This window comes from Taudactylus pleione, unplaced genomic scaffold (genome assembly GCF_031769625.1).
Source record: "Taudactylus pleione unplaced genomic scaffold, aTauple2 ptg000609l, whole genome shotgun sequence".
Classification (NCBI taxonomy): Eukaryota; Metazoa; Chordata; class Amphibia; order Anura; family Myobatrachidae; genus Taudactylus; species Taudactylus pleione.
The window spans coordinates 8,955,972-9,096,693 of NW_028285011.1; the positions used below are offsets into that span (position 1 = coordinate 8,955,972).

A 140,722-nucleotide genomic window follows, 5' to 3' on the forward strand; every position below is an offset into this window, starting at 1 on the left:
GCTTCCTTATTTCCTTTTTGTCAGCTCAGGTACTTGCCTGGGTTTCTCAGTTATGGGAAAAGAATGATCTTCCATCTTTGACAGGGGATGTCTAATGTGGGTCAATATGCTGTGCCGTTCTGGATTTTAGTCTCCGAATTTGGCTGAAAAATGAGGCTTTAGTCACTCTCTTCTGATGAAGGCCTCTCTAGGTGCATTAAGGACAAAACAGCATCCTTTGGTCTTTCAAGAACACTTGCTGACTGGATCACTTTATGTAAACAGGCAGTCTTCTTTCTGAAAACACAATTTGGAGAAGGACCAAGTCAGAAAATAAGTACAAATTTACATAACTCCCAAATGTCCCGCATTCAGCGGGACAGTCCCGTTTTTCTGGGACTGCCCTGCTGTCCCAACCGTAGGCAGCGGTATCCTGCGGTGGGGGGAGCACAAACATAGCAGAGCAGCGGGTAAGCAGAGGTATAACAGATGTCGTGTGCAGCACACAGCATCTGTTCACTAGTGTAGGGAGAGCCTAGGGGCTGCCCAGCGTCTCGGAGAGTGCTGGGCATGCTCCCACAGTGATGTAAATGGGGTTGCAGTGAGGCTCTGCCCCATTTTCCCAGACTCCACCCCGTTTTTACAATGCCATGCCGTTTTACACAATGCCCCCACCTTTTCGAGGGTGCACAATATCCCTCATCATGAATCTTAAAAGTTGGGGGTATGAGGTATATGCCCATTTTCCAGGCTCCTTTGCTTCTGTCCACAATACATGTAAATAACCTATTCTTATATTTCCAAGATGAAATGGACTTATATAGTAGAAGAGCTCAGTATCTAGGATCTATCTAGGATCTGCAACTCTTTCCCTTTAGCGGGCTAATGCTTGAAAGTAGGGATGGCCATCAGAAGCCGATTAAAAAAAATAAACGAGAATACACAGCAATCTAGAATTTTTTAAGGTGTTATACATCACCCACTATGTGTCTCTGCACCAGGTTGGTTTTGTCTTTTAACTGAAAATAAATAAAATCGGGCAGACTTTGGATTCTCACCGATGCCTGCATGTCGCAGGCTATTACATTTCCCCCAAAATGTGGCCTTTAAGGGCTGCACAATACAAAAAAAAACAGAAGTCAGGAGGATACAGTTCACAGTACGCAGGTAGAATGATCCAGAATATAAATACAGATGCAATCATCAGTGGTGACAGATGATCCAGGGGTCTATTCATAAAGAACATGAAGTGGCTCATGATAAATATCACTCTATCACATCACATCGATGCGATATATAGTTATGTTTAGTAGTCATTCATGTATACTTACCCGTCTGGCATCTTCAGCCGCTGTCCGGCCCCTCCGCAATCCCTGTACGCAGTGAGAATACAGACATATCGGGAGCCAGATATGCCTGCTTCTCACTGCGCATGCCCTGGCGTCTGAGGGCAGCAGGTCAAGTGAGGGCGCTGGGAAAAGGGGGCGGGGCCAGCACAGGGTGCTGGACAGAGAGCAGGGAAGTATGCAGCTTCCCTGCTTGGCTTGTGGTACAGATTACGCCATCCTCATATGGCGAATCTGTACCGCAGGAGAGGAACGGAAAGCTGAGCGTTCCGTTCCTTTAAGAATCGCACTCTCCATACAAAAGTATGGCAATGCGATTCATCCATGGAGCAGGGGTGCCGCTGGAGAAGGAATAATCTTCTCCACGGTAACTTGCTCCATGCATTGCACGAAGCAGTGAAAAGCCCTCATTTCAGCTAAACAGGGCTCCCTCTGCTTTATGAATAGACCCCTAAGTTCCAGTTAAGGGAGACTGCAAGCAAATAAGGCATAACAAAGGCAGATAAGAACAATGACGCACAAAACACTGTCTGAAACAGGGACATTAAGTACCTACATCACAGGTACAGATGATCAGGCAGATTAACTCCTTACAGAGCATTAGTCCAGCACAGAAGGAGCTGATTCCAGTCATCAGCCCTCACTGGTGAACACCAGTACTACACAGGCTAGACAGAACAGAGGGCCCGATTCAGACCTGCGCGCTAGATGTGTTCGTTTCCATCGACCAACCCCTGTCACCACCCACAAGTGGCTAGTCCTGTCACTCATTCTAGCGAGGAGTCTGTGCACAAGGGGCGATCGCTCTGCGATCACAGTGACTGGTTCACGCACGCGCACTGCGTCTTATATGCATGAGCAGATTGCAAATATCAGCAGGCTGCGTGCGAACGCATCCTAGTGAGCGGGTCTGAATCGGGCCCAGAGTTGTAACACAAATGGAGAAGTTACCCATAAAAACCAATTAGCTTTTACCTATCATTTATCAAGTACATTATATGAAATGATAGGTTAAAGTTGATTGCTTGCTATGTGCAAATTCTCCACTTGTCCCTCCTTGACTCTTTAGAAGGTTTGATACATCTTCACCTATGTGTCTCTCCAGAGTCTGCACCATGATGAGAATTGCATGTCCACTCACTACATTATAATTCTTATTCATTGGAGTCAAATGTCTTCTGTACAAATTAATTTCCCTTTCAGCATAAATACCTGTCTGAGATTTGACAAACTGTTCTGCAAGATGCCAGCAGGTACTGTACTAGTGTGATTCTATTACACCCTGGTTAATGTAAAATAGAATCACAGGGTGTAGCTGACGCCAGAAGATTGTGGGGAGTTGGGGAGTCAGAGACTGTTCTCCATTAAAACATGGCACCACCCTGGAGAACAAAAGTTATTACTATGTCTTCATCTGCTTTCCACTTTGAAAGCACAGGACTGCATGTTCTTATGTTTTACAACCAGCTTGGGAGGGGGTTTTGCTCAGTACTAAAACGGCTGCAAGGAAATTTAGATTTATAATGATTATTAAGATTATATATTTATATTGATATCTCTATTTTTTATCCCTCTCTTTTTGGGGGAGATGTACTAACCTTTTAGAGTGATAAAGTGGATAGAGATAAAGTACCAACCAATCAGGTCCTGTCTCTTTACAGTCTGTATGTTTGAAAAATATTTATCATTCTCCACTTTGTCACCCTCCAAGGCTTGGTACATCTCCCCCATACTAGTTATACGATCATTCAATTCTAGGTTGTTTTTTTATTTTAAAAATAAATGTTATTATGACCCCCCTTAAGTAGTTTAAGAAAACAGTACAGTAGGTACATTAATGGTAGCTTACAAACACACATACACATCTATAGGAGGACATGCTTTATTATACACAGATGAGTTGGGCTTTATATAGACAGAGGGAGCAATGAAAACAATTCTACCTCTCAGTAAATCTTATGTGAGATGTCAAAGAAAATAGTTCTTACAATGTATGGAAACAATTAGGATCTGAGCTGTATATTGAACATGTGGCTTATGCATTTTTATTGTGCCTGAATATATACACAGTTCATCAATTTCTTACAAGACCTGAGGATGCTATGCAGCATGCATTTCACCATCCTCTCTCCATTTCCATGTGTGCTTTATGCTTTGAATGTAATAGTAAATGGTTTCAATTTCTATCACCACTGCTCCCTCTGGTGGAATTATTATAGAAACTTGTGTAAAAATGTTCAAGACTTTTAACTATTGCAACCAAACACACATGAGTCTAGTTTTTTTAACTAAGCAGATCTATCAATCTGTAGTTAATGTTTGACGTTATAGATCACAACACTGTACAATATTGCACAGTAGTAAATAACTTTATAGATATAAACTTAATAGATATACAGTATACAGTACGTTTACAGGAATCTATGATCTGCAAACTTTAATTGTTCTGGAGAATAGGATTACCACCTAGCAACAGCAGGTGGTTATAGTCAGCAAGTGAACGTTTTAAAGCCTGACACTTTTGTACGTGTTCATGCCAGATATTTAAATGGGAAGTGCTTTTACTAGCAAGACACGGCTAGTTCAGAAGGCCTCCAATAGAATTTGGCAAAGGTTCTGGTAGTTGACCTGTGGTCTGAGAGACAGCCTGATACAGAGGCATATGTATAATGGGTGCAAGGTGTGCGGGGAACATGGGCCCTGGGTCCAGAGGGGCCTTGCACCGCACACCCTGAACCCATAATATTACTTACCTCTCCGGAGTCCCACGTCGGCGCGGGGGTCCGACGCTGTGAAAAAGACTGGAAAATGGCCGCTGCGGCCATTTTCCCGTTGCTTGCGCATGCACAGTGTCAAGATGTGTCAATTCCAGTGGCGGCCCCAGGAGTGGGGCTGCAGCGCAGTCCAAAATTCAAATAAGGGAGCCACACCAACTGCCAGTGAGTCCCAGCCATCTATGTTTGACAGCGTTTGTAATGAAAGTTGGCATGGCTTCCCTATTTGAATTTTGGACTGTGCTGAAGCCGCACCTCTGGAGTCGCCTCTGGTCTATTCCCACCCTATCATAGCTGAGACAATCCAACCTTGCATAGTAGGGGGACCAGCAGGTCTGAACGGTTTTCTGCAGGTGATGATCAACTGTCTAATATCTTGTCTGTAATGCTGGGTACACACTGACAGATATATTGGCCGATCAACTGAACCGTCAGTATATCGGGTGCCCGTCGGCCAGTGTGTACCAGCCATATGTTTGTGAACGATGTCGTTCACAGACATATCGCATTGGCTGTGCTGCACAGCCAATGCCCAATATATCTGCAGATATATTGGGGCATCGTGCTGTGTGTACGGGCGCAACATGCCCCCGGCGTGACCTGTCCCCGGCCGGCGGGACCCGCTGCCCTCCAACACACAGAACATAGATGTTGGTTGTGTATATGTACAACCATCATCTGCAGACCACTCGATCTGCAGATATATCAGTTCAGTGTGTACCCAGCTTAAGGAGCCACGAAAGACAGGTACATAGAAAGATAAGAGACTATGCAAAGATTATGATCTGAATCATCTCTGTTGATGTTGTATTCTACAATGGAATTACTCCTAAAGAAGTTTTTGTATGACCAATAAAGGAGACGAGCTTCTGAGAGCTGGAAAGCAAACTGTTGAAGCATCCAAAGCAGCTAGGTGAGACAGAAAATGATGAATATCCCAAGTTTTGGACTATCTAGGACTAATTGATCTCAATAGAAGAATACCTCTTAGCAAGTTTAAGGTACTTCTATTATCTGTGAAGCCTAGAATAAAAAGATTGAGTGCTGAGTCATATGATCTGATGGTGGCTGATGCCTTCCCTAATTCAAATTTGTGGGCCAAGAAATTTAGGCCTAGTTGAAGAATAGAGGCCCTGGGAGAATCAGAGATTTGAGAACACCGACAAATAAACTCCTTAATCATTGTAGAGTATCTATACTTCGTCCTTGGTCTCAAAGAAGCGTTAATGAGAGCGGTTGTGGCTGTAACTAGGGGTAAGTCCATCAACAGCCTAGCAATGTTCTCATGGACATGGAGCGAGGGGGATTCTGTATAGCGCCTGCGGTGCCTAGGAAGCAATCTGTGGGAAACCACAGCTGAACTTTGGAACCTATTCTGAGATGTCCAAATAGGGGTACCAAGGTTTGAAAGGCAAAACTAGGTAGACAAAAATTATTCAAGGAACCTGATCTATTTTAATTTTGTGCAATACATTTAAAAAAAGTGCCAGTGGATGAAATGCAATCCTTTCAGCTTTGTCCAAGTGATCTAATAAAGGACCAGCGGAATCTGCAATTTTTTATTGAATTTTTGTAAGATGTTATCAGGAGTAACCTAATCCAGGGCCGCAACTAGAGGGGGGCTAGAGGTGCACGTGCACTGGGTGGGGATTGAGGGGGGGTGAAAAAAGCTGACAGCCATCCGGCGACCATCCGAAAATGGCCACCGCCAAAGAGGAGACAAATGCTAGAGGTCCTTACTGGACCTCTAGTGTCTGTCTCCTCCTTGGCCGCGCCCATTTTTGGTTGGCCGTTTTCAGCAGATTCCATGCGGAAGAGACAGATGCTAGAGGTCCTACTTGACCTCTAGTGTCTGTTAGCAGAGCGCAATGCACACAGCATTCCCGGAAGTGCAGAGAAGGCTCACTGCCGGGAGAAGATGCTGAAATCCCCTGGCAACGAGCATAAACCCCCCTGGAAACGAGCATAAACCCCACTGGAAACGAGCATGTAACCCCTGGCAACGAGCATGAAACCCCTGGCAATGATAATGGCATCCCTGGTAACGAGCATAAATCCCCTGGCAACGAGCATGAAAACCCCTGGCAATGAGCATAAACCCCCTGGCAATGAGCATGTAACCCCCTGGCAACGAGCATGTAACCCCTGGCAACGAGCATAAATCTCCTGACAACAAGCATGAAACCCCCATGGCAACATGCATGAAACCCCTGGCAACGAGCATAAACCCCCTGGCAACGAGCAGGTAATTTTAAAGTAATTAGAAGCCTTACTGTGGGATTTAAAATGGTGTCGGGCAAATATGTAAGTGGCACTTTGGTAATAGGCATTACAGTGTGTGGCATAATGTGTAATGGGCATTATGGTGTGTGGAATAATGTAAGTCACTATACCAGGGACGTCTGAGTAGTGCACTGCCTTATGGAGGAGCAACAACAAAATCCAGGTACAGGAAGGGAGGGGGCGCAAAATTGCTGCCTTGCACCGGGTGACGGATATCCTAGTTTCGGCCCTGCCTAATCTCCTAGCAATGCTGGGTACACACTTGTGACAATATCATTCATTTGATCGACGAATGATATATTGCAATTACATTGGTGGGTGTGTACACCCGATAGGTCGTACACACAACAAAGTCTTTCACAGACATATCAGGTCTGAAAGCGGATTGGTCTGCTGACTGATATGTTGTATCAGTGTGTACCCAGCTTTAGGCATTTAGGGAAGGATTTATGGGCCTGATTCAGAGTTGTACGCTATGTCGATGTTTTTGCAGTTGATCGATTAACGACCATCTGCGCATGCATCTGACCATTTCGGGGCATCTCACCATGCGACTGCAGTCCCATACGTAAGGAATATAACTCCGGTGCCTCAACCCCCATTACCATTCTGCTCACTCAGGACTGCAACAATCGAATGATCTGCGACCGATGCTACGTCTTTGTACACAGATGCTGCAACATTCTACGCAGATGCTTCAATTTGAGGAGCTGCAGGTGGGTCACTCTATACATCTCCAGGCGGCTGCGATATTTGCATATTTTCGAATAGCAGCTATGCATAAATTCTCAGCTGTAACATCATTAGTGTACAACTGAATCAGGCCCTATATCTGGAGCAAATAAAGCAGGTATATCAGGCATACCTGCATGACTGGAGAATCCACTTGTTCACCTTAAGTAGTGCAAAACAGAAGGCCAGCTAAGTGAATTTAAACACCTCAGAATTTTCTGTCAATCTCCAGCATGTGGAGTACAGCTTAGTTTAGCTGGTGGTGTTTTAACTGCTAGGGCTACACTACCCATCTAAATGTTGCTCCATTCTCCCCATTTGGAAAAGTTAGCTGAATAGACTTCCTCCTCAGACTCCTAGTCCACTACCTGCGGATGTAGGGCCATCTCCAGGGGTAGCCGTGTCCTGTGCAGCATGAGTAGTCGTTGCCTCCTAGTTGTGCGTGGCTGCGGAAATGGGTGTGTGGTCTAATTACCATAGGCAACGCCCCCTAAATGACATTATTTGGGGCGTGTCCACATGGCACGCCTCCCGTGTAATGTCAGGATGGGGCGAGCTCAGCACTCCCCCAGCGAGCTGCACTGAATGGATGCCGCACGCAAACAGCCTCTAGAATAAGACTGCCAACTCATCTCCTTACTGATATCTAAATGATAGTAATTGGATGGCTGATTGGGGTCTGAGGTGTCTATATTATTTTGTTTAATTAACCTGAATAATTTAGATGTCAATTAAAAGAAAATAAATTACAGTAAATTAAGTAACTGGCCACAAAAGAAAATGATAACTTTTTGGTCTAGATGCAGGAGAATTTCACCTAAAAGGTATATGTTTAATTTATAAGTGCAATACATGTAAATAGTCATGGATAATGAGATCAAAACTAGTTAGAGTGGCAATAAACTAAATATCAACTATGACCATGAGGTGCACATGAACTAATGCAACATAAAACACTGAAATAAAGTTGATATAACTACAGATAAAATGTTGTCCTAAAAATTTTAACCACTTAACTGGCAAATTATTTTTCCAAACACCGCTCACAAATTGTAGGTTTTTTTATGATTGAATCGAGTCAAGAACATTTATTTAAAACTTATCCAACAAGACTGTATTAATAATTATTATTTTTTTTAAAGACATAACATTAACATCGATTCTTAAAATATCGGACCTTCGGAACATCACAATTTTAATTTCCCAAGCGGCTGCCCCTGAGCAGTCGCAAGAAACACCGGCGGCTGAGTGGTGTTGAATAAACATTTCCATGGCGGCTGCTCCTCTCTGCAGCCGCCAGGTGGGGAGTTCTGCCGTGCTGATTGATTAGCAGTGATCAGCAGCACGAGAGACACTGGGGGAGGATGCAGAGGGCCTGGGAGGTCCCTCTGATATTGGCGGCTGTGGGAAGATTATCTTCCAGTAGTTGCCCACTGTGCGTTACTGGCAGGTCGCATAATTTGCGACTATGTCAGTTAATGCACAGCCTGGCGTGGTCGCAAACGATGCAACCACAAAAGACATACCTCACACAAATGTGGCAGCAGCCATGAGATAATTCTGTTTTATTACTGCAGACTTTTTCTTCCCCTCCTGCCACAATGATACTACTGGATCAGGTAGTAACAGTACTTTCTAGAGATTATCGACAACATTATTTAGTCTATTTTTAAGAATGACACAGGTATTGGTTTTCACAAAGTTTGTTGCTTCTGTGTTTTAGACCTTTTTGTCAGACGTTACTATGGTATACTGAAGTAAAATTACAAGCATTTCATAAGTGTCAGAGACTTTTATTAACAATCACAGTAAGTTTATGCAAAAAGTCAATATTTGCAATGTTGACTCTTCTTTTTCAAGACCTCTGCAATTCGCCCTGACATGCTGTCAATCAACTTCTGGGCCACATACTGACTGATGGCCGCCCATTCTTGCCTAATCAATGCCTGGAGTTTGTCAGAATTTGTGGGTTTTTGTTTGTCCTCCCGCCTCTTGAGGATTCACCACAAGTTCTCAATGGGATTAAGGCAGAGGTTCCCAAAGTCCGCCATTACAGTCCACGTTTTAGGGATATCCAAGCTTGAGCCCAGAAGGTTAAATCAAATGGATTGAGGTACTAAATAAGTCACCTGTGATCAAGCATGGATATCCCTAAAACATGGACTGTAATGGCGGACTTTGGGAACCTCTGGATTAAGGCCTGGGGAGTTTCCAGGCCATTGACTCAAAATTTAGATGTTTCTTTCCCCGAGCCACTTACAGCACCTTGTCATAAGGCAAAAGTGATAACCATCATGCTGGAAAAGGCATTGTTCGTCACCAAACTGTTCTTGGATGTTTGGGAGAAATTGCTCTTGGAGGATATTTTGGTACCATTCTTTATTCATGGCTGTGTTCTTAGGCTAAATTGCGAGTGAGCCCATTCCCTTGGCTGAGTAGCAACCCCACACATGAATCTTCTCAGGATGCTTTACTGTTGGCATGACACAAAACGAAGACTGTTGGACGATAGCCTGGTGTCAAAAAGGACAGCAAAAAAGCCACTTCTCTCCAGAAAAAACATCAGGGACAGACTGAAATTCTGCAAAAGGTACAGGGATTGGATTGCTGAGGACTCGGGTAAAGTTATGTACTCTGATAAATCACCTATCATATTGGTTAGTGCATCTGGAAAAACGCTTGTTCGAAGAAGGAAAGGTGAGCGCTACCATCAGTCCTGTGTCATGCCAACAGTAAAACATCCTGAGAGCATTCATGTGTGGGGTTGCTTCTAAGACAAGAGAGTGGGCTCGCTCACAATTTTGCCTAAGAACACAGCCATAAATAATGGTACCAAAATATCCTCCAAGAGCAACTTCTCCCAACCATCCAAGAGGTTTGGTGATGAACAATGCCTTTCCAGCATGATGGAGCACATTGCCATAAGGCAAAAGTGATAACTAAGTGGCTCGGGGAACAAAACATTGACATTTTGAGTCCATGGACAGGAAACCCCCCAGACCTTAATCCCATTGAGAACTTGTGGTGAATCCTCATGAGGAAGGTGGGCAAACAAAAACCCACAAATTCTGACAAACTCCAAGCATTGATTAGGCAAGAATGGGCGTCCATAAGTCAGTATGTGGCCCAGAAGATGATTGACAGCATGCCAGGGTGAATTGCAGAGGTCTTAAAAAAGAATGGTCAAAACTGCAAATATTGACTATTTGCATAAACTTAATTTAATTGTCAATAAAAGTCTTTGACTCTTATGAAAGGGAAGCAGTCAGGAAGCAGACGGTCGAAATGCCAACCGCCGGCTTCCCGACTGTCAAATCCCGGCAGGGGGGGATTTAGGTTAGGGGCTCAGGGTTAGGCACCCCCCGGGAGGGTTAGATTAGGGGAATGGGTGTTAGGGTTAGGCATCCCCCTGGGAGACTTAAGTTTAGGCTGCGGGGACGAGGGGGGTTAGGTTTAGGCACTAGGGGGGAGGTTAGGTTTAGGTGCCCCTAAAGGGAGGGTTAGTTTTACTTACCTTAATCCCCTGTAGGGATCTTCGCTCCTGCCAGTCTTCAGGCGCCTGGATTTGTCATTCATACTGATTCCCTATGAAATGCTTGTAATATTACTTCAGTATACAGTAATAACATCTGACAAAAAGGTTTAGAAACACTGAAGCAGCAAACTTTGCGAAAACCAATACTTCATTCTGAAAACTTTTGGCCATGGCTATATACCTGCTAATGTTAAAAATGCAGATAATTGCAATAATCAGAATAAAACAAAAAATAAAATGTTTGCACTAAAAAACACATCACATAGTGTGCAGACACCTGAAAAGTTTATATACAACATTTCTGTCATAATCTGGTCCATGCGGGCTATGGTGTGTGTAATACCATAAGATGTTGTGAAATAAATGGCCGTGGGACCGAAAATGGCAGCTCAGGTAGAGACCAGTTAGGGGACTAAAAAAATATATTTCATGTTTTTCAAAAACTGTGCTTGTTTTTAGCAGTACGCCAAGTTCATGGGAACAAAGGTACATTTCTGGCATCACTTTAAAAGAAAAAAAAAGTTTTTAAAAAAATAAAACAAAGCTTTCCGATACTAGAGTGTAGATTTTCTCTATATTTTGCAAATAAATCTATATTTTTTTTAAGCAAACTACTACAAAACCCACAATATGGTACTTTCATTTTATATTTATATGGCGCTAACATATTCCACAATGCTTTATATGCAGTGGCATCACAAGGGGGTGCGGATCGCACCCGCCGAGGGGTGACACCAAAGTGCAGGCTCCCCCTCAGTGATAGGAGATGGGGGCTGCACTATAGCATTAAGTGCAGCACTTAGCTCCTGTCACAGTGAGGGAGCAGGCACTGCCCACACCTCCGGCAACCCCCACCACCCCAGTGATAACCACGGGCCAGGGTTCAGGCCGCAAGACCACGCTGCATGCATGCTGTTTGGCAGCTCGCATGACATACCTCCCCGCACCGGTTGTCACGCCACTGTTCATATGGAATACATTTTAACGACATCAGTCCCTGCGCCAGTGGAGCTTAAGGTCTAGATCCGCTAGCATTCATGCTTGCACCTCTGCCCCAGCGTGTGCGTGTGTATGTTTGCAGCACTTACACTTGTGCATGGAACTAAGGGGGGAGATGTAAGAACATGTGTTACCGCTTCCCGGCCATGTAATAATGCAGGGAAGTGATCAGAATAACAAGGGCACTGTGTGCCAGTCATTAACTGCAGCTATCGTCATTGCCACACTCACACAGCACTGTCCCTGGCTGTTATTTCCATCAGATTGTGCATACAAAAAATTATAAAGCTTTATTTTATTTTACATTTTTTTAAACAGTCACAGTTGCCACTGGGAAGTTTTCACTTGCACATGCGCCGAATCCCTGCCAGCAGTGGTCAAAGCAGCCGCAAGATGTAGACTGCGATCCACCGGACAGGTGAATTAATACCACTTCTTCGGCATGCACCCAGGCGGTGTCTAGGCCTGCTTCACCATGATAATGGGCCGAAGCACATCCAGACATTTACTGCTCATTAGCCACCCGTTCATACATCCGTTTACTGTTCATAAATATGGTTATTCGCCCATATGTTAAGTTGTCCGCATCAATGCCATCTCACCTCCCTTACCTGAACGTTTGGTTTCATAGCCATAATCATTATCAGTGTGCACTTGCACCAGTCATATCCTTGGTGTAAAAGAGACTGACCTCCGGGTGCGCACAACGCTGCACACGTCTACATGCCCTTAATAAACTTTGCCTATGTGCAAATGCTCTATTGTGACAGAGTAAATGTAGCTTCACATGTCAGGGACATTAATTGCAAAATGAAAAAGAAGTGTATCTATAGTAACCAGATGATTATGGGTAATACACAACAGAGCAGATTTGTGACAGGCTACGTTTTATAAATAGGCAGGTTGGTACTGCAAAGGACCCATCCTAGCCCATTATGGACAATAACACAGAACAGTGAAAATATATATCAGGTTCTATTGTATTTCTAGCCATGTGTCCCTTTGTTATGTACTAAAATAATACAGTGTGATCATATTTTAATAATATTTAATGTGACTTTTTAGTATTCACACATACATGACTAGTAAAAACTCTGTTTTAAAATACATGTACTTGCACAAAAACAAAATCTGCCTCCTGGAAGTATTTATCACAATAAAGACAAAGCCGGCTTCAATTTGAAGCATAGATTGTACATAGCCAAGCTCAACCTATATTACGTGGAACGGTAACATTGGATCAGTGTATTAATCTCACCAAGATAACTTCTCATTAGTGCAGCTATACTTTTGTCAGAAAGTAAGCATTTTACTCCCTCCATACAGCCAGAACCCTGGTAGAGCCCCAAATAGAGGCAGTGCAAAAAATACAAACATCATAGCAATTTAAACCCCCTTTATATTATAAAAATAATACAGGTAAGTTCTGTTAATATATCTAAAATAAACAAAAACCACAACAAAAACCCTACTCTAAGATTTTTTTAGGACAGTATTAAACGTTCTAGCCAACAGTCAGATTCTCCTCAACAATAAGCTAGTAAATCCACGTATGATGATGTGATCTGTGGGCAGGCATGTGTTTCTGCTCCCGAGAAACACTGTCCTGTGACAAGATTCATGCACCTTCAACACACATTTTTATTTGACATAAAAGTGATATCTATGGCCATTTGCATATAAAAATTCCATGATTGATCATTAAAAGATGATATTATAAAGTCCAGGTTTGGGAAGTCCTCAGGATGGTAAATCATGGCCATGTGACATGTTGAATCTTCTTCTTTGCTTCTGTGGGCTTCAGGTCATTCTGGAAGAGAAGTAAAATTCTTAATTGGTTAGTGCTCCAGGTGAACAACTGGATGATAGTGGGGCCATGAAGCAACCAAGTGTTCCAGCATGTCCAATATAAAATACGCAACTTTTCAGTGTCAAGTTCTGCTAAATGGAAGTAGTTCCTTTGGGGTAAACCAGTATGTGATAAAGATCGCATGTTAGGGGGCGATTCAATTGTTTTAAAAATGGTAATCGCGTCTATATTCCAGTCTGAACGAGCTGTTCAAACGCGATTAGCTATCGTCGTGATTCAAATGTTTAATTTGTGGGCGTGATTAACCACCTTAAAGAATGCCCGAGTGTCACCTATGTTTTACATGGGCGGACTGATTCAATAGTTTTCAAACAGGCACGAAAACAGACTTTGGGCGCCTTCTGCCTGTAGTTATCGCAAATTGGAACTCACTACCCCTAAGGGTGTGAGTTCAGTAATGGAATTTTCTTAATTGATTTTGCTTAGTGGTCATAATTGGAGGTACCTCACAGAATTTGGAGTTTAAATTTGATTGCTCTTCAAAATCTCATTGTTCTCCCCTCCTAAGAAAATGGTTTACTCTGCCTCCCCCTGCAAATTGGATCTTCCCCCTAAGGTAAAAAATATTGTTTTAATGCAGTGCAGTGAGCTGTGTTTGCAGTGTATATTTATGAAGTGTAGAGCTGTTTAACCTTACTCCTGTACAGACACCTAAACAATGCTTCTGATCCCACGCAGATCAAAATGGAGAATGGGCGTCTGATCACAAATGGTGGGAATAGACGTCCATACTGCATTAACACCACCCAACCCTGTAGACGCACCCAATCGCAGCACACACCCAAACAATTGAATAATTGCACCTCACCTCTGATTGGTAAGGCGCGACATCTGTGAAAAAGTATGGTCGGACCAAATGCATGGTCAGACTAAATACAAGATCTGCGTCTCTCATCCACACATATAACTTGTTCCCATTCACGGTTAAAGGACTTTTTCCAGGCTGCACCCACTCTGTGGATTGTCCTCCCACACACAAGACTTTCCGCTAGTCTCCAAACATTCAAATGTTCCCTGAAAACTCACCTCTTCAGACAAGCTTATCAGATTCCAGAACCACCACATAACCTTTTATAGCTTCCCTATCTAATTACATCCCTTCTTACAGTCCATACATAACCTCACATATATTCTCTTTCACATCCTCCTAACCCTATGCCAACCTTCCTGTGTAACTGGATCATACAGCTCACCAATAACCTCTGCAATCTGGCAGGATCAATGTGCAATATGTAGCACCTATCCTTGTGTATCAATACCTATTTCTCTATAGATTGTAAGCTTGGGAACAGGCCTCTTACCTTTATATCTGCCTGTTGCTACCCAGTTTTGTTCTATTAATGTTGTTTCCAATTGTAAAGTGCAACAGAATTTGGTGCGCTATTTAAGAAACGTAATTAATAAATAAATGGGCGCCCGTTCTCATACAATTAAATCGCAGCTTTAGATTGGTGAAAATGACATATCACAAATAAGTGGGGGAAAAAAGACAAAATGATTAAACAAGTGAATATTTCTAATGGTGCATACACAGGCAGTGAGCTGTCAGCGATTCGATATCGTAGCAGATCGCTATGCACCCTCCCTGGTGTGCTGGGTGATTGATATCGATCACCCAGCACACCACATACTTACCGTCGACTATAGCGATCCGCGATCAACGACCGTGGGTCCCTGTTGTAACTTGCTCGATATCGAGCAAGTTGACAGGCATGCATGGCCGATGGACGATATCGCTATCGTCCAAACGTAAAGAACATGTTTAATGATGCTTATTCTCAATGACCAATATATTATTGGCTAAATAACTACTGAAAAGAAAGACCAGTGTTTTTGTGATATTAATACAAGACTTCATACAGCAGTATGAGACAATTGCTCAAAGAACATATCTAGGCTTACATTACTATCCCTTTCAACCAGGACACATGAATTACACAGATTCTGTAGCTGGCTGACTTCAAGCCTGCATTTCACCTGGTTTTAATGAGCCACAGAATCTGTGTAATTCATAAGTGGACAGCACAAATATTAAGTAGAGACAATTAGATACCCAAACACAGAAGAGGGATACAAATGCATAATTTCAACATTCCTTCTTTGCAAGAATTAAAGTTGGCCTGGAAATTACATACCGTCATATCAGTGTCCTCCTTTGGTGCAGCTCTTTTTATTTTAACAGCAACTCCACTGATGGGTGACTGTGCTTTTAAACTGAGTGCTGCCACAGTGCTCCCTAGCCCACTAGTAATATGTCCATGGTTACCAGTAGTGACCACTTTGGTCTGTCTGTTGGCAGTAGGAGAACTAAGGTTAATTGGGCTAGTAGGCACTGCTCCTGATCCGACACGTGCACTATTGTTTTTGTCTGGACATTGTGGATCGATTCGCAGAGCTGTCTCTCCATTTTCTGTCTTTTTCACCTTTATACTAGTGCTAGTGGAACTTCCATCAAACACTATGAGAGGTCGTTTTCTTCCACTTTCCACACTGAAACTAAAACATTGCTCAGATTATGTTACATCCAAACAACAAAACAGTAGTAAACAGCACTAAACTAATCTGTTTTAACAGTATAAAACTGTCTGTAGCTTGATCAAGTAAATTAATAGAACACCCTTTACAAATATCTCCAATTTTGTAACAATTTGTGAGCAACAATTGTTTAGGGAGGTGGTGAAGCATATTGTACCCTAACATTTGCCTTTGTAAGCATAATAAATATTATCTATAGTGTCTACCACTGGAGTTATCAAACAGAATTACCTGTAGACAGTGGTGCAGCTGAAAGGGGGGATGGGGCATGATGGGCACGTGTCCTAGGTGATGGAGAGGGGGCATTGCCAGCAGGGCTGGCACAGACTTGATCCCAGGTGAAACAGAATAGGAGTATTTTAAAACTGGTGAGGAGCCGGGGGCAGTGGACTGCATTAGTTATCTCCTCCCAGGGGACCTGCTTGCTTCCTGAACACTGTGTGGCTACAACAGGAAGAACTTTAAGAATAAGGGGGTAAAGGGTTAATGTTTTAATGCTAAAACTGTGGCAGGGCATGCCGGGATGTGTAGTTCAACAGCAGCTGGTGGGCTGCTTATTGCCCACCGCTGTTTTAATGGGTAAAGATGAAAGGATTTTTTATAGGAGACTGAGGGAGGAAATTAAGGGGTTAATGAGCTACTTTCTGTATTGTACGGTGGTCACTGATGCTTTCTGTATTATAGGGCAGTCACTGATGTTATCTATATTGTATGGTGATCAATGATACACTGTATGGCAGTCACTTATGCTCTCTGTATTTTATGGTGGCCACTGGCACCCTCCCTCCCAGAGGCACGGGCCCAGTCGCTTCCCTGCTTCCCTTAGCTGGACCCTTGACAATGATCAGATTGGCCTCGTGAATTTCTGGAGGGCTTTGGAAATGCAAACCTCTGAATTTGATAATAGATGGGCTTTATAAAACTAAGATATAAAAGGAGAGTTATGGTAAGAACTTGTTAACTCTCTTTCTTCGAAATCCATAGGGTCCACAGGGAGACCTTGGGGTGTAGGTGATGGGAACCAATCCGGGCACCACGCAGTTAAAGCTTTCAGCTCCCAGCATGCACTGGGTCCACTCTCCCTATACCCCGCCCCCGAGCCAGAGGCACCTCAGTTGGTAAAAAGCCAAAGGCTGGAGGAGGATAAGAGAGAAAGAAGACTGGAACACTCAAGAATCACACTCTCAGAGAAGGAGACAGGAAACCGGTGACCAGCATGATAGCCCATATGAAGCCAGGTGCGTCAGGGTGGGTGCCCTGTGGACCCTATGGACTTCGAAGAAAGTTAACAAAAGGTAAGTTCTTACCAGAACTCATTTTCTTCTTCAGGGTCCATAGGCTCCACAGGGATACCTTGGGGATGTCCCAAAGCAGTCCTTTTAAGGGTAGGGTAGCCCCTGCACTGAGAGGAGAATCCGGCACCCAAAAGGAAGCATCCTGAGAGGCAAAGGTAGCAAATGCATAGAACCTTAGAAAGGTCCGGACAGAAGTCCACGTGGCCGCCTTACAAAGCTGAACAGCTGAGGCGCCATGGCAAGCTGCCCACGAGGGACCCACAGACCGAGTAGAATGAGCCTTAACAGAAGTCGGAACAGGCAGGCCTGCCTGTGTGTAAGCTTCTGAGATAGTCATACGAAGCCATCTAGCCAATGTTTGTTTATTGGCTGGCCATCCCTTCTTGTGATATCCACAGAGCACAAACAAGGAGTCTGATTTCCGAAGAGAACTGTTACGGTCCACATAAATTCTGAGGGCGCGGACCACATCCAATGAGGCCTCACCTGCCGAGAGGTCTGGTGATAGAAAGGTCGGTACTATAATTTCCGGATTAATATGGAAACTAGAAACAACCTTAGGAAGGAAGTCAGGGCGAATACGAAGCACCGCCCTGTCCTGGTGAAATATCAGAAAAGGAGGATGACAGGAGAGCTCTCCCAATTCTGACACCCTCCTGGCAGATGCAATAGCCAGAAGAAAGAGAGTCTTAGCTGTTAACCACTTAAGTTCCACTGAATCTAGTGGTTCAAACTGAGGACCCTGGATGGCTGTGTTACTACTTTCAAATCCCAAGGAGCCACTGGGGGAACAAAGGGAGGTTGAATCCAGAGGACACCCTGCAGAAAGGTGTGAATATCCGGAAGCGGAGCAATTCTACGTTGGAACCACACTGACAGTACAGAGACATGCACATTCAACGAGACCAGGCGTAGCCAGAGGTCCAATCCAGCTTGAAGGAATGCCAGTATTCTTGAAATTATAAACACCTGAGGGTCTTAATCTCTTGTACGACACCACTGGAAATATGTATGCCACACTCTGTGGTACATCCTGGCAGAGGCAGGTTTACGCACTCTAAGCATCGTGTTGATGACCGAGCTAGAGAATCCCTTGGACCTTAGGAGGGATGTCTCAAGAACCACGCCGTTAAAGACAGACGATCCAGGTCCGGGTAAAGGCAAGGACCCTGAGACAACAGGTCTGGATGTTGAGGCAGCAGTGTCGACGGAGAGACTCCAAAGATCTGAGTACCAATGACGTCTGGGCCAAGCTGGAGCCACCAGCAGGACAGTGCCTCCGTCTTGCTTTAACTTCTGAAGAACCAGAGGAATCAGGGAGACTGGAGGAAATGGTGAAATGGACCTTCCGGTTTGCATACCTGCCAGAGCATCCACTAGGCTTGCTTCGGCATCTCTTGTTCTGGACCCGTACACTGGTAACTTGTGATTGTGCCTGGAGGCCATGAGATCCACTTCTGGGAGACATTTTTTGTCCACTAGGAGTTGAAACACCTCTTGGTGAAGAGACCATTCCCCTGGATGCACATCGTGACGGCTGAGGAAGTCAGTTTCCCAATTGAGAACTCCTGGAATGAACACTGCCGAAATGGCCGGGAGAGGAGATTCTGCCCATGTCAGAATGCCTGACACTTCTGTCATCGCTGCCCAACTTCGAGGGCCTCCTTGATTGTTGATGTAAGCCACTGTGGTGGCGTTGTCAGACTGAACCTGCACGGCCTTTCTGTGAAGAATGTGCTTTGCCATCATGAGGGCCCTGTACACAGCCCGAAGGTCCAATATGTTGATGGGAAGGAATGCCTCTACCTTGTCCACCAGCCCTGAAAGAAGTGTGGACCGGTCAGTGCGCCCCATCCCCGGAGACTGGCGTCCGTTGTTAGGAGTATCCAGTCCGGGTTCCAAAAGGGACGACCCCTGGTTAGATGAGATGTCAATAGCCACCAAGATAGAGACAGGCTCACCTCCGGAGAGAGTACCATCTTCTGAGCCCTGATCCAGTGGGCTAATCTGTTCCACCTGGAGAGGATCAGCCCCTGCAGGGGCCTGGAATGGAACTAAGCATATTCCACCATGTCGAATGTGGACACCATGGATCCCAGAACCTGCATCGCCGAATGGACTGACACCCGGCGACTGCGGAGGCATCTGCGTACTTACAGCTGCAGCGTGGAGATCTTTTCTGGAGTTAGAAAGATTCTCTGCTGGTGAGAACCCAGAAGGGCTCTCAAATGAACCATCCTCTGTGAGGGAATTAGGGAGGAAACTGGAAGTATTGTGGCAGTATAGCAAACCGCAGATAACACTGGTGAGAAAGCGTTATGGGAACATGTAGGTATGCATCCTGAATGTCCAGTGATACCATGTAATCCCCAGGTTCCATAGCCAGTATGATGGATCGTAAGGTTTCCATCCTGAACCTGGGCACCCTAGGGACTTGTTCAGAGATTTGAGGTTGAGCATAGGCCGATGGGACCCATTCAGTTTCTGAACCAGAAAGAGTAGAATAATAACTAGTCCCTTGCTGAGATAGCGGAACTGGTAAAATTACCCCTGCCTGCAGCAAGGACTGTATGGCTCTCTGGATCTGCAAGGCCTTGGTCTAGTCTGAAGGAGGGCCTGTGCAGAAAAACTGGTGGGGAGGCCTTCGAAGGAATGAGAGGGTGTACCCCTGAGAGACCACTTCTCTTACCCAAGCATCCTTAGTAGTTTGACACCAGCACTGGGCGAACTGAAGAAGTCAGCCTCCCACTCTGGGGTCCCTCAGAGTGAGGCCGGCCCCGTCAGGCTGCGGGTTTATCCTCTGGTTTGGAGGCTGGGCGACTTGTGCTCCTGGCCTGTTTCTTAGGCTTGGCAGTGGACTGCCCTTTGGATTTTCCTTGAGACAAAAGGACCGAAAGGAGGAGCTTCGAGACTTTGCAGGAGCAGATGCTGAGGGCAGAAATGCAGATTTGGATTTGGTTAATGTGTCAACAATCATGTCCAGGTCTGGACCAAACAAAATTCCCATTATAGGGTAAGGCCTCCAGGCCTTTCTTAGAATCGGCATCCGTCCTCCAAGAAATGGAAGGCATAGGTAACGTTGCACTTTTAATTAACCATGTAATGTGGGAATCCACTAAAGGGGGTGATTCCCACTTCTTACAATGAGCCTCAGGAAATGGGTAATAGGAATTCAAACGTATTTGAGGTTGATGCCTCTTACCAGGCGATTGTCAGGCCTCAGCCATGTGATCCACCAGCTGATCTGACAGAGGGAATACTGCCGAAGTCACCCTCAGCTGTTTAAACAGGGGGAGGTTTGGATTTAGGGGATGGTTCGTCATCCTCTATAACCAATGCGGATCTGACCGCACGCACCAAGGCAGGAATATTAATCCTTGACTTAGGCTCCACCTCTTGCCGAGGGGAGTCTGGGTTAGAGGCATCAGCCACCTCTCCATCATAAGATGACATCTCATATTCTGGCAGATGTGTGGATTGAGATGACAACACAGGACGTACAGGTTTCTCACTCTGCAACATGGTCTGAATGGCCTTAGAGGCCGCAGCCAGACTCTGTACTGAGGTAGAGAAAACATCCATCCATGGTGGAGGTCCATCCTGTAGTAATCCCACTGTGGGAATGACCGCCTGCTGTGGTACAGGAGGGGTCTGCACAATCAGTGTCAGTCCCTGTGAGGGAGGGACGGGCTGCTGTGGTACCCCCATAGGAGGAACAACAGCCGGGACCGCCAGGCGGTCCACAATGGAGGCCAGCAACTGAGAAAAAAAAAACAACCAAGGGGGCTCCTGTACTAATGTCGGTGGGTTCGAGGCACATGGCGGGTTATAACACCTCTCACACAACCCATCCTGAACCACATCCTCCTCACTGAAAACTGAAATACATAATCTGCAAGATTGCGGCATAGGTACAGGAATGCGTTCATTACCCTTGTCAGACATGTTTGCAGGGCAAATGACGCACAATATGGAACAGGGTACAAAGAAACACAAGTATATATAAATACTAACAGAGAGCAATATACTGGTCCGGTCTTATGCTTAGGTAAGCTGTAGGAACGTGTTGCCTAAATATAGCACAGTGCAGAACACAACAGTAAGTGACAGACCTCTCAAATATTGTATTTATATATATAAAGTCAGGTATGAACCACCCTAACACCACCTGTATTAGGGCAGAATGAGAGAAAAGGTATAGCCATAAACTGACTGACAGAAAAAAAGAGACACAGACAGGCAGCACTAGCACAAGTCACATACAATGCAGGAAAGACGCTGCACAGCGGCATTATACTCAACTACACAGACGCAGTGTCTGGTAGGCAATAGTGCTACATACGCTGACCCTGGGGAGAGGTATGCAGGGGGACCGGACCACGCGTTGTCTTGGGAGAACTGCGACTGCACCATGGAGAAAATGGCCGTCAGAGACCACAGAGGGGGCGTGTCCGGAGGAGGAGAGCAGCTCAGGGAAGCCAGACCGCAGTGGAAAGGTGCACTGAGCTGAGGGGGGAGTCGCATAAACAGGGAAGCTGTCTCCCCAGTTATTAACCCCTAGGACGCTGGGTTCCTGCACCAAATTGTCCCTGGTGGTCCAATGGAGCACGATGGCCGGAGCCTGCATCCACACTTGGCCCCCTACGGTCTGTCCAGAGACTGGAGGTATCGACTGCCATAAAGCACAGGTCACCGCGAGCGGCGACCCGCCTTACCTGTCCCCTGATGTCCGGGTACAGTCTGGGTCTTCTCTGGGGGCCCTGGCTAGCGCTGACCCCCGGAACGCCTGCCAAGATCCCCAAATCGCTACTGGCGACGCGGCACCGGAGATGTGACTGAGCAGCAGCGCAGACGTCCCACGGACAGTTTGCTGCTGCGTGCTCTATTTTTGTAAAATTAAAATAAAGAAATTAAGCTTTAGGGGCTGCTTAAACAGCCTGCCTGCAAAATGGTGACCCGACTCCGGCCGGGCACCAACGAAACTAAGGTGCCTCTGGCTCGGGAGCATGGTATAGGGAGAGTGGACCCAGTGCATCCTGGGAACTGAAAGCTTTAACCACGTGGTGCCTGGATTGGTTCCCATCACCTACACCCCAAGGTCTCCCTGTGGAGCCTATGGACCCTAAAGAATAAACTATTCAATTATTAGCCATATAAATTATTTAAGTAACCAGACATCTTACTTCGTCTGTGGCTTCATGTGCTTCTTTTCACCCCTCTTAATTTCGATCATTTTACCCCACCGGCTCTTGGGTAAAGGTCTCTGAGGAAGGGGCATGGCATGCTGGACAAATATCTCTGTTAGCTTCTCTTTGTCACTAACAGCGTCGTCAATCGCAATATTTTTCTGAATCAGAATATAAAAAAGAGGCACTTTAGAAATAGATCTTTCAAAAAGTATACATCGCATATGTATGAAACATAATAAACGTGCTGTATAACAGTAACATTGGAGACCTAATTATAGTAACTGCACAAAAAGCTATTTTCATTTTCTGACTTTGCTTTTCACATCAACCAGGGATATCATTTTAAAACAATACCTTTAGCTAAACAGCAATGAGGCCTGTTACTGTGCATATAAACAGACCAAATAAAAGGATATTTAAGAAATTAAGGGGCATATGTATGAAAGCTTGATGTGAGATAAAATTGTTGTGAGATATGCATCACCAACCAATCAGCTTCTAACTTACATTTTGCAGGCTGTGTTTAAGAAATGATAGTTTGGAGCCGATTGGTTGGTGATATATATTTCACAATTTTCTCTCACATCAAGCTTTGATACATATGCCCCTTAATACAATGAAAATAACAATCACCAAAATATTAAGGATGTGCATTTGGTTTCTTACCAACCATGAAGTTCTGCCAACAGTTATCTAAAGTTACAGCAATGAATTGAAAAAGATGATTTTACCTCGCATCTATGCCAAATTACTATTCAAAAGCACAGTGAAGGCTTTAAATATGTTATTCATGTAACAGAGAGAAAGGAGGTGATAAGACAAGTATAGTGGCAGCATGCGACTTTACAATGTGTTACCTAAAGTGACCCATTAGTAGATGTAACTGTTTAAACACATCAGATGTAAAAAAAAAAATACATATCTCAAATATTTAGCACAATCGACAAAGTGAAAAAAGACATTTTTACTAGTGCAGATGAGATGGCACATTACATTTACAGATGTCTCTCTTCATATTTGCAGACACTATTGCTGAGTACACACTTGTGCGACCGGCAATCGTGCCGATACCCTGGACATTGCTTAATTGACGGTACACACTACAGTGATTAATAAAGGATGGAATGATCACTAGTTCTGTCCTTCATTAACACACATGGTGCCACATACGATATCATCAGGTTTGATGTGCAGAACATCGAACCTGATGATGCCACATGCAACGGCAGGAGCACGCATCTCGTGTATACACACTGCACAATATGCACGATTTGCTTTAATGTGTACCCAGCTTAAGTGTAGTTTATCATTGTGACACACCCGCTTATATAAACTATCATAGATGAATACAAATATATTTGTAACTCCATCCTGAGTTATAGGTAAATTGTTTAATTTACACTAATGTTCATCGATAATCTGAATGTCATACCTTCAATAATTACTTATGCGTTTCCCAAGCAGTGGCACATGATCATGCTGAATGTGTTACAATAATTTATAACTACATCCTTTTGCTTCATATTTACACTTGATGAGGCTGCAGATGGTGCATAAATATTCCATGCCTGGCTGGAAATAGACTACCTCTAGGCTGGCACATAGACTAATACAAGTTTGAAAGGAGTTCTAGTGTCCTGATCCACTTCCCTATAGTAAGGCTGGGTACACACACAAAGATTTTCTGTCCAACCATCCAAATAGTTGATTGGTTGGAATGAAAATCTGGTAACGTATGGGAGTAAATGACAATCAGCAATTTGCTCCTAAATGCCGAAAAATTGACAAAAACTGTTGTTTGAACAAATTATTTAGATCAAACATTTAACAAACTTGTCTGACGACCATTTTCATCTATTTTCTGGCATTTAGGAGCAAATTGCTGATCATCACTTACTCCCATACATTACCAGATTTTCATTCCAACCAATCAACTAGTTGGATGGTTGGACAGAAAATCTTTAGGTGTGTATGCAGCTTTAGGCTTTGTTGGATGCCCCTCCTGTTTGTTGTAGTTAGCAGGGTCCTAGCACTCAACAAGTTGCAGTCCCTCAAATTAAATATAATTTGGCCACAATACCATTTAAAAGGGGAAAATCCCTTTAAGTGTGAGCAAATTACTACTCATTAATACCCCTTTTCCACCTACATTCCGGGTATGACCCGGAGTTGGAACAAAGTTCCTATCCGGATCAGACCCGGAATTTTGCCAGCGCTGACTCGGGATATTCCCGAGTCAGCGCCGCTCACACCGCAGTCGGGTCTGCATAGACCCGGCTTTTGCGGAGTAAAAGTGGACGCTTGGAGATGACGTCATCTCCAAGCGCCACTGAAGCCGGACCAATCGGCCGGCTAGCAGCGCACTCCAGGTCTTCGTGACCCAGAGTACGCTGTTCCCATAGCAGGGTTTCACGGGCTACGCCCGTGTTAAACCCTGCTAGGTACCTGGGTTGGATTGCCGGGGTGACCCGGCGATCCAACCCTCTGCCCTTTTACACCAGGGAGCTGCCCGGGTTAACCCTTCAAAAACCCGGGTTTTAGCTCCGGTGTAAAAGGGGTATTATTCTTGGCATCACTTAAAACAAAGATCTAGGATTGCACACCTATCCTCAAGCTGAATATATACCCAGTAGCACTGGCAGGGGTGTAGCTATAGTGAGTGCAGGGGGTGCTGTTGCTATGGGACCCAGAGGCTTAGGGACCATCCTGGGTTGTCTACCAAGTTCCCGGAACTGCTGGCAAAGCAATTGGCCAGTTGTTCGGTCTAAAATGAGGAACTTGTCAGTGCTCATATAGGTGGCGATATCCATCTCTCCCTCTCAGTAAAGCTCCGCACTGATATGATCCATCTCTCATTTAACCCCCACAGGCTCAACTGAGGTAATCAGTGAGCTCAACTCTGTCAGACAACAGGCTTCTTCTTGATTACAGCCTTTGTAAAGTGAGCTAGGGGCTTAGGGATAGATGTATGATCGTCCGTTATGGGGTTTACTGGTAACTGAGCACTTTATGTGCTGCAGTTAGTTCTTCTCCCCTATGTATTAATGTGGTGTTGTGTGCGATCTTCAAGATAGTGCACTGATGTGCAGTTAATCGTATGAATGGTCAGTGGCACTGACTGTTCCAAAATTCTGCTTTAATGATTTGGCCAGCTCAGACTGGTGCTGCAGCAGTCTCCTCACTGCTCCCTCCGTCCTTGGCTGTAGTTTTTTTTTTTTTATTATTGTTAAGATTTGTCTGAAATGTGCAGCACGCACACGCACGTCTCAGCAGATTAAGTGCGCAAACATGCAATCGCGGGTGCCACTGGGAAAAACAAAACCGCCGCATGCACAGTAAAAATACAACACCGGTTAGAGACAGCCGAAAGGGGCAGATCACTGGACATGGGATTTAACACTTGCACTTTGGGAAAAACAAACAATACATGCAGCTTTTATCAGGACCTGCTTTACAACGATACTGTAGTGAAGCAGTTCCACACAAATAAAGACCCTTATCTGCATAAAAATACATCTACTCCTAAGTGAGCAATGTGGCATATTATAAACTGGGGGTAGTACAATGTGGCATAATGTGAACTGGAGGCACTGCGATGTGGCATATTGTGCAATGGCAGAACTACAATGTGGCAAAATATGAATTGTGGGTGTAATGTGAACTTGGGCACTACTAGGAGGTATAAAATGACCTAGCGCACTACAATGAACAACCAATGTGGAGAGGTGTCTCTTTTGAAGCATTGGGGCAGGGCCCCTTCAAAATGGTGCTATGGAGCCCTCAAAGGTTTGGCTACACCACTGCACTCATATATAGAGGGAGATTTATCAAGCCTGAGAGAGTGAGAGAAATTGGAGATGACCATAGCAACCAATCAGCTTCTGTCAATTTATAAATGGTGCTGGATAAATTACAGTTAGAAGTTAATTGGTTATGGGCAACTTCACCACTTTCTCTTGAAAGCTTGATACATCTCCCCTTTTGTCAGGGCTTGTATATAGATAAAGTGGAGACAGATTAAGTACCAACCAATCAGCTTCTATCATTTCCCTAGCACAGCCTGTAATATGACAGCATGTCATTGGTTGATTATCAACTTTATCTGTCTCCAAGATTTGGACCCCGTCCTCCCCCTAGCTGGGGCATAGCTGCGCTTACTGACACAGGTGCTGTACCCGCGGCCTGCGCTGTGTGCCGCCCCCTCTACCTCACCTGGCCTAGAGACAGCAGCAGGAAGTCCCTGGAGAGCAGCTCCGGGTGCAGCAGATCACACTCTGGCCTCAGTGCCCCCGAGCAGCCACCCAGAGCCATGGCAGAGAGCTCCAGCCTCCCACACACACATCGCCCTGCGCTGCAGCCGGAAATGGCGTCAGAGCTGCGCTCCCTATAGTGCACTGCAGAGACAGCTGTGGCCATTACAGCCACATTGATACAGAAATGTGTATAGCGGATACACTGCAGACAGGCATAGAGGAACACTGTATCGACCACTATATCTGTATCGATGCACTGTTATATAGGATATTATCCAGCGGGGTTTATTTTGTGTATACATACCCAAACCAAAGATGGCGGCGATAGATTCCTACAGGCTATCACGTGACTAGTGCCAATGTCAGGTTGGCACGTCACGTACCATTGGAGCCGCGCCCCCTTGAGATCACGTGACGGTGACAGAGAGGAGGCCCGGGGCAGCCACAGAACATCCAGGTACTACTTACCCGCAGACTCTTCCCCCTACATACATACATCTATCTATCTGTGTGCACCGGTCATACATGCATCTCCTGTGTGTCATGTGTACGCTGCGCCCATCTGTATGTGATCTGTGTAAAGCATTTGCCAGAGCTGTGAGAATGCCCCAGGAAATATCAGGCTGAATCCCATACATTATAGTAATGTGAGGGGGCGTATATACTATATCGCAGAGTAATTAAATGTACAGAAAATAATTTTGCTTGTTTTAAGATAAATCATTTCTCATGCTTCTACATATACTGTATTTACAGCATTATACGTTAGCATTATTCCTGCACGTATGTGGCAGTAGTCATGCTATTTGTTATGCCTCTTACCCCACAGGAGCAGGCTGGTGGTGGTATATGTTTGGACAGCATTAGCATTCACCAAGTATATATACTGTGCATATTCTGATGATGGAGGGTTATTTAGTTTGTATCAGGGCAGCTGTCACCTGTTCCCCAGGCACTACGCTCTTTTGCTGCTAGCACAGGAGTTGTTCCTAGTGTAGCTACTGACTGACTCACCTGGTGAAACCTGTTCCTAATGGATATAGTGCCGGGTTTTGTTGGATACTGGTATCAGGCTGTAGCCTGCAGTGACTGCTACTAAGCAGCTTCTGACTTACAGGTGAGTGTGGTGTTCACAGAAACCTGATTTCCCAGCTTTAGAACTGGGTAAACCTCGGACCAGTGGAAAGAAATGGATAACCGACATATACTATTATTCTGAGAACTCTGTCCTAGTATATAGTGTGATGGCCCAACATAATTTGTGTTCCCGTTACTATATGGTGCCTCAATATTGAGAATATTTAGAATTTCTTGTGAGTTCAGAGTACCCATGATACTACTGCTCATTAGTTATTTGTGTGTTCACTGCAGAGCATAATAAGAGCTGTAATTTCACCTATCACTAAAGACTCCCTATAACAAATTATATTCAGGCATCACTTTCTAGCCAGGGGAGAATCCCTTACATCACCCATCTCTTATACATGTGTTGTCTGTAGGATTAGGGTATAACAAGAGCTTGCATTCCCTCTACTTTAAGAGATGAGCGATTCGGTTCTACTCGCCAAATTAGCGAAAGTTCAGATTTATCTCATTGGCTACCCAAAACACGTGAGAGCCGGATAGCCAATAAGATGCCGGTTTTCAAATCCGAATGTAACTGAGTAGAACAGAACCGCTCATTTCTACTTTCAATAACTGATACGTATTCTAAATACTTTCACCCGTATCTAGGGAAAGTAAAATTGTTTTGGGCCTTTACTTTGTACCCGGAATACTCTGAATATTTGTTCCTATGTGTATTAAGCGGACAATTCTGTGAACCTGAAGTCCAACTTCTAGGAATGACACCACCAAATGGTATATGTTCCAAATGCTGAGATACCAAGGGGCCGAATCAATTTGCTGTATTATGCTGAGATTTTAATGCAGGCTATGTTCAGCATGCACACCCTTGCGACCCATGCTATTCAATTAGAAAATGCTTAGATCGCCGCATTCGTGTAGTAAATCTACAGTGTGTCATCTGATGGGAAGGGGTGCATTAAGAAAGTTGGGAATGCAGCCTGTATCCCAGAAAAGTGGCAGATAACTTTGGAGAACCGCAGAGATGGTTATTAAAAAACACTTGCATTTCCCACCTGCAAGTTCAAAAGCTAATCTACAACACCCAAAATATATGGCCCACATAAATAAAACCATTACCACCTACTCTCTCAGGGGCTGCAAACTAAAAGCCGAGCTAACTCTCATTGGGCTTGATTCAATTCAACGCGAATTGAATAGCACAGGAGGTAGGTCCCGAAGCTATTCAATTCAGTGTGCTGTATTGTCGGAGAATGCCGGTTCTCACGCCTTAAACATGGTGTTTAGTCGCGAGAACCGGCATTTTCCGACTAAACTGCCCGGCACAATGCTGTTTCTGCGGCGCTATGGGCAGAAAACAGCATCGCGCCAGGAGTTTTGTCGGATTTCTACTCGCACCCCAGGAGGGATGCGAGAAGAAATTCCTAGTCGGGATTAACAGCGCACTGAATTGAATAGCCCCGGGAGCTTCCTCCCGGTGCTATTCAATTAGCGTTGAATTGAATCGAGTCCCTTGAGACTTGTGTTAACTGAACATAGATTTTCTAATTAAATAGCAAGAAAGCATGGCAGTGGGTTTTTTTACCCGCAGTATCCTGTAGCTAATAGAATTGGCTGCTAAATGTAAAAACATTTTAAACAAAAATATTTGTTTTTCAGGATTTATTTATTTTTTCGTTTTTTCATGCCGCTGCTATCCATGTTTTAACTAGAATCTGAAAAAAAAAAGAAAAGTGCAATGCTTGTTAGGCGGATGTCACACTGTCCTTTTAGAAGAAGCTAATTTAGATATTTCTGCTGCTTACAAAAGTTCCAAAAAGTGCTAGGACCATTGTGCTGTGTGTAATTCTGAGCATACACTATACAATTATCTGTCAGATATCTGTCCCATCTGGCTGGTTGGAATGAAAATCTGGTAATGTATTATCTCTGCTCACTTTCTATTGTTTGTTTCTGCAAAATTGTCAACTTCAGGGTTTTCCTCAGGTCAGTGTATCTTTCCATTATGTTACATCCGGTAACAGAAGCACAAGCATAGCCTCGTGTAAGCTGTGTACACAGTTTGATTCTGATTTTTGGCACTTGTCACTTTGCAAATAAACAGGTTTTCCAGACATACTAACATTCTGATTTAGGGGCCCATTTATTAAGGATCGCATTTTGCAATGCGATCAGGGCATGCAGTATCGCCCATGATCGCATTGCAAAATGCGATCATACCAGCCGAATGTATGACCCGGCACATGCACGGAGACGGGCTCCGAAAAGAGCCCGTCCCTGCGATGTGGCCGGAGTGCATTCCGGGCTGCTGCGCATGCGTAGTCCTGCGGACTGCACATGAGCGGCGCCCATTGCCGGCATAGGGATCTGGAAGATCCCTCCGCCGGCTCAAATGCGGTAAGTGCCCATAGGACACAGCGGCTAACGCTATCTGCAGATGGCGTTAGCTGCTGGGGTCAATATCGGGAATGCGAAGCATTCCCGATATTGATACATTTGGCAGCATCGCATCCCCCATAGAAACCTATGGGGGAGGCGGCTGCCGGCGGCAATTCAGGGATCGCAGCAGGTATCGGAGATACCTGCTGCGGTCCCTCCTTCATACATTCGGGGGATACTAAGTATTTGAGGTAAACCCTCGAAAACAGGTGTTTTCGGGGAATTTACCTCAAATGATCGTTGATAAATGGGCCCCTTAGAGTTGTATAGTCTATGGTTAGTGTCCAGCTGCATGATCAGTAGTGTTGTGGACATGATCTGTACTTGACCTGCTTAGAAAAGTATAGAGGCTGCATCTCCAACGGGCAGGTTTTATTTCTCTGTTAAGCATGGGAATCAATTTACAGGATCTTCTAGTTGTCATGTAAGATTTCTGAAGCAAGTAAAGCCAGTATTGTATTCAGAGCTGGATAACATACCTGAAATTACTGGTGTTAATACTTAACTAACAATATGCCCATCATGCTTCTCAGCAGCAGGTTGGGATGTTAGGAGGGAGGTGTTCCTGTACCCAAATAAGCAGACAGTGACTGGCACTTGGTCTACATGCAATACATGGATTAATAGATTCATTCACAATAACTGAGATGACTGCAAGAGACACCATTAGAACCAGGGTTGCATAAAAATCGTATTTCTTTAAAATAAAAATTTAAAAGAAAATCTGATTTATTTGAATTAAATCAGATTTTTGGGGATTTAAATAAGATTTTTTTTTATGAATTTTTTTTTTTAAGTAAACTTTAATTTTAGATGTGTAAACCCTGTTTTAGTAATAAAAGAACAATTTTTGAAGTGAGAACAGTAACAAAATGAACACAGTAATAGAATAAATACACACTAAACAGTTGCATTAAGAAATACAATTAGGCTCTGAATTTCACTCAATCAGTTATGTGAGTCTGAGTCAAACATGTACTTGTCTTTGTCCACGTCCTCGCGTTTGTCCTCAACAGAAAATGTTCTGTAGAATGCAACCAGCTTAGCTGCTTTTTCATTTCCCAATCTGTTGTGTGTTTTGGATTGTACTAAACCGTATGTTGAAAAAATCCTTTCAATTCTTGCAATTGATGGAACTGCGGAGAACATCTGCTTCAGAAGATTTACTACAGAAGTGTCTAACTGAAGTTGAGCTGCGTAGGACATCCACCAGGCTAGAGGAGATACTTGGTGTCCACTTCAAACATGTATAGTGCAAATGGTTTCATGGATGCACGAAAGTTGATGATGACCGGCATAATTTGGCGATTATTGGCATGAGCAAACTCAGTCTATAGCAGTCTCAATTTCAGCAGGACTAAGATTTTTTCCCCTGTACCTAGGATCAAGTAGATTAGCCAGCAAGTGGGCATCTGTGAGTGCAATTTTAGCTATTGCCTTTTCCGTCTTTACTACATTGCTGTGGTGTCCAATCTCTTCAAGATCATCTAACAGCTTCTTCCACACTTGTACGACATCACTGATTGTGCAGTTGCGTCTTTGTGCACGATCCAGAGCTACAGCTACATTATTTGATTTTAAATCATTTGATTTAAATCGTGCGACCCTGATTAGGACACTGCTATACAGATGTGGGAGGAGCATCAGCAGTAATCCAGAGGCAGTTAAGTACTTTACTTCTTCACAGGGCTGCTGTGGAATGTCTGGTTAATGCTGAACAATGCATTTCCCCTTTATGGTACATACTGAAACTGTATTTTGGGGTTTAGTGGTCCTTTAAAGTAAATGTGTAATCCCTGTACATAATCAGTTTATTTAAATCATCAAATAACGATTTTCCATGTTAAGTGTGTCCTAAAAATATGAAAGAAGCAAAAAAAAGAAATGGGGATAAAGTAAATGACTATAAAAGTAAGCATTTTGGTATGAAATGTATATCTTGTGTCTGTAGTTTTTGATATATCCTGGCATCAGAGCATGTTAATTTATTGCGAAAGATCCATTTTAAGCGCATTGCAAGTTACTGCTTTATTTGTCAAAATATTGCTCATTGAATTTATATTTAACTTCACAGGACGCCCTGGGGCTCCCTTTTGACTTGGCCATGAGTGTACAGGCGTTCAGACTGGTGTGTGCATCAGGGAAGGAACATCTTCCCCCAGGAATACAGATTGAATGCTTGGAGTGTTGTGGACATGATCTGTACTTAGGCACCAGTGACAGCTGCATTCATCACCTCCTACTAGTGGAAGAAAATGGTACTGAGACGCCGGGTCTACCCTTGGCCCAGCATTCAGATCATCCTAACACTAGCTTCACAACCACACGACAAAGGCAGAGACAGCTGGGTCTGAAAAAGCCAATATGTGAATTGAGAGCTGCCTCAGCCTTGGGACGGTTACTAGTACTGTGTGATAATACCATTACATTGCTGTGCAGTGACTTACTTGAACCAGTTCCAGGAATCAAGATACGGGGGGCTCTTAGCTTCACCCTCAATGAAAATCCAGTAAGTGGGGATCCCTTCAGTGTTGAAGTCTGCCTGATCTCCTCAAAGCGACGCACAGTGCAGATCTTCAGTGTGGGGCAAGAGAAGGTGCAACTGGTTCGGGAGGTTGCCACACCAGAACAGCCATGTGCACTAGCAGCAGACGGACATTATCTGTGTCTGGCACTCAGCAGCCGTTATATTACCCTTAACTATACTACAGGGCATTGCCAGGATCTTTTTCCGTATCCCAGTGAGCAGAAGCGACCAATTATAAAGCGGATTAGCAGACAGGAGTTTCTTTTGGCTGGACCTGGGGGTTTAGGTAAGGAAAAAAATAATTTGATCCATGAAAGGGAAATATATTGCTTTTTGTGCAGTAAATCATACATGAATAAGTCATTCTAGACAGCGAACCTGAATTTTCTGCATTTCTGATCTTATTAACATGACGTGACATGCTGTGTTATGCATAGAGGTATAGTCTCCAGTTGTGCCTGATCAGCCAAGTCATCATTTAATATATTATAATACATATTTGGATGTATTATACAGCAGGTTTTAAAGTAAAGGAATATCCATACATACATAATGTTGTGGTATTGTAGTTGTGACTGGATGACCTCACTTGCCGGCCGATCACAGATTGGGTTTTGATCCCCACTGGCTCTTGGGGTATCGGATTCCCTCTTACCGTCAGTAACTGCCTGTTACTGACTCCGTCCACTGCTCTGTGGGCGTGTAACGTTACTTACACCACCAAACTCCTTCAATTGGCGTTTGGGACCGCTTACTGCTGTGTATGCATCGACTAGCTGTGGCCACACCTCCTGATATATGTCGGCTGATACCCCCTGATCCCTCGCAATGGACCAGGCTCTGCACGGTAGCTTGCTGGAAGGCTTGAGTTTGGAGACACCTGGCGGTAAATTTACTAAAGTGAGAGTTTTTAGAAGTGGAAATGTTGCCCATAGCAACCAATCAGATTCTAGCTATTATCTTCTAGAAGGTGCAAGATAAATGTTAAGTAGAATCTGGTTGCTATGGGCAACATCTCCACTTCTATTAACTCTTTCTTTAGTAAATATACCCCCTGGGCTCAATCCAGAACAGCCGGAGAACGGAATAGCGTTTGGCGAGATTCTGTTGTTGCAGGACTCGGATGCAGTCGTTGTAAAGGCAAATATGTTTATTGCTCAGTAGTCTTAAAAAAGACTCTTCCCTCGGCTTTAAGGGGGTCAGCTTACAAAAATGTTACAGCAGTTCAATCTTTGATGTTCAAGAAGATACACACATACAGGGCTCACATGCCCTCTTTTTATATCATTCTTACACACAATAACACAGGGGGTAAATCCGCCCTGTGTTCCTTTTAGTCAATCATGCCTTCCAACAAAATATAAATCACCACATCTTGCATTTCAAAGGAGTTACCCAATTTCCTCCTTTCTAATGTATCACGTCAAAGCAGTTGCTTCCTAAACACTCCTAAAATGTAGATATAACATTTCACAGGAAATGGTAAATTACATTCATCCTTTGATAGTTTGACACTGTGTGATCAATATATCTATGTAGGATAACCAGCAATAGTATTAGCATTCGTCTTCCTGCATTGGAGGCAGGAAATCATGGAAAACCAACTGTTTTTTCCCCAACAGCACAGACACACCTCAGGGCCATTTCAGAGGAAGTGCTGTAAACAGGGTTTTGGCCATTTGACACCCTTCACACAGAAAACTTCCATCCAGGTCTCACCTGGAATGCACTGACCTTTCTATTCATCAGACCTCCTACTAGGACATGACAATTTCCTGCAGTCACATAAGCTGGTCATGTTTTATACAAGTGCATTTAAACACATATTAAATACAAATACATTCAAACATGTCATAGACTATTAAATATACTCTGCATCATACACCAATGCATTGCAGATCAGATGCAGTTCTCTACCGCTATATATATATGATACCAATATACGCGGCACTCAGGAGTTTGTGTTTAAGGTGATATTAAAAGTCCTTTAATATATCAACGTTTCGGGAGTCACCCGTCATCAGGGACAAGATACAGACAATGTGAGAACAACCAATCATATGCCATCACAGTTCAATCTCATTAATACTTAATGGAACTCACCTGAAGTACACCGGTGCATGCTGCCCACCGATGCACGCTGGGAGCATGCGCCGCATCGGAATGACCTCACTCATTGGCACCTCCAGTATGAGCAATCATAAGGCGGCTGTGTACGGTTGCTAAGCAATCCGCCGTGAATGTCAAATTCATAGCACAAAGTGCACATACACAGATACAAAAAGACTATACAATTAAAAATGATTAGAAATGATTAAAAAATCAGCTGAAAACTAGCGAGCACTGCCGGGATGCCTGATAATATTGGCGAAAACGTCTTCATATCAACCCATATCGATTTTCTTAATCCATGTGTACAGCAAATTCCCTCCTATCTCAAAGACACGACCTCTTTATTGCAGCGTTTAGAGTCTTTGAATGTACAGGGCAAATTACTTGTTGATATGATATTATACAGTGCTGATGTAACCAGCCTCTACACCTGTATTCCACACAAACAGGGTATGGAGGCGGTTCGCAAATTGATCAACAAAAATCCACATTATGTTGGCCCTCCAGTAGAGTTTGTTTTGAATTGTTATGGCTGATATTGACTAGAAATGATTTTTTCTATAATGGTAAATACTACCTGCAGGTAGCGGGCTGTGGCCCCATCGTACGCTAATGCTTTTATGTATGATGTAGTACAGAGGCTCTTTTATAAAAAGGGTATATTGTTAAAGTTTATGATTATATATCTCTGCTATATTGGCTACCAATGCATAATATGGGCAGATACTGAAACTATGTTCACGGACATGCTGAACAAACATAATCTGACAGATAGTGTTGTAAAACTTACGTTTAACGTCAGTAAAAATAACATCCAGTTCCTAGACGTAGATATAAAACTACAGGAAGCAAAGCTGATTGCATCACTATATGTAAAGTGTACAGAGAGAAACACTATATTACAGCATGATAGTTTTCATCCATTACTTAAAGGACTACCTTACTCACAGTTTATAAGAGTAAAACGCATCACATCTGAGGCCACACAAGTAGAACCAGCTTTAAAGAATATGCTGGAAAAATGTGTTCAGCGAGGATATGCTAGACAGGAACTTGAAAAGATCAAAACCAAGGTATTAAATATGCCTAGAGAACAACTATTGACCTCGAATGGTTCAGTTAATGCTAACAAAAAATGTTTGCCTAGGGTAAATAGATATAATACAAACAGTAATTCTATAGTAAAAAAAAGCCAAACATTGGTGGCCAATAGTTCATACGGACCATGAATTACCAGCATTGGTTGGGACAAAACTTATGCCATGTTATACTAGAAGCCGCCACATAGGGGACAAAATCGTAAAACTAGATATCACTGCTATGGCCACAATTAAACCTACACATTTCCTTAGCCCACCGTGTGGGTTGTTTTAAATGCCTAGGATGCGTGACCTGCAGGTCGCTCTTAGTTGGGGATACATTCTCTCACCCCCACATAGGAAAAAGATTTAAAATTAACTATGCCTTAACATGTACGTCCACACATGTGGTGTACATGCTGTCTTGCCCATGTGGCCTTTGTTATGTGGTCAAGACAGAAAGGAAGTTTAAAGAAAGGATGGCCCTCCATCGAAGCGCCATCAGATAGGCTATTGAAACAGGTCATTCGGACCAACCTGTAGCAAAACATGGGGTGGCTACTATAAGAGTGATTTTGATTGACCATGTTCCAACATAAAAAGAGGGGGGTGACAGAGGAAAAAATTTGTTACAAAAAGAAAGTAAATGGATATTTATGTTAAATACACTGGCCCCTAAAGATCTCAATGAAACACTGGGGCTCCAATTTTTTTTATAACGACTTCATAATATTTCTATAATAACTTTCATAGAATACCATTACGATCCTCTAGACTGTTCCCGTTACTAACAGTTATGCCTTAAGTAGGTTCATGTTCTTTAACAAGAACATAAATATAGTTCTTAATTAATCACCATTATCATGGTCCTGGCCTTTGCAATAAATAATGTATATGTATTGTCTGTATAAGCTTGATTGTTAACAATACACTAAATGCTTAATCGTCCAGGAGTGATATTTAATTCTTGTATTTAATACTTATGATTAATTAATATAGGTACTTTGTACCGATAATGAATGCTTGAAGTATATTTGGAAGTTTTATCACTTCTTTAATTATCTGCCAGTGCTCGCTTGTTTTCAGCTATGATTTTTTTTAATCATTTCTAATCATTTTTAGTTGTATAGTCTTTTTTTTAATCTGTGTATGTGCACTTTGTGCTATGAATTTGACATCCACGGCGGGTTGCTAGGCACACAGCCGCCTTATGATTGCTCATACTAGAGGCGCCGATGAGTGAGGTCATTCCGATCCGGCGCATGTTCCCAGTGCACATCGGAGGGCAGCATGCACCGCTGTACTTCAGGTGAGTTCCATTAAGTATTAATGAGATTGAACTGTGATGGTATATATATGTTTGTTTGTTCTCACATTGTATGTATCTTGTCCATGATGACCCCCGAAACCTCGACCTATTAAAGGACTTTTTATATCACCTTAAATTCAGACTCTTGAGTGCCGCCTATATTGGCATCATGTTGATGGACTATTTCACCCCAGGAGGGCACCGGAGCATATACTATACGCTGTTATAAGGAGTGCCGGGTACTGCATATATGTATTAATACAGCTTATTATAAACCATGTGCAGTGTTTGTGCTTTTAAACTGTGTCCACACTGGGACTTTAAATCTTTCAGCGCTGGTGGTACAGGGAGCTCCTCTCGCAGTCTCCCAGCACCCTGCAGTACGAGCAGGGCTCCTCTAGCTCTGCAGTCAGGGACTGCTGGGGCTCTCCTAATTACCTGGCCACAGCACTGGCGTCCGGGGACCTGGCTCTCCCTGTCCTCCAGCGTGCAGCCACACTACCCACTCTCCCCCGGTGCAGCGGGTCTGGACCGCGGCATATAAAACATTAAAAGCACAAACACTTGGCGCCTAGTGCAGAGTACACAATTACAATGGGCGCCTAGCACCTATACATTTCAAATATGGTGCCACAGCACGAGGTTTAACCCCTTCAGTGCCGTGGCTGCCTTTAACTACGTGTGGCCAGCCTCTGGCCACAGTAGTTCTTGTGAACATGAATACCAGTATGTCAGTAAATGTATTATCCTACTGTACCTGAAATAATGTGAGGCTGAGCAGTCTCTTATAGATTGTACATTACAGGAAAGTGTGCAGCTAAATTGACACTTGTGGAAGAGTCTTGAAAGAGAGACCTTAGAAGTTTCAAAAGTTTGCAATGAAATTTATTAACTTAGCCAGTGAAATGTGTCACGGTAATGTTATTAACTTTGCAGTGCAAAGTATATGTATCTATAGGAAAGTTGTCCCACACTGGCGCCTTCTGTTATACCATGTGTTCTTAAAAATCTCATATTAAAAATAAATCAACTTGACATGAAACAATAACACTATTTTTGTGATACCATATACTTCAAATGCAAAAAAAAATACTATACCATCACCCAAAGTGAATGCATAAATACACAGGTGGTGATCCCTTATCTTAAAACTGGGTACACACTTGCCGATGTATGTACCCAGCAATGCGACGCCTGACCGCACGATGTGGTGCCCAGCCGCCCAATATGCCATTCACCGGCTCCATCCACTATGCTGGCATTGGCATTTGGGGCCTTCCATCGGTCCTACATGCCAGCCGACGGAATGACAGCGATGGACGACCCGCGGGAGCGCACATGGTCGCGCATAGTGGGTACACTGGCTGATGTGGTCGATATGTCGGCCCAATCCACGGGATCGGGCGACATATCGTCTAGTGTGTACCCAGCTTTAGAAAGAATAAATATAATTTATATCCTTTGAGGGAATGTCCTCTGAATTGATGAAATTGGGCAAACAGTTTTCTGATATGATGCTACATTAAAAGGTCACCACTGCTTGATTTGTTCTCAAGGCGGGCGATTTAATTCAGTGCAATGTTGAATAGTGCCAGGAAAGTTTTCTGGAGCAATTCAATTGTCCCCGTCGCGCCCTATACTTAAGTCGAGAGATGCAGGTTATGGCACTTAATGGCGGGTGTTTAGTAGTGGTAACCTACATTCTCTAACTTAAGTGCCGGCCGCGACGCTGTTAGCATGCGCGCTAAGCCAGAAACCAGCATCGTGACCCTAGTTTATTCAGATTTCTGCTCGCACCTCAGAAGGGTGCGAACAGAAATCCTCTAGTCGGGGTTAACGGCGCAGCCAAATGAAAAGCTCCAGGCACTCATTTCCGGTGCTACTCAAGATCGCATTCACTTGAATCACCCCCAATATGGTTCATGAGTGAAGATTTATGTTTCAGAAGCAGAGTAGATTTGTGAGAATTGGTATTGCACTCTGCCATATTTATGCAGTAAGTTCCTGCGGCTTGACAAGCATCAGACAGAAGTAGTATTTTGCTTTACTACTATAATGTGTGTGTATATATATATATGTGTGTGTGTATGTATGTATATGTATATATGTGTATATATATATATATATATATATATATATAATATATTAGGGATGTGCAGGCTCGGATAGGTTCGAGTTTGCACGTGGAGTTCGGATTTTTCCCTCCAAAAAAACGGAACTCAGAAAGAGGCAAAACGTCATCTTGCATGGATGAACATCATCATTCCTGGACTTTTGTCCAGGAATGATGATGTTCGTCCATGCAAGATGACGTTTTGCCTCTTTCTGAGTTCCGTTTTTTTGGAGGGAAAAATCCAAACTCCACGTGCAAACTCGAACCTATCCGAGCCTGCACATCCCTAATATATATATGCTATGTGGTTGCATTATACCCAGTGCATGCTGTGTGCTATTACCATGCGGTTGTGCCTGCAGGTATGACGTACACCCTGCTGTTCCACTCTACCTGTTACGAGACAGGTACGTGAGGAGAAACAGCTAATTCTCCCTCCCTGGTAGTTCACGCAGTGTTCACAGTAGTGTCTCTCTCTCTCTCTCTCTCTCTCTACCTTTGTACAGAGACCATGTCCATGTTGCAGGGATTTCCCTTAAGCCAACATGGGGCACGCTTTATGCGGAACCCGCATATTGAGCCCTTTCGCCTACTCTTCGCTTCGGCGATTAAGTTCCGCGTGTATGCCACGCTAGCTAGGCGGTCTGGAATTCGTCTGCGCGATACTTTTTCGCCAAAACGAGACCTTTTCGCAAATGCGAGGTTTCGCGGGCGCAAAACTTTTATGGGTAAAGGTTATCTGCGGAATTCCCTTTGTCAGTGATATCACAGGAATGTTGGCTGCAGGTTATCCATTTCCTGCAGTTCATTACATGCCTAGTGAGTACCGCAACCTTGCCTATGTTCTCTCGAATGCTACGTATCGCAAAGTGGTACTTTGTTGGAAGTCCATATACTCCCTTACAGGGGGGGGCTTCCAGACCAGCTTTGACTAAGCTGGGTAGCCAGAGACTGGAACAAGGGGCAGATGCCTTGGATCCATAATGAGGCAGCCCTAGTTATAGGTCTCCTCGCTTCTAGAATTTCCTTGTCAGCAGTGGCGGCGTGCCGCTCCATGTGCTGGCGCTCATGGAGAGCTGATGCAGACTCCAAGAAAGGGTTGGAATGCTTACCCTTTAATGGTGAGGTCCTCTTTGGCCCTGATTTGGACAAAATTGTGAGCACTTTGGCAACAGCTAAATCTGCATGTCTACCATCGGCCCAAGTTCCTTCAGGGTCTGGGACTTTGTCCTTTTGACCCTGTTGGGCCCAGGGTAAGTCCAGAGAACAGTCATTTCCTAGACTGTCAGGGGCCAGGTAGACTACCAAGCCAAAGAAACAGGCTTGGCGTACCAGACGCCCGGCTTTCACAGCTGATGGTAAGCCCTAAGCCTGACGGGACGGGCCCCAGGGTGGGAGGCCGACTTCTTCAGTTTGCCCAGTGCTGGTATCAGACTACTACAGATACTTGGGTAGGAGAAGTGGTCTCTCACGGGTACTCCCTCTCCTTCCGCAGAAGGCCTCCCAGACGGTTTTTCACTACAGGCCTTCAGTCAGTTCAAGACAAGGCCCTGGAATTCCAGAAAGTAGGGCACTCTATGCTCCAAGTGTGGGTTATAGTGCCTGTTTTGTTGCCTCTGAGAGGAACAGGGTTTTACATCCAACCTCTTTCTGGTTCTGACACCCAATGGGTCCTACCGGTCTATTCTCAACCTCAAGTCTCTCAACAAGTCTTTGAGGGTCCCTTGGTTCAGGATGGAGACCCTGTGTTCCATCATATTGGCTATGGAGCCTGGGGATTTTATGGTGTCCTTGGACATTCAGGATGCCTACCTGCATGTCCCAGTTGCTTTAGCTCACCAGCGGTTCCTCAGGTTCGCAGTGGTCAATCAACATTTCCAGTTTCAGGTACTGCCCTTTGGCCTTTCCACGGCAACTCGGGTGTTTACCAGCCCACCTCGGGCAGTTATAGCAGCCCACCTGCGGATGCAGGGGGTCCGCCTGTTACCCTATCTGGACGACCTTCTGCTATTAGCAGGGTCTGTGGGGTACTTCAGGGCCATCTGCAATGGACAATATCTGTGTTGCAGAATCAGGGCTGGCTGATAAACTAGAAGTGGTTCCTCACAAACAACGAAGGATCTTTGTGACAGAGGAAAAGATCTCTGTTTTACAGGCAATGATTCATATTTGTCTTCAGAGTCGCTGAGTGTCCCTTCACTCGGCAATGAGTTTACTGGGATCCATGGTGTCGAAGTTCACCATGGTAGAGTATGCCCAGTTTTCACTTCAGACCTCTGCAGAAGTTGATCTTCTCCAGATGGAATGGGTTGCCCCATCGGATAAAGACACTGACAGTGGTGCTTTCTCCAGAGGTACGGCTGTCTCTGGCCTGGTGGCTACAGACGTCCCACCTCAACCAGAGACGCCCCTTTTGGATCTCGGACTGGGTCCTCCTGACGACGGACGCCAGTCTCCGAGGTAGGGGGGCTGTGACAGGTCCACACTTCTTTAGGGAAGGTGGCCGACAGCAGAATCTGCTCTTCCAATCAACATATTGGTACTGCGAGCAGTATTCAGAGCTCTTCAGCAAGCTAGACTAGTTCTTCACGGAAAACCTGTGCAAGTCCAGTCATACTACGCCACCACAGTGGTTTACATAAACCGCCAAGGAGGAACCAGAAGTCAGGCGGCCCTGACACAGGTGTCCCGTTTTCTGGCTTGGGCGGTAGGCAATCTACCAGCCGTCTCGGCTGTGTTCATACCAGGAGTCCTCAACTGGAAAGCAGACTTCCTCAGCCGTCAGGACGTGCATCCAGGGGAATGGTCTCTTCACCAGGAGGTGTTTTAATTCCTAGTGAACAATTGGGGCCTTCCAGAGATAAACCTCATGGCCTCCTGACACAACAACAAGCTGTCTGTGTACGGGTCAAGAACAAGAGACGAGGAGGCTCTTCTGGTAGACGCTCTGTCGGTCTGGTGGACCTTCCAGTTTGCGTACCTCTTCCTTCCATTTTCCCTTCTTCGAGTATTCGGAAGTTCAAGCAAGAAGGAGGCACGCTCCTGTTGGTGGCTCCAGCGTGGCCCAGATGTCACTGGTACTCAGATCTTCGGAGTCTCTCCATAGACACTCCGATGCTGTTGCCTCAACGTCCGGACCTATTGTCTCAAGGTCCTTGCCATTACCTGGACCTGCGTCGTCTTTCTTTGACGGCATGGCTGTTCAGACAGCCCTTTTAAGGTCCAGGGGTTTTTCCAGCTCTGTAGTTAACACCATGCTCGGAAGCCTGCTTCTGCAAGAATTTACTACAGAGTTTGGCATACTTTCTTTGAATGGTGTCGCCCTAGAGGCTATGATCCTCAGGTGTTTAGGATATCCGGGGTTTTGGCTTTCCTACAGGCGGGTTTAGATCACGGTCTTCGCCTTGCTTCCCTGAAGATGCAAGTTTCTCCCCTGTCAGTGTGTCCACACCTTTATGCAAGGTGTACTTCGTATTCAGCCTCCCTTTGTTCCACCAGTGGCTCCTTGGGATTTGGCTGTGGTCCTGAGGGCTCTCCAAGGACCGCCATTTGAACCACTGGGCTCAGTGGATTTCAAATGGCTTACAGCTAAGACTGTGTTTCTTCTGGCCATTGCTTTGGCCAGAAGGGTGTCAGATTTGGGGGCTCTTTCATGTCACCATGCCTTTCTGATTCTTCATAGGGACAGGGCGGTGCTTCACACTCGCCCTGGTTTCCTACCTAAGGTGGTATCTAGTTTCCACATTAATGAGGAAATTATAGCGCTGGCCTTTAATTCCCCAGACCTCTCAGCTGGTGAGGCCTCCTTGGATGTGGTACGTGCTAGAAACAACAAAAAGTATTCCCCCAGCACTCAGAATGAAATCAGCAATAAGATTTGAAAAACTACATGGTGGTAGATAATTCAGAGATCTCAGTTGCATATATTTGCAAAGATATGGCTAAGCCTCCGGGCCGCGTCACGGCGTCTCTGATACCGGAGGTCCCTATCACTTGGTCAGAATCTGGGGTGCAGAACCCCAAAAAAGCTGGCGATAGCCAGCCACCCCAGCGAAGCACACCAGTGAGAGACTAAAGTGTTAGTATAGGATTAAAGGAAAAACTATGTGTTAATAAGTGAAGGTGTAATTAAAAAGCTAAGAAAAAAATATATATACACAAAATATACACTTTATTTAGCACTTTTACACTTTCCAATATATTTTGTGTATATATATATATTTTTCTTAGCTTTTTAATGTGGGGTGGCTGGCTATCGCCGGCTTTTTTGGGGTTCTGCACCCCAGATTCTGACCAAGTGATAGGGACCTCCGGTATCAGAGACGCCGTGACGCGGCCCGGAGGCTTAGCCATATCTTTGCAAATATATGCAACTGAGATCTCTGAATTATCTACCACCATGTAGTTTTTCAAATCTTATTGCTGATTTCATTCTGAGTGCTGGGGGAATACTTTTTGTTGTTTCTTGTATAGACTAACCCCTCCCTTACATGCACCTGAGTGATATTACTGAAGTGATTGAGCAGCTTCCAACTTGTATTTATGTGGTACGTGCTCTAAGGATTTATGTTGACCGTACCAATTAATCTCGGAAGTCAGACTCTTTGTTTGTCCTCTATGGTTTCCGTAAGAAGGGTTGTCCTGCCACTAAGCAAACTTTGGCAGGGTGGATTCGCATGGCAATTTCTGAGGCTTACATTCATGATGGCCTTCCTGTACCATCCTCTGTTAAAGCTCATTCTACTCGGTCTGTGGTACCTCTGCTGTTCAGCTCTTTCTGAGGTATTATGCATTTGATACCTTCGTCTCTCAGGATGCTTCTTTCAGGCGGCGGATTCTCCTTGCAGCACAGGAGCGTCCCCACCCTTAAAGGATACTGCTTTGGGACATCCCCCAAGCAGTGGGTGGATACCCTGGGGACCCTGAAGTAGAAAATATGGGATATGGTAAGAAACTTACCCTTGTTATCTCTATTTCTGCGAAGTCCATAGGGTTCCACAGGACTCCCGCCCTGTCGCACCTGTACTGCAGATGGGCTTTGTTCTGGTCACTGGTTTTTCCGTCGTCTCCTTCTGGTTAGAATGTGATTTTTGTGTGTTCCAGACTTTCTTCTCTCTCTTTATTCTCCTCCTCCAGCCTATGGCTTGTTACGTAACTGGATTGCCTTGGCTCGGGGGCGGGGTATAGGAGAGGGACTCCAGTGCATCTTGGGAGGCTGAAAAATTAACTCTGAGGTGCCCGATGTCTGCCGCCATCGCCTATACCCCAAGGTATCCTGTGGAACCCTATGGACTTCGTAGAAATAGAGATAACAAGGGTAAGTTCTTACCATATCTCATATTTTTGATGTTTAAATATAATCTGTAGTCGAACCCTGTCGGATTAAAAATTTTCTCTATGGCGCCGGTTTCTATCCAAATAGCTGTGCATTCGAAGCTGTGTAATAGATATTCATGTAATGGTGCTCTTTGTTATTGAAAGCACAACACCATAGAAACAGACATCTGGCCACTTTCTTTTTCACTAATTTTGTGAGGAGTTTAAGGGGTCAATCCAATTAGGTGCGAATTGCGATGTGCGAGTTGCTATTTTCTCTTCGAATTCGCATAGCAAATTAATTTTGCAATCCAATTAGCAACTCGCACTGAACCAGTCAGACTGAATTTGCATTTTTTCATTTGAGAGATGGAAAGGAAAATCATTATTTTAAGGATAAAATGTCGCACCCCCCCCCCCTAATTTTCCAATTAGCATAATTAGTCCAATAATTACATGTCATTTTTTGGGGAGAAAATAAAATTGTCCTCAAATCACCCCCAAATCAACTTTTTCGTTAATTAAATAATTACAATATTTTTTTAATTGAAAATTAATTTTTATATATTTTTTTTTTCACAATTTTGAAGGTGCCCTCAATGTACCACAAAATCCCCTATATTTCCCTACTTTTTTATTGCATTTTTCGTTCAATTTGCTTGAGATTTAAACAAAAGTTTGCTCTTTTAATTTTTTTGCATTAAAAAAAAAAGAGAGCGCACATCAGCCATTTGACACCATTTAAAAACCTACAGTACCTTCCTAATGCCCACAAACAGCATTCTATACGGTCTTGCTAACAAAATTATCAATTTTGGGGGTCCAGGATGGTCTCCCCACTTTTTCATGCACTTCTCTCACATCTCATTTAGCAGTCTCTGTTGCGTGTACTACGAATAGGCATTTTTAATTGGATTGGAGAACTCTCGGGAGCGCGCATTCTTGCAAAGTCTGCGAGTTTCAAGAAACAAAGGCCCTCATTCAGAGCCGTACGCTCTGAGCAGAGCGCACGCTCTGCATGAGGGCCGGGCTCCATTTTCATGGAGCGTCCTCCTGGACGCTCGTATAGCTGTGGGTCACCACCCACAGGCTATACGAGCGTGCATTTTGATGGCCGCGATGGTCGTGACCATCGCGACCATCGAAATTGCGAGCCGGAGCCTGCGGTTGAGGTTTTCAACCGCAAGCTCCGGAGTGATTTTGGCTCTATCAGAGCCAAAATCACTCCCACTGACATCACTAGTGATGTCAGTGGGCCGGCTTCTGACGGGAGGCGTTCCCGTGGGAACGCCCCCGTCAGGGAGCCACGCCCCCGGCACGCCCACCAAAGGGGGCGTGCTGTCAATCAACATTGACAGCACGCCCCCTTTGATCGGACACAACGAGCGAAGGAAAGTCCTTCGCTCGTCGTGTCTGGCGCATGCGCACGACGGAGCTCCCTCCGTCGTGCGCATGCTCAGTGCAGACCATCGACCCACTTGCGAGCAGACAGCCGCTCGCGAGTGGGTCTGAATCAGGCCCAAAGTCTCAATTCACACCAAATTGGATTGACCCCATAGTGTATAAGGAGAAAGCTGTAGGAGAAACATATAGAGATTGCTGATTGTTGTGAGTTTTTTGAAAGTTGTCTTATTTCTTGTTCTGGATATGATTATCTATTTGAGGTGTGTTTTCCTTTTAGTCTATTTTTTATTTTATTTTTTTAAAGATTTTTATTTATTTTCCAAATTAACAATACAGGGGGGTAATAACAATGAGAAATAAATGCAGAGATAAAAATAAAGGCAAAAGACATATCCCAATGATGGCGAGGACAGAAACATTGAAAACATGTAAAATGCTAGAGATAAAACATGCTCATATATTGAAAAATGTCAATATTGTTAAATAACGGGAAATGGAAAGGAAGAGGGGGAAATGGAACTTGCCCGGGGTTGACACAGCATAGAAGAAAGAGAATTGACAGAGCTCTAAGCTTTCATTAATATATGTAATATATGTAATGTCTATAAAGGATGTCCACAAGGGATGTCTGTGTTTATTAGTGTTTTATATTTTTCTTTGAGTATTTCTTTTAAAGCCTAGTCATGTGTGTTGAAAGGCATCAAAGTCCTCCATAGCCCAATTTGATGATATTCATGTCAATTAGAACCAGGCTAAGCCGCTGACACCAAAATACGGAAACTAGTTGCGTTGGGTTCCCGTCACAGCCTGGTCAGCGCAGTTGATTAACAAGGCACTTCCCAACACCCTTGGGTTAATACAATGGTTTTCAACCTTTTATCAGTGATGGCACCTCTCAAGTCATATACAGTATCTTATTTTGTGACAGCCCTAGTCAATTCTCCAATAGAGCAGCTTCCCAAGAGTTCTGTTGTTATAATAAAAAATATAGGCGCATTAAACAAACATACAAAATATATAATATAAACAAAACAAACTACCTTTTTTAGTGAGATATTTGTACTTGGAGGTGAATTCAGTTCCTGTCTAAAGTGACGGGCAATACTCAATTGTGTGTGCCATTGGCGTGTGCTCCCATTATTTCAGTTTACACCCTCCTGAGGTGGCAAGCAGAAATCCAGCCAAAGTCGGGCCATTTGGGCAGAGCGCCCAGTAGATTGCATGGGTTTAACCAATATACACTGCTAATTCCAGTGCATTTTGCTTCGATAAGTAATGGTTGCACGTGGCACTTATGTCTAGTGGCACAAACAATTAAATATTGCCCCTCACTTTAGACGGCTGCTGTGGGAGCAGATAAACAGCTGAATTCCTCCCATAGTGTGATTGGCAAATCATCATCTCAATCATGTTTTTTATAAAATAGAAACTTGTCCTTGAGTCAACAGTGGGGACCAAATGGCGTTTATCTGATGATAGACCACTGTTTTCGGACAGTAGAAGGGAGGTGTATAGGCTCCAGTGCACAGTATATGGGAGCACTTGTCCAGGAGTGCAACACAAACACTAGCCAAAAATAGAGCAGGCACTGGCCAAGCAGACAGGCAGCCTCGCACTGATTGGCCGGCACCATGGTAACGGAGCTCTATCACTAGGGCACAAATCAGCTTGAATATGTCATTATAATTGGACAGTCCAGAATAATTTGTGTGGAGTAAACCCAGACAGGTGATTACCTTAGAAACCGCCCGCCACCGACACCCCCGAGACTTGTCAGCGGCACTCCAGTTGAAAATCAATGGCGTAATAGGAAAAAAAAAGTAGGAACCTGATAATTGTTATCTTATATGCCAATTCAATTGTTTTGGGCTCCAGTCTAAAGTAACCAGGAGCTATTTAATTTTTTTGGCCACCCAGCTGCACTTATTGCGAATTTCTGCTCGCACCTTCCTGGGCAGAATTATGCCTGAAGTAGGTCTTTGGTGCTGGGCGCGAGTGCAGGACATGCCTTAACTACATGCACAAGGAAAGGAACATTTTGCATGGTCCGGTGTAAGGGATCTGTCCTTTTACTTTCCACTTGAGAGATCTATTTTGAGATATCTTTTCCAAATACTACTAGTTGGTGATATGTGGACGTTAATTCTGAATTTACAGACTTACACTATGGGGAGAATTCAACTATATGGTGGTGGAAGTGATGTGCATGTCATGCCCACTGACATCACAAGTTTTCCTTCCAGTCTCATAAACATGGGAGGGATTACTTGTGAAGTTGGCACTAATGTAACTAATGCAGCTGGGCATCTCCATTTGGACATTTCTGGAACCTTGCACTATATACCTTTGTTTTATAACCTCACACACCCTTGTATGTAAGAGATGCCTAGAAGAAATTGATGCCAGGTTCCCACATAATTTCAGATATAGTGATACATTTTTTTAAAAAAAAATCCATATGTTTTTATGTGTTGTGCTTCTACCAGTCAATTAGAACACAATGGGCGGAATTCAATTGATTATGCGGTCCGGATCCCCCGTCTAAAGTGACAGGAGATTGCGGGCTGCTATTCAATTGCTGCAGTTTTTCGCGCTGATCGCGCCCATAGAGGTCGGGTTTAGCCGCGTAAAGCAGCTAAACCCGACCAAAGTGCTGGGCCCAAACAGGTCACTTTTCGCACATTTCAGCTCTCATCCTCCTGGGGCTGCGAGCTGAAATGTAGCGCTGGCAGCTGATCGCGTCCGACAGGAGCAAGAATTGAATAGCTCCGTCGGGCGCGATAGGGGCTGTAAACAATTGAATTCCGCCCAGTGTATGTATTGTACTGGTAGCCATGTGGTAATGCATGAGCAATATGTCATGTTGTGTTTTAAAAATAAATTTGCTTAAATGCAGTAGTGGGAATGATCCCTTTAGAAACTGTTTATGCCATCATTAATGCGCTTCTCAGACATTGGTGACTGAAGAACAAATTAATAATGGACAGGTGTGAACAAGCGTAAACATTTCTTAGAGAGTACAAGGTGTATTTATTGAGTACAGAAAAGCTTCTCTTTGGTAAAACCAGAACTGGAGATTTCCATTTAGCAAAAGCTATTTCTGTGTATTGCCAGCGTCAGCCATCACTGGGAGGTCTCCACTATCACCTATTTGACGATGCAATGTCGCCGCTATCCTCTGATCTCTATCACCACCTTAGGGGCCAGATGGCAAAGAAAAGAATGCTTTATTACTAAAATAAATTCAAATGTGTATAAATTTATAAAAAACAATATGTACTTTTCTATTTACTAATGTTTAGTGCATGTGTAACCCATGGAGGCCGGGTCCCAGATGCACAGGGGAACATGGACTGGCTGGCGAAGCAGTTAGAGTACTTTTACCACTGCAGACCAGGGAGCTAAGTATTTTTATTGGTAAATTGGCCTGAAAGAGATGTTTTATCACCGTGACGGGATGTAGTCAATTTGCCGGCGGACGGGATCCCGGACATCGATATACCGATGCCGGAATCCCGCCGCCTGGCACAATGCCGACGCCGATATCCCGAAGGAGATCAAGATACTGGCATTGGCATCCTGACCCCCGCCATCCCGAACATCTAGAGCCTGGTAAGTAGCGCACTGTCCACGTAGATGGGGATGGGGGGATTAGGATCAGGCACCACCCAGGGAGGGTTAGGCTACAGGGAGGGGGGGGGGGGGGGGTTAGGCACCACTGGGCTGAGGTTAGGGTTAGGCACCACTGGGCTGAGGTTAGGGTTAGGCACCCACTTGGGAGGGTTAAGTTAAGGGTGCGGGAAGGGAGGGTTAGGGTTAGGCACCACCGGGGGGAGGTTATGCTTCGACACTAGGGGAAAGGTTAGGCACCGGAGAGGGATGGTTAGGAGGCTGGGGAAGGGTGGGGGGGAGGGAAGAAGGGTAGAAATGGTATACTTACCACTCCTGTCGGGATCTTCAGGCATCGGGATTTCATACCGTTCCCCACTGTGACGAGTGGCTATAGAATCTTTTCTTTTTGCCCAGTATTGATAAATAGGCCCATAGGGGAAGAGTGATGATGACACTGTTACAGCATTCTCTATCCAGGAGTACTGCTTCTTCTATAATGTCAGCATCACAACTGGTTACCCAATCAACTTCCTCAAGTGAAGTACATATTGCATCTTCATTTATAGACGAGATGAGACCTAAAGATCAGGGAAATATTGATAAGGTCCTGCAAGAGCAATATTTCCTTCTTGGATGCCATTGTCAATAACAGACAATACATAGTCACAGGAAGCTATTAAATGATTCAGGGGTCTATTACTAAGCAGTGTTAGGAGACAGTGAAAAGTGATAAGGTGCCAGCCAATCAGCTCTCAACTGTCATTTTTCAAACACAGCCTGTGAGATGACAGTTGGGAGCTGATTGGCTGGCACCTTATCACTTTCTTATCACTTTTCACTCTGTCTCCTAACACTGCTTAGTAAATAGATCCCTCAGACCATAATACTGTTTGCTTCCTAGCAGATATTGTTTGAGAGAATCTGAGGATGGACATTGAGGGAATCGTGGTGCTTGTGATGACAATACCTCAGCTTGACAGAAGTATTATACCTGGACAGACAGAGCATATAGCAGCGCATGTCAGTAGTTAAACTAGATGTAGTCGTAGAGAAGATTGAGAGTAGTCAAATATTTTATGTGCTAACTGACAAAGCATGAAAGCGGCATGGGAGATCATAATGGGAACATTTCCACAGATTTCAGCTCTAGAGTGTGCATCCAATGAGCTAAACCTGCTTTGTAATGAAATCATGAAGTTAAACACTCTGCTAAAGATCTATAGAAGAGAAAACAATATATTACACATTTAAAAGAAATATATCATAGGTGACGTTCAAACTCTTCAGAAAAGCAAAGCATAAAAAAAAGAAGGATGACTGACCTCTCCTAAAGCAAAATGCATGTCTGGCCCACCTCCCTAAATATTCTAAAGCCAATTTGTGTAAGAATCGGTACCGGAGATCACTTCTGCTCGACATTCATTATCATATGGCCTGGATACAATCTAAGTGCATCTCCACTTCCAAGTATAGAAAAAGATGTATTATCAGATGGGAAGAATTCAATTCATACTGCAAATCTGGCTACATGATTCAAGGAAGAATTTTTAGCGATGACCACATTTCTACTTGATTTGATTTTATTGCAAACAAGCATCACTTGTAGGAAAATTCACTTTCAAAATGTTACAGAATATAGTGCAGTTTCCAGGGATTGATCCGGAATGCCTCCTGCAGCGTGGTGGTAAGGCCTACGCATAACAGTCTCTAACACTGCTCTTTTCTCCACATACAGTGCATCCGGAAAGTATTCACAACGCTTCACTTTTTCCACATTTTGTTATGTTACAGCCTTATTCCAAAATGGAATAAATTCATTTTTGTCCTCAAAATTCTAAACACAATACCCCATAATGACGTGTAAAAAGTTTTTTTTTTTGCAAATTTAATTTAAAAAAAAAATGAAGAAATCACACGTACATAAGTATTCACAACCTTTGCTCAATACTTTGTTAATGCACCTTTGGTAGCAATTACAGCCTCAAGTCCTTTTGAATATAATGCTACAAGCTTGGCACACCTATCTTTGGGCAGTTTCGCCCATTCCTCTTTGCAGCACCTCTCAAGCTCCATCAGGTTAGATGGGAAGCGTCGATGCACAATCATTTTCATATCTCTCCAGAGATGTTCAATTGGATTCAAGTCTGGGCTTTGGCTGGGCCCCTCAAGGACATTCACTGAGTTGTCCTGAAACCACTCCTTTGATATCTTGGCTGTGTGCTTAGGATCGTTGTCCTGCTGAAAGATGAACAGTCACCCCAGTCTGATGTCAAGAGCGCTCTGGAGCAGGTTTTCATCCAGGATGTCTCTGTACATTACTGCATTCATCTTTCCCTCTATCCTGACTAGTCTTCCAGTTCCTACCGCTGAAAAACATCCCCACAGCATGATGCTGCCACCACCGTGCTTCACTGTAGGGATGGTATTGGCTTGGTGATGAGCGGTGCCTGGTTTGCTCCAAGCATAACGCCTGGAATTTACGCCAAAGAGTTAAATCTTTGTCTCATCTGACCAGAGAGTCCTTCAGGTGCATTTTGGCAACCTCCAGGTGGGCTGCATGTGCTTTTTACTAAGGTGTGGCTTCCGTCTGGCAACTCTAATATACAGGCCTGATTGGTGGATTGCTGCAGAGATGGTTGTCCTTCTGGAAGGTTCTCCTCTCTCCACAGAGGAATGCTGTAGTTCTGACAGTGTGACCATCGGGTTCTTGGTCACCTCCCTGACTAGGGCCCTATTACCATGATTGCTCTTTTTAGACGGACAGCCTGGTGGTTTCGAACTTCCTCCATTTACGGATTATCGAGGCCACTGCTCATTGGGGCCTTCAAAGCAGCAGATATTTTTCTGTACCCTTTCCCAGATTTGTGCCTCGATACAATCCTGTCTCTGAGGTCTACAGACAATTCCTTGGGCTTCATGCTTGGTTTGTGTTCTGACATGCACTGCCAAGTGTGGGACCTTATAGAGACAGGTGTATGCCTTTCAAAATCATGTCCAATCAATTGAATTTACCACAGGTGGACTCCAATTAATCTGTAGGAACATCTCAAGGATGATCAGTGGAAACAGGATGCACCTGAGCTCAATTTTGAGCTTCGTGGCAAGGGCTGTGAATACTTATGTACATGTTTTTTCTTAGTGTTTTTTTTTTTTTTTATTTTAATAAAATTTTCAAAAATCTCAAAAAAAACTTTTTACACGTTGTCATTATGGGGTTATGTGTGTAGAATTTTGAGGACAAAAATGAATGTATTCCATTTTGAAGTAAGGCTGCAACATAACAAAATGTGGAAAAGGTGAAGCGTTGTGAATACTTTCCGGATGCACTGTATGGGTCCCCCTTATGCAGGGTCCCATTAGGGCCCCTTATACAGTGCCCCCAGTAGTGGTCCCCCTTATGCAAGCCCCCAGTAGTGGTCCCCCTTATGCAGGCCCCCAGTAGTGATCCCCCCCCCCCCCTATGTAGAGCCCGTTATACAGTGCCCCCTGTAGTGGTCCTCCCTATTCAGTGCTCCCAGTAGTGATACAGTGCCAGTAATGCCCAAAGCATAACACACACACAGACCTAAACACAAAATAGAAAACACTGACCTGCCGTGCCCGCCGCTGTCTGCTCCTCCGTCTTCCCGCTCAGTACTATGGGAGGGACGTCACAATGTCTCTCCCATCACCGACTGCAGGAGACGGAAGGCAGAGCTCATGAGTTAGCTCCAGCCCGGCTCTGGCAGTGAGTTCAGCAGCCAATGAGAGTCTGTCTGACTCTCGCTGGTTGCTGAAACACACACATCGCCGCAGCGCCGGCGGCGATGTGTGTGTAACTGTATAGTGCGGACCGCACTCACTGTGGTCTGCACTACACTGGCTGACTAGGGCGGGCCTGTACCATGGCCGGCGGCGGCGCCGCCTGTCCCACGACGCCCAGGGCACGAGCCCCTGCAGCCCTGCCCTAGTTACGCCACTGAAGGCCCGTCTTCAATTAGAGGTGAAAAGCCGTGATCGGCGAAAAACATTCGCTGATGTGATGTTTTCTCAACATTCTAAAGTATCGCCCTATTCAATTCCAGGACGTTTTCGCATGTGTGAAAACTCCATATGCAAAAACAAGCGAAAAAGTTTCTCCAACCAAAGGCAGGAGAAAAGTAGTGCAAAATCCCTATTTTTGACTAAAAATGTGGGGACTTGGTTCAGAACCCTTTGGACAGCCCCCTATTGACTAATTAGGCAAACATTTAAAAAAATTATCTTAATACCCCCTAAAAAAGGCATGTCATTTTTGGGGTGAAAATTTAAAAAGGGTTTGAAAATGGGTTTTAAGTATTAGTTCGTGTATTTTGGGGTGCTGTATGGATGGGACAGGTGTTTTTTGGGTTGCAGGTGGCTGCAGCAGGTGTATTTTTTAAAGATTTTTATAATACATTTTAGAGACACAAAAATATACTAGTACCCATTTTAATATACCACTAATTTTACTAGAGCAATTATTTTGCACAAAAAAAAGCTTTCTATAATTTTTCCACTCTTATGCAAATAACAGCCCCTTAAAAAACAAAAATACTTTTATTAGGGCTATTAATACACTTCTATATTGATTTCCAGGGTCAGTTAGGCTTTTTATGGGGTACAGACTGATTTCCCCAAAAACAAGCTGTCTTTTTCGCTAGTTTCAGCCTTTTGCTGCATACATTGGAATTGAATAGGGCGAGAAATGGGAACCAGCATAGTGAAAGTACGCTAAAACATCGCAACCAAACAGGCAGCGGCGAAGACATTTCGCCAGCCGCAACTTTTCGCCTCTAATTGAATCCGGCCCTAAATGTGTCTGCCGTGGCTAATGGGCATCTATCGGACAAACAATTGATTTGGTCTGATGGATTCCTATTAGTTAAGACGCCCAAAAACACAATTGAATTGGGACGATTCAATTGTTTCACCGTGCCCAATCTCCCGTCTAAAGTGATCGGAGATCTCGGTGTGATATTCAATTGTTTTTGGGCTCCCATGGCATATCGTGCATGTCCTGGTTAGAGCGCCCATACCACAGACTTAACGCACATTTCTGAACCCCACCTCAGGAGGGTGCGAGCAGAAATGTGTCCATCCGCGGCTACTCGCGCAAGAACAGAGCAACACTTGAATTGCTCCGTCAGGTGCCCATTAGTCTCAGCCGCTGGTGAAAACATTTGAATGTCTTGGGATGGACATGTTCAAACTTCTGTAGTGTTGCTCACGAGCTTGGCAAAGCAGAAATAGTTTGACGAGCCTGCCCCAAGCAGAAAGCGAGTCTGCTGATTGCACGGTGATATTGAGACCCTCTGGATCGGAGGAGACCATGTAAATAAAATATTACTGTTCTATCAGTTTCAACATAAAAGGGAAAGTATGAGTATGCATGGCGCACTCAAGGGGTAGCGAGTATGCATGGCGCACTCAAGGGGTAGCGAGTATGCATGGCGCACTCAAGGGGTAGCGAGTATGCATGGCGCACTCAAGGGGTAGCGAGTATGCATGGCGCACTCAAGGGGTAGCGAGTATGCATGGCGCACTCAAGGGGTAGTGAGTATGCATGGCGCACTCAAGGGGTAGTGAGTATGCATGGCGCACTCAAGGGGTAGTGAGTATGCATGGCGCAGTCAAGGGGTAGTGAGTATGTATGGCGCACTCAAGGGGTAGTGAGTATGTATGGCGCAGTCATGGGGTAGTGAGTATCTATGGTGCAGTCATGGGGTAGTGAGTATCTATGGCGCACTCAAGGAGTAGTGAGTATGTATGATGCACTCATGGGGTAGTGAGTATGTATGGCGCACTCAAGGGGTAGTGAGTATGTATGGCGCACTCGGGGTAGTGAGTATGTATGGCGCAGTCATGAGGTAGTGAGTATGTATGGCGCACTCAAGGGGTAGTGAGTATGCATGGCGCTCTCAAGGGGTAGTGAGTATGCATGGTGCTCTCAAGGGGTAGCAAGTATGCATGGCGCACTCAAGGATTAGTGAGTATGCATGGCGCACTCAAGGGGTACTGAGTATGTATGGCGCACTCAAGGGGTAGTGAGTATGTATGGCGCAGTCATGGGGTAGTGAGTATCTATGGCGCACTCAAGGAGTAGTGAGTATGTATGATGCACTCATGGGGTAGTGAGTATGTATGGCGCACTCAAGGGGTAGTGAGTATATATGGCGCTGTCATGGGGTAGTGAGTACGCATGGCACACTCAAGGGGTAGTGAGTACGCATGGCGCACTCATGGGGTAGTTAGTACGTATGGCGCACTCATGGGGTAGTGAGTATGTATGGAGCACTCATGGGGGTAGTGAGTATGTATGGCGCACTCATGGGGTAGTGAGTATGTATGGCGCACTCATGGGGTAGTGAGTATGCATGGCGCACTCAAGGGGTAGTGAGTATGCATGGCGCACTCAAGGGGTAGTGAGTATGCATGGCGCACTCAAGGGGTAGTGAGTATGCATGGCGCAGTCAAGGGGTAGTGAGTATGTATGGCGCACTCAAGGGGTAGTGAGTATGTATGGCGCAGTCATGGGGTAGTGAGTATCTATGGTGCAGTCATGGGGTAGTGAGTATCTATGGCGCACTCAAGGAGTAGTGAGTATGTATGATGCACTCATGGGGTAGTGAGTATGTATGGCGCACTCAAGGGGTAGTGAGTATGTATGGCGCACTCGGGGTAGTGAGTATGTATGGCGCAGTCATGAGGTAGTGAGTATGTATGGCGCACTCAAGGGGTAGTGAGTATGCATGGCGCTCTCAAGGGGTAGTGAGTATGCATGGTGCTCTCAAGGGGTAGCAAGTATGCATGGCGCACTCAAGGATTAGTGAGTATGCATGGCGCACTCAAGGGGTACTGAGTATGTATGGCGCACTCAAGGGGTAGTGAGTATGTATGGCGCAGTCATGGGGTAGTGAGTATCTATGGCGCACTCAAGGAGTAGTGAGTATGTATGATGCACTCATGGGGTAGTGAGTATGTATGGCGCACTCAAGGGGTAGTGAGTATATATGGCGCTGTCATGGGGTAGTGAGTACGCATGGCACACTCAAGGGGTAGTGAGTACGCATGGCGCACTCATGGGGTAGTTAGTACGTATGGCGCACTCATGGGGTAGTGAGTATGTATGGAGCACTCATGGGGGTAGTGAGTATGTATGGCGCACTCATGGGGTAGTGAGTATGTATGGCGCACTCATGGGGTAGTGAGTATGTATGGCGCACTCATGGGGTAGTGAGTATGTATGGCGCACTCATGGGGTAGTGAGTATGTATGGTGCACTCATGGGGTAGTGAGTATGTATGGGGCACTCAAGGGGTAGTGAGTATGAATGGCGCACTCAAGGGGTAGTGAGTATGTATGGCGCACTCAAGGGGTAGTGAGTATGTATGGCGCACTCAAGGGGTAGTGAGTATGTATGGTGCACTCATGGGGTAGTGAGTATATATGGCGCACTCAAGGGGTAGAATATGAGGATAATCAATTTTTATCATTTTTTTTTATAACAATGGAATCCATTTGTAATTTTACATTTTGCATCCTTATGAGAGTTGTATCTTTAAAGCTAATTATTGCTATTCGGACAGTTGATGTTGTCATGTCTGCTCATGTATTTGCTTCATTCAAAATATTTCAAATATTTTCCAAGAGCATTATTATTAATGGGGAAGACAACAGCGGTGCAGCGATCTGACACGCGTTTCACCCTTATTGGTATTTTCAAGGCAAAACAAGTTTTATCAACATATACAGAAAAAAATGCGATAAGGAAGAGTCACACAAGTATTGGTATAACACAAAACTAATAAACTAAAATAAACTGTTCAAGTTTCGTGATGTTTGATTTCTGCTGTTTGATTTCTGCTGACAAGTTGACTATTGTTTCAGTGTATGGCGAAAGTTCTGAACTTTCTCCCGACTGAACGATCTGTCAGAGAATTAGGTGAACACTATCCACCTACTACTGCACTGTAATAAATAAATAAATAAGAATAAAAAATAGGAGTTTTCAGCCCAGTGCTGGTTACCCTAAAATCGTGGGCAAAAATGTTGTGAGCAATCCCCCCCCTTGTTAAGCATAAAGCTTACCAGTGCTGGTTACAAATTGGGGGGGACCCCACACATTTTTTATTTAAACAATTTATTTTTTCTCTATTTTGAACAAGCCGTAGTAGACAGCCAGTGTTCGCCTCCTTCTGTGATATCTTATATCGTTCAGTTGGCTGGCCTGCAGAAAAAGTTGGTTCAGTGGGCCTGATTCAGACCCGCTCGCAAGTGGGTCGATGGTGGCCCAGTGCGCACACGCGAGCGCAAAAAGCACTCGCTCCGTGGCTCACTACAAAAGGGGCGGCTGTCAATGTTGATCGACAGCTCGCCCCATTTTGTAGGTGTGGCGGGGGGGTGGCTTCACAAACTGAGGCGTTCACCAGTGATGTCAGTGGGAGAGCTTTTGGCTCTATTAGAGCTAGAAGCTCTCTGGGGTCTTCCAAGGGTCTCATCGCAAGCCCGATGGTCACGATGGTCTTGACCATCATCCTAGCCACTCGCAATAGCTGTGAGTGGTCACCCACAGCTATGCGAGCGGCCTGGGGGCCGCTCCAAAAAACCCCCAAAACGCCCTGATTCAGAGCGAGTGCTCTTGCAGAGCGTCCGTCTCTAAATCAGGCCCATTGTGTGGAGCACAGTTTTAGTTGGACAGACAATTTGGCTAGTTGGATGTTTGAAAAACCTTTCAGTATACCTTAACTAGCCAAAGCAAAATGTTTAGATTTTGGTGAACTTATTCTTTTAAGTCAGTTGTACAGGCTACTTTCAAGGCCGTTTTTTGCAGCTCACAGGAAGCAGAACAGATATATGGCAACCTGGGATACTACTACAGTATTTCTGTTCTGGTGTCCTTGGTCCCAAAGTGTCTGTCCTGCATTCTGCTGAATGTGAATCTGTCTTAGGACTCCTGCAGCTGTAGTGAGGTCCAGCATTCTCTCAGGGAGGTCAATTATGCAGCGAGCCAGGATGAATGAGCTCCACTCAGATCTTTCCTGCCCAATTGCTGAGTTTAGTCTCGCAAGAGAGTCTGGGGCCCTATTTGTTAACAAGTGGCAGTGACAATCATTTAGTGCTCATTCTAGCACCCTGCACATGTCACAACCCGTGCAGGGCACTAAACCCGTTTAATCAGCTCTGGTGCTTCTAGCACACACTGGTCTATATCTTAGCAGTTTGTTATATCAGCTCAGTGTGCTAGAAGCACCAGAGCAGAGAGCAACACCCCAGGCAGGAAAGAGGAACTGCACAGGTTGTGACAGGTGCAGGGTGCTAGAATGAACACTATTTATTATTGTGGCATAAAATAACACTATTTCCCTATGCACCCCTGCTTTAAGTGTGTGAGATATATGCATTTGTTATGCTGATTCCAGCAGAATAACACTATGTTTCTGAACAATAGCTGCCCTTCAAGTATATTAACTTACAAAGGTTACTTACAGTTATTGTCCAAAAATGTAGTGCTATTATTTTGGTACTGCCACAAAAGCTAATTTGTTTCCATATTGATCTGTGTATTATCAACTTTTATTTATTATGCTCCACAAGGGTTTAAGCACCTTACAAGGGGATAAAACTGTCAGCAAGAAACAAAAGTACAGATCAATACTGACATTATAAAATTTACATAGATGCAAACTCAAAGTGTGCATAATTATGTAGAGAATATAAAGGGTTTAGGGCCCTGCTCATACAAACTTACAATCAATACAGTCTTCATTTAGCGTCTGATTTAATGCCAATAGTTCAATTGCTTGGGGAAGAGCTTTAAGTGCATCAAAAAACAATATTGTGTGAACCTTCTTAAAAATTGTGTATCTGGTTTGTTTTATCTAGCTATTGGAAACAATGTATCTGGTTTGTTTTATCTAGCTATTGGAAACAATGTATCTGGTTTGTTTTATCTAGCTATTGGAAACAATGTATCTGGTTTGTTTTATCTAGCTATTGGAAACAATGTATCTGGTTTGTTTTATCTAGCTATTGGAAACAATGTATCTGGTTTGTTTTATCTAGCTATTGGAAACAATGTATCTGGTTTGTTTTATCTAGCTATTGGAAACAATGTATCTGGTTTGACAGAAGATTCTGAATGGAAACAGTGTTGGTTATGTTTTTTATTTTTTAGTAGTAATTCAGTTTTCTCTTAATATTTACAGCAGGATGTAACATGCACACTTAAATCAATGACATTTGTTGCCATCTGTATGTACAGTGTAATGAGAAAGTATGTATTTGTCATACCCTCATTGCCAGTATTATCATCAGCTGGCACAGAAAGATGCGATAGTTTATTTATTGTGACATTGATTATTATACATATAATTAACATTACAAATATTTATTTCTGTTATTCTTTTGTAGGAACTAAAACTTGGATTTAAACAACAGATATTTAGAGAGATCAAACTCTGACTTACGCTGTTTTTCATGTTTTTGTCAAGGCACAAAGTAGTTATGTGCAGGCAAAGTGACCTTATTTTGTTGATCATAACTCTGATATAAATGACCGATACTTTGCTGTATGTATGGAAGCAATGCCTGGATTAATTTAAGGGTACTAGTTCTGGTAAATACATTCAACATTATCAAATATAGGATCTATTCGGTATCCCAGTGCCAGAATCCAGACAGCAGTTGGAATCCCAGCTCCAGAGTCCCGACCACTGACATCCTGACGGTAAGTATTAGGCTAGGGGTTAGGGTTAGGTACTAGGGGTAGGGTTAGCGTTACTCTGCAAGGGGGAAGGAGGGTAAGGGCTAGGCTGCGGGAAGGGTTATGGGTTAGGGGCAGTGTTGGGGTACTTAACTACAGGTGTTGGGATTCTGACTGTTGGCATGCAGCTGTTATTCTGATTGCCGGGCTCCAAACCGCCGCGATCCCGTACTCAACCCACAAACATATGTATATATTTTTACAGCTTATTCTAAATAAAGGTATGAAAATAAAGAGATTTAAAAAAAAAAAAAAAAGTTGCAATCATGATTGCATATATTTTCTTTCTTCATTTGTGACATTATTGAAGGATATTAAAAAGTCTCTTGTGTCATATAATACTGATAACAGAACGATAGCTTAACTGCACAGCATATGTAAACGGAATGGCTATGTAATGCCGGCTGTCAGGATGCCTCTTGCCAGAATAACGACAGCAGCATCCCGATGGTTGGTATCCCGACAGGGTTCGGGTAAGTATACTTACATACTTCCCCTCCCCCCCCCCCCCCCTAACCCTCCCGTGGCTAACGCTAAGGGCACCCTGGAGTTACCTAATTTGGGCTGACGTCCTTCGGCGTTCCGGTGTCAGGATTAGGATGGGCTTCGGTATCTTAAGTCCCTTGTCGGGATTTCCCTATCGGTATTGAGACTGGAGGCATAACTACATCCCCATGTAAACACAGTGCCAGACTTTGCTTGGTATGTTGGGCTGGTTTATAATATATATTACACACCCAACATTTTGCATAAGGCACATCCCTAGATGGCAATATGAATGTCTCAGGTTTCCATGTATGTACATACCAGATGAGGCTGCAATGTAATAGCAGCAATTCTTTACCACGATGACATGGTGCTCCCACATCTTATGACAGTGATGGCCAATGTTGTCACTTTACACCAAAAATAGCACAACTCATATATGTGCCCAGAACAATATGATACTATCAAAATCAGTAAAAATGTGTTTGCTTAGCCAGCGCTATGACTATCTGCCCAGTCTGGCCATAGACATGTGTGTGCAACCTGGCTATAGCAGCTATTTCCTCCTCTTTATCCACATATGCCTGTCGTTGGTTGGATCTTCTTGCTGTAGACATCTAGGTAGAACAGTTAGTGTTCACTCTATGATTTTTTTTTATGGTGTATTGTTCACTGCGGAGGGCACATTTCAATTTTGAAGGGCACAATTTTGGACGCGTGGCGACAGCTGTGTGGCATATTATGAATTGTCACTAATATTTTTTCATAGTATTATATGTATTTTTAATTGTTTCCCATTCAGTGCCACTAGGATCACCCCACATACCCCGTCAATGCTCATGCTCACACAGGCCCTAAGACCACCCCACATGCCCATTCAGTGCCCCACAAAGGAAGTGGGCATACTCCAGCAGAGAAGGAGACAAACACTGGCCACCAAACAGTGCAATCATCGGGGTTATGCAGTGGTACGAGGTTTCTGTTGCAGTCAGAGATAAGTCTAGAGCACCTGCTCACAGCAGACCTCGGGGCTCATTCTGCCAAGTGCCCCTTGCAGCATACTGTTTTTGGTCTAGTGTCCGGACCTGCCTGGAGATGGCGGGTAATAGCTGCACCCGCTCTCAACATTGGGGTTTTGTCCAGATCAGCACTAATTATCAAATCAGTGTGGATCTCCCTAAAAGGGCACGGGGCCGCAGGAACACTAAGCCTTGATAGGGCAACCTGATCAACTTCAGGGGCTGAATTGGGTGGCCACTGAAATAACTGCAACCATGTAAAATAAAAGTTTGTTTAACACATTTGTCTACAATGCTATTTCCTGAATGGTGGCTGTCCCCTGCTTTTATCACCAGTTCTGTTTTTGCGTTGGTGATCTTTTAGTTGGCAGATCTTGCAAGACTGAGTATGATGCCAAGTACACACTAGACGATGTGCTTACCCGGCCGACACATGATACAGTGACCGACATATCATGCTGTCGTTTGACACTGCACGATCTGGTGAACGACCGCACGTTATGTTGTTCACCAGCCACCTCCACAAACATGGGGTCATTCATCAGATTGACAGATTGAGCAGCATGTAGGCTTGATCTGTCAATGCAATGAACGATCCCGCAGGAATGAGTATGGTCGGTTATAGTGCATACACACTTGCCGACATAGACGATATGTCAGCCAGATCGGGCGACATATCATCTAGTGTGTACCCAGCTTGAGTCGCATGAAAATTAGCTGCAAGTCCAGACATCCACTGTAGCAAGATTTGGAATGTTAATATATGAGTGTGTGCACGGCTTCATGTGTGTAGTTGCACTGCCCACTGTTTTTTCATCCACAGTCGCAACTGTCATCATTATTATTGGCACTGACACCTACATCCTGCTGGGTGCAAGAGATCCGTCTGAAACAGGCGTCCCATTGTCATACGCACAACTGAAATGGCTGAGATCAGTCCGATACACAGAGACATGTTTATTTGCTACTGCACAGTGTGCTGTTTCCTAAAAATAAAAAATGGGCGCATATGGAGCTGCGTGTGACTCCGAATCAGGCCTCAGATCATACAGAGAATGCAAAATAATATCTAACTTTTGACTCTTACAGAAACTTCTTAAATGTGATTAAAATAGCCTTTTGTGGCTTCTATGCATTTTTTATTGTTTTCACTCCCTCCATGTGGAAGACTATTATTTATTACATGTTCTCTAAATATGTGCTTCCTTATTTTCCGTTTCAGCCTACCCCCTTTCTGCTTTAGATTATTTCTTGCTGCAATCACATTTTATTGCTGCCTTCTGATACGTTATCTTTTTAATGCACAAATGTAGACCGTGTACCTGTTGTTTTGGCAGGGATGTTTGCCACAGTAGCCGGGATCTCCCAGCATGCCCCAGTACGTTGGTCGGAGAATGTCATTGGAGCTGCAGTATCTTTCCCCTACGTGCTGGCTCTGGATGAGGAGTTCATCACCGTGCACAGCATGCTGGACCAGCAGCAGAAACAGAGTCTACCCTTCAAGGAAGGCATCATCCTGCAGGATTTTGAAGGTAGCAACCACGAGTCACTGTAGTTACTTATCAGTCTACTGCAGTGTTACATGATGTGAGACTACAGTATGTCGTAATATACATTTCCCAATACTATAATGTTAAATTCAAGTTATAAAATCACAATAAGTATGAGGTCTTTTCCACCTGCTGGCCAGTAACAATGAAACCAGGCTTAAAAATACACACAAAACAACAACAAACTAACTTGAAAGGAGATAAATGGAATGTTATTGCCACCAACAAACATGACTGTTCTTAAGCCATGGGGTAAATTTATTAAGCAGCACTTTGTATAGCTGTCGGATCCTCTGTAATTTTGGTTATTGGACTAAATGGGGTAATAATATTAAAAGCAAGCTAGGCATTTTTTGTATTTAATATTATTTCCCCTGTAAAACCAGTGGCAGAAGGTATTGTGGCTTTGATAATTGCTGCATAGTACATTTATCCCACAGCCCTCATTGCAGGAGTGTTAATGTGTCCTATAGTTGTGCGTGACTCTAGAAATGAACACAATGCTTTTGGGAATTTATGCTATATTAAAAAATAACTGTATATCATATAGTAGCTCTAGTTATCACCTGTAATGCTATTGAATGCTTTTTAGGAGATAACAGTGGCTGTTTTAAATTACAAGAAAATGTGAAGTCAGAGGAGCAGTACTAAGTGTATTGGTACCCGCCCTGTATTATTTCCCTTATTGAAACAGGAAGAGTTTGTTTCCTTTATCTTGTTACTGTTGTTTTTATTCCTTCAGTAGTATGTGTACTTGTTTCCTTCCTCTTTTATAACTGATAAAGTTATGCCTGTATTGAAGAAAAAGGAATATATATATTTTTTCATCCTAAATGGAAAGTGCACATAGAAGAAGGCAAGGCACTTTTGCTGGAATATTTATGCTATTTACTATTAGTAATACTAGTACATAGTGGGTAATGATGAGTTACTTAATTTGTCCAATTATAAAATTTTTGAGATTCAGCTAATCTGCATATTGGTTTTGATTTAGTGAAAAGTTACTGAGTATATAGCATACACTGGAGCTTCGGGTTACATAATCCTTCTTTATAAAGCAGTGATAATCTTTTGCTCGGACACCGCTGCTCTACCATTATTTCCTAAAGAGGCAGTTACTGTAGCCCCTCCATAGATCTTGTTGCTGGGCCTGGCCTCAGGTCCAGGACTGTTTAAGGGTACAGTAACTTGTTAAAAATTAGTGCACTGTGTATGGTAACTATGTAAAAATATTAAATGAGACATTGAGGGGGGGAGAGGGAGTTTTGCTATAATGAAAACCAATATCTGTTTATAAGCAGTAAAGAGGTTAAGCTGTGTACGCATTAGACGATTTCTCGGACGAGATGCCCGATTCCGCCGGAATTGGAATTACAAATCGCTCACATCGTCAAGTGTGTACTTACTATGCACGCTCCCGTGGCATCGTCCATCGCATTTTCAGGTCACCCGTACATGCAGCTCAGTCTGTCACTCTCGTTCAAGATTTCTGGCAAATCGTGCAGTATGTACGCACTACCGAACGACCAGGCCATATGTTAACATTATACAGTTAACAATCTAACCACCAAACGAGGTACGATAAATCATTTGGTCGTTTGTAAGATTGCACAGTGTGTACGCACTATATTGTTTGTCCGGGACACAGTGGATAGGAAGTGTTTGATTACAGGTTGCCAGTGTGCATGCAAAGTCACTTCTCTGCCGACCATTAAAGGTATAGGCAGGGGCGTAACTAGATCTAGGGGTCCCCACAGCAATATTTTCACGGGTCCCACCCCTCCCTTCCCCCTCAGTCCACACTCCCTCCCCCTGCACCCTCCTCACTCCCCTCTCCAAGACTTACCTGCTCTGTGGTCACGCTGCGCAGGGCAGGCACACCTCTCCAGGTTGGCTCCATCTCTCTTCACTGACTGCTGTTGGTTGGAGGCGGCTCCTCCCAGTATCAGTCAATGAGGAGAGGCGGAGCCGACAGGGAAGTCATGACCATGGAGCAGGTAAGTCGAGGAGAGGGGAGTGGGGAGGGTGCGGGGGCGGGGTAAGGAGGGGGGCCACGGACCGAGGCCTGGCACCGTAGCTGCAGGGGGAGGGTCGGTCCGGGCCCCATAGCAGCTGCACCTATAGTAGTTACGCCACTGGGTATAGGGCATTAATTTATTTTCTATTTGCCCAGTGAAATTATATTTCATTAGAACCTAATAATGCACTGTTGTCTTTAGTTAGTACAGCAGTGTGATTTACACATTTACCATGTTTTCAGTGTCTTCAGCCCTCCTCTGCTGATGATTACGTTAAACAGTTGTATATTACATTTAAATTACCTTGGGAAACATCTTCAAATTCTGTAACTAGCACAGACCTGAGAAATGAATCCAAACCTTATGAGCCAGCAGTATTGTAGTAATCACTTTGGAACCTCTCAAATATTCTTAGGAAAGGGCACTATTCTACTCCCACAAAGCTTAGTACATGTCACCCTGTGCCCAACACACAACAGTTGCACACCAGCCTGTGTCCTAGTTACACCCATCTGAACCCCTACAAATATATTACCCACCAGCCTGCACCCTTACGCGGGGGTTAGAACCCAGTCTTTGTTTCCCTGCAAAAAGCATGTTATTTCATTTATCCATCTTTTATATGCTGTTACAGTATACTACAGTCTAATGTTTTCTTCTTGTAAATATTAATTTTATTTTTTGTCTACAAATATTTGGGTGAGATGTAATGTGTGTGTGTTAAATTATTAATTAGGTATCTTATTTATTTTCCTACGAAATACTAATTTAAATTTAGCCCTTCATTCACTATTTTCACTGTTGTTCTCTGTATCTTACAGGGAGGGTCATTGTAGCCACTGGTAATGGAGTGTATGTTTTAATTTCCTTGCCTTTGGAAAAACAAATACAGGACCTTCTATCAAACCAGAGGGTAGAAGAAGCTCTTGTGCTTGCCAAGGGAGCTAGACGCAATATTCCAAAGGAGAAATTTCAGGTTCATTATTTAATTTTTCTTTTTCTTAATGTTTAAGGTTTTTTTTGTTTTGTTTTTTTTATACAGAAGCAGTAGGCCTAAAACATAGGAGAATGCATTACAGTGTTGCTATTGAACCCTCTACCTTCCATAGTAGATTTCTTTTAGTCATAATTGTCTTTTTCTTAAAAAAACTTTGGTGCAGCATGTTATTGACCCATATACACCAAGTTTATTTATATAAAATAAATTGACTTTCCTATAGCCAAGAAGGAATCTTCAGAAAGAAATACAGTCTTAAGATACAACCTGTTTAAGTTTGTTGGAAACCTTTTTATTTTTGAGTGGTCTCTTTAAAACTTTCCACTCTGAGAAATGATCTACTGTAGTTCAATATTTGTGCCAGCAAAATACGTATACTTGCCCCAGTAACAGTAGGCTGAACCACACCCCATTACTGGTCAGAGAAAAGAGAGGGATTTGCACAGAGGGCCTAATTCAGACCCGCTCGCGAGCGCTGAGTGCTCGCAAGCGGGTCGATGGTGCCCTAGTGCGCATGCGCACGACAGAGGGAGCTCCGTGGTGCGCATGCGCGAGACCCGCTTAGCGACAGCCAAGCTGTCGCTATGGGTCTCGCACCAAAGGGGGCGTGCTGTCGATGGTGAGCGTGCCGGGGGCGTTGCTGCCCAGACGGAGGCGTTCCCATGGGAACGCCTACTGTCTGGGGCCGGCCCCACTGACATCACTAGTGATGTCAGTGGGAGTTATTTTGGCTCTGATAGAGCCAAAAGCACTCCTGGGCTTGCGGCAGCAAGACCCTACCGCAGGGTCTCGTCGCAAGCCCGATGGTTGCAATGGTCTTGACCATCGCGACCATCTTTTTGGCCGCTCGCATAAGCTGTGGGTGGTCACCCACAGCTATGCGAGCGGCCAGGAGGCCGCTCCAATTTTAGGTAGGAGGGCCCTGATTCAGAGCGAGTGCTCTGGTCAGAGCGTCCGGCTCTGAATCAGGCCCAGAGACTGTAGTAGGTAATCTCATGACAACACCCTTTTATACTGCAATTCAGTTGTGTAAAATGTTTTTTGGAGAGTTGTAGTTGCCCATTCTCAGACCATGAGAAAATGTCTGTGGCTTCCAGAAAGGCATCTTGTTTTAGACAACAGGTGTAGTACATCTTTTTCAGCTAGATCGAGACACTGAGCCAAAGTGGAATTTCTGCTGTCACTTAAGCTGGGGACACACTAAGCGACGCGTATACGATGCGACTGGGTCCCCCCCCTCCCCCCCGCCAACGAGTGGACATGTCTGGCAGCTGGTACACACTAGACCAGGGGTTCCCAACCACGGTCCTCAAGGCACACTAACAGTCCAGGTTTTAGGGATAGCCATACTAGAGCACAAGTGACTTAAGTAGTACCTCAGTTATAGTTAACTATCTATGCACAATCATGGATATCGCTAAAACCAGGACTGTTAGTGTGCCTTGACAACCGAGGTTGGGAATCACTGCACTAGACGATCTAGTGCCCGACCACCCGATATGTCTGCCCCTGGCCATCCCGCTGCATGGGGTCGTCAGCTGCATGTAGGGCCAATCTGTTGTTGTGGCTGACGACCCCACGGGAGCACGTACACACTTGACGATTTGTCATTCCGATGCGTCGGAATCGGGCAAATTGTTAAAAAAATCATCTAGTGTGTACACACCTTTAGCTGTATATCTTGTTGGAAAGGTTAAAGGCGCACTCCATTCCCTCCACCTCTGTAGCTGCTTATAACTCGCACATTGCTCCAGCTACAGAAGATATTTGAGACATGTATCTCGTAGCACTATTCCAAAGCTGTAACTGTCACCTTCATCTGCTGCGCTGAGCAGATGCGAATGTATCCAAAGCATAGATCTGAATTTCTCTTTTGTTGTAACCAAGTGCAGCAAATACAAATAAATCTGCTTGTACAATAACATTCTCTGATGGTCAGTCATTTGATACTAAGCAGCTACATATTGCTAAAATATTAAATAGAAAACAAAAAGTCATGTACGATAGCGAAATTACCTATGACTATGATAGTTTGACAGAGTTCTCTTGGTGTGGCGGCCTCCTATAAATGCGTGTGGTAAGACTATCAGGGGCAATATAGTTGACTGATTCTGGCATTGAGCCTTCAGACTGAGGTGTGAATGCTCAGAGCAGCAGCGCATCATAGGGAAAACATATTGAACATTTTATCTCGCACCCTCATAGGGGGCAGATTTAAATTGGCGATCTTACTTTCCCGACACACATTGCAGATTATTGAATTGCCCCCTCGCCCTTTTGAATTCCAAAGCATCGCTGCCATTTTCAGTATGAAGACCGGTGAAGACCTTATTTCTCCACAGGTTATGTACAGAAGAATCCTGCAACAGGCTGGATTTATAGAGTTTGCTCAGCTTCAGTTTTTAGAAGCAAAAGAATTATTTAGGTAAGTTATCATTTCTCTTGGTTTGGACGCCATATTTGTGTCTCTGTGGTAGAAATGTGTTATCACACTGCAGTACCGGGAACCTATATCTCTTACTATTTGCTGTGACATTGTGGCTCTTTCTCAGAGGTCAAAATGTTATTACGTAACAGGTTTTCTCACAGGAAAATGACTAAATTAGCTATTATTCTTATTCCCTGTTTATAATTGGTAAGAATCTGCTTAAAGCCAAATAATAAAAATGTCTTCATTCATTTGATTTACATTGCAAATTTATCTTCATTTGAATAATTAGAATGGATAAATTTAACCCAATTTTATATATAGATATGCATACAATACATTGGTCTAAAATGTAAAGTACTTTTACTTGCACTGTGGTCATATCTATCTCCTGTAACACACATGGTCACCTAGGATTAATCTGTTCTTATGATCCCAGTGCCTATTCACACTGTAACACATAATGGAGTTTCTTCATGCTGTATGCATTTAATTAGGGGGCCCTTCTCCATAGCAAAATACAAAAATGGTTGTCACATTCATGCTCCTTACTTTATGACACAGGATAGGGGCAGTGAATAGTACCACAGTCAAAACAGATTTTCTATCTCAGGAGGCGGCAAAGGAAAAGAACAGTTAATATAGTGTGTACTGTATGCCCTATCCATAGTTCCCGGCCATCGTTGATCGCTTTGTCCCATCTATTGTGCTGCATGTCCAATGGGACGATTCAATGAACTATGCGGTATAGTTACATGCAGCATGTAACGTTACATCGCACCCAGGGGCGTTTTAAGAGAGGAGGGGGCCTGTGTGTATCCTCCGTTTGGGCCCCCTCTTCTCGCAGTAGACTCTAGCTTACTGCCAGAATCTACTGCACATGTGCGAGTCCCCGGGAAAATGGCACCAATGACTTATTCTTGGGGACATCTTTTCAACACATGCGCAAGTCACCGGGAAAATGGCCGCTGCCATTTTCCCTGTGATTTTTTTTTTTACTCTGCAGCACCGGCCCAGCGCTGCAGAGCAGCAGTCTGAAGATTGCGGAATGGTAAGTAAGTATAGGTGCAGGGTGCAGGGTGTGTGTTGTGTGGGCACCGCACATCCTGCACCCATTATAAATAACGCCCTTGATCGCGCCGTCACACGGCTGATCGTGCAGTGTTTACTGCGCATGTGATGTATCATTACATTGCTCGCGGCATCGCTGGGTCGCATCGTCATATGGTGTGTACCCAGCTTTAGGGACCCAAAACAATTGTCATTTCTCTGACACAATTTGCTGTCAAGCTTTTATTTGGAGTTATCTAGTTACCATGTTTGCTGGTTAGAATGTCCGCATCTGTGTTAAAATGTTATAATCTGGTTTGTGAAAAAAATTATTAACTATAACCAATATACACTCTTTAATTCTCTATTCAAATATTTCACCTTGAGATTTTTTTATCTCAAGAACTTTCACTTGGGGCACATTCAGCCTAGCAGTGGGACACACTGGTTGGGAATCTCTTCATCTTACTGTATTGCTGTGGTACTTTAGCATTCTATTTATTTGTATAAAAAGCTTTATCATGAATGTAAAGTATAGTTTATGTATGTATTTTATTTGCAGAACCAGTAACCTAGATATCCGAGAACTCATCTCTCTCTACCCTCTCCTGCTGCCATCGTCCTCGGCATTTATCCGGGCGCACCCTCCCCTGCATGAATATGCCGATCTCAACCAGCTGACCCGAGGAGACCAGGAGAAAGTTGCCAAGTGCAAACGTTTCCTCATGTCCTACTTAAGTGAAATCCGCTGCACAGAGGTGGCAAACGGTTACCAGGAAGATATAGATACAGCCTTGCTGAAGCTGTACGCAGAAGCCGATCATGAAAGCCTGCTGGATCTATTGGTCTCGGACAATGCTTGTGAAATAGCAGACAGTGCAGCCTGGCTGGAGAAGCACAAAAAGTGAGCTTTGCACCAAACTAACATTTGTGACATCCAACAAATTCTGAGCTTTTCATGAGCAAATTCTGAGCTGTTTTAATTCTGAGTATGACATGTGGAAGCACAAACCGTAGGAATTTTAGCTCCAAAGTTTCCGGTCTCCTGATATATTAGGCAGTTTTAGCATTTTGTCTGCTCATTGATTATACCCTATAGTCTTTATTGCATGCTCTGTCACCTGATTTTTAAATGACAACTAAAGCCAAATTTTATGGGTGTATTGTCATTCTGACACAGTTCTACCATTATTCCTAGACTCTAGTAACGATTCGCTAAACGTCACAGGCCAGCAGTGGGCGTCCCTATGCTCAGCGAAGCTTTGGGAGGCATTAACATATTTTAGCAACTGCAATCCGTAAGAGAGTGCAGTTGTGATTGTATTAGCGGAAGTCTGTGGATCAGGTCCTCTGTCTCAGATCCCTCTATGTATAATACTGCTCTAAAGATATGGGAGGAGCTTGAGATGGGTGTGGTGGCCAGTCTCAGAATTATGTATCATGATTTATACAAAGATTATTTATGTATGATATTTTAGCTTCTTTATTTCTGTTCTACATGTTTCAAAGCGGCCTCATCACTGCTTACAAAGGCTAAAACACTTTCCTATCCATACTACTAAAATTATGTTATACATGACATGGCTTATCCATCCTATAGATTTAAATAGAATCCTTGTACAAAATCCCCAACAGTGAAGCCATTTCAGCAATCAAAGGTCTCTACATATACAAAACACTATAAAATATATTCATACTGTGTTAATTGTCTGTTTAATTCAGGTACTTTGCTCTTGGTCTTCTGTATCACTACAACAAGCAAGATGCTACTGCTCTGCAGGTAATTCTACCAAATGTGCACGCTTTGCTATTCAAAGTCTTCATTTTTTTTTTAGTACATTTGGTACATGTTTATTGGTAACTTGCCTGTGGCGGATTTTACCTAGGGGCTGCAGCTCCCCAGTAAAATCCGCCACTTCTGTGAGCCAGTTGCAGGCAGTGACTGTACTGGCTACACTGTGACTGGTTGTGGCTTCCCATTGGAATTTCTACCTACCAGTCACCCAAGACAGGCAGCCCTAGTGTGAAGTGTTTTCTTTCCCTGGGACTGCCAGGAGATTAGCAGAGAGCGGCTTCCAGTGGAAGCCGCTGCTCTGCCGTTCGGGCAGCCCTACACGGCTTCTAGGGGCTGCAGCCGATGCAGACCCCTCCACACCACATGTGCCCTTATACACACTGGACCACCAGGATGCGTTTAAAATGAGTATTTGATAATTAGCAATCACACTTTTATATTGGTGTGCTGTGCAGATCAAAACATTAATTAATTTAAACCTTATGGTGTATTACTCAAGACATTTAATGGGAATCGGTATGTAATGCCGGCAGCTGTTTAGCCGCCGGATCAAATACCGACACCTGGAGGTAAGTACCCTAACCCTCCCTTAGGGGTGCCTAACCCTAACCACCCCCGTGCCTTACCCTAAACTCCCCCCCCCCCCCCCCCCCCCATGGGTGCCTAAACCTAACCCCCCCTCCCCGCACCCTAAACCTAACCCTCCCGGGGGGGTGCCTAACCCTAATCTCCCCTCCAAGTGCCTAGCCCCCCCTTCCCATAGCCTAATCCTAGCCTTCCCCGGGGGGTGCCTAACCCTAAATCCCCCCAGGGGTCCCTAAACTTAACCCCCCCATCGGGCTGAATACTTGCCTGACAGCGAGGACGATCGGTCCTGCGTCCTTGGCGTTCCGGCATCGGGATTAACATAGGCGTGGGTATTTTGACGCCTATGTTAAATCCCTTGATTGCATGCAATGGCTTCTGCTAGACACTGCTTTATAATGTTTTCTGTTCTACAGACCTGGGTAAGAATTGAGGATGGTGAACTGGAAGACAACACACGGCCAGACCTGTTTGAGTATGTAGTGGACTTCCTGACTTTCTCCAAAGACCAGCAGCTGGTGTGGCATTATGCAGACTGGGTTTTGCAGAAAAGTGAGCAGGTTTGTGGTTCTCTGCTTGGGCTCTGTCAGTGTTTGTGAAGAATCTAGAACTGCTGGTCTTCCATTTGTTACATTTATGGTCTGGACATGATGGTCAGACCACTGCTTCTTCAACTCTTCTTACTTAACTTCTAATATGAAATGTGCTGTGTTTAGTGGGTGGGTGGAAATGCAGAAGCTCAGTAAGGATAAGTCATTAGCTATCAGTAACTCATCCTAGGACCTCTTCCCAATAGTAAAAGAAAAGTTGTGTTATAGAAAGGTGGTTAATATAATTTTGTCTATTTTAAAGTTCTTTAAGTGTCTGCAATATGAACATGTCCTCTATATTTGTAGCCTTATTGTTTTCAACCTTTGTTGTGGATTTATTTTTATTTTACATTACACAAAAGGGTCACAAATGTGTTTTAGCTAATTGAAAAAGGATTACTGCAGAGCAGTGGTTCTCAAACTCAGTCTCAGGTCCCAACACAGGTCACTTTTTCCAGGTCCCCCAGGTGTATTCATTACTCAATGACACATTTTAAAAGTTCCACAGGTGCAGATAATTATTTCACTTGTGTTTCTGTGAGGAGCCCTGGAAAACATGCACTGTTAAGAATCTGAAGAGTAGCTTTGAGAACCTGTGCTGCAGAGTTTCCCAAACTTTGTCATAACAGTCCAGGTTTTAAGGATATCCATTCTTGAGTCCAAATGGTTAAAACAAATTGACTGAGGTACTAAATTAAGCATGGATATCCTTAAAACCTGGACTGTGATGGCGGAGTTTGGGAACCTCTGGATTAGTGTATTCATATCCAAATTTACATTACCATAACAAATAGCATTTTCATCTGTAATGTTACAATAAATGTATTGTGTCATTTTCTCTGTTGTTGTAGTTTTTGATCCATGGACAATGCACACACATTATCTCGGTGCTGGTGCACACTTAGAGTTACTATATTTCTGTCAGCTGAAAATCTGTTTTACATTTCTGTATGGTTGGTTAGGGATTCCTAATAAAATTTAGATTTATACATTTTTCCCATCTTATGTTACTTGCAGAATACTTACAGGATATTGTCAGTGACGTGACACAGTAGATAATAAAGCAACTAGTAGTATGGTGAATAATATGTACAGATTCTGCATTTATATTTTGTAAATATGTCACACTACTTTCTGTATGTTTACAAATAGAAAGCTCTTTTCCTGACTCAGCTGGTACTTTCTAGATTTCATGGATTTCCTCTCAAAATAATGTCCTATGAAATTTTGCAGGTTGGGGTTCAGATTTTTACCAAGCGCCCGTCGGAAGAGCACCTGCAAAATGGCTTCTGTCCAGATAAGGTTATCAGCTATCTCTGCAAGTACCGCAAGGCTTTACTCACCTACCTGGAACATTTAGTCATGGAAAAGAGGATACAGGTAGTGGCCCCATGAAATGAATATTATGTAAGATATCTAATGAATTAAGCATACATCCAACAGGGATGGAGCTTGTTGAATGAGGTGTGTTGCCATTAATAAGCAGGAGTGTTGTACAGTATCTGTAATACTAATGCAGAGCCACAATTCCCTGTTCTGATATATGTGTTGCGTCATGGTCAGGCTCCTTTCTATGGAATGATGATTCTGCTAATATCTGAAGGGTAATATTATAGGTGTCATGGGCATAACCTATTGTGTGAACATTTTCTTCTAAATCCCATCTGTTGGTGATATCAGTTTGCGCCGAGTTGTCTGTAAAGTGTTCCTCATATACTATATGTTTTATCTTCAGTGAAATCATGAAAATATTCATAGTGAGTGATGTAAGGCAAGTGACTTATATATTTTTTGCATAAAAGGTGTACAAACCACACAAGCAGTGGCATAACTAGGGTATTTGGAGAGCAGAACAAGTTAAAAAACTGAGCCCCCACCCCCACCGAAAAAGTGGGCTTGTTCACATACCATAAGGGGAGTGAGCACTGGAAAATGGGGGCGTGTCAGCATGACACCACTGTTTCTCGTCACTCTGGGAACATTCCATATGCTCCTTAATGCCCCCAGTAGTAGTGCCCCTCTTGCAATGCCCACTGTAGTAGTGCCCCTTATGCAATGTCCCCAGTAGTAGTGCCCCTTATACAGTGCCCCAGTAGTGTGTAGTGCACCTTTATATAGCCCCTTTAATGAACCCTTATGGAGTGACCCCAATAGTGCCCCTTCTGCAGTGTCCCCAGTAGTAATCCCCCCTATGCAGTGCCCCTTATATAGTGCCCCCAGTAGTCCTCCTTATGCAGTGCCCCCAGTAGTGCTCCCCCCTATGTGGTGCCCCTTATATAGTGCCCCCAGTAGTAGTCCTCCCTATGCAGTGCCAGTGCCCCTTAAATATATATGAGACAAAGACATACACAAATAATAAAAGTTACCTGAATCCCCACTACTGTGCCCGCTGCTGTCCACTCCTTCGTCGTCCTTTGTCAGCTCTGCGCTATGGGAGAGATGCCATGATATCTCTCCCATCACCCACTGTGGGAACTTCAAGGCGGAGCTCATAAGTGAGCACCAGCTCGGCTACGGCAGTGGGCGCAGCAGCCAATGGGAGTCTGTCTGACTCTCATTGGCTGCCAAAACAAACACACCGCCGCCGGGTAGTACGAGTGTACTACCTAGCAGGGATGTGTATGTTAGTGTGTAGGATGTGTTCTGGGCGGTCCAACGGCGAACAGGGCATGTGCCCTGCTCGCCCCACCCCCCCTAGTTACGCCACTGCACACAAGCTGTTGTTCTATTTTATCCCAAGGTAAATAGCACCAGTATTGGGGATGTAGAACCTCTCCTCAATATTCCCTATATCAGCTTTGGGATAGTATAGTCATCACTTAGGCTTCCTGCTAAGAACTATACATCAATTGCTAATATTCACATTCAGTGTCCTGGCTGCTTAGGCTGACATCCAGTTATTATTTCCCCCTGCATACAGAAAGAAAAGTACCATACACACCTGGCTGTGCTGTACCTGGAAGAGATCCTATGCCTTAAATCAGTGAACGCTACAGATCAGACTGAGCTGGAAGATCTACGTCAGAGATTTCAGAACCTGCTGCAACAGTCAGACCTGTACCGGGTGCTTCTGCTCATAGGTGAGTGTGTACCAATCCATTACCACGACAACACCAAAGCATGGCAAAGACAGGGCATGTTTATATTGGATATCTTGTTTACACTATTAGTGGAGTTATTTAAATACATATATTTCTATGTAGAGGCTTCCAAGGTTATATTTCTTTAATTTCAAGTTGTGTATATTTTCCGTCTTCTAATGGGAGCGTGTCTTCTATCTTTTACTTAACACATAACAGTAGTCTATTAATCTCAAATCTTTCTGAGTTTTCCTTGGACTGTGCATTTTGTAAGCGTTCTGTATAATAATTTAAAAATGTTATTGTTGTTCAGATAACTCAAAGATAACTCAAAGATGAGATCCACATTATGAACCATAGTCCTGTAGTACTCGGAAATATCACTAGATCGTCTCGTGCAGCTGTCTGCGTATATTATAGTGCATTTGGTAGTCTTTGGATATATTTATTTAGTATCTGTTTACTTATAATTGTTTCCTCTGTCAGATAAAATCAAAGACACAGATATGCACATGGAGCGAGCAATATTACATGGGAAGCTGGAAGAGCACGAGCAGGCTTTGGAAATCTTAGTTCATCATTTGAAAGACTTTGCTGCGGCTGAGAGTTATTGTGTGTGGAACTCCCAGGGCAGAGATTCCTGTTATTGCAAGAGACTCTTCCAACTCCTTCTCTCCTCCTACCTCACTCCATCCACGTCTGACAATGCACTGACTGTGGCCGCAGTGGACTTGTTAAATAACCATCCTATGGAATTTGATGCATCCAGTGTATTACACCTGTTACCGGAAAGCTGGTCCGTGCAGCTTCTTTCCCCATTCTTAGCTGGGGCCATGAGGGAACATGTACATGCTTTAAGAATTTCCCAGGTGGCAGTAGGTTTGGCAAGGGCAGAAAATATAATATACAAGAATGAGAAGGTTGGTAATAATGCTTTTTCTTTGTCATCAATAGAAACTAAAATACAAGATTCTTATTTTAAATTCCGCAAATACTGCTCTATATGACAGCACATATAGTATAGGCACTTCATTACTCCACACAAATATATGACCAGAATGATTACAACACACAAGATTAGTCATTAGCAACTGGCCAACCATCCTCGGTGTGGTTTATTTTTCCAGCCATTGACAGGAGTAGTTATCTCCTCTATTTGGTCCTCCTCCTTGTGATTCACATGCAGTTCTCTGTAGGTTAGTCTGTGGTTATTGTGTCTAAAAAGTCACAGTATTACAAGCTGCTGGGATAACATCATACATGTAGCTCTAATGGGAACTTAATTATTAGATTCATCTCCACAAAGTTAATGTGGTACCATATATCATGTTTACCGCCCTACAATAGAGTGTCTGATACACAGTAGTAGATTTTTTAATTTTTTTTGTTTATTCAGCTGGCTTTTCTTTCCAGCTCTCTGTAAACCAGTAGAGATTCTTCTAATTTTAAGTGGATTAATAATGCATCAATAGTGTGTCATTTTGCAAAAAGCCCGGGGGAAGTTGGAGACTATGGAAGAGGGATCGTAAGACCCCTCTCCTGCGAGAGTGTCTCCAAAGGCACAAAGAAGCTAACACTAATTTTAGATGGACTTAGCCAATGGAGCCAAGCCGCTTGGTACATAAAGGCCAGACAGCATTTCCCATTGAGAATAATGGAAATTGCGGTCTGCAGTGCTAATTAGACTTTTGGAGAAGCTATCTGTGATCACTCCTGAATTAGGCTATTGTTACATTTTATTTCATGTTTTTAACCAAACCATAAGGGAACAGTTCATATCATATTTTATATAACACTAGTATTTTGGACTCGTCCTTCTCTTGGTCACTATCTATTGTACAGGTTTTTTCTTATTCCTCCACCAGGGGGCACAGGGATGACTATGGGGAGAGACTAGGCACCAAACGCTTAATGAAATTTACCCACAAGCTTACTATCCTCTCCTCTATACCCCGCCCCCAGCCACTGGAACCTCTGTTTTGAGATTGGTGCAAAGTCAGGAGCTGAGCACCATTTTCAGGGGGCGGGATTCATTAGTGGTCTCCCCGTATTTTATTTTGTAATAGTTTTACTACATAGAGTGGGCAGTGTAAGGTGTCCTATAGGACACCTTACTATAGTGCTATAGTGCACTGCCACTCTAGCACCTGTGGCCGCAGCACTGGCGACTGAGTCAGTGACTTTGGATGCGGTCTTCACTCCCGGAGCCGCAAGCCGCAGCTGTCGCTCCTCAGGGAGAAGGTAAGGCGGCTCCCTGCATGCAGTGCTGACAACGGGGGCTCCCGGTCTGACCGCCCTTTCCACTAGACCACCAGGGAATATTACATGGGCAGGGGACTGCTTAAAATATCGGCGGCCATTATCCTGGGGTTCTGTCAGCTGCGGAAGAGGGGCGCTTCCCTGTAGCCCCACCCCCCAACCCTGGGGTGTGCTCTCCCTCTGTGGCCAACAAGCCCTAGGCAGATTTTATATATATATATATATATATATATATATATATATATATATATGGAAATGGCGCCAACTAAAATAGAATAAATATAAACTAAAAACCAAATTGTGAAAAAATAATAGTACGTACTCCCTATATCTAAAGGGCGTCAGGTGGACCAAATGTGATGGAGCACTGGGTATGCACCTTTGGTAATATGCAAAAGTGTCTAGGGTCTTAGCGACTGGCATACATATGTTGTGAAAATATAACACAATGTGAATAATATGTGTAAAATAGTGCTGTGCAAAAACTTATATATCGTGGTAGGCTTAACAAATTGAAAATTTTTATTCAATATGACAAAAAACATATAACATAAAAGACATGTAATATAAGAATAATGAGCCTCCACGTGCACAAATGGGCTTTGACAATTCCCTCAGATCTGTTCAGTCCCCTGTGCAAATATTGCGTTCAGTGAAGTGCAAAAGTGCATTGCGAATGTCCCTTATGCATACTCAATAGACAATAAAACATATAAGTTAAAAATAATATAATGCAATTAATAATGGCACAGGATAAGTAGTAAAAAAAACTTTTTTTCAAATGTTTCAAAAAATATTAAAAAGGTTCCAAAAAATGCAATAGTTCATATGGTACTTATCTTTAGTAGTTAATTTAGGCAAGAGGCAGCTGTCCAACGCGTTTCGTCCACCAATGGACTTCATCAAGGGCTTATATATACAGTCAGGTGCATAAATATTGGGACATTGACAGAATTTTCATATTTTGGCCTCTATTCACCACCACAATGGTTTTGAAATGAAACAAACAAGTTGTGCTTTAACTGCAGACTTTCAGATTTAATTTGAGGGTAATTACATCCAAATCAGGTGAACGGTGTAGGAATTACAACGGTTTCTATATGTGCCTCCCACTTTTTAAGGGGCCAAACGTAATGGGACTATCTACTCAAAAGCTATTTCATGGACAGGTGTGGGCTATTCCCTCGTTATTTCATTATCAATTAAGCAGGTAAAAGGTCTGGAGTTCATTCTAGGTGTGACATTTGCATTTGGAATCAGTTGCTGTCGACTCTCAATATGAGATCCAAAGAGCTGTCACTATCAGTGAAGCAAGCCATCATTAGGCTGAAAAATCAAAACAAACCCATCAGAGAGATAGCAAAAACATTAGGTGTGGCCAAATCAACTGTTTGGAACATTCTTAAAAAGAAAGAACGCACCGGAGAGCTCAACAACACCAAAAGACCCGGAAGACCACGGAAAACAACTGTGGTGGATGACAGAAGAATTATTTCCCTGGTGAAGAAAAACCCCTTGACAACAGTTGGCCAAATCAAGAACACTCTCCAGGAGGTAGGTGTATATGTGTCAAAGTCAACAATCAAGAGAAGACTTCACAAGAGTGAATATAGAGGGTTCACCACAAGATGTAAACCATTGGTGAGCCTCAAAAACAGGAAGACCAGATTAGAGTTTGCCAAACAACATCTAAAAAAGCCATTACAGTTCTGGAACAACATCCTATGGACAGATGAGACAAAGATCAACTTGTACCAGAGGGATGGGAAGAGAAGAATATGGAGAAGAAAAGGAACTGCTCATGATCCAAAACATACCACCTCATCAGTGAAGCATGGTGGTGGTCATGGCGTGGGCATGTATGGCTGCCAATGGAACTGGTTCCCTTGTATTTATTGATGATGTGACTGCTGACAAAAGCAGCAGAATGAATTCTGAAATGTTTCGGGCAATATTATATGCTCATACTCATGCTCATTGGACGGCGCCTCACAGTGCAGATGGACAATGACCCGAAGCATACTGCAAAAGCAACCAAAGAGTTTTTTAAGGCTAAAAAGTGGAATGTTATGCAATGGCCAAGTCAATCCCCTGACCTGAATCCGATTGAGCATGCATTTCACTTGATGAAGACAAAACTGAAGGGAAAATGCCCCAAGAACAAGCAGGAACTGAAGACATTTGCAGTAGAGGCCTGACAGAGCATCACCAGGGATGAAACCCAGCGCGGGGTGATGTCTATGCGTTCCAGACTTCAGGCTGTAATTGCCTGCAAAGGATTTGCAACAAAGTATTAAAAAGTGAAAGTTAGCTTTAGGATTGTTTAGTTTGTCCCATTACTTTTGGCCGCTTAAAATGTGGGAGGCACATATAGAAACCGTTGTAATTCCTACACCGTTCACCTGATTTGGATGTAATTACCGTCAAATTAAATCTGAAAGTCTGCAGTTAAAGCACATCTTGTTTGTTTCGTATATATTTTTGTGTGTGTATATATACAGGTATATATATATTATTATATGAACACTGCCCTTTTTGCCTTGCGCCTTCACAGGGGGTCTTGGCCTCCATTGTTGCGCAGAGGCAGCTTCTTATAGCTCTGAAGCAGCCATAGACTCAGGAAGTTTTGGCTTCGGCAATTGCAGCCAGAAGAGCACTTTAGCTGCGCACTGGGAAGGCGGTCACGGAATCCAAATAAGGCCCTGAAAGCTCTTCCCTATTTGGGCGATGTCCTGTTCAGTCCCGAATTAAACATGTTTGGGACTACATGGCAGCATCTAAATCTGCTTTCTTACCATCAGCTGCCACACCGAGTCTTAGGATTCCTGTCTTTCGTCCACAAGGCAAAGCAGAGGTCAGTCATTTCAATAGAAGCCAAAGTTCATCCCCTAGAAATCTAAGGCCAGAGGTAAGCAACCCTGGTCCACTAGATGTCCAGTTGCCAAGCCAGCGGACAAGCCTGCCGCATGATGGGATGGTTTCCCTCCTGAGGTAACTCTGAGTGGGAGGCCTGCTTCTTCATTTTTCGGCAGTGTGGAAGCAGACCACAACAGACGCTTGGGCCAGAGGCATCATATCTCAAGGCTATTCTCTCATCTTTGACAGCGTCTGCCTTCCAGGTTTTTTTCCACCGCCCTTCCTACACAGCCATAAAAGCACAAAGCTCTCGAGGTGTCTTTTCGCTCTCTCTTGGCCTCAGGGGTCGTTATTCCTGTTCCCCAGTCCTAGTCAGGGTTAGGCTTTACGACAATCTTTTTCTGGCTCAGAAGCCGGACACTTAAGCCTGGCTACCTCAGTCAGGAGAGCATGAGACTCATACTCTCAAGGTCATAGGTTAGAGCCCCACTTTGGTCAGTAGTTTACCGTTCGACCCATTCTCAATTTTAAACTTCTGAACAAATTTCTTTCTGCATTGAAGTCCTTTCGGTCTATCGTTCTAGCATTGAACATGGGGATTTTATGGCATCGTTTTAACCACTTGCCTGGCACAGTCGTATCAGATACGACCATGCCAGACTGGGCTTTCCCTGACATGGTCGTATCTGATACGACCAGTCAGAGAAACACAGTGGGCGGCTTGCTGGAAGTTAACTTCCAGCAGCCGCCCATCTCAGAGGGACCTGCCGGTCCCTCTACACCTGCGCCTCCTCCTCCTTTGTGGCCCGATCACTGCTAGCCCCAGTGATCGGGCCCCGGCGGCACCCCCCTAGAAGCAGCAGCCACAGCTCATGTAGCCGCTGCTGCTGCGACCCGATCACTGTGGCCAGCAGTGATCGGGCAGCCATTTCAGTAATAGACAGTAGCGGCGGCTCTGGTAGCCGCCGCTGCTGCTATGTAGCCGGGCCGCTAGCGGGACACCCTCCCGTTGCGGCTCCAGATCACAGTGATCAGTGAGATCACTGTGCAGTCAGCAGCAGCGGCGGCTCTGCCGCTGCTGCTATGTACCCCGGCAGCCCCTCCCACTCCTTCCCGGCCACAGCTCCACCTCCCCAACTCCCCATGTGCCCCGATCACTGCTGACCACAGTGATCGGGCAAAATATAAAAATAGCACTAAAATAAATATATATATGTATATAAATAAATAAATATATATATATATATATATATGTGTGTGTGTGTGTGTGTATGTATGTATGTATATATATATATATATATATGTACAGTATGTGTGTGTATGTATGTATGCACATATATATGTGTGTATATATATATATATATATATATATATACACACACACACATACGTGTGTGTGTATATATATATATATGTTCGATATATACATATATATCGAACATATATATATATATATATATATATATATATATATATTGAATATATATATATATTCGATAAATATATATGTATATATCGAACATATATAATATATATATATATATATATATATATATATATACTGCTTCTGCTTACACACACGTGTGTGTGTGTATATATATATCGATAGATATCGCAGAGCCTCTGATTAGGGATGGCAAACGACCATCGATGGTTTCCAAACATCGATGGACTGACTGAAAACAAGTGGTTTGCCATTGCTGGTGACCATCAATGTTGCACCACCGATGGTAGCCCTCAATCGATGTTTAGGAAACATCGACAGTTGTGGTCTACACAGATCTTGCCCAATCGCTAAACAATTGATGGCTTCTAACGATGGTTGAACCATCGATGGTACAACTGTCAATAGCCATCACTACAGTATAACATAAAAATTGCTATTTTTATGGTATACTGGGTTTTAAAAAATATATTTTTTTCAAATAAAATAGTGATGGATAAGTTTAAAATTATGTTCTTGACCTAATTCAATCATAAAAGAAACCAACAATTTTGGAGCGGTTTTTGAAAAAAAGAATTAGTCAGTTAAGTGGTTAATATATATTCTGCATTTATTGCTCAATTTTATACATATATTCTTGTTTTCATCAGCTCGATTTTAGTAAAGTTTATCAAGCCCTCTTTATTTTTATGTGTATTTTTTTTAATTTAAAACAGGAATAAACACATAGTGGGACGTTCTGATTTTTATACACACGTTTTCTATTTTTTTGCACTCTATTACTACTATTTTATATTTCGCTATTCATGTCTACAGATTATCTTAATATTAATAAGTAAAAGTTACATTTAAGTTAATTTGTGCTCCAATTATAAACTTCTTTTTTCTCTCTTTTGATCCAGTTATAACTTTTGGCCTATGGCGGCACCCTCTATCATATGAAGAAAAACAAAAATATGTCAATTTTTTTATATTTTGGGGTATCTTTCTAATAACCTTAACCTATTTTTTCTGTGCAATAGAACCTACCTTCTCTATTAATAAAGCTGGAGGGAGGCACTCTGATCCTGGTGGTTCCGGATTGGCTTCGGCAAGCGTTTTATGCATATCTTCTGGGCCTCTCCATAGACGCCCCTTTGCGTCTTCAACTGCGCCCGAATCTTCTGTCTCAGGGCCCCTGCTTCCATCCGGATCTGGCCCGTCTCGCTTTGATGGGGTGGCTCCTTAGAGCAAAAGGATTCTCCAGGAGGGTCATTCGGACCATGCTGTCGGCTAGGTAGCCTTCTTCGGCACTTGCTTCTCACAGGGTGGGGCGTACCTATACTTGGTGTTCAACGAGGGGTTTTACCCCCGGTCTTACGCCTTTCCTGGATCCTTTCCTTTCTGCAGTCAGGCCTGGATTTGGTCCTCTGGCTCTCGTCCTTGAGGGTCCTGGTCTCTGCCTTGTCTGTCATATTTCAAAGGCAGATGGCTCTGCTTCCAGAAGTGCAAACCTTTTTCCAGGGGGTTCTCCATGTTCAACCACTATTTGTTTCTCCTGTGGCTCATTGGGATCTTTCTTAGTTCTCCGAGCTCTCCAGTCGGCTCCATTTGAACCGTTTCAGACGATGGACTTGCATTGGCTCACGTGGAACACTGTGTATCTACAAGCTATCGTGTCAGCCCGCAGGGTGTCAAATTTGAGAGCCTTCTCGTGCCGCCCCATTTCTTGTGTTGCATTCCGACAGGGCTGTGCTGAGGACTCTCTTCCCAAGGTAGTATCCCGCTTCCATTTTCTTCAGGAAATAGTAGTTCCTGCATTCCAGACTACGGATTAATCTCAGTCGGAGACTTCATTGGCTGTGATGAGGGCTCTTCGGCTTTATGTCAAGAGGACCAGGGAGTTTCGCTAGTCGGACTCTTTGTGTTATATGATGTCTATAAGCGGTGGCTGGCCACTAAGCAGACCTTGGCCCCACTGGCTTCGCTTTTCCATTCACCTGATTTTACTCCTGCCGTGGTGATGGCCCATTCCACCCGGTCAGTGGGGACTTCGTGGGCAGCCTGCTGTGGGGCTTCTGCGGAATAGCTCTGTAAACCTGCCACATGGTCACCTGCTCATACCTTTGTCAGGTTTTATGCTTTTGATACTTTTGCATCCTCGGACACCACATTCCGGCATTCTTTGCTCACTGCAGCTCAGGAGCTTACCCGTCCATAGGGGACAGCTTTAGGACATTCCATTGTCATCCCTGTGCCCCCTAGTTGAGGAAGAAGAAAAGGAGACTTATGTTCTTACCTGTCAAGTCTCTTTCTTTGACTCCATAGGGGGCACAGGGCGCCCACATTGGCGCACCTGTCTGCCGGGGGGTGTTTCTTTGATGACCGGTCTGGCTGTACTTTCCATGGCATGGATGGTTCTCTATGTATGCCGGCCTTCCTTCTCCTTCTCCTCTGCCTCGTTCCTGCCATGGGCTTGCAAGCTAAGCTGAGGTCCCAGTGGCTGGAGACTGGAGGATAGGAGAGTGGGCTTGTGGGTAACTTTCATTAACCGTTTGGTGCCCAGTATCTCCTCTCCAGGCTATACCCATTGTCATCTCTGTGCCACCTATGGAGTCGAAGAAAGAGACTTAACAGGTAAGAACATAAGCCTCCTTTCTTCACTTTACCTTCCATCTCTCTCCCTCGTCTCCCCTTATTCTGTCCTCTGTCTGCTCCTATTCGCTCTCCCCCTCCCATTTCTTTCTCTGTGTCCCTGTATCCCCCATTCTCTCTCCCAGTCTCTCCACCTATTCTCTCTCTCTGTGCCCCATGAATCCCACCCTCTCCTGTTTTATTGCAAACCAAAAATTTTCCAGTGTGCTAGAAATTATATTGTGACCTTTGTATTAAGGATAATAATGTATAATGCAAATATAAATATAGTAACAATACTAGATGTTGGTGAGATATAAACATCTGTACAAAAGGAGGTACTGCTCCCTATAAATCAGATCCTAAAAAAACACAATCGTACACAGTGCTAAACATCAAACACCCTATTGGATGCCTTTGTATGTGTGTATACAAGACAAATGACCATATATACTAACTATAACAATGACTAAATATTATGAAAAGAGAGAATATATGAAAATAATTCTGTATACTGAGTGAGATATATTAAGTCAGACACCCCCATAAAATTCCACTGGAGAAATAGTTTGAGAATAATCCAGGGGCAGGCTAAGACATAATCAGTCATATTAATTCACACCTTGGAATGACCAACTTTATTAGAAGAAGTTATCTATTTCCCTAGTCTCTTTATGTTACTATTAGGAGGAATAGTAGGATTGAGTGTCCCTGTTGGTATATGTTCAGATGGTAATGTCTAATAAGGTGTGTTAGCTTCCACAATTTAAAGCCAGACACTGTGGAGATTTAGTGCTGCTGGAAAACAGTTTATCTATGTCACCAATGGACAAATATCTTAGATTGCAGTTTCTGGTCAGATGGCAATTCCGCAGAATGGAGTCCAGATCTCACAGTATCTGCTCCGTGCTGTGCAGGCTCTGCCAGCTGTATAACACTAGGTTGTGATTGAAGAGCAGTCTCCAGCAAGAAAAGTGGGTGTTCTCCAGTGCCTGGGAAAGGGGCTGCTGATATATATATATATATATATATATATATATCTCTCTCTCATGGTAAGTTGTCTTCTGTATACATACAAGGCAAATGTTAGGTAGCAAAAGATAGATATTTTTTAACATCAAAATGAGAAAATAAAAATGCATTTAACATTTCAGCATATAAAAAGCATTTCATAGTTTCAATGTCAATTTATAATAGACATTATTCATTACCTGGACGTTAGTGCTGTTGATGTGTATTAAACTACAAAGCAAGTTATGCACAATATAATCCTTATTTTAGGAACCAATGATGCATTTTACTATTTTCCAGTTGAATATGAGGGAAAAGCCAGTGGTCCTCTCAGAAAAGAAACTTTGCCATGAGTGCCGGAAGCCTTTTCAAGATCCAGCTTTTGTCAGACTCCCCAGCGGCCACGTTGTCCATACCCACTGTGCTGCAAAACAGCACATCAACAGCAGCATCGACGGTCACGTGTCGAACCCCAGTAAACGAACTTGAAAAAAATCAGCCAGAGATGCCTGTATTATCATCTGTCCATGAGACATCCACGGATAAGAATTGGGAAGCCTCTGTGCAGTGTGATGTGAGAACAGTTGACTTCTTAGCAGATATGTTTACATATGTCAGAAGTGATTTGACTGTGCAGAAGTTCTCATGCAATGATAAAGTAATGAAGAATACAGTTCCTTAAACGATGATGAACACCTTAATTATCAGAACTTAATAGCTGAATGGAGCTTTTTTGCATTTTTTAAAAATATTTGCACTGAAAATATTTTGCATATACTGTGATGGGGCAATATAACAAATACATGTACACAATGTATTTACTCATGTTTTGGAAAAATTGTCTGTTTATCACTAATACGTTTCTGTGGAAACAAACATGGCTGCAGTCATCGTGGAAGTATGTGATCTATTGGCGTAGTCAGTTATGGATGTATCATATATTGCACATTATACCACTAAACTCCCAAGTGATGAAACCATGATCTTGCAGAGCATTCCAGTCACGTTAGGGGGTGATCATTTTTTTTTACAGAGAGACGGTCAACTCCATCATGGATGGTATATTACGTAAGGCCAGGAATAAGAAGTCTTAAAAATACATCTCATATCACCTATTTTCTCTTGTCCCATCAGAGCTGTAATCAAGTCAACATTTTAATGACTGCTTCAGTATAGGAAGATGACTTAATATCATTAATGGTGGGTCTTCTGTTACACTTGACTTTTTCACTTTCTGTATTCTGCTACATTTAAAACTGCATAAAATAACTTGGTGGGCACCATAAACTGTTGCCTCCTATTTACCCATACTTTATTCCAGAAAACCGTTATGTGACATTATCAAGGAATTAAAGATATAAAAAAAAATGTGTTAGTTATTACAGTAAGTACCTTAAAGTCATTGTGGAGCGATCCAAAAGGTTCTCCAGGAAGAAACAAAAATACTAACGTCCAAAGCGCACACCATCCTTAATAAATTATATCCATTATTTTCCTTATGTACAGCAACTACAATTAAGATATTGTTTCTCCTGAATATTTAGGGTGGAATTTAATTGTTTTTTGTGTGTCCAAAAGTAATGGGCACCCGACAAACCTATTCAATTGTTCAGACTTGCACTAGTGAAACGGGCGTCCATTACCTATCACACTTCTTGTGCCTAAATTCCCTGAGTTTCGCCGCATAAAGCGTCTAAACATGTGTAAACTATTGGACGCGCTGCTAAAATGGCAGTTTGGGCCTCCACCTCAGGAGGGAGCAAGCAGAAATATGGGCACCCACGGCAGTCGCGCCCAATAAGAGCAACAATTGAATAGCTCCGTCGGACACCCAAACAGCATTTGAATTCCCCCCTTTGAGTAATACTAGTCTGATATACTGATGTATTGTAAATGTGTTACCTCTAATAAAGGATTATCCCTCCCAGTGGTAACAATAACAACTGACATATGTAGAGAACGCCTAAGTGGGACTTACGCTGATCAGAGCCGGGTACGGAAAGGCAGGCTATGATTTGATACATATATTCCCTAATGCTTCATTTTGAGATACATTTGGTGAGTGCGACTTTTAAACCTTGACTACTACTTACATGAAAGTGTCTGCTAATAGATTTGTGCACACTGATGCTAGACACTACACAGTCCATAGTAAAGGAGGGTGTCTTAGCTGATATTGCTTTATATATTGAAGGAGGATGGGCATCATTTATTAGGGCTGGTAGCGCTGCAGATCTTTTCCATATATTTATGTGATAATACAATATGGTTTGTTATGACACATTTGCACATTGATAACAAGCTGTTTGCATGGTGGAAGTGTTGGATGTGTGAATTTAGGAAGACTTCTTAAGGTTTAGCTTTACTGTTAAACCCATGTATGCATGTTGTAATTATGCTGATCCTTCATAATAGATATTACTGTTCTTTTCCAAACCAGTATCTCGTTATTCATTTGCTAGAGTACAGTCAGTGTACTGCTATACCTATCTATGTCATTGTACTATGGCTGATTTTGAGGTCCATGCTACATGTGTACATAATATATCATATGCTGTATGCATAAAGTACACAGAGTTTAATTTACTTTTATTATTTCAATCAAACTCATTTGCTGACCAAATATGTATTTTAGCAAGCAATAGTACATGAAATCATTATTTTATATAGTCATTGTACCATTCCAGAAGAGTGGCTAGCGGATAGGAATGTATCATCGTAAACTTCTGTTTTGCAAAAAACGAAAGCTCCCCAGTATTTGTTAAAGTGTACTTGCAGACTACACACAGTGCAGGCGGACATTTTGAGAGCAGCTTATCAATCAGAATGGCTTCTACATTACAAACGTTTCGAGCTCCTAGGTAATTGATAGGCTTTATATTGTAAGTAGGCGACAGATACTTTAAATATTTTATCCAGTTTACAAATTTGCACATTTAACATCTAAAGGGAAATAAGGTACACTAGTGTTCAGGTAGCACATTTTAATTTATAAAGATGTATAATGATGCATTGCTGATCTAGTCTTGTATACTTGTTTTTTAGTCTTATTTAATTAAATGATGCAAGAAGAACAAGTTTGCAGCAGCTAGATGTCAGGTTTGATCACCTTCGTCCAAACTAGGCAGACATGTGATTAATCTTTTTACAGCTACTTGCTGTATGACTTTTTCTATAAAGTTATGCACTACAGTTAAGAAGTGACGACAGTTGTTAGTAAAAGGTCTCGCTCCCTCTTATTGTTGTTATAGCCAATAAAAACATCTAGTAGCCATGTTGTTTATATCGCAGGCTCTAGAGCACCCGGTACTTACACAGGCTGCAGAACTAATATTCCTGAGACTGCAGCCTCACAATTCACTGAATTAAAGAACCTCATGTCAATTGGTCTAGAAGCTGTAACCAGTGATTTGATAGGTGCCCGTTAAACAAAAATATCCCTATTTTATCAAGATAATTGAATGTGTTTTGAAAAGCCAAACGTTTTTACTTGATTTTGATATAGTAGTTCCAGGAGCAACAGAAAAAGAGTTCTATTAGCTTCTTTCCAAAGTCAGTTCTTCATGGCAGATAACAGTCGCAAATTGCCAGCAGCAACTGTCAGTCTATCAATGAGGTTTTCTTTTGTTTTGTTGTTTGCAGTTAGTCTGTGTTAGCAATTTAAAACCTATTTTTCTGATTTTCTATCTAATTTATCCAAAGCACTGTGAAATGTATTTAATTAAAAGTCATACTTCTGTTTGTGTATTCAATTTGTGCATTTCAAATTCAAAAGAATAATGTTTTATGGTATTATAAGAAATATTTCCTCTGACACAGATTGTTGAAGAGCGAACACTCCAGTTGTGCATTATTCTGCTTGTAATGTGCAACGACTTCACCTCATTTTCTTGTTCCCGTTAAGAACAGAAGTGGTGCTGTATGGCTCATGCTTATTTAGTGGCTTCCAGGATTTCTCAAGAGACTGAGTGACAGTACTTGCTAAAAAAAAAAAAAAAATGCAGAAATCTTTTTTTTTTTTTTTATTTAACTGGGTCATTCCATGGTAACTCACGTTACAAAGTGACATAGCAAACCGTTAGCAATTTGTATATACAGTTTTTTAAAGCATGACCTGTCTTATTATTTTCTCAGTAAATAAAATCAATTTGACATAAATTCCTTTTGCTGTTGATAGCATTATATATACTTGCTATGTCACTTTGTAACGCGAGTAACCATGGAATGACCTAACTGCTATATTTATAGTAGCATTTGGATGTTGTTTTATACTTTGCAGTGCTTCTGCTGGATTTTATTCTGTGATGGAAAAAGTGGGTGTGGCTAAAATAGAACTGAGTTGGGTTATTTGCAATGCAAAATTATTGTGTGCATATAAAATTATCAGAGGAAAATACAGGCAATAATTCTCCGTCCCCTTAGGTAACAGAGAAAACTCACAATGTCCGTAAGGTGTATTAAATGCTGTAGTACATGTTGTATTATGTATATTAAGACCTGCACATTCTGTATAAATTTATAGCAAAAATATATATTATTTTCCCTTGGGAAAACTCGCAGTTCGAAACATTCAGAGTACTCAATGCTGTTTTATAAATGTCACTTCACCTAGTTTGGCCACTAGACGTATGCACTGCATAATAAATATTTGTTAAAAAATTTGTTGTTAACATGATAATTGAATGAGTACAGTAAATAGACCTGTTAATTCTTATGACTTAACATGCGTACTTTATATAGCACGAATCTTCAAAATGCTTGAGACACATTCTCTCTGAATGTCTTGAATATTTTGTATGATCAAATAAAGTTGCCAGATAAAGCTTGCTACATATTGAGATGTACTAACAATAATATGCCATGGAGGTGACCATGACATATGTAGGTGGCTATATGGAGTAGGGAAGGAGGATGTCATGGTGCTATGTGACTGTTGTTGCCGTAGTAATCTTTGCCACTTTGTAGAATTAGAAATCATTAATAGTAGCTTATAAAACAAATTAAGGACAAATGATACATACCAAGATTCTTCCTATAGCCTACCACAGTGATTTATGTAAACAAAAATACCTCTGTTTATGGAGTCGCTGCTTTAATGATTGCTCATCTCAAATGCATGTATCTACTTAACACACTATTTTCAGCAAATTTGTTACATTTACAACAGACTGTTAACATTTTGGTTAATTGCAGAATATGACCATAGAAGTTTTCAGCCATTACGCTCGCCTCCTTTCTGCCCTTAGCACAATATAGCAGATCAGGTCAATTCTTCCTATACTGTGCCTCACATTGAATCTCCCTATTCTGATATTTTCTCTGCAAGGAACACTGTATAGCTTATTTGGTGAGGTCACTCTCAGTAGCTTTGCTAGATTCATTTCCTACTTACTTGGGGTTATATTTACTAAGCAGCGAATTTTCAAAACTCTTGATTTTTGCAGATTTAGCTTTCCAGATTTAAAAGGGCAATAATATTGAATGCAAAATAAGCCTAATTTTGCAGTTACTATTATTGCCCTTTCACATACTGTATGGTGGGTTCTAAAAATCCATTGCTTAGTAAATATATCCCTTGGTGAGTAAGGATAGATTTAGTGATGTGAGAAAGCAAGCATTGGTAGTCACAAACTGTTTTCTCTTTTCTGTGATAATTTGAACTGTAAAGAACTTATAAATGACATTTATGTCTGATCTTGAGTGAGTATGACATGTATTCCATATGATATGCAGAAGATGGTTATGTTACTACAGTGGTCTGATTGCTGCAATGAGAAAAAAATCAATGTGCTAACATGTTATGATACATTTGCTTTTTAAGGGCACTGCTGCCTCAGCATTATGGGTTGTATGTTTTGTACATAGGTGTGTCCAAGACCCAGTGAAACATGGAATGTAAAACTGTAAAGCTGTTGATTTTATTAAAATTATATGCCCTGCAATTATAGGCTGTGTTTTGTGTCAACAGATGAAAATGATTAGATGTAATATGATAAAATTGATACTTATAAATATTTTTATTCAGAAATTGGTATGGTCAGGCATTTGCAGTCCAGGCAAAGCGGATTTCTCTGCAGGAATGTAGGGAGCGGTGCAGGGTCTCACATGGTCCCGTAGTGCTGTGACCCCACTCATACATGATTAGCCATTTGGGCTAAATGGAAACATAACTTTACAATAATAATCTTAAAAAACACTATGGAAACCAGGGGTGAGTGTTATGCATATGAGTTTCACAGGTATCCTGGATGTGTAGTACACGGGCAAAAAGTGTAATGAATAAAGGAGGTGTATTCTGTGGAGCAGCGACAAAAACACCTGCAATTAGTATATATGTACATTGCAAATGTTATGGGAGTATTTGCATTATTACTAGTTACCAATTTGGGGCAAAATGTAATAAGGTCTGAGTTTGGAAAATGTGCAAGTATAGAGCTATACTCACAAATTTTTAGAGCTCACCCTATGTAATTGGGTGCGAGAACATGCAAACTCGCATCTTTCTCACCCCCCCAACTCACGAGGGCAAAACACGTAAAACATTGTAAGCATAAAAGTCGGGCAATGTAATAGAGTAGCAAGTGTTTAATTTGTACACTATTACTGACTGAAAAGTGGTATGTGTTTTTGGCTATTTTAATATTTCTTTTGCAGGTGAACTATAGGTACCAGCGCGCCCTTAATGGCCCCACATGCTGGTACTTGTGGTTCTCCAAGTACCAGCATGCAGGGGGAGGCTCAATAGTACCTGGGGTTGGTTATGCTTGTTGGGGGGGGGGGAGCCGCACGTCTTTTATTTTTTTAATTTTTTAAACTGTTTACTATATTTTTAAACACAGAAGCTTTCACTGATCTATGAAGGCTTCTGAATAACTCGGACCTTGTAATGCAAGTCGCATTACAAGGTCCGAGTTTTCATAGGACACACTCGCTGACTGTGAAGGCCATTGGAGTAAAGTGAGTTTATTGCCATGCTTCTGGAACCAGCTTGAGAGGACTTATGATTTCTTACATGACGCATTATCCTGCTGGAAGTAGCTGTTAGAAGATGGGTAGACTCTGGCCATAAGGGATACAGCCATTCTGAGCATTGTTGCTGATAATATGTAACGTTTAAATGATTCTCAATTCGTATTAAGGGAACTAATGTGTGCCAGGAAAGCATTTTCCACATCATTACACCACAACCACCACAAGCTTGAAACATTGACACAAGGTACTGTGGCATGGATCCTTGTTTATGGCAAATTCTGACCCTATCATCGGCATGTCACAACAGGGATCAAAATTTATCAGACCAGGTATATTTATCACCAGTGGTCAGATATCGATAGTGACAAATGTGATGCTCGCTTTGGACATTAGATGTCTTTATGTTGGCATGTGTGTATCCCAATGATTGTTGATGGTAAATCACTATCCCATAAATGTCTTTAGTCCACTTGTCTTGTTTACTGTATAGTCCTTGCTAAAATTCTTGCTTCTACAATCAGTGTCAGTATTATGCAACTTCGTGACGTAGAAAATCCCACAGTTCCAAATAGTCTTTATTGTGCACTTTAGGTCCACCATACACACTCCTACATGTAATCCATGCTTCACACTGTATCACAGCACCTCATAATCAAGGATCATTATCCATTTAAGGTTATATCCAACTGTATATGAGCTACTCAATCTGGAGATGGCTGTATAGAACACGCGTAAAAATTTTTTTTAGAAATTATTTCAATAATGATAACTTTTAGCCTTTTTTTTAAATGATTGCACTATGTGGTATCAGTATTATTTAATAATAAATTCACTTGGCATAAAAATATACTGATCAATAGCTGTGTACTCATTAGATGGTTGCATTCATACAACACAATACATCCAATGAGCAGTATTTAGGTAATAATTTGGCAGAGGCTGGTTTTATATCCAAAATCATAAGCTGAGTTTATCATTGAACAAGTCCAGCTCATGTATTATGTACAGTATGATTGCCAGTAGTGTGTACGGTGCATACAGTATGTGATGTAGCTAGCATTGCTCTCTGTACTCTTATGGAGCGTACACACGGTCAGACTTGTCAGATGAACGATTTGAACGATTTTACCAAAGTTTTGAACGATTGAACGATTTTTGACTGCATTAAAATGAATGGAATCGTCCAAGTCTGACTGCAAACCCATCAGATGTCAGATATCGTTATCTGAAAAACGGGAACGCGCTTCGTTGATCGTCCATCGTTCAGGCATGTCAGATATGAACGATTTTCCTTCAGATATGAACGACTGAACGATTTTTAAATCGTTATCGTTCATATCTGAAGGAAAAATCTGATCGTGTGTATGCACCATTACTTGCAATATGGTCAAATGTGTAAAGAGGATCCCACTGAATTGAGTGATTTTAGAATACTTTCTATTTATTGCTATAGATTGTGTTGGGAACATACCAGCTCAGGCTCTACACATAACATATTCTACAGTGTATTTAAAAATCCAGCTGATCTGTATTGACAAATATCAGTCTGGTTAGAGCTTTTCATCACAATTCCAAACCCTCATTGTTTGTGAACAGAATGGGCATCATTTAAGCTGGGTACACACTGACAGATATAATGGGCGATTAATTGAACGGCCAATATATCTGGTGCCCGTCAGCCAGTGTGTACCCGTGATATGTCTGTGAACAACGTCGTTCAAACATATTTCATTGGCTGTGCTGCACAACCGATGGACAGCTATATCTGCAGACATATCTGTCCACTGGCAAGTGTGTACGGGCAATCAGCCGATCGCCCGTACACCTGCAGCAGGACCCACGGCTGTCTGGAAGATGATGGTCGTTCAGTCTGTATGAGCGACCATCATCTACAGATATATCTGCAGATCACTCGATCTGCAGATATATCTGCTAGGTGTGTATCCACCTTGGAGTTTGGCCAAAATCCATCTAAAAGGTGCAAATTTGTACGTGAAAAAAACATGTGGTACATCCATATTCATAAAGGTAGATGGATACTTGTGTTCATATAAAGCTGGCTGCCACGAATGTCCGCAGTTGTGACCGCTTTACATCCCACTTAGAATCAGGCCCTCTAGCTAGATGTAATCCTTACTATAAATCAGGCCCAAAATGAGGCTGCACTATATTGGTGCAGTAAAATTGGGCCATGTTGTCTGCCTGTAGCCTGACCATGAAGCTATGTCTCAACAGACTCTCTTGTCTGGATAACCCTTAGTATAAACCTACAGCATACTTGTCTACTTTTGAAAAAGAATTTCAGGGACATTGTGAAAACTACATTGATGTGCACTGGCGTTCTGAAGAGGGCGTATACTCAATCTGAGAGATGTCATGGAATTTACTTCACTCCAACTGTAAATGAGCCCCAAAGCAGTTAAATACTCATAGTTTGGCACACACAAACTATACTAGGTAGATAGAAAACAGAATGTTTTACCATAGCTATGTATGACCATACCCTTCAGCCACCCTGCTTTGGGCAATGTCCCGCCACCCCACCAGCGGGTCACAGTATCCAGCAGGGGGGAGAAGTTGGGGGAGCACTCACCTATGCATAGTAGAGCAGCAGGTGAATAGATGCTGTTTGCATGTCCTCGGCATGTAAACAGTGTAGGAGAGCGCTCGGCTTCCCCCAGAGGGATGGGAGCGATGGCAAGACATGAGGTTACGCCCCTTTGCGGTCCATTGACTCACCTAACATCTGTTGTGAAGTGTGTGAATGACTGCTTAGAAAATATGATGCACTGCTATTTTCTATCCTTAAGGTCACCCTCTACCACCATGTTCATGCAATTCATCACACATCATTAGGTGCACAGCCACTATCAGTGTGCTGGAGAGCATTTAACATTTTCCTCGAGCACACATCTCCCTATTCTCCACAGGTTTTCCTCAATGGTGAGTGGAGAGTGATGCAGTGGTGGATTTCCCGCTAGACACATGAGGCAAATGCCATGGGGCACCACTAGCTAGGGGCAGCACAGCATACACCCTGCATCAGAGCTTTCCAGTGCCCCAATACAGCTGTATCTATTTAGATACAGAAGCCATGGTTACCACAAGAACTGCATCCCCCGTGATGCATCGGGGGAGTCTCGGGAGTGGGCACATTCGCAGTCTGGAACCTTGAAGAGGATGTTCTTGGCCTGCAAAATGGCCAAAAAAGAACAAGTAGCTGGAGGAGGTGGAGTGCCACTAAAAACCTGTGGGTGGTGTAGCTGTCAATAATTGTGTGCCAGGGGTGGCCTGAACCCTGAATTCACCTCTGGAGTGATGACATCACTGTGTTGTGCACACTCAGCCTGGCCTCAGAGAGATTGCTAGATACTTCAGGAAGCATCCCAGACATTCAAGGAGGTTCTGCAAGTTTGATCTATAGCATCTAATGAAAATCCACAGCTTCATTGTAGGAAACTAGTCCCGCTACTGGCAAATCCAATTACGCCTTTTTACTGTCCAATAAATATTTTTTTCTTTTACAATCTGACTGACTATCCCTGGAGACTCCCGTTACCAATCCAATTTAAGACTATATTTCATTTCCTTCTTGACAGAAATTTGCTTATTTCACCCTATTTATCCAATGGGGGAAATTCAATTCAGTGAGATTATCTTGCACCTGCACACGAGGGAGGCAAGTAGCTGTTGTGACAGAGTGTAAACACCGGCAACAGCATCGGAATTCCCCTATGGGGCTGCAAACAAAAATCTGTGACCCAGGAGGTACCGTAAAGTGCAGCAGATAGCAGCACTTACTCGCAGGTGTGAGATAATCCAACTAATTGAGTTACTCCCTACAATAGCTAATATTTTGTTTACAGACAAGCAGGAATGTAACATTGCATTGCTAAATGATGATCCCATAAAAACTAGATGCCCTGCTTCCAAGCCAGACGATAAGCCTTCAGCCTGACAGGTCAGGCCTCTCTCTGGGGGATCCCAGAGTGGGGGGCCGACTACTTCAATTCACCCAGAGCTGGTGCTAAGGGGGAACTCTCAGTCGAGCAGCAATGTCGGAGGTGTCACGCATCCTGTCTTGGGCGGAGTGCCACCTTCTGGCCATCTCGGCAGTCTTCATTCCAGGAGTTCTCAACTGGGAAGCAGACTTCTTCAGCCATCATGACGTTCATCCCAGGGAATGGTCCCTTCGCCCAGAGGTATTTCAACTACTCGTGGACAGGTGGGGACTGTTGGAGGTGAACCTCATGGCCTTCCATCACAATCAAAAGCTGCCTGTGTACGGGTCCAGGACAAGAGATGTCGGCGCAAGCCTGGTGGACGTGCTGTCAGTGACATGGACATTTCAGCTGGCGTATCTATTCCCTCCGATATCCCTGCTGCCTCGGGTCCTTTGGAAATTCAAACAGGATGGCAGGACTCTTCTGCTGGTGGCTCTGCCTTGGCCCAGACGTCCTTGGTACTCCGATCTTCGGGTCCTATTCATCAACGTTCCGTTTCTTCTGCCTCAACGTCGGGACCTGTTGTCTCAGGGGCCCTGCTTTACCCGGATCTGGGTCGTCTGTCTTTGACGGCTTGGCTCTTGAGACATCCGTCTTAAGGTCCCGGGGGTTTTTCCAGCTCAGTCATCAGCACAATGCTACAGGCCCGCAAGCCTGCTTCTGCCATAATTTACCACAGAGTGTGGCATACTTAGTTTCAATGGTGTGAGTCCAGAAACTACGATCCTCAAGCGTTTCGTGTTTCTAGGATTTTGGCATTCCTTCAGTCTGGGTTGGATCTAGGCTTGCGCATAGCTTCTTTGAAAGTTCATGTCTGCACTTTCTGTGTGGTTCCAGTGTAGGATCGCTACTCTGCCTGATGTCTGCACCTTTTTCCAGTGTGTTCTCAGGATTCAGCCTCCCTTTGTTCCCCCAGTGGCTTCTTGGGATTTGACAGTGGTGCTTTGGGCCCTACAGGGTCCTCCATTTGAACCTCTTGAGTTGGTGGAACGCAAGTGGTTGACAGTTAAGACTTTTTCTCCTGGCAATTGCTTCGGCCAGAAGAGTGTCAGAATTAGGTGCGCTTTTTTGCCGGTCTCCTTTTCTGATTTTTCACCAGGACATGGCAAGTGCTTCACACTCGTCCGGGTTTTCATCCTCAGGTGGTCTCTAAGTTCCGCATTAGTCAGGAAATAGTTGTGCCGGCATTTCAGTCACCTGATCTCTCAGCTAGCGAGGCTTCCTTAGATGTTGTCCGTGCTCTCAAAGTTTATGTGGACCAGACTAGTTCCATTCGGAAGTCTGATTCTTTCACAAGAGGGGTTGGCCTGCCAACAAACAAACTTTGGCCCATTGGCTTTGTTTGGTTATTTGTGAGGCTCATTCACAGAAGGGTTTACCTGTTCTGGCCACTGTTAAGGCTCATTCCACTCGGTCTGTGGGTCCCTCGTGGGCTGCTGGCCGTGGCTCCTTGGCTGTTCAGCTGTGTAAGGCCGCCACCTGGTCTTCCATACAGACTTTCCTAAGGTTCTATGTGTTTGACACCTTCGCCTCTCAGGAAGCATCCTTCGGGCGCCGGCTTCTCCTTTCAGCGCAGGAGCGTCCCCGCCCTTAGTTGTACTGGTTTGGGACATCCCCAAGGTCACCCCTGTGGACCTCCTATGGAACCTGAAGTAGAAAACAAGAGATATGGTAAGAACTTACCTTTGTTATGTTTCCATGAGGTCCATAGGGTCCACAGGGCGCCCACCCTGATGCACCTGACTTCATATGGGCTATGTGGGTGGTCACCGGTTTTCAGTCTCCCTTTCTGTGACTATGGTTCTTGTGTGTTCCAGTCTTCCTTCTCTGTTTTTTTCCTCTTCCGGCCTTGGCTACTTACCAACTGAGGTGCCTGTGGCATAGAGGATGGACCCAGTGCATCCTGGGAGCAGCAAAAGCTTTAACTATGTGGTACCCATGGATCCATATCCAGCTATACCCCAGCTATGGACCTCATAGAAACAGAGATAACAAAGGTAAGTTCTTACCATATCTCTTGTTTTTTGTCATATAGATGAACGAAGAACTTAATTTTGACATATCAGGTCATCTTATAACGCACACATTCTGCGATTCCTAACCCACTGCTCCATGATCCTTCCTCACTATCTGCCTCCTCTGTGTCACCCGTCTGTGTGCCCCTCCCCTTTAGAATGTAAGCTCTCACGAGCAGGGCCCTCATCCCTCACATGCTTCTCCTTCCCATACTTATACTATTATGTACTCCTAACTCCCCAATTGGCACCTAACACTTGGTTGCTGACGCTCTGCTGCTTGTGTCATACAGCTATGTTTATAAACCTTGTCCTACATTGTTTTGTACTGCTAATAACTGTTTTTCTTGTGTGCTCATTTATGTACTGTGTAAGGCGCTACGGAACCTTTGTGGCATCATATAAATGAAGGATAATAATAGGTACACTTGCACACAGTTTTTGAAGGAACTTGTCAGGGAGGTTGTTGCAAACATCTTGGAGAACTAACTACAGATCTTCTGTGGATGCAGGCTTGCTCAAATCCTTCTGTTTCTTTATGTAATCCCAGATAAGACTTGATGATGTTGAGATCAGGGCTCTGTGGGGACCATATCATCACTTTAAGGACTCCCGGTTCTTCTTTACGCTGAAGATAGTTCTTAATGACATGGGCTGTATGTTTGGGGTTGTCAGATGCCTCCCTGATGGTATTGCATGATGAATAAGTACCTTCCTGTGCTTCTCAGCATTAATCCTGACCAAGGGGCCTATTCATCATGATAATTATCACTAATGGTAATTATGTTTTAAACTCGCTGTGAGTTTAAAAGATGTTTTGGAGTCATTCATCATGCCTCCCTAACAAAACTTTCGAAAAGCTGCTCTTTTTGCGGAGTCAGCCTTCGAAAAGTGATACTTTTCCCCATGCAGCGGAGGTATCCACAATGATTGCCTCACTGCTGCATGGCTCCCTCCCCCCTTAACGCCTCCAGTATCCAATCCGGCCCTCCTCCCACCCACTCTGATGCCCACCCGCGAGTGTCTGATATCCCCCCTCCTCATCCCCTTACCTTTTATGTCACGTCGGTGTCTTTGGCCAGTGAGTGTGGCCACATGTCTGCAATGCCCCGGAGAGCTCTGGGGCTCGGCCGTGCAGAAACAGCAGAAAGGGATCTTAATAGATCTCTCTGCTGTGGCTGCCGTGTAAACAGCAGCCTGTGAAAGTTACTGGGGGCTGAACGCCATCTCAGAGTGGCATTCAGTAACACCATCAAGTGAAAAATGAGTGGTGATGAATAGGCCCCCAAATCCCCAACTCCATTTGCTGAAATGCAGCCCCAAACTTGCAAGGAACTTCCACCATGCTTCACTGCTGCCTGCAGAAACTCATTATTGTACCACTCTCCAGCCCTTCAGCGAACAAACTGCCTTCTGTTACAGGCAAATAATTAAAAGTTTGATTCATCAGTCCAGAGAACCTGCTGTAATTTTTTGCACCCCAGTTCCTATGTTTTCATGCATAGTTGAGTCGCTTGGCCCTGTTTCCACATTGGAGGTATGGCTTATTGGCCACAATTGTTCCATGAAGACCACTTCTGGCGAGACTTCGACGAACAGTAGATGGATGTACCTGGGTCCCATTGGTTTCTGCCAGTTCTGAGTTGATGGCACTACTGGACATCTTCTGATTTTGAAGGGAAGTAAGCATGATGTGTCTTTCATCTGATGCACTAAGTTTCCTTGGCCGACCACTGCGTCTATGGTCTTCAACATTGTCCATTTCTTTGTGCTTCTTCAAAAGAGCTTAAACAGCACATCTTAAAACCCCAGTCTGCTTTGAAATCTTTGTCTGGGAAAGACCTTGCTGATGCAGTATAACTACCTTGTGTTGCTGTGCTCAAGTCTTGCCATGGTTTATGACCTGTGACATGAAACTGTCTTCCACACGTTTGTAGCAGAGTTTGGCTGTTCCTCACCCAGTTTTAAGCCTCCTACACAGCTGTTTCTGTTTCAGTTAATGACTGTGTTTCAACCTACATATGAAAATGATGATCATTATCACCTGATTGGTTAATCATACACCTGACAATAATCCTACATCCCTGATTTTGTGCAAGTGTAACTAGTATAATTGATGCTGTTTTGAAGGCAAAGGGTGGTCACACCAAATATTGATTTTATTTAGATATCCACACCTGCCTAAAACTTTTGCACAGTATTGTATGTCTAAAATTTTTCACATAAACTGAACCTGGATTGTATAAAAGGTATGCATTTAAAAGTTATGGGAATACATTGAAACACCTTTTAGATTGTGAAAAAAATGTATTAACCCCTTAAAGATTTCTTAAATATCTTGTTCTGCAACAGGTAGCCTCATTTTCACAAATGAGTGAGGTATGAGGCATACTATAGTCAGCCCCTCTTGATGAGATTGTGATACTGAAAGGCTTGGCAAAGCCTAGTGGAGCTTGTGGGTGGATGTGTAATTGTCAAGCTCTGGGACATCCACGGCTCTGTAGCAGCTAAAAATAATCCTCTTCACAGCTTAAAGAGATCTATCTCCCTATAGAATCCCTCACTGTAGTATTTGAGAATTCACCATCCCTTATGCTAAAGGATGATTTTCATTGAACCATGAAAGCTTTGCTACTGTACATACATTTAAGCTTGACATAATGATAGATATTAAACGGTCCCAGAAATAGATTACAGGTGACATCTCTGAGCTAGGGAAGAGAGCAGAGTTTTTTGAACTGTTCAGATCACAAAGGAGCAAAACAAAATCAAATAAGTGACTTTTTTTTCTGAAATAAACAGTGGACTATATGTAGCTCCGGTTTTTGTTAGCCATCGCTTCTTGGCGGGTTGGAGCTGAAAATTTAAAGCGGCCCACACAAAGTGTAAAGCATGCCGAGCTGTACGCTGAATATGAGTGCTGCTATAAATTTTCAGCTCCTACCTACCCACCAAGCAGTGGCGGCTTACAAAATGTTGCAATGCAAGGGGTGCAAATTAATTTATTGTTTTTGCATGCAGAGTAAATACTGGCTGTTTTTGCATGTAGCCCACAAATGTTGGACAGCTTTATTTTAATACATCAATTTAGATTTGAGTTTGGACACACACTCCTACATTTAAATATCTCTGCACACTGTAAATCTGCCTCACTCACAGTACAACATGTCCTCATGGTACACGCCCATTTCATCTATATGGTGCTGCCCCCACTCTCCCCAGCACTGTGTAGATGTCATGCGCATGCACACGGCATCTATTCAGAGTGATCCCTCTGCCTAAATTTAAGTCTTTAACATACATATTGGTCCTAAGCTGGTAAATCTTCGGAACCTTCCATGTTTCCTGGGGGGTTTGTCGACCCCTGATCTAGCCACAGAGTCAGCAAGAAGGTGCATATATAAACAGCACAAATCACCTAGACCAGATAATATCTCTGGAGGTAGGCAACTCAAAAAGTTTTCCAGCCATGCAATAATTGTTTTATGGAATATCCTAAAGACTTCCATTCTGATGAAATCTTCATTTATCATATGATTATGCAGTGTTCTGGTGATGCATTAATATAGGCTACTTCCCTCACGGAAAGAACAGCCGTCTATTTCAATTCTCAGAAGTGTATTTGAGTCTTTCTATATTGGATAAATGTGATTATTTGCAAGTGTAAATGTGGTTATATGTACTGACATATTCCATAATACATACAGATGTGTCCTCGCACATCTTTGCTGCAGTCGCGCCAAATAGCCTCTCTCGGCGTGTCAGGTCTCGTGAAACTCTGGTAGCGCCGAGCTTATTTTTCGAGTTTTTTTGCCAAAAAATGTGTCAGTCACAACAGGAGACTGTGCAGATTAATTTGATATGTGACACTTGTATATCTGTGTACAACTGAGTCTCTGAATCAGCATTCGAAATGCTATGATGCCATGGCCGCAGCTTTTTTCCACGCCAAGTTCCGTTGGCAGACTCAGTTGCACACAGATATACAAGTGTCACATATTGAATCAATCAGTACAGTCTCCTGGTGCGTCCTAGTCGCATCACTGCGTGACATATTGAGGATAGAGGTAGGAAGACATCTGTACAGTACAATATATATACCAATAGTACTAGTAGATAAATTGGTGCAGCCGATGTCTGCTCGATGGTGCGACTTTCAACGTACCACAGCGGATTAGAGCCACAGCTAGTGGGCATCTCAGTAGGAAGCCTATCAACTGCAGCATTAGCCTAAATTTGCAGTAGCTGCTGCACCACCGTCACCTCTGAATCAGGCCCGCAGGGTTTTAAGTATTAATTTTGAGAGTGAGATTTACAGGGAGATTTTACTTTTTGACCAGGAAAAAACAAGTTTAGACCAGGAAACCTAGAATTTGAAAGTAGAATAATGTAGTCATATGCATACAGATGTGTCCTGCTACATCTTTGCTCTTAGTGCGGCACTCTGGCTTACCTGCTGTGGCATGTCAATACGCGTTATGGAGTGGTGTACTGTATGCCGCGATAGAGTACACACCACACAGTACACAGTTTAACCGTCGGGTGGTGAATGCTCCACCGATAAAAACTAGCAGTGGACGGTGATCCACGAGAGGCTGGCCAATCACGTCCAGGCAGTGTAAACAGTCACTCCTCTAGGTGCTTGAAATGATCACTTTATGTCAAGACGAAACCGCTATAGACATTATACAGTATACTGTTGCTACATAGTGTAAAGACGCCTGGCCTAAAGATGCACCGGGAGTTTTTCAAAAAGAGGTAATTTCAGGGTTAATACTTTTAAAATACTCTGCTCAACTTTATGCATTGCTGTGCACTTTCCTCATCCCTTCATCTCCATGTTATGACACCAAGCTTCATTAGACTATAAAACCTATTGACATTGTATTGTACACGGTGTAAATACACACACTAGACATGACATACACAATAAGTGTAATAGCTGCTATGACTGGCTTGGGTGGGCGAGTGGGTAAGGAGAGCGCCTTGGGTTCGAGGCCCGGAAAGGGACAATACCATATTGTAAATCAGTATTTTTTTATTTTATTTAAAGTCTACTATACAGGTGTAAATAAAGGATTAAGGGCCTGATTCAGAGCCGCTCGTAAGCGGCCTCTCGTTTGCTCCGAGCGATGTTTGCCCAACTGCGCATGCGTACGGATCGTTATACGCATGCGCGAACCAGTCAGTGCGGTCGAAATTCATGTGCTCGCAAAATAGCGAATGCCTGATAATTTGAGTGACAGAAAGAGGCGTATGTGGGTGGTAACGGGGGAAGGTGCTTGAAAACGGGGAGTGGAGATCCGAACGCAGGCGTTCTTAAAGGTCAAAACGGGCGTTTTATGGGTGTACATAAATAAAACAGCAGCGTCATTGACCACGTCACTGGGTTATTTAATAGCCATAACTGCTCGCAAAATTGTGGTAGCAAAAACCAACCCCAAGAATAGCGAGGAGTTCATACCTGGTCGATGTACTCGATTAATCTAATAAATAGCGAACATGACGTAGGATGCGAGTGGCCAGGGGGCGTAGTTTCCCAAAAAAGACCGCAAGTTTTGTTCGCTCGTTCAGACCTAGAGGCGTGAACAGACCGCAAACAGCGAACGGTTCATTTGAATAGCCACCCCTATTTTCTGGACGAGCGAGCGCTAATAGCGTCCGGCTCTGAATCAGGCCCTAAATCATTTGGTGTGTGAGTTCTGTTTTATAAGAATACATATCTACGTTCGTGTGAAGACACTGCAACATTTCATAAATACAGAGGAATTCAAGTTCAATATAATTAAGGTACTCTGCTGAATTGAATACATTGCTCCGGACTTGCCACCACCTTTTATTTATATGTTATGCCACCCAGTTGCATTTTACTCTAAACCGCTATAGATGGCACTACAAAAGCTTTGTTGGCTATTTGACACATGCACTGTGCAGTTTAGGAAAAGCGACATCTTGTGGACTCAAAGTTGTATTACACTCTCTGGCTTTTCCAGCGCTTAAGTACATTATGTCATGCCTTAATGCAGCATGATGCGACTTAGGACGCCAAGCAGCAGCAACAGCGTGCTACATGGTGTATGGAGCAAAGATGTAGCAGGACACATCTGTACCTCAAGCATGCGCAGAAGTGGTCTGTTCCATTCTTCAATATCACAATCATTCTGAAGATCACATTTGACAGTATCAGGCCAAATTGTGTGCCCAGTGCAAATGCATAACCTTGTTATTAACAGTCATTTCTGGATAACTATCATATAATACAGTGTAATATGTCATTCTTAGGGGCATATGTATCAATTATTGGGTTTTTGACCCAATGACTGTAATTTCTTATTGCCGCTATTCACGGCAATAAGAAATTAACATTCTCCTCAATGTATCAAAAACCACACGCAAGGACAGGGACTCCAAAATGCGCCCATCCCTGCAGTGTGTTAGAAGTGATTGCATTAGCTGTCACTTCACTTCTGTTTTGTGCTTCGGCTGCGCCACTGTACATGCTCATTTTGCTGATCATGCATGAGCCAAGCTTGGTAAATCTGACAGCTTTGCCGCCCCCATAGAAAGCCTATGGGTGCTACAGCTGCTGTTGAAAATGGTGGGACCACAGCAGATATGGAGATTATATATACAGTCAGGTGCACAAATATTGGGACATTGACAGAATTTTCATATTTTGGCCTCTATTCACCACCACAATGGCTTTGAAATGAAACAAACAAGATGTGCTTCAACTGCAGACTTTCAGATTTAATTTGAGGGTAATTACATCCAAATCAGGTGAACGGTGTAGGAATTACAACGGTTTCTATATGTGCCTCCCACTTTTTAAGGGGCCAAAAGTAATGGGACAAACTAAATAATCCTAAATCTAACTTTCACTTTTTAATACTTTGTTGCAAATCCTTTGCAGGCAATTACAGCCTGAAGTCTGGAACGCATAGACATCACCAGACGCTGGGTTTCATCCCTGGTGATGCTCTGCCAGGCCTCTGCTGCAAATGTCTTCAGTTCCTGCTTGTTCTTGGGGCATTTTCCCTTCACTTTTGTCTTCATTAAGTGAAATGCATGCTCAATCGGATTCAGGTCAGGGGATTGACTTGGCCATTGCATAACATTCCACTTTTTAGCCTTAAAAAACTCTTTGGTTGCTTTTGCAATATGCTTCGGGTCATTGTCCATCTGCACTGTGAAGCGCCGTCCAATGAGTTCTGAAGCATTTAACTGAATATGAGCATATAATATTGTCCGAAAAACTTCAGAATTCATTCTGCTGCTTTTGACAGCAGTCACATCATCAATAAATACAAGGGAACCAGTTCCATTGGCAGCCATACATGCCCACACCATGACACTACCACCACCATGCTTCACTGATGAGGTGGTATGTTTTGGATCATGAGCAGTTCCTTTCCTTCTCCATACTCTTCTCTTCCCATCACTCTGGTACAAGTTGATCTTTGTCTCATCTGTCCATAGGATGAACTGTAATGGCTTTTTTAGATGTTGTTTGGCAAACTCTAATCTGGTCTTCCTGTTTTTGAGGCTCACCAATGGTTTACATCTTGTGGTGAACTCTCTATTTTCACTCTTGTGAAGTATTCTCTTGATTGTTGACTTTGACACATATACACCTACCTCCTGGAGAGTGTTCTTGATTTGGCCAACTGTTGTGAGCTCTCTGGAACATTCTTAAAAAGAAAGAATGCACCGAACAGTTGATTTGGCCACACCTAATGTTTTTGCTATCTCTCTGATGGGTTTGTTTTGATTTTTCAGCCTAATGATGGCTTGCTTCACTGATAGTGACAGCTCTTTGGATCTCATATTGAGAGTCGACAGAACTGATTCCAAATGCAAATGTCACACCTAGAATCAACTCCAGACCTTTTACCTGCTTAATTGATAATGAAATAACGAGGGAATAGCCCACACCTGTCCATGGAATAGTTTTTGAGTTGATAGTCCCATTATTTATGCACCTGACTGTATACAATATATATATATATATATATATATATATATATATATATATATACATTCAGATGATACTTAGTATTTACAGGTAAACACTAAAACCGCAAATATTGAATGATAGACTCCTTAGTGTGAAAACTCATAAAGGTACATTGTAAAACATAAAACAAAAACATTAACTCTACATATGCAAATTCTACTTTTATTTTTGTGATTATTGCAAATTGTCTAGCATTCCTTCTTTCTAATATTGCTCAAAGTGATTGCTTTTTACCCTTAAACTTAAAATGTATATGTACAATAATTCAGTGCAAATCCACATTACTTTCTTGCCTTTTATGAAAGATTATCTGGACTATTTATAAAGCCTTGACAATCCCACAAATGGTAGGGTTCATGGAAAAGCCAACTCTTCATTATGAAGATCAGGAAACAACTGAGCACACTTTGTTGTTGGAAAATAGACCACATTATGGATCAATATAGATAAATCCGAATAATAAATACATAAGTGAACAATATTTCAGGCAGCTTAGAATGTAAACTAAGTATTCTGTGCTTGTACAATAAATATCCCTGAAAAGGTTTTCTAAACAGCTGACTGGTGCTCGCTACAAACATAGATGGTGCTGGGACGTATTCTTCTCCTTTTCCTCCCTGGAACTTGTGGTAGAATCTTAAACGTTTTGGGCATAAACTCCATGCAGGCATCACGGAACTTCTTGATTCTCCAACAGTATATGACAGGGTTGAATACAGACTTAAGATAACTGAGCCACAAGATACAAGTACTAATAACGTAAAATGAGGAACTATAGTAGAAAGTCCTACTAAAGACTGACAGCAAACTGAATACAGAATGTGGAAGCCAACATAGAGAGAAACCAATAAAGAGAATTAATATGGTGGTGAAGGCCCTGGTCTTGAAACTCATGTCCACATTCATTTGATGAGGCCTCTGCAGTCCTATCAACCCTAACTTGCTTACTTGGCTCAGACACAGACTCTCTGCATGGTTGTGAATCCTAACAGCATTTCGTCTGACCGTGTTCAGGATGCATAGATAAGAGTAGAGCATTACGCTAAAAGGGATGAAGAACACTGCTATGACGAGCATTACTGCATATGCCCTATCAGCTGAAAATTCAGTGTATCCTAAAACGCATTGAGGTGCACGTGTTGGAACTTCCACTAATGTCCAGCCGACAACAGACGGAAAAGAAATGCAAAAAGACAACACCCAAGAGGTGGCGATCATGATCTTGGCACGGTGTGGGTTTAACTTATCCTGTCTCTGTACAATGATCAGAAAGCGATCCACACTGATTATAAGTAATATGGCAACTCCTTCTAATACAAAGAACCAGTAGAGCATGGCTGATATCTGGCAAAACTGAGTTCCAAAGTGCCAGCTCCCAGTGATAATTGTAACGGCAGTGAAAGGCATGCAGAAGAGAGACAGCATGATGTCAGAGAATGCCAGCGTTGCAAGAAGGAGATTGATTGCTGAACGCATGGCTGGCTTCTGATATACAATAAGGCAAACAATGGCATTGCCCAAGAAAGCAATGACAATCATAAGTACCATTATTATTGCCAATAATATCCTGAGAGGGGTGGGGAATGCAGCAAATGTGAAATCTGGGCTCACTGTAGTCACATTCAGATTGGAAAAAGTGCAGCTGTCAAGAGCGGTGGTGTTGCAGTCCATTGTTACAAGGATAGCACAGAGAATCCTATCTGTGATGTTCTGTAGTGTTTGGATTCCATAGTTTAGACATTAGAACAGATTTCATTTGCACTTGTTAGCAGAAGAATCTTCCAAAACTTCTTACATCTTCAAAGATCTGGTAATAAGACACGAAAAACACATGTGAGGGACACATACGTATATTACATTCATTGCAAAAGATTTATGGTCAGTTAGAGGTATGTACTATCTTAATAAACAAATCTTTCCTTTTTTATAGAATCTAGTCTTTAATCACAATGTAAACAACCATATAATAGGCATAACTGGGACAGCTGGATGATAAGTTATGATGGATAGAGTTTGGCAGAAGATAATATAAGAAAATAAATGACATATTGCATTACATTTCTTTTATGTTGGCTGAAGAGACGAGAGTGATCGGTATCGCTCAGCAGTTTTCCAGCACTAATGCCCAGCTGACTGCAATAGGTCACTGTAATAAAGTGGTGTCTGTAGGTTAGCAGGGCACTGTACCAGTGGTGATACCTTTCATTTACTAAAGTCATTTAATAATGCCAATGACAGACTGTAAAGGTTTGCAAGGTTTCTACTTTACTCACATTTTGTCACAGCAGCTTTATCATTTGTTGGTTCTTCCTCAGCTGAAGACAAAAAAAGTAGCACCCTTTACTGGTGGCAAAAGTTTACTCAACAACATATTATACATCTCTATGAATCCTTACTGAATTGTATTGTTGACCCCATCAATACACATGCTAAGCTTCAGAATAAATAAGTATAAATCATTTAAGAGATCATTACACATTTTGGTGATAACTACAGTCAATCCAGGTACATTTAATGACTAAGGAGAACCAAGATTTATGTTCTGGATTGTAGAGGACAAACAGCTATAGATGTGAATGCAGCTCCAAACTGCACAGATACTGCTGAAACAGACCCGCCGGATTTTTTATTTTTTCTTTAAATAGCAAGATAAGGGCCCCATTTAACAAAGATACATTACCCCTTTCACTAGTGCACGCAGGAGGAATTTCTGAGTACCCAGAACCCCTCCCTGACAGACTCAACAGCAGACATCATTTTATTAAGCCCCATCCCCCTTGTGGCCAAATGTTGCGATTCGCGGGTCAATAGGAGACGGAGCCAATTTGACGAGATTCCATTAGAATCAAGTAATTTGGCACCATCCCCCCTCGATTGACTTGCGAATCCCAGCATTTTGCCGCTAGGGGAGGGGCCTAATGATATGGTGGCAGCCTTCCAGGTCCCGTCCCCATTAGATCTTCAACCCAGCTGCTGCAAGGTAAGTGTGTGTGTGTAATACAGGTGTGACATATGTGTGTCAGTGGCATCACAAGGAGGGTGTGGGCCGCCCCAGCGTGTCACCTGCCGAGGGGGCGACACCAAAAACCTGACCTCCCTTTTTTGCTGGCGCACACTACAACCCTCCCCACAACAGGTGTCACCACAGGGAGGGACACCACTGATGTGTGTGTGTGTGTGTATATATATATATATATATATATATATATATACATACACACAGTATATGACATAAGTATCGGCGATCGCGCTGAGCCAAAAAAGATGTGGGTCCTACTTGACCTTTTATGGGTCCCATCTAAATACAGGTTTTCTGTAAATCTAACAATTTAGCAGCTACAGCCCATGAAGCATGTAGCAGATGACATTGGCCTTGGTAGAAAAGAAAACATAGACAATGGCCCCCACATGCAGAAAAACACAAACACTGGCCCTGGTAGTCAAAAACCTAAACACATTAACCCCTATATCAGTGGTTCCCAAACTGTGCGCCGTGACACCCTGGGGTGCCTTGGGACACTTGCAGGGGTGCCTCAGGTTGGTGGTCCAGCACCAAATCAAATTATTTATGGTCAATGTAACTTAAATATGTGGACAAACAGAAGCGCAAACCTGTCCACCACCACATAACTAAACCTAAGGATGACAGGTAAGCGCAATTTACTTCACTTTACTAAATTTTTTTCTGAATAACAAACTTTTGGCTTAAGGGTGCCATGAAAACAATGCTGGTAACTCTAGGGCACAGTGATTCAAAAACATTTGGGAACCACTGCCCTACATGAAGAAAAACACACACATTGGCCCCAATAGGATAAAATATAAACACAATGGCCTCCACAGGAATAAATAAAAAAAAAAAAAAAATTTGCCCCCACAGGCAGTTGCGTATCTATAATGGGTGCAGTGTCCATGGGTGCAGTGACCCGGGTCCATGTGCTGAGAGTCGCCTGCGGTGACTGCTGTGCCTGTCCGTCCTGGTCTGCACTGACTCCTCCTCTCCGTCCCGGGCGTGCTGTGACTCCTGCTGTCTGTCCCAGTCTGTGCTTATCCTCCTGTACGTCCCGGCTGTCTGGTGTATCCTAACTCCGGCTGCATAGAGCTCTCCGGTAAGAGGGTCTATGTGTGGCCAGGGATTGCAGAAAGGCTCCAGAGAAATAGTGGTGTGACCACGAGGGGGGCGGCATGGCTGCGGAGGAGTGGTTTGCCGGCTGGTACCCCCCTGGTTGTGTGGCTATTTGGGGGGGGGGGGGCTAGCTGCTCAGTAATGTGACCGCAGGGGGGGGTTGTTTGTCCGGGGGGAAGCTGCACAGCAATGTCGCTGCAGTGCGGCGGTTTGCCTGGGGGTACCCCCTCAGTAGTGTGGCTATGTGATATGGTTGCCTAGGGGGTAGGTGCTCAGGAATGTGGCATTTTGTGGACTAGTATATTGTGTATAACAGTTGCATAACACACAGAGCTGCGCTCCTTACTCACTCCTGTGATTTTTTGGGGGGACGGTAGTCTGGCTCCTACATTTTCATCCTGGCTCCTAGATTTTCGAAAAAATTTGTCAAGCCCTGGGCTACAGGGATATGATGCTGCTCCCTGACCCGGCGTGAACACGGCCCCTGCATCCAGTGTGCGGAAGCTGCAGAAGACTGTGTTCTCTGGCATGGCTGCACTGACAGGGGTCCAGTAGGTCTCAGCGGGTAGTGGGTCAGGGTTTGGTGCTGCGGGGTTAGTGGGTGAATGTCTGGTGTTGGGAGGGCTGAACTTCCCGCGGCTGCTGCTAACAGTGAAGAGTGGCAAGCGGCCAGAAGGGGGTATTACCCTTTGGCAAACAATAGAAATGGGGGGTGGCTGCTACTACGACTACTACTTTAAGTAGTTATCTACCCTTACCCCCTCCCTACCCCCAGCACTGTCTGCCCTTACTCCCAACTGCCCCATATTCTCCCTACCTTTACCATCTCTACCCCAACTGCTGCTTGTCATTAACCTTCTCTACCTCACTGCTACCTGCCACCAGCACTGTCCCAACCACTGCCTGCCCTTACCACCCATAATATGTGATGGGACCCCCAAAAAATGGAGTAGGACCCCAATATTTTAAGGTGAGTTGTCCCTGGGACTATTATTAACAGAATGTGCCTTATATGATTCAGCATTTATTGATTTTTGTCTCCAACTATTAGAATTCGCTTTGACAAAAAAAAATGTCTATTTTGACGGTGCCTTTTACCTTCAAATTAACAGATGTGCAATGGGCTCTGCTGTAGCACCTAGCTATGCTAATTCCTATATGTTTGTTATGGAACAGAGTAGATTTTTTGATAGACTGGAGATGGCTTCTAGAATTTTATTTTATTCTAGGTATATAGACAATTTATTTCTGATTTGGAATGAAACAGATCTTATGTTTCTTGACTTTATCAAACATCATAACCTGAGTGTTTGTCCTGTAAAATTTACCATCAGATTGCATCAAAAGTCTATTGATTTTCTTGATGTTCAAATTTCCAGGGATAACGAAATGTTCACTACTTCTGTACATTACAAGGAAACAGACAGGAATACCCTTTTGCAACTTCAGAGCTGTCACCCACATTCTTTAAAGTATGGGCTTCCGTTTTCCCAGATGATTAGGATAAAACGTATCAATAGTAAGACTGAGACAGAAGCTATATTACAAATTAATCATCTGATCGATAAATTTGTATCCCGTGGTTATTCCAGGGAGAGTCTGAATAAAACTAAAAATAACGTTTTACAAATAGACCGTGATACATTACTGGTCAAAACAAATAAGAGCCTTACTAACGCTTACTTACCTTGGGTGAATCGGTTGAATGTTCGGTCCCCTAAAATTAATCAGATAGCTAAACAACATTGGCCTATTTATAACATCTGATGCAAGCTTGAAACGATCAGATATGAGATTCATGTCCTGTTATTCTCGTGGCAGGAATCTAAGGGATTTACTTGTGAAATCCGATATTACCAACAAAAGTGAGGTTATTTCTACACATTTCCTGTCTAAAAAGAAATTAGGCTATTTTAAATGTAATTGTGTCACATGTAGGTACCTGATACAGGGAGACTAATTTTTTCACCCACATTCAGGTAAAAAATACCAGATCCGCCATAGACTTACTTGTAATAGCTCCTATGTAGTATATCAAATCATTTGCCCTTGTGGTCTTTCATACGTGGGTAAGACACAATGCAAGTTTAAGGAGCGGATGGCTACCCATCGCTCCACGATTAGAGCTGCTCTTGCTAGCGGTTCTAGTGATCAGCCTGTGGCTCGCCACTTTGTGGAGGCCAAGCACAATCTGGCATGTCTGAAATACCCTTTGATCGATCATATTCCCCCTGCTGTTTAGGGGAGGTGACAGAGATCGACGGCTGCTCTGCTGTGAGGCATGGTAGATACACCATTTAGATGTTATTTCTCCTAGGGGTTTAAATTAATCTTTATGCTTGACTTCGTCTTGATTTATATATGCATTCTGAGACTGTATATGTACATGGATTTGCTCATTGTTTATTTCTCATTATGTTTAGCCTTGTTACTATGGTGATGGTACACGTGGTGTTATCAGTTATTGCGGGCCATGCGTGATGACGTCATCAAGCCGCTTCCGGACGGGTGTGTGGTCCCGCTACTGTCGTGGCGTGTGCACTTGGGTGAAAACTACTTAAGGTAAGCTGTATTTGTTCTCCCTTATCCTGACGATAGTGTATCTAACACTGAAACGTTGATTCATCCCTGTGTCTCTGCCTGTTTATTGCGCCGAGTGCCGCACCTGATTTTTGTATATATATATAATGTGTGTGGAAACCCCTTTTAGCAAGTTTACTGAAGGGATTTTGTGCTCCTTTCAATATTTAACAAACAGCGGTAAACTAATATTCCTGCTGCTTGTCATGGTAACACTTACGCCATGTATGTGTGTTAATTGTTGGCGAGATTGGTTGATTCATGGCGAGAGCGATACGCAGCAACAGCCTTTCTGGCTTCAGCAAAGCCTTCCAGACATCACCAAGTCATGGCGACAGCCAGTCTACACATGTGCGTGAAAGTGTCACGAACATGTGAAGACTGGCTGTCGCCATGCGCATGACACAGTGGCAGTGATAAGCTGGCAGCAACAGAGTGGAGGATGCCACCGAGGAGGGGGACGTTGCTGGACCGTACCGTAGAGGTAAGTAATGTTGAATACCAGTGGAATATTAGTTATTATCACTGAAATACTAAACTAAATATGCAGCTGGTATTAAGTAATGTTCATTGTTAAATAGGGCCCTAACTACCTACAGATCGTTATCTCCTTTTCTAAATACTAGAAAGTATGGCTGTGAGAAAAAAAGAGGCGTGGCCTCGAAGGAAAGGGACGTGGTCACACAATAGTATTCCCAATTCAAATGACGCCACACAGTAGCACAATCTTCATTCACATCACACCACATAGTAGTGTCCCTTATTCACGTATGACACACAGCAGTGCCCCTTTTACGCAATGCCCACATGTGCCCCTTAAACACAATTCCCACAGTAGTAGTGCTCCTTACACTAATGCCCACTGTAGTGGTGCCTCTTATGCAATGCACACTGTAGTGGTGCCTTTATACAATGCCCTCAGTAGTGGTGCCCCTTATGCAGTGCCCCCAGTAGTGGTAATGCCCCTTATGCAATGCCCACTGTAGTGGTGCACCTTATGCAATGCTCACTGTAGTGGTGCCCCTTATGCAGTGCCCTCAGTAGTGGTAGTTAACTTATGCAGTGCCCCTTATGCAGAGCCCACAGCAGTGGTGCCCCTTATGCAGTTCCCCCAGGAGTATTGCCCCTTATGCAGTGCCCCCTATGCAATGCCCTCGTTAGTAATCCCCCTGTAACAGTGCCCCCAATAGTAGTGACCCTAGTAGTAATACCCCCTGTAGTAGTGCCCCCAATAGTAATGTCCCATGATTAATGCCCCCATTAGTAGTGCCCCTGAGTAATGCCCCCAGTAGTAATTCCCCCTGTAGTAATGCCCCCAGTAATACTGCCCCCTATAGTGAAGCCTCTTACACAAAAAAACCAAAAACACAAACACTTTTCTTAAATCCCACATCCGCTGCCGTCTTGTCCACCTGGCAGCTCCTCTGAAGTATGAGAGAGACGTCATAACGCCTCTCCCATAGTGCACTGCACACTGCGGGAACCAGAAGCCGGAGCTCAGATGTGAGCTCCAGCCTCCGGCTGTCACTGCGGGGAGGGAGCCGGGCGCCCGCTGGTAACAAAATCTCAGCGGGTGCCCGGCAAATGGAGCCTCCCTTCGGTGCTGGGCTGAAGTGGGTCGGAGTGGTTCAGTCTCCAAATAGAAGTAACGTAACGCAGTTCTGCCCTGTTCTGGCCCACTTTAACCCCTGGCTGTGAGGAATATGCTTGCAGACTGTCATGTGGTGGCACAGGATAGGGAAGAGGGGGAAGTATTTTATAGTGCTGTGGTTCTCAAACTCGATCCTCAGGACCCCACGGGATCGTTATGAGTGACCGCCGCATGTATGCCCGGCGGTTCAAATCCCGACAGCAGAAGACCGGCAGGTATGCAAATCTCGATTGGTAAGTATAATCCCTAATATTTCCCCCCCTAACCCTCCCTTAGGGGTACCTAACCCTAACCTCCCCCCCTAGTGCCTAAACCTAACCCCCCTGTTCCCGCAGGCTAAACCTAAGTCTCCCAGGGGGGGGTTCAACTCTAACCTCCCCCTGGGAGTGCCTAACCCTAACCCCCCCCCCTTTCCCTAGCCTAACCCTAACCCTCCCGGCGGCTATCCGCGCCGACAGCCCACCTCCGTTCGGTATGCTGGGCATCGGGCTCCCAGCGTAGGTAAAATGACAGGCGTCGGGATTTCGACGAGTATCATTAGACCCCTGCCGGGATTAAACAGTCGGGATGACGGCAGTCGGCATTTCGAAAGTCGGCATCCCGACCACAAACAGGTCACGTTTTCCAGGTCACCCAGCAGGTGTATTCATTACTCACTGACACATTTTAAAAGATTCACAGGTGGAGATAATTATTTATATGGGAAATGGGTCTCAGACTGCACACCTTGAACATATATCTATCTATATCTCTCTCTCATATATATATATATATATATAGAATTGGAGGTGCTACCTGTGGAGACAATTGATATATGCACAAAAAAAAGAAGTACAGGTGCTCAACTCCAAATTAACTGATTGTATATAAATAAATACATTTTTGCATCCGGGTAACCTCTGTCGGGTAGGTCCCTAACATACTAGGATTCAAATCCAGAGCGCAGGACACCCCCAAACTGGCCCAGCTAAGCCGCCCCAGGGCACCGCCATAGTAAGAAAAGTGCAGTGTAAAAGAGATAGTTAAGAGCAGCCAGGCAGGAGATAATTATTTCACTTGTGATTCTGTGAGGAGACATGGAAAACATGCACTTTTTGGGGTCCTCAGGACCGAGTTTGAGAACCTGTGGTCTAGTGCATACTGTGGACATTTCAAATGTTTGACATAATTAGCTCCTGTCTAAAGTGGCCGGGAGCGAATTAAATTGTTTTGGGCAACCAGTCTGGAGGCTGCACCTATTGAGCATTTCTGCTTGCACCCTTTTCACGTGCTAGCAGAAGTACGGCTTTGGGAATGGGCGCTTGTGCAGCGTGCCAGGCACAAGCTCTCATTGTGTTTCTTAGCATTTTAATTACACCTTTCACCTGTGTATCACCTATTAACACATAGTTTTTGCTTTATTCTTATTAACACTTACTAACACTTTAATCTTTCACTTGTGTGCTTCCTTGGATGCTTCCCTGGGGTGGCTGGCCTTCTCTGGCTTTTTGGGGTTCTGCACGCCAGACTTTGACCAAGTATTAGAGAAGCCGTGACATTGCCTGGAGGCTTAGCCATATTTTTGCAACTGTGAGCTCTGAATTATCTACAGCCGTGTAGTTTTTAAAATCTTATTACTGATTTCATTCTGAGTGCTGGGGGATTACTTTTTGCTGTTTCTTTTACACCATTGTGACCTGCGTGGGGCTGGTTGCGCAAACAATTGATTTAGCTCCCATCTAAAGTGGCTGGGAACAAATTACATTGTTCTGGGCGACCAGCCCCAAGGCTCCACTTACTGCGCATTTCCGCTCACACTCTCCTGAGGTGAGAGCAGAAATATGAATAAAGTAGGGCTTTGCGGCTGGGTGCTCGTGCAGCATGCCCGGCACTTAGCACAGGAGAAGCTGTTTTACGCGAGAATGTCGCCATCGCAACCAGAGTGGGACTCGTTGCACATACAATTATATTAGGTTCCAATCATTATAGACAGAAGCTAATTCTGTCAAACAATTGAATCACCCCCACCGTGTTCAGAACAGTGGACCTCATTCAGAGCCAGTCGTAAGCGGCCGCTCGGTCGTACGCTTAACGATCGAGAATCAGAAAAAAAAAACAATCGCATGGCCGGGCGATCGCAACCAAAGTGACGCACATACATGATCAAAGCACTTCCTCTAGCTAACGAGTGATAGCAGTTAGCGATCGAGTCAATCGTTGTCAATCGCTGTATGTTAATTTTCTTCTGATGGTTGCGGCCGCTTGTGTTGTTTGCAAATTACACCAAAAATTAACAAAAAAACGCATAGAATAAGCCATCGCCATGAAAATGTATTCTTATTATTCGCTAATGCAAACGCAACTGAATCAATTACAAGCCAATTAGCAGTGTTATTAGCAACAACAAACGATTATTAGCTGCTTGCATTGTGTGGCACAAAATAGAAACATCAAACATAACATCAGTCACGTTCGATAGTATCGATTGTACTCTGGGGCTTGAGAGAGCACATACCCAACCTCAAGCTGTATGATCAACCAGGACTCTAACCTGCTCGCAGAGTGACGTTTTACTACTTCCGGCCTTCTATGTCGGTCGTAGCAGGAAATTTATGTACGCCCCTGAAACGCCCTGAAAACGGTGAGGAACGCCTACGTTTTTAGACCACCACCCCCGTCAACACCCACAAACGGCCTTTCATGTCAATCAACTCTCGTAAACCACTTCCTGCTCATAAGCCGTACTATCGACAGCATTGTGGATCGCAAGGTCTCGTGCGCACAAATAACCGTACGCATGCGTGGTTTGGAAACATCAGATGCGTACGACCAAGCGGCCGCTTACAACCGACTCTGAATGAGGTCCAGTGTTTCCAAGCCTCTCTGATCACTAGAGTTTATTATGTATCCATGTGGCTGTGGTTGCCATGTGGTAGTCACATAAAGCTATGGTAAGGCTGCAGAGATATCAATCATTAATAGTCTGAAAAACAACTTATTCAAAAAATTGAATTACCAAGAAGCCTCTTATAGCCTACCACAGTGATTTATGTTACACCTCATTTTTATTGGATAGCTGTTTTAGAAATTATTTAGTTGAACCAATTACCATTGATTCAAAGTATGAACCAATAGTAATTACCAGGAAATGGCTGGGAAAGCAGAAGGACCAATTTGCCATCTGGGGTAGGAGATTTTATTTATTAAAGTGGATAACTCCATTAACACAAATGGACCATGAGTATTGTAAAAAACCCCGCGGTCTTCGGGTCTTGTCCAATCATTTGAATAGAACCAGTTTTGTGCCTTCACCTTTCATATTACTGGATAATCACATTTCCAGGCCATCCGAGCAACACACACACACAAAATAATCACACACTGAAGATTGTCCTATGTAATAAATGCAGTGCTGATGGCCCCTAACTCTTAATAATTCAAGACAAAATACAGGCTAAAATGAGAAGGGGAGGCGGCCATAATACCGACCGAGGGGACTACGGCGTTCAGAATGCCGGCGCTGGAATCCCGACACCTGCCAGAATCCTGGCGCCCGCATCCCGAAGGTAAGTAACGGGGTTAGGGTTAAGAGTAGGGGAGAGGGTTAGTTTTACAAACTAGGGGATGAGGTTAGGTTTAGGCACTGGGAAGGGAGGGTTAGGGGTAGGGAGAGGGGGAGGCTTAGGATACCGACCGACAAGTGTTGGCATCCCTTCCCTGTCCGGATGCTAGCATTGGCATTCTGACCACCGGGATCCCAATCGCTGGCATCCTGTACCCAACCCCTGAGAAGTACTTTAAGATATGAACTTAAGTTACTTTTCATGGTACAGTACTCATCACTATAAGCAGGGGCGTATCTACTCATTGGCCAGGATGGCTCTCGCCAGGGGCGCCGACCAAAGGGGGGGTGCCACCCAGCAGTGCCACAAGTAGCCAAGGGGTGGACAAGTCCCCCGGCCCCACAAGTGTAGGGCAGACCGCAGTGAGAGCGGTCTGCGGAGTTGCCGCGACCGGAAGGACGGCCACGGAGCGGAGTTCAGATGGAGATGGCACCATTTAGGGGTAAGTGATTATGTATAAATATGTTGTGTGTATGTTGTATGTTATCTTGTTGTCCTGAGGAAGGGGCGGAACGTCGACAGACTGACTGAATAAAGTCCCTCTTGTGAGGGTTTTACGTCATTAGCCTCCGAGTGCCGCCTATGATTTTGGGTATATTCTATATACACATACATACACACACATATAATACACCCCAAAACATTCTCTCTATTGGATTATATAATTATAAAAGACACATTGTAGACCGACTTTAGTACCCATTCATCTGAGCATCGAACATCCTGTAGCATATTAATGAAGAAAATAATTCTGATTACAGTCAATCACCCTGTTGCAGTGATGTCAGTCTGGCCTGGCATACAGTAAGCACCTATGCTGGGATTAATGAGACAATTTTAAAGTCCATTTGATGTTTGAAACTCCATAAAATAATGCTGCTGTTCTGCGACCATTTCTAAAATGGTATCTAATGGAACATTGCATAGATATCTGTAATATAACCACGTCATCCTCGCTATATCAGCAGCTATATAAAACAGTGACAGCTGCTAATGTACAGCATATAGCCATTGCTAAAGTCTTACAGTGACATAACGCAGAATAACGCTTATATATAAGGAAATATATGTGCTAGCTGCCGCCACCATAGCTGTGCATTGCAGGCGCTGCAGTACCTAGTCCCCGGCTGGATGCAGCTCCTCTCCCCCTCTCCTCATGTTTCCCGGATATACTACAACAGCCGAAACATACAGTACACACAGCCACCGAGGCTCACCCGCAGCAGCACCGTGGGTTCCGGCACATGTCCTCTTCTATTCGATCGGAGCACAGCTGGACCAGCCACCCAGGCTGCCATGAATGCTCCACAGTCCACTCCACACCGACTAATGCCTTCTAGGGGTGGGCTCAGCATTTTCTAGTCAGCGCTTGTCCTCTGAGCTGCTGCTGCTGCCTGCGCCCTCCCCACATCTTAGTCAGAGGGTCCCATATTACACACACACAAGGTACCATGCACATACCATCCTCATCTGTATAGCAGTGCTGCTGCAATGTTCTGATTTATAGTCCTATGCTGGTACAGACAGCAGCAGGGACACTGAGTCCATTCATATTCCATATACAAGTATAACATGTACAGTTCTGTATAGCTAGGCTTACCATACTATCCATTAAACCGGGTCACTCGTGAATTACACAGATTCTGTGGTTGATTAAAATCAGGTGAAATGCAGGCTTGAAGTCAGCCAGCCACAGAATCTGTGTAATACCACTTTCACACTGCCATCAAATATCCTGGGTTACTGCACATGAACGTGCAGCAAGCCGGGTTACTGCGCAGTGTGAAAGGGGCCAGTTGAAATAACCCGGGTCGAGCGACCTGGCATTTCAACTCTGGTAGCGAGCAGGGTTGAACACTAGTTCTATCTGGCTCGCGGTGTGGTGTGAATGGGTAACCAGGGTCGCGGCAACCAGCAGAGCCGTAACTAGACTTTTTGGTGCCCTGTGCCAGAAAAAGCATTGGCACCCCCCTCATTTTTCAAAAGGACATAATACACCTAAAAAAGGGCCATGGCTTCATGGGGAAGGGTCAGGGAATAGATAGGGGAGGCCAGGAGATGCTTAGGATGATATCAGAGGAAGCTACAAGCAAGCATGATAAACAGAAATTTTACAGATCCAAACAGCGCCCCCTGACCTGTGGTGCCCTGTGCGATGGCACCGGCCGCACTACCCTAGCTACGGCCCTGGCGACCAGGGTCCCATTCACTGCATAGTGAGAGCCAACACTTAGAGGTGAGATCATCTCCAAGCGCCGACTCAGCAGCGATGCTGGTGACGTCACCGACCCGGCATTAGTGCCGGGTCGGGCCGCCAGGCTGAAAGGGGACTCCGGCGGGTTGCAACTGAGATCGACCCGCCATTAGGGATGTGAAAGGGGTATAATTCATGAGTGTCTCGGTTTAAAGAGAGAGTATGGTAAGCCCAGTGGCATATCTAGTGTATTTGGAGCCCAGGGCAAAATGAGAAATGAAGCCCACCCCCAAGTATATGCGCGTCCCGAAGGCGCACACTGCAAAAAAGTGTAAACATGACACCACCATTTCTCGCCACTCTCTGAACATTCCTTTCCATATGCACCTTAGTGCCCCCAGTAGTTGTGCCTCTTATGCAATGCCCCCAGTAGTAGTGCCCCTGATGCAATGCCCCTAGTAGTAATGCCCCTCATGCAATGTCCCCAGTAGCAGTGCCCCTAATGCAATGCCCCCTGTTGCAGTGCACATTATGCAGTGCCCCCAGTAGTATTCCTTATACAGTGCCTCCAGTAGTTCCCCTTATACAGTACCCCCAGTAGTGCCTCTTATACAATGCCCCTTATACAGTGCCCCTTACATATATAACACACAGACACACAAAACAATGCTTACTTGAATCCTGACTCCTGCGCCATTGCCGTCCGCTCCTCCCGTTCGGCACTATGGGCGAGACGTCATAACGTCTCTCCCTTTACCCACTGCGGTAGCCGGAAGGTGGAGCTCATTAGTGAGCTCCAACCTGGCTAGCCCTGGGTGCAGCAGCCAATGAGAGTTCTGTCAGTGAGTGTACTACCCAGCGCGTTTGTCTTACTGTGTAGTGCGGTCCAAACTACACACTGAATCCACTGACCTGGACGGCGGCAGCCCCCCGGGCACATGCCCCGTCTAACACCCCCCCTAGTTAGGCCACTGGGTAAGCCTATGTACAGCCTATGTACAAAAGTGCAGCTTTTTAGAACTGGAGTTGTTACCCATAGCACCAATCAGATTCTGGCTATTATCTCCTAGAAGGTGCTAGATAAATATGTACTGTATAATCTGTTTGGCTGCTATGGGCAACAACTCCACTTCTAAAAACCCACACTTTTAATATATATAGTAAATATACCCCCAAGAGTACAAATCATCCATTCACTACTTTCCACCTTCTATTTTAACTTCTCCTTCATGTGCTTGATGTACATAGCAGCCCCCCTCCTCTAAACACAGTCTGGAATTGCTACATGTTGCCTCTGGTCAGGGGCGGTTTATTTGCAGGATACCCCAGAAAACAGGTGTACAGGAATCCACATATACTTACTATGCGTGTATGTATCAAATATCGGAGATATATGTTGTAAACCATTGTTTTCAATTGCCAAATCAGCACACCCTCCCACATGTCCCTTTCCACCAGGTACAAGATGCTCTGGTTTTGGACTTGCCACTTCAAGTATGATTACAGTCACCGATGATAAACTAATCAATTGATGTGAAGGGTGTTTCAACACTGGTATCTACAATAATACACTTTGCCGTAACATTGCTCAGCTGTGTCCTGTGCTGCCCCCTAAGCGCATGATGTTATGACATCATGCGCAGTGGCATCCCTATCTGCTCTGAAACCCGATGCGGGAAGTGGTGGGCTGCCTTGTAGTGCGCACTGCGAAGCGTGGCCTTGCAAGTGGGGGAGTAGCCTAGCAGCCCCACCCCCGTTTTTATCACTCCGTGGGTGTCGGAGATGCGGACTGCCCCTGCGGACCAGTTTGTTTTGCAGTCCAGGCTCCCTCACTGTCAGGAGCCGAGTGCCGCACGTAATGCTACAGTGCAGCACCCAGCTCCCGTCACTGTGGAGTTGGCAGTTTGGTGTCACCCCTCGGCGGGTGACACCCAGGGCACCACCTTCTGACGCCACTGATCATAAGTTGCACAGTGTGGACGACAGCACCGTTAAGTGCAGCACTGACCGGGGCGTCTTCAAACTGAAGAGTGTCTGGAGCGTCCAACGGATGTGAAGGGCAGCACTGCAGCAGTAACATTGGGTGCAGGGTGGCGTTCCAGGCACCCTGCTAGCCAGAAGCAAAGGCCATGGAACAGTGACAGTCCTGCCCACAGAGCCCTGAGGTTTTTGCGGCGGCATCATACATGACATGGAAAGTCCAGCAGCATAAATTGTGTACCTGGTAGAAGGGGTCATGTTGGAGGGTCTAAAACAGCCTCCATATAAAACAATAGGGGCTGCTTATTTTCAAAATTGACCAAGTCGCCTTCCGGAGCTCAGCCCCAGTAGAGGGTGTTAGCCTTTGTAGTATATTGGCTACAGATCGCAAAAGGTACTGGAAAGGGATCCCTCCCCATTCGCTCATGCGTGGTCAGCATATAGTGTAGGCTCAGTATTGTGTTCGGTTATCAGATTAGTGATCACTTCACTTATAACACACTGCAGGGACAGGCTCCTATCAGAGCCCTTGTTGCTGCGTGTGTATTTTATAGGGGTGTGCACCGGCCACTTTTCGTGTTTTGGTTTTGGATCTGGATCTTTCTTCGTGTTTGGGATCTGGATTGGTTTTGCTAAAACCACCCTTCCGTGTTTTGGGTTCTGGGTTTTGTGTTTTGGATCTGTATTTTTTAGAAAAAAAAAAAAAAAAAGCATAAAAACAGCTAAAATCACAGAATTTGTGGGTTTTTCTGCTCCTATGCTATTATTAACCTCAATAACCTTAATTTCCACTCATTTCCAGTCTATTCTGAACACCTCACAATAATGTTTTTATGTCCAAAAGGTTGCACCGAGGTAGCTGGATGACTATGCTAAGCGACACGAGTGGGCGGCACAAACACATGGCCCATCTAGGAGTGACACTGCAGTGGCAGACAGGATGGCAGTTTGAAAAACTAGGCCCCAAACAGTACATAATGCAAAGAAAAAAAAAGAGGTGCAAGATGGAATTGTCCTTGGGCCCTACCACCCACCCTTATGTTGTATAAACAGGACATGCACACTTTAACAAACCAATCATTTCAGCGCCAGGGTCTGCCACACGACTGTGGCTGAAATGATTGGTTCGTTTGGGCCCCCACAAAACAAGCTGGCAATTAATTTGTCCCTGCACAAACTGGCTCTACGGAGGCAAGATGTCGTCCTCATCCACCGATTCCTCACCCTCTTCAGTGTTGTGTACATCCTCATCCTCACAGAGTATTAATTCGTCCTCGCTGGAATCCACCACCACAGGTCCCTCTGTACGTTCTGGAGGCTGGTCTCCTTGGAAGAGTTGATAATTCATTTTTATGAACTTCATCTTCTCCACATTTTGTGGAAGCAACCTCCTACGCCTTTCGCTGACAAGGTTCCCGGCTGCACTAAACACTCTTTCGGAGTACACACTGGAGGGGGGGCAACTCAGGTAAAATAGAGCCAGTTTGTAGAGGGGCCTCCAAATTACCTCTTTTTCCTGCCAGTACAGGTACGGACTGTCTGACATGCCTACTTGGATGCTGTCACCGATGTAATCCTTTAACAGACAGATGCACGCTTGTCGCTGCTGCTTTGTGGATGCAGGTGCGGCTACAGCCCACACAATTCACAAAGACAGAAAAAAAAAGAATTTTTTATTTTTTGTGGAGCGCACTTTGAGGGTTACACCACCCTTTAACAGACAGACACACGCTTGGCGCTGCTGCTTTGACATACAGTGAACACAATTCACAAACACAGAAGAAAATGTTTTATTTTTGTTGGAGTGCACTTTGGGGGTTACACCACCCTTTAACAGACAGACGCACGCTTGTCGCTGCTGCTTTGAGGATGCAGGTGCAGCTACAGCCCACACAATTCACAAAGACAAGAAAAAAAGAATTTTTTATTTTGTGTGGAGCGCACTTTGAGGGTTACACCACTCTTTAATGGACAAGCCAGCCGGCCCTTTACTTATGGGACACAGGCGCACGCTTGGCGTTTCTCCACGTGCAGCCACAGTGCACACAATTTACAAACACAGAAAATATTTTTTTATTTGGTTTGGAGTGCACTTTGGGGGTTACAGCACCCTTTAATGGTCAAGCCAGCCGGCCCTTTACTTATGACACAGGCGCACACTTGGCGCTACTTTGTTGATGCACGTGCGACTACTGCGCACACAATTCACAAACACAAAAAAATATTTATTTTTTTGCACTCTGGGGGAGCACCCCTGATGGACAGAGCACCCCCTGGAGGAGTGGACACAGCCCCTATGGACAACAGCAGCACAGCACAGCACTACACAGCCCTAACTCCCACCCTCCCTCTTCACTGTCCACAGCCGAGTGAGAAAATGGCGCCAACGCGGGTACCTTATATAGAATCCAAAACCCGCGAGACCCGGAAGGCGGGATGATGACGTTTTGCGTTGATTTCAGATCCGAGTCAGGCGGGAAAAGTCGAGCCTGACTCGGATCGGCCTCGGATTTCAGAAATCCGAACCCGCTCACCCCTAGTATTAATACATTTGGGCGATCTTTCATTTCTTATTGTCGTAATAGGAAATTAGAATTATCGGGTCTAGAATCAGATAATTAATAATTATGCCCCTAAGAGAGCATGTGCCCATGTGCAAACTTTGGCACTGTGCCAGAGACTTGCGCATGCCCTTTTCACTGGGAACATGGCACCAGCGCAATGTGCAAGTGATTTCACTACTGAGCATGTGCAAATCTTCAGATAAATGGTGGCTGTGCAATTTTCCTGGTGATTTTTGTAGCACCGGACTTCGGAGAGGTAAGTATAATGTATAGGTGAAGGGAGTGTGCTCTGGTGCAGCATCCTCTGATTATAATGTTGTCCCCAATCACTATTGTCATCGGGAACTCACCTCCAAATGGGCTGCCTAACAAATGATAACCTGGCTGGGGTTCAAATGCAACTAATTGGCCCATATGGTGCATTTCATTTGTAAAAGGTGGTTTTAGGTATAGAACAGAGGGGCAAATATATTTATTTATTTATTAACAGTTGCTTATAAAGCGCAGCATATTCCGTTGTGCTTTACAATTGGAAACATTTATAGAACAAAACAGGGTAATAACAGACAGACATAGAGGTAAGAGGGCCCTGCTTGCAAGCTTACCATCTAATATATCAAAGGGCAGAAAAACCCTTTTGCTAGAGAAATCAGGTGTTTTTGCCAGAGAAAGAGCTTGTTTTTGCTTCCCTTTTTGGGGCATATGCATTTTACCTGATAAGACTAATTTGTTAATCAGGGCAATAAGATATTAATTGGTCTAATGTAACAAAAACAAATCTCATAGTAGCCCATTTGTCCAAAGAGAAAAAGTAAAGTGATCGTTTACGCTATAACTTTATTTCTCAGGTTGGACTCGACTTGCACAAAATCCTGACTAGGTAGTGAACCAAAATCCCCACTAGAACCAGGGCGGTTGGCAGACTCTTCTACTCTCATCTACCAGTCCATGCAGCATTCACTGCCTGGTCCTGCTTGTGTGTTCAGCCGGGTACACATTAAACGATGTGTGTGCCGGCGAACGATGTGATGGACAACATATCGTGCAGTCGTTTGACACTGCATGATCTAGTGAACGACTGCACTATATGTGTGGTTCCAGTGCAGAATTGCTCCAATGCCGGATGTCCACACCTTCCTTCAGGGTGTCCTCCGTATTCAACCTCCCTTCATCCCTCCAGTGGCACCATGGGATTTGTCAGTGGTTCTCCAGGCCCTCCAGGGCACTCCATTTGAACCCCTGGAATCTGTGGAACTCAAGTGGTTTACAGCGAAGACTCTTTCTTCTGGATCTTGCATCCGCTCGTAGGGTGTCAGAGTTAAGGGCGCTTTTCTGGCGCTCCCCATTTCTGAACTTTCATCAGGACAGGGCTGTTCTTCGAACTCGTCCTGACTTCCTTCCCAAGGTTGTTTCTCATTTCCATATTAATGAGGAAATCGTAGTCCCGGCCTTCCAATCACCAGACCTCTCGGCAGGTGAGGCCTCCTTGAATGTGGTTCGTACTCTCAGGATCTACGTGTCCCGTACAAGTTCTCTTCGGAAAACAGATTCCCTATGGATTTCACAAGAAGGGCTGGCCAGCTAACAAACAGATGGCTTCACATGACTATCTCACAGGTTTACACACAGACAGACCTTCCTGTGCCAGCTACCGTCTCTGCTAATTCCACTCACTCTGTGGGACCTTCGTGGGCAGCTCGCCGTGGCGCCTCAGCTGAACAGCTTTGTAAGGCAGCCATGTGGTCTTCTGTCAACACCTTTTTTAGGTTTTATGCCTTCGATACCTTTGCCTCTCAGGATGCTTCATTTGGATGCAGGATACTCCTCTCAGCTTAGGAGCGTCCCCACCCTTGCATACTGCTATGGGACATTCCCATGGTATCCCTGTGGATACCTATGGACCATGAAGAAGAAAATGAGAGTTATGGTAAAACTTATCTTTGTTAACTCTCTTTTGTCAAAGTCCATAGGGTCCACAGGGCGCCCGTCCTGACGCCCCTGGTTTCTCTGGGTTGGGTTTCCTGGTCACTGGTTTCCCGTCTCTTTGATGTGCGAGTGTGATTCTTCTGTGTACCAGTCTTCCTTCTCTCCTCTCCTCCCCCTGCCTTGGGCTTGTTAACAAACTGATTTGCCATAGGCTCATGGGCGGGGTCCGGTCCTTATTCATCACCTACACCCCCATGGTATCCCTGTGGACCCTATGGACTTCTAAGAAAGAGAATTAACAAAGGTAAGTTTTACCATAACTCTCATTTTCACTGTGAATTCTGAATTGCAATTGCTATCCACGAAGACATAGGAGTCTATTTACTAACAGTGTTAGGAGACAGAGTGAAAAGTGATAAGGTGCCAGCCAATCAGCTCCCAACTATCATTTTTCAAACACAGCCTGTGAGATGGCAGTTAGGAGCATATTGGCTGCACCTTATCACTTTTCAATCTGTCTCCTAACACTGCTTAGTACATAGACCCCATAGACACAGTCACAACTACAACTGTCAAGAGAGGTATCTCTTGCAATGATGATGCTGACTATTGCCAGTACTAGCTTTTCTATTCTGATTGTGGAGCTCATTCAGACCCGCTCGCTAGATGCGTTCGCTCGCTGGCAAAAAGGGGCCGGTTATTTAAATGAAGTGCTCGCACTGCGTCGCGTAAGGACACCCACTATGTTTTAGCGAGCTACGGCAAAGTGCGCTTGCAAGTGCATAAAGACACCCCCTTGCCACTCGCAACACACATCATCTCCGGGAAATGTAGGATTAATCGGGTCCATCGATAGCCATCGGAGCTGCTCGCAGGCCTTGAGGTTGCCTTAACCCGCCACAAGCACAGCGATCAGTGCGGCCTGAAATACATGTAGGTGACATGTACAATGACGCTACTTTGCTAATTATGCACGCCCTTTTGACGGCCTGACACGCCTGCATTCACACATCCACTCCCCCGTTCACAAGCACCTTCCCATAATATCACCCACAAACGGCACTATCTGCCACTCAAAGCAGCGACCTGATAGTGGCTTATGAGCAACCAAAATCAGATCGCAGAGACTGGCTTGCGCACATGCACTGCGAATTATACGCATGCGTAGAAGGGCAAAAATCGCACAGAGCGAGCGCAACTTAGCGACCGGGTCTGAATCAGGTCCTGTGTCCCTCATGCTGATAGCATTTAAATCATTACTGTTCCTGCCATATTATAACTTGTCCGTCTATTCGCCACACTCATTTTCTATTTGCATTTGGACTGCAGCAGAAGAAATCATTCCCATTTGATTTTTAAAGAATTTTTGTTTAGGTAAATAGAAATATTACATTGAGAATGTGTATTTTGCATTCATAATTTATAATGTAAACAAGTATTTTCCTTGTGTATTTGATACTTACATTGAATGTATTATTCTAGGTTTATACTGTTGGAAGAAGTGCACTCCTATGCTGCCTCCTATCCAGTACCCTGCAAGATAAACTGATTGGGCAGACATTAGGACCTCTGACATGCGCTACTTCACCTGTCTTGATGTCTCCAGGCTGCTTAAATATATATATATATATATATATATATATACACACATACACACGCATACATACACACAGTATATATAAACAAAACAACAAAGAAAGTCAATGCGCTGGTACCAAATAGTCAATCAAATAAAACAGGATACCACAGTCCTGAAATTATTTCACAAAGACATATTCAACTGGGATCGGTATGAATGACCGCCGGACCTATGTGTGGCGGTTCAAATCTCGACGATGGAAGACCGACAGCAGTGAAGATCCCGGCAGGTAATTAAGGTAAGTATAACTAACCCTCTCCCCCCCCCCCTAACCCTCCCTTAGGGGTGCCTAACCCTAACCTCCCCCCATAGTGCATAACCCTAAACCCCCCATCCCCGCAGCCTAAACCTAACCCTCCCGGGTGGTGCCTATCCCTAACCTCCCCCCAGGGGTGCCTACCCCCCCCTTCTCTAGCCTAACCCTCCTGGGGAGGGTGCCTAACCCTAAGTCCCCCCCCCAGGAGCCCCTAACCTAACCTTCCTCCCCGCCCGGCTGTCCACGCCCGCTGCCCGGCTTACCTTCGTTTGGTATACCAGGCATCGGGCTCCCGGCGTAGGGATAATGATAGGCGTCAGGATTTCAGTCAGGAAGTAGGCGGTCTGCATTTCGACCGTCGGTTTCCTGACTGCATCCCATTCAACTGTGTCGTTTTGGTCTCAATTGAAACTTTAACAGTGCACAGGCCAGCAGCCGGCGTCTTCCCCTCACACAGACCCAGATCCGAATGGGTAGAAATCTGCAATATTAGAGCACAAAAAGGGGGCACCACATCGTGCATCAAATATAAACAAAGCCTTTCTTCCATAAAAGACAAACTCCAGGTCAGTGTGCGTACCAAAGTAGGCGGTCTAGAACCAACGCAAGCATAAATAATGATGTAAATAACAATAAGGCCGGTGTTTCACCCGAATGTCTCCAGGATCTCATCCAGCCAGTGAAGCAGTTGAACAGTAACAGAGGGTCACGCCAGGCCACACCCCAAAATGTTTCGTCATTAGACTTCGTCAGGAGTCTAATGGTTGGCGTTGTTCAGAAGAGGGTTTAAATAGCAGTTTAAACCCTCTTCTGGATAACGCCAGTCAGTCTCCTGACGAAGTCTAATGACGAAACATGTTGGGATGTGGCCTGGCGTGACCCTACTGTGCGACTGCTTGACTGGCCGGATCAGATCCTGGAGACGTTTGGGCGTTCGAAACACCGGCCTTATTGTTATTTACATTATTATTTATTCTTGCGGTAGTTCTAGACCACCTACTTTGTTACGCACGCTGACCTGGAATTTATGTCTTTTATGTAATACATTCTTTGTTTTTATTTGATGCACGATGTGGCGCCCCCTTTTTGTGCTGTAATATTTCATATTATATATATATATATATATATATATATACACACACACACACCGACGGCGGCACTCACGGTAACTATCAATAAAGGGTCACACCGACCTCTCAATGAACGATTGAGAGGTCGGTGTGACTCTTTATTGCTATTCCACAAGTGCCGCAGTCGGTGGTTATTGACTGTGTTCCCAGTGGTGTTGGAGGGCACCCAGCAGAATTGGACTATTGACAGCCTTGTGGAGTGCTGAGTATTTGGTGTATAATATATATAATCTCCCAAACGGCCTGGCACACTCCTACCAATGAATATAATTGCCGCGGTGCTCACAACAATACATCCATACACCTCCAGGTGTGGCACTCGGCGGACTTTGTAAATAGTCAGCTCAATGCAGAAATGACTGCAACGTTTCGGGATCTATTCTCCCTTCGTCAGGCTACATAATACTTTCTAAATATAATATATATATATATTGTGATAGAAGCACTGGAGAAGTTAGGGACAGCGTGTATGTGTTTCCCAGATTTTTGTCATATGTGTTTTAAACCCCCAGGAAAAGTCTGTTTTGCCAAACAGATTTGAGTATCGGCTTTTGGTAAAAGCCGGATAATGGGTCCTGGGGGTGTGGATGTGAGAGAGAAGGGAGGGCTCCATCCACAGGGCCGTTTCAGGTGTTAGGCCTTTCAGCCTGAGAAGCAGGCTAATTAGGGATTACACCTGGAAGTGGCTCAATATAGCTGTGTAAGAGTTTTGATGCAGTGTCTCACACACCCTGGGGAAAACAGACACAGAGGATTGTTCAGAGACATTGTGACCTTTTGAAAGTACTGTGTTTGTGGTGAGGCAGTAGGCCTTGCCACTTGTAGAGAGGAAAATTAACTGTCTAGTTAGAGCCCAGACAGGCTAAGATTTATTTTATGTTTTATTTGATTATTGGTGTTGCACAATAAAAACTGGTGCTGACCAGCTTGCACGAAAACCCACGACTGGAGTGCTGTTTCCTGGCTGCTGTGTGTAAGGAGGTGTCCATCTAACCCAGGAGAGGGACCCCTACCCCAATCATATGACAATATATATATATAACAAAAAGGCGGCACTCGGTATAAAACTTTGCACACACAGCAATCAGTATTTTCAATGTTTCGAGACCATTTTACTGTCTCGTCATCAGGATAAACAACATTGCACATACTGACCTTATATCACCCTCCACCGTCACCACGTGAACTGCCGGGGAGCAGGACCGCCGATGGCCGCTCTCATACAACGTCATCTGCAGCCCGCTACCATAGCAATAGATTATAAATAAACAAGAACAACACATCCTACCAATGCATAACACTGACCATACAAAGTATGTCAAATCTACATTTGTACTGAAAACAAAGTTACTATACTCAAACTGTACCACAGCGACCATATATTATAATACATGCACATATATACTGATGCGCTACATATTAATCAAAGTCGTTAACCATACAGCAGCAGACATCATATAGCAGCTAATAATCATCACAAAAGCCCACTAGATTAAAGCAATGCAGGCCCTTACTTTCATTGAGCCCGTTAGGTGATAAAGTACCCAGCCTATGGATCCATTGTGCCTCACAATATAAAAGTTTGCCGGCACAATCACCCCGACGAATAGAATTGGGAACGTGATCTATCAGGATAAACCGCAGGGTAGACAAACCATGCCCTGCTTTTAAAAAGTGCCTAGAAACCGATTAGTCACTATGTCCATTTTCAAATGTCGACTTAATGGCTGAGCGATGTATCGCCATTCTTTCACGAATGGTACGCCCAGTCTTACCCACATAAGTGAGTCCACACGGACACGTGATCAGGTATACTACAAACTTCGTTAAACATGTTAGTCTATACCTGATTGCTAAACGTTTCCCGCTATATGGATGTCTGAATTCTGTACCAATGTTCATGTACCGACATGTTAAACAGTTAAGACACCTAAAGCATCCTGGCTTAAGGGACAAAAAAGTTAGAGGTAGCAGCCACACCAGAACCTAAACCGGTAACATCCATTTTCATGACAAAATCTTCAATGTTGCAGCGCCTGGTATAACATGATGCATGTTGCATGTTTCCTTCAAATTCAGTGTATCATCAGACTGCACAATGGGCCACAAACCCTTGGACAGCCTGCTAATCCCCTTACTCATCGGGTTAAAGTGATTAAGCCATGGTAACGTTTTCTCAGTCTCAGATCTAGTATGTGTTAGGACTAGTATGTGTTAGGATCTGCGGTTAGCAGATCATCTTGGTTGCAATACCCAGTCTTAAGGCCCCCATACATCAGCAATTGATTGCAGCAATCGTGCAATTTGCAATCGATTGTATATAAAAATCTTTCCCTTTTTCAATCGATTGCAGATTTGCCACAATCGATTGAAAAAGGGAAAGATTTGTATACACAATCGATTGCAAATTGCACGATTGCTGCAATCAATTGCTGATGTATGGGGGCCTTTAGCTGCTACTAGCACTTTGCATTTAATCCTGTCTGTGTGCTGATCATGTGTTCAGTAATTAACTGTCTGCCTGTGTGCAGTATCAGCTGCTCACTAATTGTCTTGTCAGTGTGCACAGGCCAGCTGCACACTGGTCTGTCATTAGGGAGGCTTGCAGGGCTTCCTCTGATTGGACCTTGTATCTGTTAAATTACAGACAGCCCTTCACGCCATGCCGGTGATAGAGTTTTCGTGTTTCCGGTTCTGGCTTTGTCTCCTGTCTTCCAGTTGAGCTCCAGCATTCTTGCCTCCTATAGTATATTGTTGTTCTGCCATTTGTGTCATCCAGGTGGCACAGTCCTGCATACTATCTACCTGCCGTTTGTGTAATCTAGGTGGCACAGGCCGCACTGCAGCGTCAGCTGCTTGTGGCAACCCGGCGGCACAGGCCGCACTACAGCATCAGCTGCTTGTGTCAACCCGGCAGCACAGGTCGCACAATAGCATCAGCTGCTTGTGTCAACCCGGCGGCACAGGTTGCACTCCAGCAACATCAGTGCGCAGTCCCGCGCTCCTACACCAGTGACTTTGCTTCTGTTATTTTTGGCTTCTGCTGCATCTAGCCAAGTTGCTCCGGCCCTCAAGGCCGGCACACAGCCCAGTGGCTGCTTCATATTCAACAGCCCACAGGCTGCATCTGGCCAATTTATACCAGCCCCCAAGGCTGCTGCACGGCCCAGAGGCCACTTCATATTCTACAGCCCACTGGCTGCATCCAGTCAAGTTATTCCAGCCCTCAATGCTGCAGCACGGCCCACTAGCCACAATTAGCCAAGTGATACCAGTCCTCAAGGCTATGGCATGGCCCAAAGGTCGCTTCGTCATCTACGGCCTTTAGGCCCAACAAGTCAAGTCTTCCTCCAGCTCACAAAGCTGTTATACGTCCGCATCCAGCCAAGAACTCCAGCCCTCAAGGCTGTAGCTGGACTATGCTCCAAAGAGTCACGCACGTGCCCTAACATTATCACCGGCCAGACATATTTTCTTTGGGTATAGTGATTTTCTATAATGGAGCCTAGTCAAAATCCTGCTCAAATTTTAGCTGCACAGATACAGGTTCTGACGCAGAAAGTCCAAGAGCTTTCCCTCCGTGTTGAAGAAACCCGAGGCGCCTCAGGTCCCACTGTGTTAGAACCTAAGCTAAATCTGCCTGATCGGTTCTCAGGTAATCGAAAGGGCTTCTTTAATTTCAAAGAGAGCTGTAAGCTTTATTTTAGGCCCCGACCTAGGTCCTCGGGTTCTGAAGCTCAACAAGTAGGGATAGTTATCTCTTTGTTACAGGGTGACCCGCAAACATGGGCCTTTGGTCTTCCCTCAACTAGCTTTACACTGCTGATGGTCGAGGCATTCTTTGCCACTTTAGGGCTCCTTTACGATGACCTGGATAAAACAGCAATGGCAGAGGCTAGCCTCAGGTCTCTGAAGCAGGAAAACAAGGACGCTGAGGACTACTGCACAGAATTCCGGAGGTGGGCGGTCGACTCCGGCTGGAATGACCCAGCTTTGCAAAGCCAGTTTCGTTGTAGGCTGTCTGACGAGATTAAGGATATCTTAGTCCAGTATCCTGCCCCTAGTTCTCTGGATGACCTCATGAACCTGGTTATTTGCATCGACCGCTGGCTCTGTGAACGTCGTGTGGAGAAGAAATTGCCGTCTCTGCCTACACGTTCTCCATTATGGTTAGCGCAGCCCGAGTCCGAGGAACCAATGCAACATGGAGCGTTTCGTCTTTCGGCCGAAGAGAAATGGAGGAGACGTGCGTTGGATCTGTGCCTGTACTGCGGTGGTAAAGGACATGTGGCTCAGCTTTTCCCACTGAAGTTGGGAAAAGGCAAGGTCTAGATGAGCTAGGGGAGGTACATCTAGGCCTTGCATCCATCTCCCCGGAAAATTCTGTCCTTAATTCCGCAGTTATCTCTCTCCCTCATGACCAAGTCATTGATAGCGGAGCTGTGGAGAATTTCATGGACATAACCTTTTTTAAGACTTTGGGTCTGGAACCTGAACCCTTATCCACACCTGTGTCGATTATTGGTTTGGCTGGGTCAAATCTTTCCAAGCTTCCACTCGTTTGACCCCTTCATTGCACTTTGCAATGGGAGCTCTGCATCGGGAGGAACTGTCATTCCTACTCCTTCAGTGTCCGCTGGCTCCAGTTGTCCTGGAGTTACCCTGGCTGAAGAAAGACAACCCCGTGATCCAGTGGCAAACTGGGGAAATTCTGGGTGGGGATTGACTTGCTTCTCCGGATGTCTGTCCCGTCCAGTTAGTCTTGCTGCCAACATCTCAGCCGAGTCCTCATCCATTCCTGCTCCTTACCATGATCTGGCTAAAGTTTTTTCCAAAAAAAAGGCTGACATTCTGCCGCCTCACCGTTCTTTCGACTGCGCCATCAATTTATTGCCCGGTGCCAGGCTTCCTAAGGGCAGATTATATGCATCATCTATTCCTGAAGATAAGGCCATGCAGGAATATATTCAAGAGGCTCTGGATAAGGGATTCATTCGTCCTTCTAAATCCCCAGTGGGAGCGGGGTTTTTCTTTGTCCAGAAGAAGGATAGATCTCTCCGACCCTGCATTGACTTCCGCGGACTGAACAAGATCACAGTCAAAAACGCTTATCCCTTGCCACTCATCTCTGTGCTCTTTGACCAACTGCGTGAGGCCTCCATCTTTTCGAAGATTGATGTTAGAGGCGCTTCCAACCTCATCCGCATCAGAGAAGGAGACGAGTGGAAGACGGCATTTAACACCCATTCAGGACACTTTGAATATCTTGTCATGCCCTTTGGCCTCTCCAATGCCCCAGCTGTCTTTCAAGATTTCATCAATAAGGTGTTAAGGGATTACTTGGGAGTCTTTGCAGTGGTCTATATGGACAACATCCTCATCTTCTCGAAGTCCATGGATGAACATCAGAGACATGTGAGGCAGGTCTTACAAAGGCTACTGAAGAACAACTTATACTGAAAAAACATACAGGTCCAAGTGCTCAGCCCTCAAGGATATAAACAAAGCCCAATTTTTGGTCAGGCTAAATATAATAGTGAAAGAACAAATGTTTTGTATATAGTCACATTTGTAGTTCCACTTCACGTCCAGAAAAAAGTCATAATAAAAGTCAGCCCAATCCTGATTCAGTCAACATATATAGGTTTTCAACACCATGGATCCAATGCTAATCTGTGTTTCCTCATGCAGATATATAAAACAGAGGAAAAAACACATACAGTCAGGTCCATAAATATTGGGACATTGACAGAATTTTCATATTTTGGCCTCTATTCACCACCACAATGGCTTTGAAATGAAACAAACAAGATGTGCTTTAACTGCAGACTTTCAGATTTAATTTGAGGGTCTATATGTGCCTCCCACTTTTTAAGGGGCCAAAAGTAATGGGACTATCCACTCAAAAGCTATTTCATGGACAGGTGTGGGCTATTCCGTCGTTATTTCATTATCAATTAAGCAGGTAAAAGGTCTGGAGTTGATTCTAGGTGTGACATTTGCATTTGGAATCAGTTGCTGTCGACTCTCAATATGAGATCCAAAGAGCTGTCACTATCAGTGAAGCAAGCCATCATTAGGCTGAAAAATCAAAACAAACCCATCAGAGAGATAGCAAAAACATTAGGTGTGGCGAAATCAACTGTTTGGAACATTCTTAAACAGCAAGAACGCACCGGAGAGCTCAGCAACACCAAAAGACCCGGAAGACCACGGAAAACAACTGTTGTGGTTGACAGAAGAATTATTTCCCTGGTGAAGAAAAACCCCTTCTCAACAGTTGGCCAAATCAAGAACACTCTCCAGGAGGTAGGTGTATATGTGTCAAAGTCAACAATCAAGAGAAGACTTCACAAGAGTGAATATAGAGAGTTCACCACAAGATGTAAACCATTGGTGAGCCACAAAAACAAAGACCAGATTAGAGTTTGCCAAACAACATCTAAAAAAGCCATTACAATTCTGGAACAACATCCTATGGACAGATGGGAAGAGAAGAGTATGGAGAAGGAAAGGAACTGCTCATGATCCAAAACATACCACCTCATCAGTGAAGCATGGTGGTGGTAGTGTCATGGCGTGGGCATGTATGGCTGCCAATGGAACTGGTTCCCTTGTATTTATTGATGATGTGACTGCTGACAAAAGCAGCAGAATGAATTCTGAAGTGTTTTGGGCAATATTATATGCTCATATTCAGTCAAATGCTTCAGAACTCATTGGACGGCGCTTCACAGTGCAGATGGACAATGACCCGAAGCATATTGCAAAAGCAACTAAAGAGTTTTTTAAGGCTAAAAAGTGGAATGTTATGCAATGGCCAAGTCAATCCACTGACCTGAATCCGACTGAGCGTGCATTTCACTTGATGAAGACAAAACTGAATGGAAAATGCCCCAAGAACAAGCAGGAACTGAAGACATTTGCAGTAGAGGCTTGGCAGAGCATCACCAGGGATGAAACCCAGCGTCTGGCGATGTCTATGCGTTCCAGACCCTCAAATTAATTACCCTCAAATTAAATCTGAAAGTCTGCAGTTAAAGCACATCTTGTTTGTTTCATTTCAAAGCCATTGTGGTGGTTAATAGAGGCCAAAATATGAAAATTCTGTCAATGTCCCAATATTTATGGACCTGACTGTACATAGTGTAAAACCATCAAACAATTTAATTCACTTAAAAAACACACATAAAAATGGCTGCGTGCCATATATGGCCTTTTACAGAAAAGGTACAGTCAAAAGCATATAGGGGTCATTTAAGCTTCCCCTACTAAGCTATACTTCCTTTTCTCCAGGTAATGATAAAGCAGCCTCTGGATCTCAAAAGGACATATATGTCGAAATACCTCTCTCCTGATTGTAAGCCTCTATTGACTTAAAGCAATTTACACCATCTGAAGATGGTATAAACTCATACTTGATGACCTTGTGGTAACCAAGTCAGCACTGCGGGGGTGGGGCTCAGCGGAGGTGGGCTGGTCTGGTGGTGTGACAACGCAATTGCGTCATTGCAGCCCCGCCACCCACTATGCAATGCTGAGATTACAGCTATGTAGATCCACGATGATGCAATTCAACGAGAATTGTTTCATCAGCTGCCTGTGCTGCCCACTTCACTGGGGAAGTGGGTGGCCACGGCAGGCAGACCCTATCACCCAGGAGACTTGTTCACCTTTCCAGGTGGCCGGGAGTGCCACCCGATATTCGGGAGCTTCCTGGCTATTCCGGGAGGGTAGGTATGTATGTGTAAACTACTTGGGCCAAACTCCTAAAAGTTTTGCTTTTTGGAGTTTGGTACATACTGTAGGGCTGAGATCATAGCCCACATTGATAATAATGTGAACTGTGATTTGCAGTGCTAATTAGCACTATCCCGGAGATTTCTGTGAAATCTCCTGCATTCTGCCAATAGTACATAGCTATAATTCATAAAATTATGCAGTATAAAATCAATTTCTACATAATTTTATGAAAAAAAAGCTTGATACATAGGCCCCTTAATATTGTTTGGGTTTTCTGACTATATGATTACTATACAGAAATTTATTAACATTACAATTCTCCACTGAGTTAGTGAAAGTTAATATTTTGGCAGCACATTCTCACAAATGATGGGTAAAGGTTTCCATCTAGTGGTTTTTACATGGAACTGTGTTATGAAGTGTACTATATATTTAGAGACTCCCGTTTTGGTTCTAAATCATCGTTGTGTTTTGGTTTCGGCAAAACCACCCTCAAAATCATGTCATTTGGACCAGTTTTCGTTCCTTCAGTATTATTAACATCAATTACATTCATTTCTAGTAAATTTTGACCACATCACAGCTCATAATATTGTTTTCACATATTTTGGCCAAAGGCTGCAGTGAGCTGGCTGGATAGACTAAGCAATTGATCAGCGGCACAAACACATGGCAGTTTAAAAGAATATAGCTCAATAAAAAAAAACATAGTGGCACAGCAGTGGCAGACAGGATGGCAGTTTAATAAACTATACAACCCTATGGAATGTTTTCATCAATGAAGAACTAATAGGCTAAAGTAAAAGCCTAGAAAAAAATATATATATTCCTAACATTCTTCAAACAGCAAATCTCAGGTTTCATGCCAACACATGTGTGGTTGCCGAAGTAACGTCTAGTAGAAAGCTAGACCACCATCAAACTTACTCCAAACAGCAAATCACAGGCCTGAGGCCAGTACAGGTAAATGGAGATGGAGTAATGACAGAGGTTCCCAAATGCGGTCCTCAAGGTTCCCCAACAGTTCAGGTTTTAGAGATATCCATGGTTGATCACAGGTGGCTTAATTAGTACATCAGTCAATTTGATTTAACCACCTGTGCTTAACCATGGATATCTCTAAAACCTGAACTGTTGGGGAGCCTTGAGGACCATATTTGGGAACCTTTGATTAACAGGCTAGTATTCTTTACACCAATATAGCAAGGCTCATAATGAAAAGTGGTGCACAATGGAGTTGTCTTTGGACCCTCCCACCAACCCTTATGTTTTATATTAAAAAGAACCTGCACAGTTTAACAAACCAAGCAGTTCAGCAACAGGGACTATCACTTTGTGGCTGAAGTGCTTGGTTTGTTTGGGGCCCTACAAAAGAAAAAACAAACATATTGGTGGTTTGTTTATACCAAGCTACCAATGGGCTGAAGGCCAACAGTGTCAATCATCCTTAAAATTCAAGATGTTAACATCTTCATCATCACCCTCAGATCCATTGTTAATATCAAACAATATTAGCTTTTCCCCACTGGAATCCACCATTACAGTTTGTAATTGGTGGCAAATATATTCCTCATGGAATTTGTAGTTCATTTTGATGAACTTAAGTTTTCCTCCTATGCTGATCACTCACAAGGTGCTAAACACTCTTTAGATGTGCACACAGGAGGGTGGGCAGCTTAATTACACCATAGCGAGTTTGTACAAGGGACTCCAAATTTATTCCTCCCAGTATTCAGAGGGTCTATGTAACATGCCAATTTGTACATGATCATTGAAGTAATCCTCTATCATTCCATGGATGCTTGTTGTATCAGACTGAGTTACGGTAGAAACCCTGTGACCTAAATGTGTGCCAGAAACCAACCTCTAGACAGACAGAGGCATACGGGTGAGCGTCCAGTGCCCCCCCCATTTTCTCGTTCTTCCATGGGAGACACTGGAACCATGAAATGTCCCAAAGCTGTCCCCTTAAGGAAGGGAACACTCCTGTTCT

The 140,722-nt window shown here is 43.9% G+C and overlaps 3 protein-coding genes across 7 annotated transcripts; 1 reads left to right on the forward strand and 2 right to left on the reverse strand.

The window, feature by feature from the left end:
* Positions 1-12,679: 12,679 nt before the first annotated feature.
* TSLIG2 (tRNA splicing ligase complex subunit 2) lies at positions 12,680-27,025 on the reverse strand. Its single transcript, XM_088454164.1, has 4 exons — positions 26,750-27,025; positions 22,532-22,695; positions 15,654-16,014; positions 12,680-13,458 (listed from the first exon to the last, which is right to left on the reverse strand). Exons 1-4 carry the CDS (start codon positions 26,951-26,953, stop codon positions 13,402-13,404), a joined length of 786 nt encoding a protein of 261 aa, XP_088310290.1. The 5' UTR covers positions 26,954-27,025; the 3' UTR covers positions 12,680-13,401.
* Positions 27,026-27,116: 91 nt separating this feature from the next.
* TGFBRAP1 (transforming growth factor beta receptor associated protein 1) lies at positions 27,117-92,262 on the forward strand. 2 transcript variants are annotated; one of them, XM_088454162.1, is made up of 12 exons: positions 27,117-27,247; positions 32,390-33,128; positions 63,392-63,586; positions 66,444-66,598; positions 68,962-69,044; positions 70,660-71,001; positions 71,820-71,877; positions 72,894-73,037; positions 74,301-74,447; positions 75,988-76,147; positions 76,634-77,067; positions 86,631-92,262. In XM_088454162.1, the coding sequence occupies exons 2-12, from the start codon at positions 32,420-32,422 to the stop codon at positions 86,817-86,819; spliced, it is 2,616 nt and encodes an 871-aa protein (XP_088310288.1). In that variant the 5' UTR covers positions 27,117-27,247; positions 32,390-32,419; the 3' UTR covers positions 86,820-92,262. The 2 variants fall into 2 exon arrangements, with proteins under 2 accessions (XP_088310288.1, XP_088310289.1); XM_088454163.1 differs by lacking the exon at positions 27,117-27,247 and adding an exon at positions 27,613-27,907.
* Positions 92,263-107,514: 15,252 nt separating this feature from the next.
* GPR45 (G protein-coupled receptor 45) lies at positions 107,515-120,608 on the reverse strand. Of its 4 annotated transcripts, none has more exons than XM_088454060.1 (3): positions 120,515-120,608; positions 109,612-109,653; positions 107,515-109,145 (listed from the first exon to the last, which is right to left on the reverse strand). In XM_088454060.1, exon 3 carries the CDS (start codon positions 109,007-109,009, stop codon positions 107,888-107,890), a length of 1,122 nt encoding a protein of 373 aa, XP_088310186.1. In that variant the 5' UTR covers positions 109,010-109,145; positions 109,612-109,653; positions 120,515-120,608; the 3' UTR covers positions 107,515-107,887. The 4 variants fall into 4 exon arrangements, with proteins under 4 accessions (XP_088310186.1, XP_088310187.1, XP_088310189.1 ...); XM_088454061.1 differs by having other exon boundaries at positions 109,396-109,653; XM_088454063.1 differs by lacking the exon at positions 109,612-109,653.
* Between the last annotated feature and the right edge of the window lie 20,114 nt (positions 120,609-140,722).

Excerpts from the sequence above, each read along its gene's own strand:
- GPR45 (XM_088454063.1), bottom strand. The coding sequence starts at position 109,009 with ATGGACTGCAACACCACCGCTCTTGACAGCTGCACTTTTTCCAATCTG.
- TSLIG2 (XM_088454164.1), bottom strand. The coding sequence starts at position 26,953 with ATGGCCACAGCTGTCTCTGCAGTGCACTATAGGGAGCGCAGCTCTGAC. Across the intron at positions 22,696-26,749 it reads TGCTGCTGTCTCTAGGCCAG|AAAAATATTGCGATTGACGA; the intron begins GTGAGGTAGAGG and ends ATTCTGATTCAG. Across the intron at positions 16,015-22,531 it reads CACATGAAGCCACAGACGAA|TTTCAGTGTGGAAAGTGGAA; the intron begins GTAAGATGTCTG and ends GCAATGTTTTAG.
- TGFBRAP1 (XM_088454162.1), top strand. The coding sequence starts at position 32,420 with ATGAGTGTACAGGCGTTCAGACTGGTGTGTGCATCAGGGAAGGAACAT. Across the intron at positions 71,002-71,819 it reads TGGCTGGAGAAGCACAAAAA|GTACTTTGCTCTTGGTCTTC; the intron begins GTGAGCTTTGCA and ends TGTTTAATTCAG. Across the intron at positions 71,878-72,893 it reads AAGATGCTACTGCTCTGCAG|ACCTGGGTAAGAATTGAGGA; the intron begins GTAATTCTACCA and ends TCTGTTCTACAG.